The 144,179-nt window shown below is 50.5% G+C and overlaps 1 protein-coding gene across 1 annotated transcript; it reads left to right on the top strand.

Annotated features, from left to right (window-relative positions):
* The first annotated feature begins 43,669 nt into the window (after window positions 1-43,669).
* Window positions 43,670-129,700, top strand: stx1b (syntaxin 1B). Its single transcript, XM_059958382.1, has 10 exons — window positions 43,670-43,699; window positions 101,570-101,644; window positions 104,872-104,971; window positions 105,306-105,380; window positions 106,066-106,139; window positions 112,720-112,828; window positions 114,323-114,396; window positions 114,965-115,102; window positions 124,288-124,398; window positions 129,623-129,700. Exons 1-10 carry the CDS (start codon window positions 43,670-43,672, stop codon window positions 129,698-129,700), a joined length of 864 nt encoding a protein of 287 aa, XP_059814365.1.
* Window positions 129,701-144,179: the final 14,479 nt, after the last annotated feature.

Genomic DNA, 144,179 nt, shown 5'->3' with positions numbered 1-144,179 from the left:
ACACACACTCACACACACACTCACACTCACACACACTCACACACACACACACACACTCACACACACACTCACACTCACACACACGCACACACACACACACGCACACACACACACACACACACTCACACACACACTCACACTCACACACACTCACACTCACACACACTCACACACACACACACTCACTCACACACTCACACTCACACACACTCACACTCACACACACTCACACACACACACACACACACACACACACACACACACAAACACAAACACAGGCACAGACACACACACATACACGCACACACACACACACACACACACACACACACACACACACACACAAACACAAACACAGGCACAGACACACACATACACACGCACAAACAGTGCTCCCACACCTGGGACAGACCCCCTCCAGTCTCCAGCAGACTCACAGATTCACAGACTTTGGGTTTCAGCCATCAGGCTTCGGCTTCCAGACTTCCGACTGACCTTTGTGCTTTGATCTCTGGTTTGGGGCTGTTGTAGACATGTGTACTGAGGTTACCAGGAGATGAAACCTCTGCCAGTGAGAATTCTGACGTGAATCACAAACACGTTTCAATCTGTTTTATTACCTTAAGGGGAATGCAGATCAGAATGGATTACGCTTCAAAGTTCAAAGTAAATTTGTTATCAAAGTACATATGTCACCCTGTACAACCCTGAGATTCATTTTCTTGCAGCCATATTCAATAAATTTAAGAAACACAATAGAATCAGTGAAAGACCACACTCAACAGGAGACAAACAACCAATGTGCAAAAAACTGTACAAATATAAAATGAGAAAAATATACAAATAATAATAAATACATAAGCAAGCAATAACCATCAAGAAAATGACTAGTAGAGTCCTTGAAAATGACTCCATGGGTTGTGGGAACAGATGAATTGAGTGAAGCTATCCCCTTTGGTTCAGGAGCCTGATGTTTGTAGGCAGCTTCTACTACAGAGAGTAAGTGTCAGCACCAAAGCCTTAGAGACCTAGTGCACAATACAGGCCCTTCGGCCCACAATGTTGTGCCAAACATCTACTTACTTTAGAAATTACCTAGGGTTACCCATCAACAATTTGAAAGACTATCGTCTGGTCGCCCTCACACCAACAGTAATGAAGTGCTTTGAGAGATTGGTCCTCTCCCACATTAAAGCCAATATCCCTGCTACACTGGACTCACACCAGTTTGCCTATAAAGTAAACAGGTCTGCGGAGGATGCCATCTCATTAGCTCTTCACACTGTCCTGACACATCTGGATGGAAAGGGCACATACGTAGGGATGTTGTTTGTTGATTATAGCTCTGCTTTTAATGCTGTCATCCCCAGCAAGCTCATCTCCAAATTCCACCAGCTCGGCCTCAGCTCATCACTCTGCAACTGGGTCCTGAATTTCTTGTCAGAGCATTCACAGGCAATGAGACTGGGCCCTCACCTGTCCTCCACTACTATCCTGAACACTGGTACAACACAAGGTTGTGTATTGAGTTCCATACTCTACTCCCTCTTCACTTTCAACTGTGTACCTGCATTTAACACCAATACCATCGTCAAATTCACAGAAGACACAACAGTGATCGGGTTGATCTCCAACAGAGATGAATCAGTGTACAGAGCAGAAGTACAGAACTTAGTGAGCTGGTGCTCAGAGAACAACCTATCTCTTAATACAGTAAGGACAAAGGAGCTAATTATCAACTTTGGAAAGTCACGGGATGACGAGTACGCTCCAGTCTACATTAACGGTGACATAGTAGAGAGAGTGTCCAGTTTCAGGTTTCTGGGAATACACATCTCAGAAGACCTTACACGGTCCACTAACACCACAACAATAGTTAAGAAAGCACAGCAATGCTTGTTTTTCCTCAGGACACTGAAGAAAGCTGGTCTACCTGAACAGATGCTGGTGACCCTTTACCGCTGCACCATAGAGAGCATCTCTGTGTGGTATCTCAGTTGTACAACAGCTGATAGGAAAGCGCTTCAGCGGGTCATCTCCAGTGCACAAAAGATCATCGGGACACAGCTCCCAGCCCTGGAGGACACCTACAGCTCACGCTACTTAAACTACAAGCATCTGTAAGGACAATACACATCCATGCAATCATCTGTTTGAACTTCTTCCATCTGGCAGACGTTATAAGATTTTCTATGCCCGCACTTCCAGACTGAAGATAGCTTTTTTCCCAGAGGGACTGGATATATATGTATATTGATAGACAGGGACTGATTAGGGATCGTCAATATGATGTTTTGTGGGGTAGGTTGTATCTAACCAATCTTATAGAGATTTTCGAGGAAATTACCGGGAAAGTTGATGAAGGCAAGGCAGTGGATGTTGTTACGTGGACTTTAAAAAGGCATTGACAAGGTCCCGAATGGGACATTGGTGAAGAAGGTTCAGTCGCTCAGCATTCCAGATGAGGTAGTACATTGGATTAGACAATGGCTTCACAGAAGAAGCCAGTGAGTGGTTGTCGACGGTTGGCTGTCTGACTGAAGAAGGCCTCTGACTAGTAGTGTGGCACAGAGACTGGTGCTGAGTCTGTTGTTTTTCGTCATCTAGATCGACAACCTGAATGATAAGGTGGTAAACTGGATCAGCAAATTTGCCAAGCTTGGGGACGAAGGCTATCAGATCTTGTGGTGAGATCTGGCCCAGCGCTGAGATGGGCTGAAAAATGGCGGATGGAATTTAATGCTGATAAGTGCAAGGTGTTGCACTTTGGTAGGACCAACCAGGGTATGTAGGTCTTAAACAGTGAGCTATAGGGCACCAACGAACGTGGGCATACAGAGGGATCTGGGAACACAGATCCATAATTCCTTGAAAGTGGCGTCACAGGTGGATAGGGTCGGAAAGAAAGGTTTTGGCAGATTAAACTTCATAAATCAAAGAATCAAAGTACTGGAGTTGGAATGTTATGTAGAAATTGTTTAAGACATTGGTGAAGCCTAATTTGGAGTCTTATGTGCATTTTGGACACCTACCTACAGGAAAGATGTAAACAAGATTGAAAGAGTACAGAGAAAATTTACAAGGATGTTGATGGGACTGGAAGATCTGAATTATAGGGAAAGGTTGAATAAGTTAAAACTTTATTCCTAGGAAAGTAAGAAAATGAGGGGAATTTGATAGAGGTATACATAGGGTAAATACAAGCAGGCTTTTTCCACTGAGATTGGGTGAGACTACAACTAGAGATCAAGGATTAAGGGTGAAATGTTTAAGGGGAACATGAGGTGGGACTATTTCACTCAAAGGGTGGCGAGAGTGTGGAATGAACTTACAGCGTAAGTGGCAGATGCAGGTTCAATTTCAACTTGTAAGTGAAATTTGGATAGGTACATGGATGGGAGGGGTATAGAGGGCTAAAGAGGGCAATGGTGCGGGTGCAGGTCAATGGCCTAGGCAGATTAATGGTTCAGCATGGGCTAGATGGGCCAAAAGGCTTGTTTCTGTGTTGTAGTGTTCTATGACTCTAAGAGAAGGTGGCGAATCTGTGGAATTCATTGCCACAGATGGCTGTGGAGGCCATGTCATTGGATATATTTAAAGTGGAGGTTGATGGGTTCTTGTTTAGTAAGGGCGTCAAAGTTTATGAAGAGAAGGCAGAAGAATGGGGTGGAGGGGTATGATAAAATAGCCATGATAGAATGGTAGGGCAGTTTTTAGGGGATGAATGGTCTGATTTTGCTGCTATGTCTTATGCCCTTATGGTTCCATATGAGGACTAGCCTCTTTCTCCACACAGCTGCAAGTTTAAAGGAGATGTGTGGGGGAAGTTTTGTTTACACAGAGTGATGGGTGCCTGGAGTGAGCTGCCAGGGGTGCTGGTGAAAACAAATACATTTGTGGCGTCTAAGAGACTGTTAGGTCGGCACATGCACATGCAGGGAATGGAGAATGTATCATGCGAAGGCAGAAGAGATTTTGCATTGTGTTCAGCACCGACATTTGGGGCCGAAGGACCTGTTCCTCTGCCAGATTATTCTGTATCTAATCATTGATATTGTACCTACTTCCACACTTCCCATCACCCTAGGCACCTACCACTGCCCGTGTAAAATGCCACCTATTCCAGACCGTTACACTCACTGTGTAAAACAAAACTTACTTAGCAGATCTCCTTTAATCTGGATCCACTAGATCTACAAACTGGACTGTCCAGGGAGGCCTATTGTCTCTACCTGCTCCTGCCCTACTGAACTCGTGTCCTCATATCTCAACTCTGTTCTATCCCCCTTGGTTCAGTCCCTTCCCACTTCTCATGCCTTCAATCTTCTCACTAACTTTCAGTTCCCTGGCCCTGACCACCTCACTTTCACCGTGGAAGTTCAGTCCCGATACACTTCTATCCCCCATCAAGAAGACCTCAAAGATCTCCACTTCTTTCTTGACAGAAGAACCAACCAATCCCTCTCCACCACTACCCTTCTCCATCTGGCAGAACTGGTCCTCACTCTCAACAATTTTTCCTCTGCCTTCTGCCGCTTTCTCCAAACTCGAGGGGTAGCCATGGGCACTCGCTTGGGCCCAAGTTATGCCTGCCTTTTCATCAGTTATGTAAAAACAGTCGGTGTTCGCAGCCTTGCCTGGTCATAATCCACAACTCTTCCTCCACTACAATGACGGCTGCATAGGCACTGCCTCCTGTCAATTTTATCAACTTTGCCTCTAACTTTCACCACGTCCTTAAATTCACTTGGTCCATCTCTGACACCTCCCTTGCCTTTCTCAAACTGTCTATCTCTGGAGACAAACTGTCAACCAACATATTTTATAAACTTACTGATTCCCATGGCTATTTCAACTACGCCTCTTCCCACCTTATTGCCCCTTTTCTCAGTTTCTTCACTCTATTGCATCTATTCCCAGACACACCTTTCCATTCCAGAGCTTCAGAGAGCAGAGATGTCCACCTTCTACAGAGAAAGGGGCTTCCCTCACCTGCATCTCCTTCATTTCCTGTACATTCATGCTCACCCCATCTTCCTGCTGCCATAATAGTGATAGAGCCCCTCTTGTCCTTACCTAACACCCCATCAGCATCCACATCCAACACATTATCCTCCATAACTTCCGCCATCTCCAAAGGGATCCAACCACTAAACATATCTTTACCACCCTTCCCCCCTCCACTTTCCATAGGGATCGTTTCCTCCACGATGGTCTTGTCCATTTGTCCCTTCCCACGAATCTCCCTCCAGGCACTTAACACTGCAAGTGGCCTAAGGGTTACGCCTGCCCTTTCACCTTCTCCCTCACCTCAATTCAGGGCCCCAAACAGTCCATCCAGGTGAGGCAACACTTCACCTGTGAATCTGCTGGGGTCATCTATTGTGTCTGGTGCTGCCTGTGTGGCCTCCTCTACAGTGGCGAGACCTGTTGTAAAATCGGGGACCGCTTCATTGCGCACTTCTGCTCCATACATCAAATGTGGGACTTCCCAGTGGGCAAACATTTTAATTCCCCTTCCCATTCCCGTTCTAACATATCAATCCATGGCCTCCTCTTGTGCCAAGATGAGGCAACACCTTATATTCCATCTGGGTAGCTTCCAACCTGATGGCATGAACATCAGATCGCTCCTTCTGGTAACCCACCGCCCCTTCCTCTAGTCCTCACTCTGACTTTCATTTCTCCTCACCTATCTATTACTTCCCCCGAGTCCCCCCTCCTTCCCTTTCTCCTATTGTCCACTCTCCTCTCCTATCAGATTCTTTCTCCTCCAGCCCTTGACCCCTCCCACCCACCTGGCTTCACCTATCACCTTCCAGCTTTCCTGTTACCCCTACCCCCACCTTTTTATTCTGGTGATTTTCTCCTTCCTGCTCAATCCTGGAGATGGGTCTTGACTCGAAACATCAACTGTGTACTCTTTCCCACAGATGCTGCCTGACCTGCTGAGTTCCTGCAGCATTTTGAGTCTGTTCCTTTAAGCTTTTCTCCCTTTCTCTTTAAGCTTCTTGCATTTGACATTTCCTCCCTGGCAATAAAAAAGAATTTGACCACCTACCCAGTCTATGTCTCTCACAATTTTATATTATTTTCTTCCTGAGGCACTTGGCGGGGAAGTTTAAAAAAAGCTTTTCAAATAATCGTGTGTCATCATTCAAGGCCTCCGGCAAACCCTTTGGACAACTCAGCGCAGCTAAAGTTTTGGCTGAGACAGTAAGTATCAAAAGACATGCCCTCACGAGACAATCACAAGCTCTTCACTTCCCGAGCATAAAACAACCCAGTGGATTTGATGTTAGGAAACTGATTGTTAGTTGTAACACACTCAAAATGCTGGAGGAACTCAGCAGGTCAGGCAGCATCTTTGGAAAGGAATAAAGAACTGGCATTTCAGGCCAAGGCCCTTCTTCGGGGCTCATCTGGCTCTTTAGGTCTGACTCAGGTGGGGGAAGGAGGGAATTCTTATTATTGTGAATCTCCTTCTTCAGTCACTCCCTCTTTCCCTGGCCTGAGCCCAAATTTAGCTCCAGGCCTCAGGCCTCTGTAATATCACCACCCTTACTTCAGATCAGTACACCCTCACCATACCTCTCACCTCCAGACCTCACTTATTTATAATAAGACAGAAAGTCACCCTTTGTCCCACAGTCTCTGTGCTAGCTCCCGGCAAAGTAATGCAACCTATTCCTTTCCCCTCTCGCCTTATTTCCCAATACCCTGACTGTGCATTGCCCTCATTTCCTCTCCCTTTGCCACCCTCACAGCCGGAAACCTATTGACCCCAACATCTGGAAACCAGAAACCCCAGAAATATCCATGGGGGTCACAGGAAGAACATGGTAACTCCAGACAGACAGCAGCGGAGGTCGGCATTGAACACAGGGAGGTTCCAGTGTTATGAGAAAGCCCTGTTGGGACACAAGACTGCAGATGCTGGAAACCAGGAGTAACACACACAAAATGAAGGGTCTTGGCCCAAAGAGACCCTTCAGCAAAGAACATTGTACAAACCAGTGTTCAGCTCACTACGCTGTGAAGCTTTACTCTCCTCAGCAGTGGACTGTGGCCTGCAGCCATCGGGCTCCTCAGCTGGCGTCACTCTCCTCAGCACTGAACTGGCGTGTGGCTGTGGACTAACTGTCCGGGACTCTGTGGTTCATGTTCTGTGTGTTATTTTGTTTATTTTTCATTTACACGATTTGCTCTTTTCTCACACATTGCGTGCTTGACGGTCCTTGATGTGTGGGTTTTTTAACTCATTCTGTTATGTTTCTTTGTTTTGTGACTGCCTGCAAGAAGATGAATCTCAAGTTTATATATAGTATACATGCTTCGATAATAAATGTAGGGTGAACTTTGAACTTGAGTAGCTTATGCCCCTCCATCGCTGCTGCCTGACCTGCTGAGTTCCTCCAGCATTCTGCATCTATGTTCCACTGACCACTGGCCTGGGCTCTTTACTGGCCTCTGCTCGGCATTTAGCTGTGACGTTCCGCGGTTCAGCATCAGGTCCGACACACAGGACGATCCCAGTGAAGTGCTGACTTGAAAGAACTCTCAGCTTCAGGCACACAACACTGTGTAGCAAGTGGTTCCCCCTTCACAAATTATTCCCTGTCATAGAGCCTCACCCCACTCACCCTGAGCTCTGTGCCAGTCACTATGGACAGCAGAATTCCCAGAGACCGCCAGAGCGCCCGGGCAATGACAGGAAGACCAAACCTCCTCACTAAGCGGGATAAGAGCCTTCCAACCTAATGCGTCTCCTACCACTCCTCAAGAAAGTGAAAGAGAGTGAGGGGGAGAGAGATTGGGGGGAAGAGAGAGAGAGAAGAGAGTGGAGGAAGGTGGTGGCAGTGTGGAGGGGGGGAGTGAGAGGGGAAGGGAGGGTGGAGGAAAAGGGAGGGAGAGGGGAGGGGATGGGAATGGAGAGGGGAGAGGTAGAGGAGAAGCAGAAGGGAACAGGGGAAGAGGGGAAGGAATCGGGAGGAGAAAGGAGGAAGGAGGAGGGAGGGGAGGGGAGAAGAGGGGGAAGGAAGAGGAGAAGGGAGAGGTGGAGGGAAGGAGTGGTGAGGAGAGGGAGAGGGGAGGTGAAGGGAGGTAGGGGGAGGAAGAGAGAGGGATTGCTGATCATTCTTAATCAAACCACAAGGTGGCAGTACAGCTCAGGAACTGGAGCTAATGCAATGGAAATGGTGTCTCATCCAGCAAGCAGCCGCTGAGGGTCACAAGGAGGTGCTTCTTCAGACTGGGTAGGCTCACTACCTCAGGGTAAAGGGGACACGAATCTGTTCACCCACAGCTTAGGAATTTTGAGAATCTCACTCCCAGCTGTCCAGGTCTGAAATTTATAGATTTTTGGGTTAATGGAGAGAGGTCAAAGGCAGCGATGTCATTAAACCCCTGTTCCAGTCACTAATCCCTGCCTCCTAAGGATGTGTGTGATGGGAGCTGACACGCAGTCTTTTAAGAGCATAAGAACGTAAGAAATAGGAGCAAGAGTAGGCCATCCGGCCCATCGAGCCTGCCCCAGCATTCAATAAAAGATCATGGCTGATCTGTCCGTAAACTCAACTCCATCTACCTGCCTTTTCTCCATAACCCTTTAATTCCCTTAGTATGTAAAAACCTATCTAACTACTTCTTAAATATATTTAGTGAAGAAGCCTCAACTGCTTCCCTGGGCAGAGAATTCCACAGGTTCACCACTCTCTGGGAAAAACAGTTTATCCTCATCTCTGTCCTAAGTCTTCTTCCCTGAATCTTGAGGCAATGTCCCCTAGTTCTAGTCTCAACTACCAATGGAAACAACTTTCCATTGTATCTTATCTATCCCTTTCAAAATTTTGTATGTTTCTATAAGATCTCCTCTCATTCTTCTGAACTCCAGAGAGTATAGTCCCAGGGGACTCAATCTCTCCATAGGCTAACCCCTTCATCCCTGGAATCAACCTGGTGAATCTCCTCTGCACTTCCTCCAAAGCCAGTATCTCCTTCCTCAAGTATGGAGACCAGAACTGCACACAGTACTCCAGGTGTGGTTTCACCAGTACCCAATACAGTTGCATCACGATCTCCCTGCTCTTGAATTCAATCCCTCTAGCAATGAAGCCCAACATTCCATTTGCCTTCTTAATAACCTGTTGTACCTGCAAACCAACTTTTTGTGATTCATATACAAGCACTCCCAAGTCCCTCTGCACAACAGCATGCTGCAATCCTTCACCATTTAAATAATAATCTGCTCTTCTATTATACCCTCAAAGTGGATGATCTCGCATTTTCCAGCATTATACTCCATCTGCCAGACCTTGGCTCACTCACTTAACCTAATTATATCCTTCTGCAGACTCTCCACATCCTCTATACAATTTGCTTTTCCACTCAGTTCAGTGTCATCAGCAAATTTTGCTTTGCTACACTCAGTCCCTTCTTCCAACTCATCAATGTAAATGGTAAACAGCTGTGGGCCCAGCACCGATCCCTGCGGCACCCCACTCACCACTGACTGCCAACCGGAGAAACACCCATTTATACCAACTCTCTACCTTCTATTGGTTAATCAATCCACTATCCATGCCAATACACTTCCTCCAACTCCAAGCATTTGTATCTTTTTTATAAGTCTCTTGTGTGGCACCTTATCAAATGTCTTCTGGAAATCCAAGTATACAACATCCACCTGTTCTCCTCTATCCACCGCACTCATCATGTCCTAAAAGAACTCCAGTAAGTTTGTAAAATAGGACCTGCCCTTTTTGAATCCATGCTGCTTCTGTTTAATGGAACCACTCCTTTCTAAAGGTTTCGCTATTCCTTCCTTAATGACAGCTTCAAGCATTTTCCTGACTACAGATTTTAAGCTAACTGGCCTATAGTTGCCTGTCTTTGCCTACATCCTTTTTTAAAAAGTGGCGTGACATTTGCTGTCTTACAATCCACTGGGACCTGCCCAGAGTCTAGAGAGTTTTGATAAATGATTGCCAACGTGTCTGCTATAACCGCTCTGACCTTCAGCACCCTGGGATGCATCTCATCAGGACCAGGCCTTTATCTACCTTCAGGCCTTCTAGTTTGATTATCACTATCTCTTTAGTGAAAGTGATTTTATCGAGGTCCTCACCTCCCATTTCGTCCATAACATCCTTTTTTGGCATATCAGACATGTCCTCCACCATGAAGACCAACACAAATGCCTCAGCCTCAATGCCTCAGCCATTTTCTTATCACCCAATATCAATTTCCCCTTATTGTCTTCCAAGGGACCTACGTTGACTTTAGCCACCCTATTCTGCTTTATATATTTATAAAAATGTTTGCTATCTGTTTTTATATTTTGTGCTAATTAACTTTCATACTCTACCTTGCCTTTCCTTATTTCTTGTTTAGCTGTTCTCTGTTGCTTTTTAAAGTTTTCCCAGTCCTCCGGTCTCCCACTACTCTTAGCAACTTTGTACAGATGAGCTTTTAATTTGACATCATCTTTTATTTCCTTAGTTATCCGAGGCTTGAGTGAACTCAAACACTAATGGGTGCCATGGTAGCGTAGCGGTTAACGCAACGCTATTACAGTGTGGGGCATTAAGAGTTTGCAGTTCAGTTCCAACCTCATCTGTATGTTCCTCTCATGAGCATATTTGTTTCCTCTGGGTGTTCCAGTTTCCTCCCACAGTGAAAAGACACATAGATTAATCAGTCACTGTAAACTGTCCTGCAAGTATGCTAGGGTTAACTAGGTGTGTTACTCAGCGAAATGACTCATTGGACTACAAGGGCCTGTTCTGTGTTGTATCCCTAAATAAATAAAATGAATCTACCTACCTCAATCTACCTCCTCATTCTCTCTTCTCCCCACTCCTCTACCACCACCACCAACTGGGCAGACAATATTTAATCCTGAGAACACATACCTCCAGGCTTAAGGACAACTTCTATGCCCTGATTAAAGATTCTCATAGATAAATTTAAACTCTTGATTTATCAGTGTACTTTGTCATTGCTACTGGATCTAGTGCTCCTCTACATCAATGAGACCCGATGTAGGTTGGGGGACCACTTTGTACAAACACCTTCACTCCGTCAGCCACAAGAGGTGAGCTTTCCTGCTGGGCACCCATTTTAATCCTACTTCCCATTCCTATTCTGACGTGTTAAGTTCATGGCTTCATCTACTGACACAATGAGGCAACTCTCAGGTTGGAGGAGCAAGACCTCATATTCTGCCTTTTCCTTTTCCTTTCTTCCAATCCTCACACTGGCTCCCCCTTTCCTTTTACTCCTCTCCTCTCCTCTCCTGCTAATCACCTCCCCGTGGTGCCCCTCCTCCTTATTTTACTCCCATGGTCCACTCTCCACCTATCAGATTCCTTCTTCTTCAACCCTCTATCTTCTCCACCTATCACCTCCCAGCTCACCCACCTCACCCACCCACCCACCTTCCCCCTCACCTGGTCTCACCCAGAACTCACCAGTTTGTATTGCTCTCCCTCCCCCCACCTTCTGTACCGGCTTCTGCCCCCTTCTTTTCCAGTCCTGATGAAGTATCTTGGCCCAAAATGTCAACTCTGTATTCCTCTCCATAGATACCCACTGACCTCCTGAGTTCCTCCAGCATTTTGTGTGTGTTGCTCTTTATCTGCCTGCCTGCAGTGCACTCAGTGGCCAATTTACGAACATACACCCAGCGGCCACTTTTTCAGGTATCTCCTGTACCTAATAAAGTGGCCACTAAGTGCCTGTTCACGGTCTTCTGCTGCTGTAGCCCACCCACGTCGAGGTTCGATGTGGTGTGCATTCAGAGGTGTTCATCTGTACACCTCTGTTGTAACAGAGGTTATTTGTGTTACTGTCACCTTCCTGTCAGCTTGAACCGGTATAGCCATTCCCTTCTGACCTCTCTCATTAATGAGGTGTTTTCATCCACAGAACTGTCACTCACTGGATGTTTTTTTGTTTCACACCATCCTCTGTAAAATCTAGAGACCGTTGTGTGTGAAAGTCCCAGGAGATCAGCAGTTTCTGAGATACTCAAACCACCCCGTCTGGCATCAGCAATCATTCCACGGCCAAGGTTACTTAAATCAGATTTCTTCCCCATTCTGATGTTTGGTCCGAACAACTAAACCTCTTGACCATGTCTGCGTGCTTTTATGCATTGAGTTGCTGAAACATGATTGGCTGATTAGATATTTGCATTAACGAGCAGTGTACAGATGTACTGTACCTAATAAAGTGCTACTGAGTGTAGATGCTGTATTCTGTTTCCTTATGTATTACCACCAGGTACATATATGCGGAAAAGATGTGCCTAAATGGCAGACAAAAACTTGTCACTACATCTCGTTCCATGTGACAATAATGAACCAATTAATGAACCTGGGTGAGTTATCTAATGGAGGAGCCCTGAGGACACCTCATGAAGCTTACCCTCGATACCCTCTGTTCATGGAAATACATTCCTTCAAGCAGTGAACGACAAAGCTTAAGACGCAGACTCCCATTAGCTGTTCCTGCCATCAGCAATAAACCTCTTGATTAAAAGCATTCACAGATACTCACAGACTCAACAGCGACTCCACTCAGCAGCCAGGATGTGGAAGCTGTGGTAAAGTCAAAGCTCGAGGATGTGAGAATGCAGTTGCGGCTGAGGTGGCCATTGCTAGAGCAGACTTGGGGCTAGTATGAAACCACAGACCCCAAGCCCGAAGCTGATAAAAATTGATGTTTGTCCCATTTAAACGCCAAGCCAGAATTAAAAGATGAAGGTGTCGAGGCTGAGGGTAGAGGATGAACTGGTGTTCAGCTCACTACTCCATCAGAATTCACTCGACCCAGCACTGAACTGAATCTGGGGTTGTGTTCTGCAGTTATCAGGCTTCTGGACCAGCTACAGCACTGAACTAGCTCAGAGGCTGTGGTCTGCAGTTACACAGACTCTGCTGTTCACATTCTGTGAATTGCTTGTTTTCATTGTTTGCACGATATATTTTTTCTTTCACACATTGGATGTTTGACAGTGTTTGTGGTGTGGAGTTTTTCATGGATTCTATTGTGTTTCTTTGTTTTGTGGCTGCCTGCAAGAAAATGAATCTCAAGAATGTATATGATATACGTACTGAGATAAGAAATATAGTTTGAACTTTGAACATAACGTCCAGGCAAGGAGCAGACAGCCCAGACAAGAGAGGTTTTGAAGAGGATAGCTTCCCATTTCAGCTCACTGCAGATAAATTAAGAAAGTAACAGAAGGATGTGAAAAACATACACAAACTAAGGGACAATTACTTTACAAACTGGTTTACATTGGTTTAGCTTGTAGTTTCTAAGCACTTGTATTTTGAATGGTGATTGATCTTGCAAGAAAGGAATTCAAACATACACAGTTTACCAAATGGTCAATATCCATAACTGATGGTCATTTCTGTATAAAAGTGTTCAGACTTCAGAACAGTGAGGGTGACAGGGGCCATGCAGTTCTCCTTGTGCACAAGTAAAATAAAGTATGTTTGAGGAATAAGTGTATGTGTTCAGAGTCAAATTCATGATCAATGATTGGGGGGGGGGGGTCACTGTCCACTCTCCTGCCCCACTCTGTGGGCAGTTGGCCAAGAGATCAATTCCCATTGCTGTCTTGTGAACTCATCCCCCCTCCCCAAAGTGAAGGAATTCAGTAGATTAGGCAGCACCAATGGGGAGGAATAAAGAGTAAACATTTCAGGCCAAGACATTTCATCAGGACTGGAAAGGAAGTGGGCAAAAGGCAGAATAAGAAGGTGAGGGTGGGGAAGGTATACAAGCTGACAGGTGATAGATGAAACCAGGTGAGCGGAGAAGGTGGATGGATGGGAGATGGGGGATGAACTGAGAAGCTGGGGGGTGATAGGGCTGAAGAAGTAATCACAAAAGATACTGCCAATGCTGGAACTCGTCAAGTCAGGCAACATCTATGGAGGGGAATAAACAGTCCATGTTTCAGGCAGAGAGACTTTTTGTAACATCAACTATTTATTCTGCTCCACAGATACAGCTTTATCTGCTGAGTACCTCCTTTTGCGTGTGTTGCTCCAGATTTCCAGCACCTGCAGAACCTCTTCTATTAATAACTCTATTGAGGCCTCTCTATGCAGAAAGAAATCCCTCTTTACATCGGGGAGGTAGGGTTGAGAGTGTGGCATAGATTCTTGAATCAGTTCACTGTCATTTCTGTGGCCGGGAGGAGACAGTGTAGCACATGTACACAGAGTGTGAAAGATGGCAGCCTCTATTTGAATACCTGAAGGGGTTACTTCAGCCCCTCACTCCTGACCTGCGAAGAAGTGTGGGTTGTTCAGGAGATCTCGTGGTCACTTTGTTCTTGGGCCAGGCAGCAGGCAGTCAAGGGCTGTGTCTGAACTGACTGGCTGCCCCTTTTCTGGGGTTACATCCTTGCCTGGATGTCGTTGGAGAAGGTACACTCAGTGTCTACGGGGTACGACGGGGAATGGTGGGCCCCTCAGTGTGCTGTTGCCAATGACAATCGTATTTTAATTTGAAACCCTGAATAGTGCGTATACTGAAGTCTGAATATTATATAATTTTGTGTATTGCTGTGATAATGCAATCATTTGAATAAACTTATACATATCATAAAAGTGGAAGAAGGTATCTGTGTCCATATCAATTGCTTTGCTCCCTCCATCCTGTCCTGCAATGTGGAAATGTTTGGAATATTGTTAAGGATTCTCTCAATCAGTCTGGAAGACAGTGGAAGCAGATCATTGGAGAACTTACAGAGAACGGTATACTGCGAGAAGAGGCTCTTCGACCCAGGATGAACCAATTTAAAATAAATCTCTTCTGCCTGCTTATGATCAATATGCTTCCATTTGCTGAGAATGTGTGTGTTTATATTGCTGGACGCTGCCTGGATTAGAGGGTACAAACTATAATGAGAGGTTGGACAAACCTGGGTTGTTTTCTCTGGAGTGCTTGCGGGTGAGGAGAGACCTGGTAAATGGGTTTGTTATTGTCACAACATACAGTGATAAACTTTGTTTTGCATGTCATCCGTAGATTACTTCATTACGCAGTCCATTGAGGTAATACAAAGGAAAGCAGTAACAGAGAGCAGAATAAATTGTTAGAGAGAAAACGCAGTGCAGGCAGACAGTAAAATACAGGACCATAACAGAGTATCTTGTGAGACCAATAATTCAATTTAACATACCAGTGGACTATACTGAAGCAAATGATAAGAGGAATGGCAAACCTATCGCACATGTGCCCAAGATGGAGCACAAAAAAACATTTGTTGGCAAGCAGCTTGCTTCAGTCTCTCGGCTCTTTAAACTCCCCCTGTAATTAGAAGACACATAATGATTATCTTGGCCGCTGAATGAAGCAGCAAATTATTTTTTTTACAACCGAGAGCACTGCGGTGTTTTCAAAGGAAATGCTTCACTATGGCTTGGTACCAGTGAGAACATATTACATTTGATGATACGTTTTGAAATCCTCGCAGACCTGGCTACACAGCAGTATTTGGATAGTAAATGTTTCCAATAGCAATAGTATTTAGAAATGATGCTTTTAAAAATTTTTTAAAAAGATTAATATTAATAAAAATGCTTAATTTATTATAATCTGTCTCTGTTATACTTTAATTAATAGTAAAACAATAAATACATATAAATAAGCAACAGGGCTCATCCTTTCCCTTTAAAAGTGTCCATAATTATTGTTACTAATTCATTAATCAATGATAACTTGGGCCCAAAATTACCACAGATTGCGAGAAAAATTTTTAGATTACTGCTTATTTGGGCACACGCTGTCAAGGAGGTTCACCACCCCTCTAAATAAAGACTGTCAGAATCTTCTCTCAGGGTAGAAATGTCAAATGTTAGAGATACGCAGTTAAAAGTGGAGGGCTGTGTGGAAGGGAAGGGTTGTACTAGAGTAGGTTAGGTAGTCGGTACAATATCGTGGGATGAGAGGAGTGTACTCTAGTGTAATGTTCTGTGTTCTATGCCCTAAAGTGAGAGGGGAAAACTTAAAGGAGATGTGCAGGGTAAGATTTTTTATACAAAAATGTCTGGAATGAGTTGCTAGGGAAAGTGATGGAAGCAGATACAATAATGTCATTTAAGGGGGCTTTCATAACAGCATATGAATATGCAGGGATTGGAGGAATGTGGATTATATACAGGCACCAGAGAACTGTGTTCCCCTTACTATGACAGTTTCAGCAGACCAAGGCCCAGTGGACGAGGTGGTGAGCTGCAATCTACTGTCCGGCTTTAATATTTCGAATTCTAAGGTACATATCCTTAGAATCTGCGGTACAGATCCTGTCCTCTATGTTATCATTTATTACCCTTGTAAAATTCAATGCCTGCTTTCTCCCAGTTTTCAGAACTCTTATCCTCTATGATATTGAACTATGACAGGATTCTCATCGCTGGCGTTTTCAATATTCATATTAATGATCTCTCAAGTGAGAACTCTATGGCAGCTGAATTCATGAGTTTACCAGACAGCCTATATCTTACCCAGCATGTCACTGAACCCACTCGTCGACTTATAGACAAAATAGACAGTAGATGCAGGAGTAGGCCATTCGGCCCTTCTAGCCAGCACCACCATTCACTGTGACCATGGCTGATCATACACAATCAGTACCCCGTTCCTGCCCTCTCCCCATATCCCTTGACCCCGCTATCTATAAGAGCTCTATCTAACCCTCTCTTGAATGCATCCAGAGACTTGGCCTCCACTGCCTTCTGGGGCAGAGCATTCCACACATCCACCACTCTCTGGGTGAAAAAGTTTTTCCGCATCTCAGTTCTAAATGGCCTACCCCTTATTCTTAAACTGTGGCCTCTAGTTCTGGACTCACCCATCAGCAGGAACATGCTTCCTGCCTCCAGTGTGTCCAATCCCTTAATAATCTTATATGTTTCAATCAGATCCCCTCTCATCCTTCTAAATTCCAGTGTATACAAGCCCAGTCGCTCCAATCTTTCAACATATGACAGTCCCGCCATTCCGGGAATTAACCTTGTGAACCTACGCTGCACTCCCTCAATAGCAAGAATGTCCTTCCTCAAATTTGGAGACAAAAACTGCACACAATACTCCAGGTGGGGTCTCACCACGGCCCTGTACAGCTGCAGAAGGACCTCTTTACTCCTATACTCAATTCCTCTTGTTATAAAAGCCAGCATGCCATTAGCTTTCTTCACTGCCTGCTGTACCTGCATGCTTGCTTTCATTGACTGATGTACAAGCACACCTAGATCTTGTTGTACTTCCCCTTTTCCTAACTTGACTCCATTTAGATAGTAATCTGCCTTCTTGTTCTTGCCACCAAAGTGGATAACCTCACATTTATCCACATTAAACTGCATCTGCCATACATTTGCCCACTCATCCAACCTGTCCAAGTCACCCTACATTCTCATAACATCCTCCTGACATTTCACACTGCCACCCAGCTTTGTGTCATCAGCAAATTTGCTAATGTTACTTTTAATCCATTCATCTAAATCATTAATGTATATTGTAAACAGCTGCGGTCCCAGCACCGAACCTTGCGGTACCCCACTGTTCACAGCCTGCCATTCCGAAAGGGACCCGTTAATCACTACTCCTTGTTTCCTGTCAGCCAGCCAATTTTCAATCCATGTCAGTACTCTGCCCTCAATACCATGTGCCCTAATTTTGCCCACTAATCTCCTATGTGGGACTTTATCAAAAGCTTTCTGGAAGTCCAGGTACACTACATCCACTGGCTCTCCCTTGTCCATTTTCATAGTTACATCCTCAAAAAACTCCAGAAGATTAGTCAAGCATGATTTTCCCTTCATAAATCCATGCTGACTCGGACTGATCCTTCTACTGCTATCCAAATGCATCGTAATTTCCTCTTTTATAATTGACTCCAGCATCTTTCCCACCACTCACGTCAGGCTAACCGGTCTATAATTCCCTGTTTTCTCTTTCCCTCCTTTTTTGAAAAGTGGGACAACATTAGCCACCCTCCAATCAGCAGGAACTGTTGCTGAATCTATAGAACATTGGAAAATGATTACCAATGTGTCCACGATTTCTAGAGCCACCTCTTTAAGTACCCTGGGATGCAGACCATCAAGTCTCAGGGACCTATCAGTCTTCAGACTCAACAGTCTATCCAACACCATTTCTTGCCTAATATAAATTTCCTTCAGTTCATCCTTTACCCTAGTTCCTTTGGCCACTATTACATCTGGGAGATTGTTTGTGTCTTCCCTAATGAAGACAGATCCAAAGTACCTGTTCAACTCATCTGCCATTTCCTTGTTCCCCATAATAAATTCACCCGTTTCTGTCTTCAATGACCCAATTTTGGTCTTAACTATTTTTTTGCTATTCACATACCTAAAGAAGCTTTTATTATCCTCCTTTATATTCTTGGCTAGTTTACCTTCATACCTCATTTTTTCTTGGCATATTGCCTTTTTTGTTATCTTCTGTTGCTCTTTAAAAGCTTCCCAGTCCTCCGGTTTCCCGCTCATCTTTGCTATGTTATACTTCTCTTTTATTTTTATACTGCCCTTTACTTCCCTCATCAGCCACGGCTGCCCCTTCGGATCTAAGGCAGCCTTCGGATCTTTCTTCCTCTTTGGAATGAACCGATCCTGCACTTTCTGCATTATTCCCAGAAATACCTGCCATTTTTGTTCCACTGTCTTCCCTGCTAGGGTATTGTTCCATTGAACTTTGGCCAGCTCCTCCCTCATAGCTCTATAGTTCCCTTTGTTCAACTGTAATACTGACACATCCGATTTTCCTTTCTCCTTCTCAAATTGTAGGTTAAAACATATCATATTATGGTCACTACCTCCTAATGGTTCCTTTACCTCCAGGTCCCTGATCAAATCCAGTTCATTGCACAATACTAAATCTAGAATTGCCTTCTTCTTGGTAGGCTGCAGTACAAGCTGTTCTAAGAATCCATCTCAGAGGCACTCCACAAACTCCCTTTCTTGGGGTCCAGTACCATTCTGATTCTCCCAGTCTACCTGCATGTTGAAATCCCCCATGACAACTGTATCATTACCTTTGCGACATGCCAATTTTAACTCTTCATTCAACTTACACCCTACATCCAGACTGCTGTTTGGGGGCCTGTAGATAACTCCCATTAGGGTCTTTCTACCCTTAGAATTTCTCAGTTCTATCTACACTGACTCTACATCCCCTGATTCTATGTCCCCCCTCGCAAGGGACTGAATATCATTCCTCACCAACAGAGCCACCCCACCCCCTCTGCCAGTCAGTCTGTCCTTTCGATAAGATGTATATCCTTGAATATTCATTTCCCAGGCCCTGTCCGCTTGAAGCCATGTCTCTGTTATTCCCACAACATCGTACTTACCAATTTCCAACTGAGCCTCAAGCACATCTACTTTATTCCTTATACTTCGTGCATTCATATATAATACTTTTAATTCGGTACTCCCCTCTCCTTTCATATCAATTCCTATTTCACTTGGTTATACTGTATGATCTCTTCTTGAGCTTTCTACTCCATTGATTCTGTTGTCCTTTTTAACTTTTCTTATTTTCACTTTCCCTTTAACTCCATCCTTGTATTTTCAGTTCATCCCCTCCCCCCCCCCCCACTACTTAGTTTAAACACATCCGTGTTGCAGTGGCAAACCTGTCTGCCAGAATGCTGGTCCCCCGCCTATCAAGGTGCAACCCGTCCCTTTTGTACAATTCATCCCTACCCCAAAACAGATCACAGTAGTCCAAGAATGTAATTCCTTGCTTCCTGCACCAGTTCCTCAGGCACACATTCAGATCCATTATCTCCCTGTTCCTGCCCTCTCCAGCACAAGGAACTGGAAGCAAACCAGAGATAACCACCCTGGAAGTCCTGCTTTTCAGCCTTCGTCCGAGTTCTCTGAAGTCCCGCTGCAGAATGTCCTTCCTCTTCTTCCTGATGTCATTTGTACCGACATGCACTACCACTTCCGGCTGTTCACCTTCACCCTTGAGGATTCCCTGCAATCGGCCTGTGATGTCCTGGATCCTAGCACCAGGGAGGAAACACACCATCCTTAAATCTCGCCTGTTGCCGCAGAAACCCCTTTCCGTACCTCTTACTATGGAGTCCCCTACTAGCACGGCTCTTCCTGATGTCTGACTCCTCGGCTCTGCTTCTGCACCAATTTTTGGCTCACAGACTTGTCCGCCTCTCAGACTGGCAGTATCTTCTGTCCTGACAGCTTCTAAGAAGGTGAATCTGTTTACGAGAGGTACATCCCCTGGGGTTTCCTGTACTTCAAGTATCCTTTCCTTCCTCATCGTCACCCCCTTTCTCTCTTCCGGTATCCTCGGTGTAACGAGCTCACTGTAGGTCCTGTCCAGAAAACTCCTGTTTTCACAGATAACCCTGAGGTCAGCCAGTTCTTTCTTCAGTGCTGCAACATGCTCCTTCAGAAGCTGAATCTGGACACACTTTCCACAGCTGTAGCAGCCGGGGGCACCATCAGTGTCCCTGACCTCCCACATCATGCACGTAGCACACTGAATCGGCTTAGCGGTCATGTCTTCACCCTCTCCAATTGTGCCTGGCGTAGTCTCCTCCCTCAGCCTCCTTGCCGAAGACTCTCGAGCCAAAGACTAGCACTTTTCACACCAGGCACTTCCCGACAGGCCTTAGAAATGACTTAGAAATGACAAAAGGGTTAAATATTATTCATGTCTCTCTGTCTGATAACATTATTTCTGATCACTTTTGTATACATTTTGATGCCCTCCTGCCTGGAACCAAGACCACTAAAGAAAGTACAGTTTAAAAAAATGGCCTCTTGATGCTGCAACACAACTTACATTTTCTGAGCTGTCCAGTTTATCCAACCCGTGTGACATCAACTGCTCAGTAAATGAAATGGTTGATTCTTTCAACTATACCTTCAAAAATATATTAGGTCCCTGAAGACAGACGAGAAAAGCCCATTTATCTCAACTGCTGGTTTTATTGTGACAAGCACAATAACAGACAGAGCACGATCACTCGGCGAGAACCAGCTCAGTCACATACAGACGGAGGTGGTGATTATTCCATGCCTTGGTTACATTCAGGGTGACACACAAACGCACAAGCGAGCAAATGTATAACCCGAGCTAAAATAAATGAACCTGAATATCTCACCAAACACACACTCCACAAACACATTTCAAAACAAGAACAATAAGTAGCGCTGCCCACTAGGAATGCCGGGGCAAGCTGTCGACCATGCGCCCGGGCTGTCACAATATTAAATATTGTGGCCCCACTTAGGGTTAAAAAGAAATCATTTAGTGAAACATCAGCAAGGTTAAGCAAATCTGTCCGCAAACTCAAGAGATTATGCAGCGTAGCTGAGAGAAAATGGAGGAAAAGTGGACTAGAAATCCACAGTAATAATTTCAAGGAAAAACCAGCCTCCTTTAATGCTGTTAAACGGCAAGAAGAACCCATTTTTCCAAGATTATTTCAGAGGATAGAATATTCAAGAATATTGTTCCCAACTATAAACTGACTGTTGAACCCTGCCAACCTATAACGTCCTCAGTCAAGCATCTGCCCTAAAATGTAAGGAATTCACAATATTTTTTATCAACAAAATTACTTCCTTTAGGAAGAATATAACTGCAGATTCTAGAAAACTCTACAGTCAACATCGTAAAAAGATGGCAACTATGCCAAAATTTACAAGGATTTCTGATTCAGAACTTTGTAAGATCTTAGCAGACAGCAAACAGTCTACTTTCTGTCTCGGCCCTGTCCCTACTACACTTTTTAAGGACTCTTTAAATAGCGCTTTCAATTCTGTTAGGAAAATTATTAACACTTCCCTTGAAACTGGAGTTTTCCAGATGCCTTCAAAACTGCGGCTGTCAAACCCTGCCTAAAAAGCTAAACCATAATAGTCAGCTACTAGCTAACTATAGCCCATATCAAATCTTCCCTTCCTGTGTAAGATTCTTGAGAAAGCTACTTTCAACCAACTCAACGCTTTCTGTATAAGAACGATATTCTAGAAAATTTTCAGTTAGGTTTTAGAGTAAGCCGCAGAAATGGCCCTTACCAAAATTGTTAGTAACCTCAGGCTCAGTACTGATGCCAACAGAGCCTCGGTTCTAAATCTTCCAAATCTAAGTGCTGCCTTTGACACAATGACCACAACATTCTCCTAGATCACCCCGAGAACTGAGCTGGCCTCTCTGGTAATGCCCTTAATTGGTTTTTAGGTCTTAGACAGGAAAAAGCTTGGAGACTAATTTTCTAAGCGATACAACATACCTTTTCATGTTGCTCAGGGAAGCCGTCTTGGTGTCCTACTTATATATGCTCCTCTTATCATTAGAGAAAATAAACCCCATTCCACAGTTATGCAGATGACACACAATTGTATATCTCAACTGAGCCTGATGTTGATAACACCCTGTCTTCCCTGACTTCTGGTATGGCTATAATAAACAAATAGATGAGTAATAATTTCCTGAAACTAAATGAAGAAAAAAATTGAAATATTTCTGGTTGGCCACAAAGCCAAAAGCGTTAAATTTCTTGATAAACTTGGGAACTTGGCTCCCTTTGTAAAATCAGAAGTAACTGGCCAGTCTGTTAACATTGATTCAGATTTGAACTTTAAATCTCACATAAAGAAGGTTTCCTCCCTATAGAAGTTTGTCAAAGTTTTAGATGTCATGCAAAATCTCTTCAAACTCTTAAGGAAGTAGAGGCGCTGTTGTGCTTTCTTTGCAATTGCAATTGTGCAATTGTGCTGGACCCAGGACAGGCCCTCTGAAATGACAACACTGAAGAATTTAAAGTTGCTGACCCTCTGCACCTCTGATCCTCCAAAGAGTACTGGCTCATGGACTTCCAGTTTAGTCCTCTTGAAGTAAATAATCAGCTCCTTGGTCTTAATGACATTGAGTGAGAGGTTGTTGTTGTGGCACCACTCAGCCAGATTTTAAATCTCCCTCCTATTTACTGATTCATCATCACCTTTGATTTGGGCTACGACGTGAAAATGGCATGGGATCTGTGCTTAGGCACACAGTCATCAGTGTAAAATGGGTAATGCAGGAGGCTAAACACACAGCCTTGCGGTGCACCAAGTGAGAAAATCATGAATCCAATTGCACAAGGAGGTAGTGGGGCCAAGATCTTTAAGCTTATTGATTAGTTTTGAGTGGATGATAGGACAGAATGCTGAGCTGCATCCTGATGTGTGCATCTTTGAAGCCCATCTGCTGGCATCTGCTGTTGACCTGTTACACTGGTAGGCAAATTGCAGCAAATCCAAATCACTTCTCAGGCAGGAGTTGATATGTTTCATCAGCAAGCTCTCAAAGCACTTCATCACTGTGAATGTAAGTGCTATTGGACAATAGTAAATGAGGCATGTTACCACAACGCTTTTCTTAGGCACCAGTATGATTGAAGCCTGCTTGAAGCAGGTGGGTACCTCAGACTGCCAAAGCAAGAGCTTAGAGATCTTGGTGAACACTGCAGCCAGACGATCAGCACAGGTCTTTAGTACTTGGACAGGTACTCCATCTGGGTCAAATGCTTTTCGTGGGTTCACCCTCCTGCAGAATATTTACACATCTGCCTCAGAGACTGAGAGCACAGGATCAAGGGGAGCTGTGGGAGTTGGTGATGGTTCTTCCATGTTTTGACAGCCAAAGCAGGCAGAGGAGACATTCAGCTAATCTGGAAGCAAAGCCCTGTTCATACCTATGTCGCTTGATTTTACTTTAAAAGAGGTAACAGCATTCACGCCCTGCCACAATTGTCGAGCATCCTTCGTTGATTCTAGTCCAAAGTTGCCACTTTGTCCATGAGATAGCTTTCTGGAGATCTTATTTGGACCTCTTGCAACTTTCTTGGCCAGCAGACTTGAATGCCTCTGATCTGGCCCACAGCAGATTGTGGATGTCATGGTTCATCCAGGCTTCTGGTTGGGGAAGGCTCTGAACGATTTTATGGAGACACGCTCTTCTACAACTGTTTTAATGAAGTCCATGACTACCATGCTGTATTCATTCAGATCCACAGATGAGTCCCGGAAAATGGCCCTCTGCCTCCTGCGACCACCTATTGTCCTAATCTCTGGAGCCTTGATCTTTAGACTCTGCCTGTATGCAGTAGAAGAAGGACAACCAAATAATTAGATTCCAGAAACTAGGTCAGGTCATGGAACAATAGGCATTCCTTATCGTAGTGTACCAGTGGTCTAGTCTGTTGGGACTTCTGCTGCTACAGGTTATATGCTAATGGTAATTGGGCAGGGTTTTCAAACAAGTCTGGCTGAAGTCCCTGACTATGATTTGAAATGTGTTGGATAGACTGTTGTTTGAAAATGGCATCATGTAGCATCGTGAGCGCTTGATTATAGTCGGCCACTGGTGGTATGGAAATTGCGGCCAAGTCTCCAGAGGGAAGTCCCCAGGTAAATAGAACAGATGGCATTTGACTGTTAGGTGTCCAAAGTTGGGGGAAAACAAGTTCGACAAAACAGTCACCTCAGAACACCACAGGAAGTTTATCGTGCTTGCCTTTATTAGTTCAAGAGTCAGAAAATTCTGTTGCAGTTTTATAAAACCCTGGTCAGGCCACATCTGGAGTATTGCATTCAGTTCTGATCACCACATACAGGAAGAATGTGGAGGGTGGGGTTTGGTGTGGATGCAGAAGAGGTTCCACCAGCATGCTACCTGAATTAGAGGGCCTGAGATATAAGGAGAGGTTGGACAAACTCAAGTTATTTTCTCTGGAGTGATGAATGCTGGGGAAAACCTGGATGATAGATTTAAGGAATGGACAGCTAAAGGAATAACAACTATTTGTAATATAATGAAAGAAGGAACATTATTCAGTTTTGAAATGTTCAAAAAGAAACACTTATTAGGAAAACGAGACTTTTATCAGTATTTACAGATGCAACAGTATGTTAATAAGATGGTTAAAAATGTAACCAAGGCAAGTACATGTCTGATGGAGCTATTTACAAAAGCATATAATTCAGACAACGGTAGTAGAATCACTTCAAGCGTGTATAAGGGTTTGTCAAATCTTAAAACACATTCAACTCCATACATTTAAAACAAAATGGGAGAAGGAAAAGGGGGATAGTAATATCTGAAGAAGAATGGACAATGGAGGTATCAATGGAAGTGTACCAGTTCACAGAAATGGAGGGAGTTCGGGTGGAAAAACTTGATAAGATATTTTTATTACACCCTCTCAGAAATCCCTGTTTGCTGGAGAAATTGTGGAAATCAAAATGCAAACCATTATCATATTTTCTGGGAATGCCCCATTATCAAAGACTGTTGATCAAGACATCTTTAAATGTGAAATACCCTTAGAGAGTAAGACCATATATTTTGGATATATACCTCAAGAATGGTTGAAAAGAGATAAATATTTCATGAATATGCTGCTGGTGGCTGGTAAAAAGGCCCTTACCAGGAAATGGTTATCACAGGAGAGCCCAACTTTAAACGTATGGATGGAAATTACAATGGACATTTACAAAATGGAGAAGATAACAGCATCTGTTAATCATAAGTTGGAACAACTTGATTCATACTGGGAAAAATGGTTTAACTACATAACACCTTATAGGCCTGATTTTATTCTCACAGATCAATGAATATGTTGTAAAAAAAAAGATCACTCCCTACTTTGTACATAGTTCTCTTATTTTGATTGTTATTTCTCTCCTCTCCTTTCTATAACTGTATACCTCAGATAAATATTATGTGGAGATTTGTGACAAATATGATTATATGACATATATGTATAGTATCTGAAATACAGCATATGGAAATGTTTGATGATAAACTTCAATTAAAAAAAATTACAAAAAAAAGAAAAAGCATTTAGATAGGTACATGGTGGTGTAGAGAATGGAGGGAAATGTACATTGTGTACACTGAAGGGATTAGTTTAATTAAGCATTTGGTTACTAGCTTAACACAACAACATGGGCCACAAGACCTTCTCCTGTGCTGTTGGATGGTCTAAAGCTACCACATCCTTCCTGTAAGCAAGCAGGACTTTACGCAAGACTGAACGGATACCTAAACAACATATTGTACATAGATTCAACATGGTGTCCCATGTCCTGTACAGGCACAGAACACCACAGACACTAGAACCTGGAGCAACAGGAGGAACTCAGTGACATCTATGAGGGTTGGGGTGGTGGGGCGGAGTTCCTGCTGGAGACCCACATCAGGACTGGAAGTAGAGAGGGAAGCTATCCTGTACAGATGTGGGGAGGGGGAATGGGGTCTGGGACAGGGGGCTAACAGGTGATTGGTGGATAGAGGAAGGGTGAAAGGTGACCAGCACATGGATCCATGTGTGAGAAGAGTGGAGCTGGGAGACGGAGGCGAGTCAGTGATAGGTAGATCGAGCCAGATGGGAAAGTGTGGGAGATGCAAGGTGGAGACAGTCAGGAGGGTGAATACTGGGAGCAGAAAGACTGCCAATGCTGGAATTTGAACAGTAGGGAAGGTGCAATGACAGTTAATAGGGGTAGGTGAAGGGTGAATGGAACCAGATGGGGGAGGGGGTAATGGGGCCTAGAGTGGAGGAGGTTAAGGGAAAGGAACCAGAGGTATATTGGAAGGAGTTAGTGGAGGACATATACCTGATTGATTCCAGGATTGAATGGCTTGTCATATGAAGAGTGATTGATGGTTCAGGGCCCGAATTCACTAGAATTCAAAAGAATGAGGGATGACCTCATTGAAACCAATCAAATGGTGAAAGGCCTTGGTAGAGTGGATGTGGAGAGGATGTGTCCAATGGTGGGAGAGTCTAAGACCAGAGGACAGAGCCTCAAAATAGAGAGGTGTCATTTTAGAATGGAGATGAGGAGGAATTTCTTAAGCCAGACAGTGATGAATTTGTGGAATTCTTTGTCACAGGCAGCCATGGCGTCCAAGTCTTCAATTATATTTAAGGCAGAGGTTGATTGGTCAGGGCATGAAGGGATACGGGGAGAAGGCAGGAGATTGGGGCTGAGAGGAAAATTGGATCAGCCATGATGAAATGGCAGAGCAGACTCGGTCTACGGTCTAATGCTTCAGCCAATGAAGGAAGAACATCAAATCCCTCTGTTCACTATCCTCCCTCCCTGTTTTACCCTTCTCAGGAACTATGAACTATGAACTTGCACCTCACAAGATGTGTCTATACTTCAACTCTCCTGCCGACACAGTGTGTACGTACTTAAGTTCAACCTGTCACCTCTCCAACCAACTTTCCAGCTGCCTCATATCCCCATGCATCATTCAACAAGCTCCTTCATCCATAGCTCAGCATCTGAACCATGTGGCATGAAATATGGTGTTTTACAGCAGCAGTACAGTGCAAAGACATAGAAATTACTGCAACAATACTGTGTCATCAGCAAACTTACCAATCTGAGGACCTCCATTTCCATCCAAGTAACTTCTGTCTAGAACTGACTATTCACTAATTCCATCATTCAGCCTTTTATAGAAGAAGAGATGGAGTGTGGGAGGGACATGGGGGTGGGGTAAGAAAGGGAAGGGAAAATGGGAAGGAGAGGTGGCTGCAGTGGAGAAAATCAGTGGTGAATAGATCAAGGCTGTGAGCCCAGGCAGGAAACTGCCATCAGGTAACGAGACAGGAGATAAATCCGCCATAGAGAAGACCAGGCCCATAAGCCCAGACACAACAGGTGAACAAGTGAGCACAGTGAGAGCAAAGAAGGAGGCTGAAGCCTGTGAACTAGGCCCAGGACAAGCCAAATATCAGTGAAAAACTGAAAACAAACCTCAACACAGAACAACAACATGCACAAAGTGCTGGAGGAACTCAACAGGTCAGGCAGCATCTATGGAAAAGAGGACAGTCAACCCTTCAACAGCACTGGAGAAAAGAAAATGAGTAATAGATTTAAAAGGTGGAGTGAGGGAAGGGAGAAAGACAAGTTGATAGCTGAAATCAGGAAGGGGAAGGGTAAAGCTGGGAACTTGATGGTGAGAGATACACTGCTGGAGAAGGGGAATTTCAGAGGAGAGGACAGAAGGCCATGAAAGAAAGAATGGTAGTGAGGGAGGGGGTGTAGGGGAAGGTGTAGCACTTGTTCCATTTGCAAGGGTAAGTGCCAGAACGGACCCAGTCAGGGCCCCATACAGTCCTTCCAGGTGAGGTGACATTTTACCTGTGAGTCTGTTGGGGTCATACACTGTATCCGGTGCTCCCGGTGTAGCCTTCTGTATATCGGTGAGACCTGACGTAGTTTGGGAGACCACTTCACCAAGCTTCATCCAGCAGAAGCGGGATCTCCCAGTGGCCATCTATTTTAATTCTGCTTCCCATTCCCATTCTGATATGTCAATCCATGGCCTCCTCTACTGTTGCATGAGGCCACACTCAGGTTGGAGGAACAACACCTTATGTTCCATCTGGGTAGCCTCCAACCTGATGGCATTGACATCGATTTCTCCATCTTCCGGTAATGCCCCCACCCCCATCTCCTTATCTCTCACCTACCCATCGCCTCCGTTCATCTTCCCTGGCCTTCTGTCCTCTCCTATGAGATTCCTCCTTCTCCAGCCCTGTATCTCTTTCACCGATAAATTTCCCAGCTCTTTACTTTATTCCTCCCCACTCCTGCTTTCACTCATCACCTTGAGTTTCTCTCTCCCCTCATCCCAACCTTTTAAATCTACTCCTCAGCTTTTTTTGCCCAGTCCTGCCAAAGGGTCTCAGCCCAAAATGTCAACTGTTTACTCTTTTCCATAGAAGCTGCCTGGCTTGCTGAGTTCCTCCAGCATTTTGTGTGTGTTGCCTGGATTTCCAGCATCTGCAGATTCTCTCTTGTTCGTGATAGAACAGCAACTTCCACAGCCTCAAAATAAGTGGTATCAGAGTCAGTGGCATGTGGGGGGAGGTAACACAAGATGTGAGATTATCTGGTGATAATGCAGAGTTGGAGGTTAGCACAATAGGAGTCACAAAAGTTGCAAACTGACACCAGGAGAGTTATAAAAACAAGTGAGAGAGAGGAAATCAGACCGCCCATGTACAGATCTCCCTCTGAGAGAGAGGGACAGGGAGACACCGGTCAGTGTACAGATCTCCCTCTGAGAGAGAGGGACAGAGAGACACCGGTCAGTGTACAGATCTCCAACTGAGAGAGAAGGACAGAGTCAAGTCAAGTCACTTTTTATCGTCATTTCGACCATAACTGCTGGTACAGTACACAGTAAAAACGAGACGTTTTTCAGGACCATGGTGCTACATGAACAATACAAAAACTACACTGAACTACGTAAAAACAACACAGAAAAAAAACTACACTAGACTACAGACCTACCCAGGACTGCATAAAGTGCACAAAACAGTGCAGGCATTACAATAAATAATAAACAAGACAATAGGTACAGTAGAGAGCAGTAAGTTGGTGTCAGTCCAGACTCTGGGAATTGAGGAGTCTGATGACTTGGGGGAAGAAACTGTTGCATAGTCTGGTCGTGAGAGCCTGAATGCTTCGGTGCCTTTTCCCAGATGGCAGGAGGGAGAAGAGTTTGTGTGAGGGATGCGCGGGGTCCTTCATAATGCTGTTTGCTTTACGGATGCAGCGTGTGATGTAAATATCTGTAATGGAGGGAAGAAAGAGCTTCTGAGAGAGAGGGACAGAGAGACACTGGTCAGTGTACAGATCTCCCCTGAGAGAGAGGGACAGGGAGACACTGGTCAGTGTACAGATCTCCCCTGAGAGAGAGGGACAGGGAGACACCGGTCAGTGTACAGATCTCCCCCTGAGAGAGAGGGTCAGAGAGACACTAGTCAGTGTACAGATCTCCCCTGAGAGAGAGGGACAGAGAGACACTGGTCAGTGTACAGATCTCCTCTGAGAGAGAGGGACAGGGAGACACCGGTCAGTGTACAGATCTCCCACTGAGAGAGAGGGACAGAGAGACACCGGTCAGTGTACAGATCTCCCCCTGAGAGAGAGGGACAGAGAGACACTGGTCAGTGTACAGATCTCCTCTGAGAGAGAGGGACAGAGAGACACCGGTCAGTGTACAGATCTCCCACTGAGAGAGAGGGACAGAGAGACACTGGTCAGTGTACAGATCTCCCCTGAGAGAGAGGGACAGGGAGACACCGGTCAGTGTACAGATCTCCAACTGAGAGAGAGGGACAGAGAGACACTGGTCAGTGTACAGATCTCCCACTGAGAGAGAGGGACAGAGAGACACCGGTCAGTGTACAGATCTCCCCCTGAGAGAGAGGGACAGAGAGACACCGGTCAGTGTACTGATCTCCAACTGAGAGAGAAGGACAGAGTCAAGTCAAGTCACTTTTTATCGTCATTTCGACCATAACTGCTGGTACAGTGCACAGTAAAAACGAGACGTTTTTCAGGACCGTGGTGCTACATGAAACAGTACAAAAACTACACTGAACTACGTAAAAACAACACAGAAAAAAAACTACACTAGACTACAGACCTACCCAGGACTGCAAAAAGTGCACAAAACAGTGCAGGCATTACAATAAATAATAAACAAGACAATAGGTACAGTAGAGGGCAGTAAGTCGGTGTCAGTCCAGACTCTGGGAATTGAGGAGTCTGATGACTTGGGGGAAGAAACTGTTGCATAGTCTGGTCGTGAGAGCCTGAATGCTTCGGTGCCTTTTCCCAGATGGCAGGAGGGAGAAGAGTTTGTGTGAGGGATGCGCGGGGTCCTTCATAATGCTGTTTGCTTTACGGATGCAGCGTGTGGTGTAAATATCTGTAATGGAGGGAAGAAAGAGCTTCTGAGAGAGAGGGACAGAGAGACACCTGTCAGTGTACAGATCTCCCCCTGAGAGAGAGGGTCAGAGAGACACTGGTCAGTGTACAGATCTCCCCTGAGAGAGAGGGACAGGGAGACACCGGTCAGTGTACAGATCTCCCTCTGAGAGAGAGGGTCAGAGAGACACTGGTCAGTTTACAGATCTCCCCCTGGGAGAGAGGGACAGAGAGACTCTGGTCAGTGTACAGATCTCCCACTGAGAGAGAGTGGGACAGAGAGATAATGATCAGTGTATAACAGATCTCTCACCGAGAGAGAGGGACAGAGAGACACCAGTCAGTGTACAGATCTCACCGTGAGAGAGAGAAAACTGAGAGGCACTGATCAGTGTACAGATCTCCCACTGAGAGAGAGGGACAGAGAAACACCGGTCAGTGTACAGATCTCCCCCTGGGAGAGAGGAATTGAGAGACACCAGTCAGTGTCTAGATATCCCTCTGAGAGAGAGGGACTGTGAGATGCTAGTCAGTGTACACATATCTATGTGAGTGCCAGCAATTGCTGCTGGGATTTCTCCATCAGAAATCCTTTGAAGGACTTCACCTTCAAAAGTGCTGTTTCATTGGGAGTTAAACATAGAAAATAGGTGCAGGAGTAGGCCCTTCGGCCCTTCAAGCCTGCACCACCATTCAGTATGATCATGGCTGATCATCCAACTCAGAACCCTGTACCTGCTTTCTCTCCATACCCCCTGATCCCTTTAGCCACAAGGGCCATATTTAACTTCCTCTTAAATATAGCCAATGAACTGGCTTCAACTGTTTCCTGTGGCAGAGAATTCCACAGATTCATCACTCTCTGTGTGAAGAAGTTTTTCCTCATCTCAGTCCTAAAAGGCTTACCCTTTATCCTTAAACTGTGACCCCTCGTTCTGGACTTCCCCAACATCAGAAACAATCTTCCTGCATCTAGCCTGTCCAATCCCTTTAGAATTTTATATGTTTCAATAAGATCCCCCCTCAATCTTCTAAATTCCAGTGAGTATAAGCCTAGTCGATCCAGTCTTTCTTCATATGAAAGTCCTGCCATCCCAGGAATCAATCTGGTGAACCTTCTCTGTATTCCCTCTATGGCAAGAATTCTTTCCTCAGATTAGGGGACCAAAACTGCACACAATACTCTAGGTGCGGTCTCACCAAGGCCTTGTACAACTGCAGTAGAATCTCCCTGCTCCTGTACTCAAATCCTTTTGCTCTGAATCCCAACATACCATTTGCCTTTTTCACCACCTGCTGTACCTGCATGCCCACCTTCAATGACTGGTGTACAATGACACCCAGGTCTCGTTGCATCTCCCCTTTTCCTAATCGGCCACCGTTCAGATAATAATCTGTTTTCCTGTTCTTGCAATCAAAGTGGATAACCTCACATTTATCCACATTAAATTGCATCTGCCATGAATTTGCCCACTCACCTAACCTATCCAAGTCACCCTGCATCCTCTTAGCATCCTCCTCACAGCTAACACCGCCGCCCAGCTTCGTGTCATCCGCAAACTTGGAGATGTTATATTTAATTCCCTCGTCTAAATCATTTATATTGTAAACAACTGAGGCCCCAGCACTGAGCCTTGCGGTACCCCACTAGTCACCACCTGCCATTCTGAAAAGGTCCCTTTTACTCCCACTCTTTGCTTCCTGTCTGCCAACCAATTCTCTATCCACATCAATACCATACCCCCAATACCGTGTTAGTTAGAGTTAGTTCCTCTTTAAAACAAATTCCTGATGGGAGAGACGAATTCTGTAAGAGTCCCTGATGAAGTGGAGTGAGAAGCCTCTTTAAATGTGGTGGCTGTTAATTAGTGATCCATTTTTTAATAGGAGTCTCTTCTGATGTCAGGGTTGCGAGATGGAGTTACATCTCTATCAAAAAAGCTGTGAGGTACTCCTTCCCTCTGCTAGGCTGCAGGTCACCTTTGGGCAAGGTGTAGCATCTGCTTAGCCCCCCATCAGGGTGATGTGAAGCCATGGGTGCAGATGTTGGATGATCGTATGAGCAGCTGGCGCATATCACAAGTCCTGGTTATGTGACCACTGACTCCAAGTAATCTCTGAAGTGTATTGATAATGGGTGCGGTCACCCATCTTGTAAAGACACTGCGCTGAAGACAACGGTAAAGCACCCCTGTAGAAAAATCTGCCAAGAACAATCATGGTCATGGATGGCCCACGTCATATGACATGACACAAAGTGAATGAAAAAGCGATCTTCTGATGTGAAGCCCTCTCTAAAAGGGTTTGTTACTGAGGTGAAACAGCTGTACAAAGCATTTGATAAGGAAATTGCTTCCCTGAAGATTTTTCAGATCTTTCATCCAGGGCACTTAATACCTATCAAATTTTGAAAGGACCAGATAGAGTGGATGTAGAGATGATGTTTCCTGTGGTGGGGCAATCCAGAACTAGAGGACTCAGCCTTAAAACTGAGGGGTGATTTTTTAGAACAGAGGTAAGGAGGGATTTTTTTTAGGCAGAGAGTAGAGAACTGTGGAATGCTCTGTGCAGACTGCAGAGGAGGTCAAGTCTGTGGGTTAAGGTGGAAGTTGATTGTTTCCTGATTGATTGGGGCATGAAAGGATATGGTGAGATCTGGGATCAGCCATGATGGAATGGCAGAGAACACTCAATGGGCTGAATGGCTTAATTCTGTTCCCATGTCTTGTAGTCTTATGGACACTGATGCGTGAGTGTTGTGTTATGAGAAAACAGTCAGTACAAAGTCCAGACACGTGTTATCTCATCACAATCTCCATTGCTCACTGCTTGTGGTCTAACACTGTACTTGGTACCAGGAGCATGCCTCTTCTCAAGAATGTACTTCGAGTTGAACGTTCAAATTCAATTCATTTTCCCACAAATGCAAAAGGACTCGAAATGTACACCTCCACGGAGACCTGGATGTGCATACTCAAAGAATGACAGAAAAATGTGTGCTGATGTTCAAAAACACAGATACACACACAGTCACACATAAAGAATAACTTATTCTGTCCTACAGATGGTCACACACACAAACACAGAATCTGTGAAGCTGATGTGAGGCAGCTAATCACAAACTATCACCCACTGCCTGTGGGCTGTCACAGGTCCTGCTACCACATACACATCTGCACTCACAAACATCCTGCACATAATACTTACTTCAATATTCAAAAACAAATGTATTATCTACTACCTTGAGATTCATCTTCTTGCAAGAATTTACAGCGGAACAAGGAAATACAAAAACTGCACAAAGACTTACAACCAATGTGTAAAAGAAGACAAAGTGTGGAAGTAAACAATAAATAAATAATACTGAGAATATGAATTGTAAAGTCCTTGAAAATTAATCTGTAGGTTGTGGAATCAGTTTTCTATTGTGGTGAGTGAGGTATCCACATTGGTTCAGGAGCCCGTTCCTGAATCTGGTGGTCTGGAACCAAAGGCTCCTGTATCCCCTGCCCAAAGGAATTAGTAAGAAGAGAAAGTGGCCTAGATGGTAGGGGTCTGTGATGATGGATGCTTCTTTCTTGTGGCAGCACTCCATGTAAATGTGCTCAGTGCTTTGCCTGTGCTGGACTAGACTAAATCCAACGCTTTCTGTAATCTTTTCCACTCCTGGTCTTTGGTGTTTCCATACCAGGCCGTGATGCAGCCAATTAGGTACGGTCCATCTACAGAGGTTTGTCAAAGTTTTTGGTGAATCTTCGCAAACATGTAAGAAAGTAGAGCCTTGCCATAACTTCTTTATAATGACATTTACAGGCTGGTCACAGGCCAGATCCTCCGATATAATAGTACCAAAGAATTTAAAGTTATGTCTCCACCACCTCCAATCCCCTAAAGAGGAGTGGCTCATGGACCTTGGATTTCTTCTTCCTGTAGTCAATAATTTGCTCTTCAGTTTTGCTGACTCTGAGTGAGAGGTTGTTGCTGTACACAACTCAGACAGGTTTTCAGTCTCCCTTCTACATGCTGATTAGTCACCATCTTTGATTTGGCCAATGACAGTGGTGTCAGCAAACTTCAATATGGCTTTGGAGTTGTTCATAAGTGTGAAGCCAGTAGAGCAGGAGGCTAAGCACACAGCCTAGTGGTGCACTTGTACAGATGGAGATTGTGGAGGAGATGCCAATCCGAACTAACTGGAGTTCACAAGTGAGGAAATCAAGAATCCATTTGCAGAGGGAGGTTCTGAGGTTCAGGCCTTGGAGTTTACTGATTAGTTTCGAGGGGATGATAGTACTGAATGCTCAGGTTTAGTCAATGAAGAGCATCCTGATGTTTGCATCCACATGTTCCAGAGCTTAGTGAAGAGCCTAAAATGGCATCTCCTGTTGACCTGTTGTGATGGTAGATGGATCCAAGTCACTCCTCAGGCAGGAATTGATATATTTCATCTCCAACTCCTCTATGTACTTCATCACAGCGGGCGTAATTGCCACTGGGTGATAGTCATTGAGGCAGATTACCACCTCATTTTGGGCACCAGTATGGTTGAATCCCGCTTGAAACAGCTGGCTACCTCAGACTGCTGGAGCAAGAAGTTAAAGATCTCAGTGAAAACCAGCCAGTTGATCAGCACAGATTTCCAGTATTCAGCCAGATACACCATCTGAGTCAGATGCTTCTGTGTATTCACCCTCCCGAAGGATGTTCTCATGCCGGTCTCACAAGCTGAAATCACTGGTTTGTCAGGGGTTGCAGAGGCTGTCGTGGGGTGGGACGGAGGTGGGGAGAGTGGATGGACTTTTCCAATCTATATTGAATTTAAGTCCAGCAACATCTACTACAGCTCAGCATTCAATACCACCATCCTCTCAAAACTAATCAAAAAGCTTCAAGACCTTGTATCATTGGATCCTCGATTTCCTCACTTGCAAACCCCAGTCTGTATGAATTAGCAGCAACATCTCCTCCACAATCTCCATCAGCACAGGTGCACCATGAGGCTGTGTGTTTTGCTCCCTGCTCTACTCACTTTACACATGACTGTGAGGCTAAGCACGACTCTACTGTCATATTTAAATTTGCTGTCATTGGCTGAATCAAAGGCGGTGATGAATCAGCAGATAAAAAGGAATTTGACAATCTGGCTAGGTGATACCACAACAACCTCTCACTCAAAGTCAGCAAAACTAAGGAGCTGATTATGAATTTCAGGAGGAAGAACCCAGAGGTCCATGAGCCGGACCTCATTGGGGTATCCAAGGTGGAGAAGGTCAGCAACTTTAAATTCCTTGCTGTATCATTTCAGTGGACCTGACCTGGGCCCAACACATAATTGCAATTACAAAGAAAGTACAGCAGAACCTCTACTTCTTTAGAAGTTTGTGAAGATTCGGCATGACATCTAAATCATTGACAAACACCTATAGATGTGTAGATTGACTGGTTGCATCACAGCCTGGTATGGAAACACCAATGCCCTTGAACGGAAGATCCTACAAAAAATAGTGGATACGGTCCAGTCCATCACAGGTAAAGCCTTTTCCACCTTTGAACACATCTATACAGAGCACCATTGCAAAACAAGAGGCATCCATCATCAAGGACCCCCACCACCCAGGCCGTGCTCTCTTTTTGCTGCTGCCATCAGGAAGAAAGTACAGGAGCCTCAGGACCCACACCACCAGGTTCAGGAACGGTTATTACACCTCAACCATCAGAATCTTGAACCAGAGGGGATAACTTCACTCACTTCATCATTGAAATGTTCCCACAACTATGGACTCACTTTCAAGGACTCTTTATCTCACGATCTCCATATTTATTGCTTATTTATTTATTATCTTTTTTTTTCTTTGGTACTTCCACAATCTGGTGTCTTTTGGTTAAGAGGGTGCTACCAACTGAACATGTGCGACAGCTTCTGATAGTCAAAAAGAGAAGAAATCCGATTAAAAACATCACTAAAAATACCTTTCCCTCAGGTAAATTATATTATTTTATCACCGCAAACAATGAAGGGATGAGCAATGGCGAGATGAGTTCAGAGGATGAGCTAAGATGGTTTGTAGCAGAATATTGTAGTTGGATTTCCGATGCCCATACAGCTGGCCAAGAAGTGAGGTTGGATCACTCTGGGTGCCAAAGGGAGTTGGGACCCGGGCGAAGAAGAAGTTCTGATGTTTATTCAACTGGCCCGGGTGCGAGATTGGATCGCACTGGACAGCTGATATGAGGAGCTTGAGAGTGGTTTCAGGCTGGGCGACGGAATCTGGGCCCGGAGCAAGTCACTGGGCAGTATGGACTAGGCCTGGTGCAAGGGTCCTCATGCAAGGTACATTTCGCTGTTTAGACAATTTAAACGCCAGCCCAGATCAAAGGAGAGAGCTGATTTCCCTCACTCTCCATGATCTTCACTCCCATCTCAAGGGTACAGAGTCTTTTGCTGTTTTATTGTTAGGTCAATTTAAACACAGGCCCAGATAGACTGAAAATATAGGGTGTCGGTTGGGACAAGAGTCGATTTCATTCATTCTCCACGGTACTGAGGCTATGACTACTGTCCCAGCTGCTGTGCTCCGTGCCCACTAATATGATGAACTGATAAGCAAGGCTTTGGGCCTACCCCAGGCTGCTCCAGCATTCAAATCTGAGGACTCTATTTTGGTTTGGAATGCTGTTGTTCACTTCAAACATTGGCATGATATGTATTTTTTCTTTTTTTTTGCACATCGAGTGTTGGTCTATTTTTTTCTTCTTTAATTAGGTTCTTTCAGGTTTCTTGCTTTGTGGTTACCTGTGAGCAAGCAAATCATAAGGTTGTATAATCCATACATTCTTTGATAATAAATTAATCTTGAATCTTTTGCATGTTGGTTGCTTGTCCGTCCTGTTGGGGACGCTCTCTCACTGATTCTGTGGTATTTCTTGAATTTACTGGTTGTGTTTCCGAGAAAGTGAACATATGATGTATACGTATATAAACATATATGGTGACATTTACGTACTTCGATGATAAATCCACTTTGAACTTTGATCTGTGGACAGAGAAACAGAATGTAACATTTCATGTCAAAGACTCTTCAGTACCTGATCTGAAACATTAAATCTGTTTTACTCTCTGGATACTGCCTGACTGAGAGAAAAAACAGAGAAGAGTACAGCACAGGGTCAAGTCCTTCAACCCCTCCACCCCCATGTCTGTGCTGACGTTGATGCCAATACAAACTAAGCCCATTGGCCATCACCAGGTCCATATCCCACTGTCCACTGACTGTCCCTATCCCGGTCTATATACCACTGTTCACTGACTGTCCCTGTACCCTGTCTATATCCCACTGTTCGCTGACTGTCCCTGTCCCGGTCTATATCCCACTGTTCGCTGACTGTCCCTGTCCCAGGACTATTTCTTTACTCTGTGTGTGAGAGAGTGAGATCTTCACTCTGTGTGTGTGTGAGAGAGATCTACACTCTGTGTGTGTGAGAGTGAGAGAGATCTACACTCTGTGTGTGTGAGAGTGAGAGAGATCTACACTCTGTGTGTGTGAGAGTGAGAGAGATCTACACTCTGTGTGTGAGAGAGTGAGAGAGATCTGCACCCTGTGTGAGAGAGAGAGATCTGCACCCTATGTGAGAGAGAGAAACCTGCACTCTGTGAGAGAGAGAAGAGAAACCTGCACACTGTGAGAGAGAGCTACACTGAGTGAGAGAGATCTGCGCTGTGTGCGTGTGAGAGAGAAATTTGCACTCTGTGTGAGGGAGTGAGATCTACACAGTGTATATGTGTGTGTGAGAGAGACTATATGGCATTTGTGTCATGCCTTGTATATTGAAAAGTGTGTGTGTTTGTGAGTGTGTAACTACCACCCTATCAGCTTCTGTATAACCTGAATGCACATCTCTCTCTCTCTCTCTCCCTCCCACACACACAACACACACGAAACATACCACACAGGGTCTGACACTGACAGTGAGAGTACAAGACAGCTCACAAAAACAATACATTTAAACTAAGGCAGCTGACTCCCACATACATACATATACACTTAGTGGCCACTTATTAGGTACACCAGCTTTTAATGCAAATATCTAATCAGCTAATTATGTGGCAGCAACTCATTGCATAAAAGCATACAGACGTGGTCAAAAGGTTCAGTTGTTGTTCAGACCAAACATCAGAACAGGGAAGAAATGTGATCTAGGTGACTTTAACCATGGGTGCCAGAGGGAAGGTGATTTGAGTATCTCGGAAACGGCTGGTGACATGGAATTTTCACACACAATTTTACAGAGAATGGTGTGAAAAACAAAAAAAAAAATCCAGTGAGCAGCGGTTTTGTGGGTGAAAATGACTTGTAAATGAGAGAAAATGCCTTCCCTCATTAACATTGAATCTTTGGACACTACCTCACTATTTTTATGTACAGTATTTCTGTTTTTGCACTTTTTTAATCTATTCAATATATGTAATTGATTTACTTGTTTATTTATTATTATTTTTATTTTTTTCTCTCTCTGCTAGATTGTGTATTGCATTGAACTGCTGCTGCTAAGTTAACAAATTTCACGTCACATGCCGGTGATAGTAAACCTGATTCTGATTCTTTTCTTCAAGTCCTGATGAAGGGTCTTAGCCTGAAATGTCGATATACTCGTTTCCATAGATGCTCCTGCCCTGCTGAGTTGCTCCAGCTTGGGTTTCCAGCATCTGCTCATTTTCTCTTGTTTGTTAATGACAGAAGTCAGAGGAGAATGGCCAGACTGGTTCAAGCTGACAGGAAGGCAACAATAACTCAAGTAACCAATGTTACAACAGCGGTGTGCAGAAGAGCATCTCTGAATCCACAACATGTCAAACCTTGAAGCGAATGGGCTACAGCAGCAGAAGACCACGAACATACACAGGAGGTACCTTAAGTGGCTACTGAGTAACTGCACATGTACACACATGGACAAGCACACAAGCATGTACATGCAGATGAACACGATACACTGCACACAACACTGTATACACACACACACACACACACACAGACGCATTCCAACATGCACGCACAGGATAATTTTCATACAAATAACTTTATCAGCCTGTGAAGCTTATATGCATCATTAACAGACAAACAAGTGCATAAACACAATGCACACATAAAACATTGAATTGTATAGCTCAGGGCAGGCCCTTCAGCCCACAATATTATGCTAACCTTTTAATCTCCAAGTTTAATCTAACACTCCCCTCCACAAGCCCTCCATTTATCTTTAATCCACATGTCTATCTCTCTTAAATATACCTAATGTATTCACCTCTTCTGTCACCTGTCAGTGTGTTCCATACACCCACCACTCTCTGTGTAAAAAAACCTACCTCTGACATGTCTACCGTTATACTTTCCTCCAATCACATTAAGGTTTTGCCCTCATATATCAGCCATTTTCACCCTTGGGATAAAAGGTGCTGGCTGTCCACTCTGTCAATGCCTCTTATCACTGCGTACACCTCTATCAAGTCACCTCTCATCCTCCTTCGCTCCAGAGAGAAAAGCCTGATCTCACTCAACCTTTCCTCATGAGACACGCCCTCGAATCCAGGCAGCATCTACTCTCTAAAGCTTCTACACCCTTCTTATTATGGAGTGACACAATACTCCAAGTGTGGGCTGATGAGTTTTATGGAGCTGCAACATTACCTCGTGGCACTTGAACTCAATCCCCTAATAAAGGACAACACATTATAAGCCTTCTTAACCATCCTATCAATTTGTGCAGCACCTTTGAAGGACTTAGGAACATGGACCCCCAAGATCCGTCTGTTCCACCACTGTTGAGAATCCTACCATTCACCCTGTACTCTGCCTTAAGGTTTGACTTTCTCAACTGACTTCTGTCACTTTAACCAGTCTTTTAGGTATTTTCAGAGTTAAAAATTAGCATGGCTGTCTGTGCATGGAACCATAGGAAATGGAGAGATGTTTTAATGAATATTTCTCTTCAGCTTTTACTGTGGAGAAAATGTGGAAATGAGTGCTGACTTGGACCATATACAAATTAGTGAGGGAGTACTGAAGGCCTTAACGTGCACTAAGGTGAATAAATCCCAGGGCATGATCTTGTGCATTCTTGGGCCTTGTGGTAAGCTAAAGAAGAAATTTTGGAGTCCCCTGCAGAGACTTTTGCTTCATCTCTGACAACAGGTGAGGTCCTGGGGGACTGGAGAGTGGCTAAATTGTTTAAAAAGGGTAGTAAAAACAAGCCAGGGAACTACAGGGCAGCATGTCTGAGAGTGGTGTGGATAAATCAAAGGTGCTTCTGGGGGACAAGATCGATCAACATTTGGAGAGACAGCTCTGATTCAGAACAATCAGCACAGCTGTGTGCATGAGAAGATGAGAAGCTAATCCATGGAGGACATAATTAAGACAGTAAATGAGGGTAGGGCAGTGGATGTTGTCCATATATGGAACAAGCAGCCAGAGGAAGTGGTTGAGAGAGATACAGTACATTAACCACATCTAAAAGACACTTGGACAAGATAGAAAACATCGAGAGATGTAGGCCAAGTGCAGGCAAATGGGACTAGCTCAGATGGGCATCTTGCTCAGTATGGTCAAGGTGGGACTGAGGACTTCTTTCTGAACGGTATGGCTTTGTAACTCTATAAACACACACAGCATTCAGGAAAAAGAAACAAAGAAAAGAGTGGGGGGACAAAGGAGGGAGGGAGAGGGAGAGAGAGAGAGATCAAAAATAAAAATGATGCACTATGTACACCCCCACACGTTAATGCACACGTGCCCGCAACACCCGTACATTGTACATTTCTGGAGCACAGAGGAGCAGAAGTGAAAGACACACTGACAATCTGGTGTTGGGTTTATACAATGGGAGTTCCTCGCGATGTCATTCTTCCCAAATGACATTAGATGGCCACTTCTTGCCACATTTGTGGAGGCAAACATTGTACCTTTCCTGAACATATGAGCTGTTTCACTGATGAGAAACTATTACTGGAACATTATGTGACCATCAGCAAACATCCTCATTTCTGACTTTTTCATCAGGAAGGTCATCAATGAATGGGCAGGTGGAGGACACTGCCCCAGGGAACCCCTGCAGAAATATCCTGGAGTGGGGATGAAAGACTCCCAATGCCCACCTGACTCTGACCACGGACAGGTTTCCCCTCCAGGCTCGTGATTCCACGCTCACTTAGCTCATTTCAGGCACGGAGGCCAGTGATGCAGACATCCGCGGTCAGATGCAGGACCAGCAGACCAAGCTGGACGAGGGCTGATGGCCCCCAGGGTCAGTGAGTTGCTGGCAGGTTCCTATTTCTGAGTTCTGTGCAGGCAGGACAATCGAGGTCCGATGACCCTCCCCCCACCAGTTCCCAAATTGGAGAAACTGGAGTTTGAGGCCTAGTGTTTAGTAATCCTGGGGTCAATGCCAAGGATCAAGCCTTGAGGTCGATTGGAAGTCGAGGCCTGATGGTCAGTCTGCAAATCCACTAGGGAATTCAAAGTCCAACGTCTGCGACCCTGTGCCTGAGTATGCTAGAGGGTGGGGGCTGTAAACAGCCTGTCCTGGGGTTAGAGGACTATTGATGTGGGTGGGAAGGAGGAATGGTGCTTGTATTGCTGTGTTGATTGTTGCTCCCATGTTTTGTGTTGCTTGGCTGAGCTTTATAGGCATGCTACGTATGTTGGTGTTGCAAATGTGTGGGTGACACCTGTGGCCTGTACCCGGCCCACTGTACCTGTTGGTTGTTAATGCAAATGATGCATTTCACTTATGTTCCTAACCTTGAATCTTGATTTCGGTCGACTCCTGGCCTCTTTCTTCTTCCCCGCCAGCTCGTCCGGTAACAGAGCTCTCGTTCTTCATCGACGCACCAACACCACCCCCCCCCCCCCCCCACCCCCGGTGTGCTGCTTCTGTACTGGCTCTGGGGTCTCCACAGGGGCCACTGCAGATTGGAGATTCTGCGGTGGTAGAGGGGACTCCAGGAAGGTGCATCACCACCCTGGTGCCAGGATATTTTTTATTATTTATTTATGGGATGTAGGCATTGCCAGCTAAGCCAGAATTTATTGCCCATCCCTAGTTGCCCTTGAGAAGGTGGTGATGAGCTGCCTTCTTGAACCGCTGCAGTCCCTGAGGTGCAGGTACACCCACAGTGCCGTTAGGGAGGAAATCCCATGATTTTGACCCAGCGACAATGAAGGACCCACGATATGTTTCCAAGTCAGGATGGTGAATGACTTGGGAAGGGGAATTCCAGGCATTGGTCTTCCCAAGTATCTGCTGTTCCCGTCCTTCTAGATGGCAGTGGTCCTGGGTCTGGAAGGTGCTGCCTGAGGAAATTTGGTGTGTTGTTAGGATCAACCATATCTCTGAAGGAGGCCAAAGTTGTCAGATGGAACAGGAGGCTGGGCATGGTGGGCCGTGTGTGCTCCTGTTCTCCGCTATTCCTGAGGGCGGGAATGTCACAAACAAGGTGAAGGCCGACCGGCTGGGAGTCGGGTTTCAGGCACGTAAAAGGCACCGCCCGGCCAACGGAGCCCTCTGAAATGCAACGGGGAGCGTCATTCCGAGGGAAAGCTCCATCGAGCCCGTCTGCCGCCACGACTCGGACTACAACTCCCAGCAACGAGCGGGGCCGGAGTCCGGCCCGGCGGCAGACGCCACGCAGGCGCGCGCTGTCGGAGGCGGGAACGTTGGCGGTCTTTGAGGGGCCGCGCATGCTCCGCGGAGACGGCCCGCTGCTGTCAATCAAAGCCGCCCGCGCAGGCGCATTGCCGGGCCCTGGACCAAGGAGGCAGGCGGCGTGAGCATCGCAAAGCGCATCTGTCGCCAATATGAAGGACCGCACACAGGAGCTCAGGAGCGTAAGAGACAAAGATAATATATCCCTCTCCCCGAAATGCACGTCCCCCCGCCCTTTCGGTCAAAGTAACGAAAGAGTAAAAATTACATTTTTCGAAAAAATCTTATTTTCCCGTGCATGCAATTGTCAATATTTTGTGATTTATTTAATTATTTCCCCTTGGCTTTTTTTTCCGGGGAGGAGTTGGGAGGGCGGAGGGAAAGCGTTGCAGCATTCGGGCAAGTGAGGAGGGAAAAGGTCACAAGAGAGGGAATGCCAAGATCGCTCTGAGAGCGGCAGGAGTGATGATTTGCCAAGGAGAGAAACCCCTTTCGCATTCGGATTCGCTGGCGGATTTGCTCCCCCACAGCTCCTCCCCGTTAATAACCATGGCAGATTTCCAATAACGGGCCTGCTGGGCTGTGTCACCGGCGGGTGACACATCTTCCTCTCATCTGCTGGATATCAACCTGGCTCCCTTTTAACCTTGCCCGGGCCCACTGCTCTCTGCAGAGGGGAACCGACAACGCATGCACCTGGACGGGGTCGCTGCTCTCTGAGTGCGGGGCAGCTCACAGCCAGTTTCTGTGGGCTGGAAGGCCTGCAGGGCTGGGGGGGTTCCTGGTCAGAGATCTCTCTGAGACAACGGGGAGGAAGAAGGTCCTTCAAGGAGGTCAGGCTCCTATTACATCAGGGGACACAGCGGGGCCCGCCAGACTCGGGCTCTCCCCACTGAGAGACAGGGCAGCGAGGCTGAGAAAGACAGGTCCAGAGGCACCTGAGGGCTGCTGGCAACGGAGTGATGGTGGAGGGAGGTAAACGAGAGGTGGAACTAGTGAAGGGCAAGGAGTTCCAGTCGGGTGACAGAGGAGAGGGATGGAGTCACAAAATTCAGAAGGGATGACAGATAGAGGGGGTCACAGATGTGTAGAGGGGGTAAGGGAGGGAGAGGATCACAGTCAGTAAGGGGTGTAGAGGAGGGCAGAGTCTCAGACACAGGAAGAGGTGAGGAGGGAAAGGGTCACAGAGACATAGATGGGTGAAAGGAAGGGGTTACAGAGATGGAAGGGGCAACAAGGATAGCAGTGACAGGAAGATGGGGGGGAGAAGTAAATAGGGGAGTGAGAGGGGTGTCGGCATCACGGTGAGGGGTGTATTGGTGTCCCGAGGGGTGCAGGAGGTGTTACGGTGAAGGGTGTGGCATGTGTCAGTATCACAGTGAGGAGTGTCAGGTGTATCAGTGTCACAGTGAGGAGCTCAAAGTAAATTTATTATTAAATTTCATATACGTCACCATGTACAACCCTGAGATTCATTTTCTTGCAGGCATACTCAATAAATCCATATTAGAATAATAACCATAATAGAATCAATGAAAGACTGCGCCAACCTGGGCAACAACCGGTGTGCAAAAGACAACAAATTGTGCAAATACAAAAAGAAAGAATGAATAATAAATAAATTAATAAATAAATAAACAATAAATATCAAGAATGTGAGATGAAGGGTCGTCAAAAGCAAATCCATAGGCTGCGGGACCATTTCAATGATAAGACAAGTGAAGCTATCCCCCTCTGGTTCAAGACCCTGATGTTTACGGGGTAGCAACTGTTCCTGAACCTGGTGGCATGAGTCCTCAGGCTCCTGTACCTTCTTCCTGATGGCACTGACAAGAAGAGAATGTGCCTTGGGTAGTGGGGCTCCTTGATGGTGGACGCTGCTTTCCTGTGCTCAATATCTGAGAATGCTTGACTGTATCGACTACATTTTGAAGGATTTCCTGTGCTCAATATCTGAGAATGCTTGACTGTATCGACTACATTTTGAAGGATTTCCATTCAGGGCAATGGTGTTTCTATACCAGGCTGTGATGCAGCCAGTCAATATACTCTCCACCACACGTCTATGGAAGTTTGTTAAAGTTTTAGATATCATGCCGAATATTCGCAAACTCCTAAGGAAGTAGAGGTGCTGCCGTGCTTTCTTCTCAATTCCACTTCTACGTAGAACCCAGTTCAGGTCCTCTGAAATAATGACACCAGGGAGTTTAAAGTTGCTGAACCTCTCTACCTCTGTTCCCCAATGAGGACTGACTCATGGTCCTGTGGTTTCCTCCTCTTGAAGTCAATAATCAGCTCCTTGGTCTTGCTGACATTGAGTGAGAGGTTGTAGTGATGGCACCACTCTGTCAGATTTTCAGTCTCCCTCCTCTATGCTGATTCATCACCACCTTTGATTCAGCCCAAGACATGATGTCATCGGCAAACTTGAGTATGACATTGGAGCTTTGCTTAGCCACGCAGTCGTAAGTGCAAAGCGAGTAGAGCAGGGGGCTAAACACTCAGCCTTGTGGTGCATCTGAGCTGATGGAGATGTTGTTGTCCAACCAAATAGACTGGGGTCTGCAAGTGAGAAAATTGAGGATCCAAGTGCACAAGGAGGAATTGAGGCCAAGGTCTTGAAGCTTTTTTCTTTGTTTTAAGGGGATGTTGGGTATTGAATGCCAAGCTGAAGTCGATAAAGAGCATCCTGATGTAGGCGCCTTTGCTGTCCAGATATTCCGAGGTTGCGTGAAGAGCCAAGGAAATGGCATTTGTTGAGGACATTGCTCCGGTTGGCAAATTGGAGTGGATCCAAGTCATCTCTCAGACAGGAGTTGATATGTTTCCTTGCCGACCTCTCAGAAACCTTTCTCACAGTGGATATCGGTGCTATTGGATGATGGTCATTGAGGCAGGTTACCACGTTCTTCTCAGGCACTGGCATGATTGAAGCCTGCTTGAAGCAGCTGGGTGGCTCAGAGTGCTGAAGCGAGAGGTTACAGATCTCAGTGAACACTCCAGCCAGACGATCAGCACAGGTCTTCAGCACTTGGCCAGGTACCCCTTCTGGGCCGGGTGCTTTTCGAGGGTTCACCCTCCTGAAGTCGGCTTCAGACACTGAAATCGCAGGGTCATTGGGGGCTGAGAGTTCGCCATAGCTTGACTGTCAAAGCGAGTATAGAAAGCATTGAGCTTATCTGGAAATGGAGCTCAGTTGTCACCTACATTGCTTAATTTCACTTTGTAAAGGGTGGTAGTATTTAACACTTCCAGACTGTCGAGCATTCTTCAGCGATTTCAAGTTGTCTGGAATTCCACCATGCCGGCAGATGGCGTTCTGGAGATTGTACCAGAACCTCTTGTAGCTTTCTTGTGAGAGGGCTGTGGGGTGTGTCTGCATCACAGTGAGGGGTGTGAGGTTTGTCAGTGTTACACTGAGGGTGTGGGGTGTGTCTGCATCACAGTGAGGGCTGTGGGGTTACAGTGAGGGGTGTGAGGTTTGTCAGTGTTACATTGAGGGTGTGGGGTGTGTCTGCATCACAGTGAGGGCTGTGGGGTTACAGTGAGGGGTGTGAGGTTTGTCAGTGTTACATTGAGGGTGTGGGGTGTGTCTGCATCACAGTGAGGGCTGTGGGGTTACAGTGAGGGGTGTGAGGTTTGTCAGTGTTACACTGAGGGTGTGGGGTGTGTCTGCATCACAGTGAGGGCTGTGGGGTTACAGTGAGGGGTGTGAGGTTTGTCAGTGTTACATTGAGGGTGTGGGGTGTGTCTGCATCACAGTGAGGGCTGTGGGGTTACAGTGAGGGGTGTGAGGTTTGTCAGTGTTACATTGAGGGTGTGGGGTGTGTCTGCATCACAGTGAGGGCTGTGGGGTTACAGTGAGGGGTGTGAGGTTTGTCAGTGTTACACTGAGGGTGTGGGGTGTGTCTGCATCACAGTGACGGCTGTGGAGTCACAGTGAGATATGCGGTATCTATTGGCGTTAATGTGAAGAGTGTGGAACATATCAACATCACAGACAGCAGTGGGGGTTGTGTCATGTGTTATAGTAAGAGTTGTGTCGGTGTCACAGAGTAGGGTGTGTCCTGTTACAGTGATGATTGTGGTGACTGATCTTACAGTGAGGGGTGTGGGGTGTGTGATGTTACAGTGAGGGGTGTGGGGAGTGTTGGAGTTACAGTGTGGGGTGTGTTAGTGTTACAGTGAGGGGTGTGGGGTGTGTCGATGTTACAGTCAGGGGTGTGGGGTGTGTCGATGTTACAGTGAGGGGTTTGCGGTGTGTCGATGTTACAGTGAGGATTGTGGGGTTTATCGATGTTACAGTGAGGGGTGTGGGGTGTGTCAGTGTTATAGTGAGGGGTGTGGGGTTTATCAATGTTACAGTGAGGGGTGTGGGGTGTCAATGTTACAGTGAGGGGTATGGGGTGTTGATGTTACAGTGAGGGGTGTGGGGTTTAACAACGTTACACTGAGGGGTGTGGGGTTTATCGATGTTACAATGAGGAGTGGGGGATGTGCCGATGTTACAGTGAGGGATGTGGGGTGTGACAGTGTTACAGTGAGGGCTGTGGGTTGTGTCGATGTTACAGTGAGGGATGTGGGGTGTGCTGGTGTTACAGTGAGGGGTGTGGGTTGTGTCGATGTTACAGTGAGGGGTGTGGGGTGTGTCGATGTTACAGTGAGGGGTGTACAATGTGTTGATGCTACATTGAGGGGTGAGGGGTTTATCGATGTTACAGTGAGGGGTGGGGGTTTATCGATGTTACAGTGAGGACTGTGGGGTATATCGGTGTTACAGTGAGGAGTGAGGGGGTTATCGATGTTACAATGAGGGTTCTGGAGATGTTACAGTGAGGGGGGGTGTGTCGATGTTACTGTGAGGGGTGGGGGTTTATCAATGTTACAGTGAGGAGTGTGGGATTTATTGATATAACAGTGATGGTGTGGGGTGTGTCAATGTTACAGTGAGGAGTCTGGGGTTTATCGATGTTACAGTGAGGGGTGGAGAGGTTTCGATGTTACATTGAGGGGTGTGGGGTGAGATAGTGTTACAGTGAGGTGTGTGGGGTGTGTTGATGTTGCAGTGAGCGATGTGGGGTGTGCTAGTGTTAGTGAGGGGTGGGGGTGTGTCGATGTTACAGTGAGGGGTTTATCGATGTTACATTGAGGAGTGTGGGGTTTATCAATGTTACAGTGATGGGTGGGTGTGTGTTGATGTTACAGTGAGGGGTGTGGGGTGAGTCGATGTTACAGTGAGGTGTGGGGGTGTGTCGATGTTACAGTGAGGACTGTGGGGGTTATTGGTGTTACAGTGAGGGTTCTGTAGATGTTACAGTGAGGGGTGAGGGGTTTATCGGTGTCACAGTGAGGGGTGTGGTGTTTATCGATGTTACAGTGAGGGGTTTGCGGTGTGTCGATGTTACAGTGAGGATTGTGGGGTTTATCGATGTTACAGTGAGGGGTGTGGGGTGTGTCAGTGTTATAGTGAGGGGTGTGGGGTTTATCAATGTTGCAGTGAGGGGTGTGGGGTGTTGATGTTACAGTGAGCGGTGTGGGGTTTAACGACGTTACAGTGAGAGTTGTGGGGTTTATCGGTGTTACAATGAGGAGTGGGGGATGTGCCGATGTTACAGTGTGGGATGTGGGGTGTGACAGTGTTACAGTGAGGGGTGTGGGATGTGTTGATGTTACAGTGAGGATTGTAGGGTTTATCGATGTTACAGTGAGCGGTGTGGGGTTAAACGACGTTACAGTGAGAGTTGTGGGGTTTATCGGTGTTAAAATGAGGAGTGGGGGATGTGCCGATGTTACAGTGTGGGATGTGGGGTGTGCTAGTGTTACAGTGAGGGGTGTGGGTTGTGTCGATGTTACAGTGAGGGATGTGGGGTGTGCTAGTGTTACAGTGAGGGGTGTGGGTTGTGTCGATGTTACAGTGAGGGATGTGGGATGTGCTAGTGTTACAGTGAGGGGTGTGGGTTGCGTCGATGTTACAGTGAGGGATGTGGGGTGTGCTAGTATTACAGTGAGGGGTGTGGGTTGGGTCGATGTTACAGTGAAGGATGTGGGGTGTGTCGATGTTACAGTGAGGAGTGTGGGATTTATTGATGTTACAGTGATGGGGGTGGGGTGTGTCAATGTTACAGTGAGGGATGTGGGGTGTGTGTGTTACAGTGAGGGGTGTGGGTTGTGTCGATGTTACAGTGAGGGATGTGGGGTGTGTTGGTGTTACAGTGAGGTGTGTGGGGTGTGTTAGTGTTACAGTGAGGGATTGTGGCGTTTATCGATGTTACAGTGAGGGATGTGGGGTTGTGTCGATGTTACAGTGAGGGATGTGGGGTGTGTGTGTTACAGTGAGGGGTGTGGGTTGTGTCGATGTTACAGTGAGGAGTCTGGGGATTATCGATGTTACAGTGAAGGGTGTGGGGTGTGTTAGTGTTCCAGTGAGAGGTGTCGGGTGAGTTAGTGTTACAGTGAGGTGTCTGGGGTGTATTGATGTTGCAGTGAGGGATGTGGGGTGTGTTAGTGTTACAGTGAGGGGTGGGGGTGTGTCGATGTTACAGTGTGGTATTTATCAATGTTACAGTGAGGGGTGAGGGGTGTGTCGATGTTACAGTGATTGGTGGGTGTGTGTTGATGTTACAGTGAGGGGTTTGCGGTGTGTCGATGTTACAGTGAGGATTGTGGGGTTTATCGATGTTACAGTGAGGGGTGTGGGGTGTGTCTGTGTTATAGTGAGGGGTGTGGGGTTTATCAATGTTACAGTGAGGGGTGTGGGGTGTCAATGTTACAGTGAGGGGTGTGGGGTGTTGATGTTACAGTGAGGGGTGTGGGGTTTAACAACGTTACACTGAGGGGTGTGGGGTTTAACGACATTACAGTGAGGGTTGTGGGGTTTATCGATGTTACAATGAGGAGTGGGGGATGTGCCGATGCTACAGTGAGGGATGTGGGGTGTGACAGTGTTACAGTGAGGGCTGTGGGTTGTGTCGATGTTACAGTGAGGGATGTGGGGTGTGCTGGTGTTACAGTGAGGGGTGTGGGTTGTGTCGATGTTACAGTGAGGGATGTGGGATTTGCTAGTGTTACAGTGAGGGGTGTGGGTTGTGTCGATGTTGCAGTGAGGGATGTGGGGTGTGCTAGTGTTACAGTGAGGGGTGTGGGTTGTGTCGATGTTACAGTGAGGGATGTGGGTTGTGTCGATGTTACAGTGAGGGGTGTGCAATGTGTTGATGCTACATTGAGGGGTGAGGGGTTTATCGATGTTACAGTGAGGGGTGGGGGTTTATCGATGTTACAGTGAGGACTGTGGGGTTTATCGGTGTTACAGTGAGGAGTGAGGGGGTTATCGATGTTACAATGAGGGTTCTGGAGATGTTACAGTGAGGGGTGGGGGTTTATCAATGTTACAGTGAGGAGTGTGGGATTTATTGATATAACAGTGATGGTGTGGGGTGTGTCAATGTTACAGTGAGGAGTCTGGGGTTTATCGGTGTTACAGTGAGGAGTAGGGGTGTGTCGCTGTTACAGTGAGGGGTGTGGGTTGTGTCGATGTTACAGTGAGGGGGAGGGTTTATCGGTGTTACAGTGAGGAGTACGGGTGTGTCGATGTTAAATTGAGGGATGTGGGGTGTGTCGATGTTACAGTGACGGGTGTGGGGTGTGTTATTGTTACAGTGAGTGGTGTGGGGTGTGATGATGTTACAGTGAGGGGTGTGGGGTGTGTCGATGTTACAGTGACGGGTGTGGGGTGTGTTATTGTTACAGTGAGTGGTGTGGGGTGTGATGATGTTACAGTGAGGGGTGTGGGGTGTGTCGATGTTACAGTGAGGGGTATGGGGTTTGTTAGTGTTACAGTGTGGGGTGTGTTGATGTTACAGTGAGGGGTGTGTTAGTGTTACAGTGAGGGGTGTGGGGAATGTCGATGTTACAGTGAGGGGAGTGGGATTTATCGATGTTACAATGAGGGTTCTGGAGATGTTACAGTGAGGGGAGTGGGGTTTATCGATGTTACAGTGAGGGGAGTGGGGTTTATCGATGTTACAGTGAGGGGTGTGTCAGTGTTACAGTGAGGAGTGGGGGGGTTTCGCTATTACAGTGAGGGGTGGGGGTATGTCGATGTTACAGTGAAGGGTGTGAGGTGTGTCGATGTTACAGTGAGGGGTGGGGGTATGTCGATGTTACAGTGAGGGGTGTGGGGTATGTCGATGTTACAGTGAAGGGTATGAGGTGTGTCGATGTTACAGTGAGGGGTGGGGGTATGTCGATGTTACAGTGATGGGTGTGGGGTGTGTCAATCTTACAGTGAGGGATGTGGGGTGTGTGTGTTACAGTGAGGGGTGTGGGTTGTGTCGATGTTACAGTGAGGAGTCGGGGGTTTATCGATGTTACAGTGAGGGGTTTGCGGTGTGTCGATGTTACAGTGAGGATTGTGGGGTTTATCGATGTTACAGTGAGGGGTGTGGGGTGTGTCAGTGTTATAGTGAGGGGTGTGTTATTGTTACAGTGAGTGGTGTGGGGTGTCAATGTTACAGTGAGGGGTATGGGGTGTTGATGTTACAGTGAGGGGTGTGGGGTGTGTTATTGTTACAGTGAGTGGTGTGGGGTGTGTCGATGTTATAGTGAGGGGAGTGGGGTTTATCGATGTTACAGTGAGGGGTGTGTTAGTGTTACAGTGAGGGGTGTGGGGTGTGTCGATGTTATAGTGAGGGGAGTGGGGTTTATCGATGTTACAGTGAGGGGTGTGTCAGTGTTACAGTGAGGAGTGGGGGGGTTTCGTTGTTACAGTGAGGGGTGGGGGTATGTCGATGTTACAGTGAAGGGTGTGAGGTGTGTCGATGTTACAGTGTGGGGTGGGGGTATGTCGATGTTACAGTGATGGGTGTGGGGTGTGTCAATCTTACAGTGAGGGATGTGGGGTGTGTGTTACAGTGAGGGGTGTGGGTTGGGTCGATGTTACAGTGAGGAGTCGGGGGTTTATCGGTGTTACAGTGAGGGGTTTGCGGTGTGTCGACGTTACAGTGAGGATTTTGGGGTTTATCGATGTTACAGAGAGGGGTGTGGGGTGTGTCAGTGTTATAGTGAGGGGTGTGGGGTTTATCAATGTTACAGTGAGGGGTGTGGGGTGTCAATGTTACAGTGAGGGGTGTGGGGTGTTGATGTTACAGTGAGGGGTGTGGGGTTTAACGACGTTACACTGAGGGGTGTGGGGTTTAACGACGTTACAGTGAGGGATGTGGTGTGCGTTAGTGTTACAGTGAGGGGTTTGGGGTGTGACAGTGTTACAGTGAGGGATGTGGGGTGTGTCAGTGTTACAGTGGGGGGTGTGGGTTGTGTCGATGTTACAGTGAACGGTGGGGGTGTGTCGATGTTACAGTGAGGGGTCTGGGATGTGTTGATGTTACATTGAGGGGTGTGGGGTTTATCGGTGTTACAGTGAGGAGTGGGGGGTGTCGATGTCACAATGAGGGGTGTGGTGTTGTGTCGATGTTACAGTGAGGAGTGTGGGTTTGTGTGGATGTTACAGTGAGGTGTGGGGTCTGTTGATGTTGCAGTGAGGGATGTGGGATGTGCTAGTGTTACAGTGAGGGGTGGGGGTGTGTTGATGTTACAGTGAGGGGTTTATCGATGTTACATTGAGGAGTGTGTGGTTTATCAATGTTACAGTGAGGGGTGTGGGTTGTGTCGATGTTACGGTGAGGGATTGTGGCGTTTATCGATGTTACAGTGAGGGATGTGCGGTGTGTCTGTGTTACAGTGAGGGGTGTGGGTTGTGTCGATGTTACAGTGAGGGATGTGGGGTGTGTTAGTGTTACAGTGAGGGATGTGGGGTGTGTTAGTGTTACAGTGAGGTGTGTGGGGTGTGTTAGTGTTACAGTGAGGGATTGTGGCGTTTATCGATGTTACAGTGAGGGATGTGGGGTTGTGTCGATGTTACAGTGAGGGATGTGAGATGTGTGTGTTACAGTGAGGGGTGTGGGTTGTGTCAATGTTACAGTGAGGAGTCTGGGGATTATCGATGTTACAGTGAAGGGTGTGGGGTGTGTTAGTGTTCCAGTGAGAGGTGTCGGGTGAGTTAGTGTTACAGTGAGGTGTCTGGGGTGTGTTGATGTTGCAGTGAGGGATGTGGGGTGTGCTAGTGTTACAGTGAGGGGTGGGGGTGTGTCGATGTTACAGTGTGGTATTTATCAATGTTACAGTGAGGGGTGAGGGGTGTGTCGATGTTACAGTGATTGGTGGGTGTGTGTTGATGTTACAGTGAGGGGTTTGCCGTGTGTCGATGTTACAGTGAGGATTGTGGGGTTTATCGATATTACAGTGAGGGGTGTGGGGTGTGTCTGTGTTATAGTGAAGGGTGTGGGGTTTATCAATGTTACAGTGAGGGGTGTGGGGTGTCAATGTTACAGTGAGGGGTGTGGGGTGTTGATGTTACAGTGAGGGGTGTGGGGTTTAACGACGTTACACTGAGGGGTGTGGGGTTTAACGACATTACAGTGAGGGTTGTGGGGTTTATCGATGTTACAATGAGGAGTGGGGGATGTGCCGATGCTACAGTGAGGGATGTGGGGTGTGACAGTGTTACAGTGAGGGATGTGGGGTGTGTTAGTGTTACAGTGAGGGGTGTGGGTTGTGTCGATGTTACAGTGAGCGATGTGGGGTGTGTCGATGTTACAGTGAGGGATTGTTGGGTTTATCAATGTTACAGTGAGGGATGTGCGGTGTGTTAGTGTTACAGTGAAAGGTGTGGGGTGTGTCAGTGTTACAGTGGGGGGTGTGGGTTGTGTCGATGTTACAGTGAACGGTGGGGGTGTGTCGATGTTACAGTGAGGGGTCTGGGATGTGTTGATGTTACATTGAGGGGTGTGGGGTTTATCGGTGTTACAGTGAGGAGTGGGGGGTGTCGATGTCACAATGAGGGGTGTGGGGTTGTGTCGATGTTACAGTGAGGAGTGTGGGGTTGTGTCGATGTTACAGTGAGGAGAGTGGGGTTGTGTCGATGTTACAGTGAGGGGTGTGGGTTTGTGTGGATGTTACAGTGAGGTGTGTTGGGTCTGTTGATGTTGCAGTGAGGGATGTGGGATGTGCTAGTGTTACAGTGAGGGGTGGGGGTGTGTTGATGTTACAGTGAGGGGTTTATCGATGTTACATTGAGGAGTGTTACAGTGAGGGGTGTGGGTTGTGTCGATGTTACAGTGAGGGATTGTTGGGTTTATCGATGTTACAGTGAGGGATGTGCGGTGTGTTAGTGTTACAGTGAAAGGTGTGGGGTGTGTCGATGTTACAGTGAGGGATGTGGGGTGTGTGTGTTACAGTGAGGGGTGTGGGTTGTGTCGATGTTACAGTGAGGAGTCGGGGGTTTATCGATGTTACAGTGAGGGTTTGCGGTGTGTCGATGTTACAGTGAGGATTGTGGGGTTTATCAATGTTACAGTGAGGGGTGTGGGGTGTTGATGTTACAGTGAGGGGTGTGGGGTTTAACGACGTTGCAGTGAGGGTTGTGGGGTGTGACAGTGTTATAGTGAGGGGTGTGGGGTTTATCAATGTTACAGTGAGGGGTGTGGGGTGTCAATGTTACAGTGAGGGGTGTGGGGTGTTGATGTTACAGTGAGGGGTGTGGGGTGTTGATGTTACAGTGAGGGGTGTGGGGTTTAACGACGTTACAGTGAGGGTTGTGGGGTTTATCGATGTTATAATGAGGAGTGGGGGATGTGCCGATGTTACAGTGAGGGATGTGGGGTGTTACAGTGAGGGGTGTGGGTTGTGTCGATGTTACAGTGAGGGGTGTGGGTTGTGTCGATGTTACACTGAGGGATTGTGGGGTTTATCGATGTTACAGTGAGGGATGTGCGGTGTGTTAGTGTTACAGTGAAAGGTGTGGGGTGTGTTGATGTTAAAGTGAGGGGTGTGGGTTGTGTCGATGTTACAGTGAGGGGTGTGCAATGTGTTGATGCTACAGTGAGGGGTGAGGGGTTTATCGATGTTACAGTGAGGGATGTGTGGTGTGTTAGTGTTACAGTGAGGGGTGTGGGTTGTCTCGATGTTACAGTGAGCGGTGAGGGTTTATCGATGTTACAGTGAGCGATGTGGGGTGTGTCGATGTTACAGTGAGGGATTGTTGGGTTTATCGATGTTACAGTGAGGGACGTGCGGTGTGTTAGTGTTACAGTGAAAGGTGTGTGGTGTGTCAGTGTTAAAGTGGGGGGTGTGGGTTGTGTCGATGTTACAGTGAGGGATTGTGGGGTGTGACAGTGTTACAGTGAGGGCTGTGGGTTGTGTCGATGTTACAGTGAGGGATTGTGGGGTGTGACAGTGTTACAGTGAGGGCTGTGGGTTGTGTCGATGTTACAGTGACGGATTGTGGGGTTTATCGATGTTACAGTGAGGGATGTGGGTTGTGTCGATGTTACAGTGAGGGATGTGGGTTGTGTCGATGTTACAGTGAGGGATGTGGGGTTGTGTCGATGTTACAGTGAGGGGTGTGGGTTGTGTCGATGTTACACTGAGGGATTGTGCGGTTTATCGATGTTACAGTGAGGGGTGTGGGTTGTGTCGATGTTACACTGAGGGATTGTGGGGTTTATCGATGTTACAGTGAGGGATGTGCGGTGTGTTAGTGTTACAGTGAAAGGTGTGGGGTGTGTCGATGTTACAGTGAGGGGTGTGCAATGTGTTGATGCTACATTGAGGGGTGAGGGGTTTATCGATGTTACAGTGAGGGTTGGGGGTTTATCGATGTTACAGTGAGGACTGTGGGGTTTATCGGTGTTACAGTGAGGAGTGAGGGGGTTATCGATGTTACAATGAGGGTTCTGGAGATGTTACAGTGAGGGGTGGGGGTGTGTCGATGTTACTGTTAAGGGTGTGGGATGTGTCGATGTTACAGTGAGGGGTGGGGGTTTATCAATGTTACAGTGAGGAGTGTGGGATTTATTGATGTAACAGTGATGGTGTGGGGTGTGTCAATGTTACAGTGAGGAGTCTGGGGTTTATCGATGTTACATTGAGAGGTGTAGTGTGAGATAGTGTTACAGTGAGGTGTGTGGGGTGTGTTGATGTTGCAGTGAGCGATGTGGGGTGTGCTAGTGTTACAGTGAGGGGTGGGGGTGTGTCTATGTTACAGTGAGGGGTTTATCGATGTTACATTGAGGAGTGTGGGGTTTATCAATGTTACAGTGAGGGTTGTGGGGTGTGTCAATGTTACAGTGATGGGTGGGTGTGTGTTGATGTTACAGTGAGGGGTGTGGGGTGTGTTGATGTTTCAGTGAGGGGTGGGGGTGTGTCGATGTTACAGTGACGGGTGTGGGGTGTGTTATTGTTACAGTGAGTGGTGTGGGGTGTGATGATGTTACAGTGAGGGGTGTGGGGTGTGTCGATGTTACAGTGAGGGGTGTGGGGTGTCGATGTTATAGTGAGGATTGTGGGGTTTATCTATGTTACAGTGAGGGGTATGGGGTTTGTTAGTGTTACAGTGTGGGGTGTGTTGATGTTACAGTGAGGGGAGTGGGGTTTATCGATGTTACAGTGTGGGGTGTGTCAATGTTACAGTGAGGAGTCTGGGGTTTATCGATGTTACATTGAGAGGTGTAGTGTGAGATAGTGTTACAGTGAGGTGTGTGGGGTGTGTTGATGTTGCAGTGAGCGATGTGGGGTGTGCTAGTGTTACAGTGAGGGGTGGGGGTGTGTCTATGTTACAGTGAGGGGTTTATCGATGTTACATTGAGGAGTGTGGGGTTTATCAATGTTACAGTGAGGGTTGTGGGGTGTGTCAATGTTACAGTGATGGGTGGGTGTGTGTTGATGTTACAGTGAGGGGTGTGGGGTGTGTTGATGTTTCAGTGAGGGGTGTGGGTGTGTCGATGTTACAGTGACGGGTGTGGGGTGTGTTATTGTTACAGTGAGTGGTGTGGGGTGTGATGATGTTACAGTGAGGGGTGTGGGGTGTGTCGATGTTACAGTGAGGGGTGTGGGGTGTCGATGTTATAGTGAGGATTGTGGGGTTTATCTATGTTACAGTGAGGGGTATGGGGTTTGTTAGTGTTACAGTGTGGGGTGTGTTGATGTTACAGTGAGGGGAGTGGGGTTTATCGATGTTACAGTGAGGGGTGTGTCAGTGTTACAGTGAGGAGTGGGGGGGTTTCGTTGTTACAGTGAGGGGTGGGGGTATGTCGATGTTACAGTGATGGGTGTGGGGTGTGTCAATCTTACAGTGAGGGATGTGGGGTGTGTGTGTTACAGTGAGGGGTTTGCGGTGTGTCGACGTTACAGTGAGGATTGTGGGGTTTATCGACGTTACAGTGAGGAGTGTGGGGTGTGTCAGTGTTATGGTGAGGGGTGTGGGGTTTATCAATGTTACAGTGAGGGGTGTGGGGTGTCAATGTTACAGTGAGGGGTGTGGGGTGTTGATGTTACAGTGAGGGGTGTGGGGTTTAACGACATTACACTGAGGGGTGTGGGGTTTAACGACGTTACAGTGAGGGTTGTGGGGTTTATCGATGTTATAATGAGGAGTGGGGGTTGTGTCGATGTTACCGTGAGGGATGTGGGGTGTGCTGGTGTTACAGTGAGGGGTGTGGGTTGTGTCGAAGTTGCAATGAGGGATGTGGGGTGTGCTAGTGTTACAGTGTGGGGTGTGGGTTCTGTCGATGTTACAGTGAGGGGTGTGGGTTGTGTCGAAGTTGCAATGAGGGATGTGCGGTGTGTCTGTGTTACAGTGAGGGGTGTGGGTTGTGTCGATGTTACAGTGAGGGATGTGGGATGTGTCGATGTTACACTGAGGGATTGTGGGGTTTATCGATGTTACGGTGAGGGATGTGCGGTGTGTTAGTGTTACAGTGAAAGGTGTGGGGTGTGTTGATGTTAAGGTGAGGGGTGTGGGTTGTGTCGATGTTACAGTGAGGGGTGTGCAATGTGTTGATGCTACATTGAGGGGTGAGTTGTTTATCGATGTTACAGTGAGGGGTGGGGGTTTATCGATGTTACAGTGAGGACTGTGGGGTTTATCGGTGTTACAGTGAGGAGTGAGGGGGTTATCGATGTTACAATGAGGGTTCTGGAGATGTTACAGTGAGGGGTGGGGGGGTGTCGATGTTACTGTTAAGGGTGTGGGATGTGTCGATGTTACAGTGAGGGGTGGGGGTTTATCAATGTTACAGTGAGGAGTGTGGGATTTATTGATGTAACAGTGATGGTGTGGGGTGTGTCAATGTTACAGTGAGGAGTCTGGGGTTTATCGATGTTACAGTGAGGGGTGGAGAGGTTTCGATGTTACATTGAGAGTTGTAGGGTGAGATAGTGTTACAATGAGGTGTGTGGGGTGTGTTGATGTTGCAGTGAGCGATGTGGGGTGTGCTAGTGTTACAGTGAGGGGTGGGGGTGTGTCGATGTCACAGTGAGGGGTTTATCGATGTTACATTGAGGAGTGTGGGGTTTATCAACGTTACAGTGAGGGTTGTGGGGTGTGTCAATGTTACATTGATGGGTGGGTGTGTGTTGATGTTACAGTGAGGGGTGTGGGGTGTGTTAGTGTTACAGTGAGGGGTGTGGGGTGTGTCGATGTTACAGTGAGGGGTGTGGGGTGTGTCGATGTTACAGTGAGGGGTGTGGGGTGTGTTGATGTTTCAGTGAGGGGTGGGGGTGTGTCGATGTTACAGTGACGGGTGTGGGGTTTGTTATTGTTACAGTGAGTGGTGTGGGGTGTGATGATGTTACAGTGAGGGGTGTGGGGTGTGTCGATGTTACAGTGACGGGTCTGGGATGTGTTGATGCTACATTGAGGGGTGTGGGGTTTATCGATGTTACAGTGAGGGGTGTGGGTTGTGTCAATGTTACAGTGAGGGATTGTGGCGTTTATCGATGTTACAGTGAGGGACGTGCGGTGTGTTAGTGTTACAGTGAAAGGTGTGCGGTGTGTTGATGTTACAGTGAGGAGTGTGTGCTGTGTCAATGTTACAGTGAGGGATGTGGGGTGTGTCGATGTTACAGTGAGGAGTAGGGGTGTGTTGATGTTACAGTGAGGGATGTGGGGTGTGTCGATGTTACAGTGAGGAGTAGGGGTGTGTTGATGTTACAGTGAGGGGTGTGGGGTGAGTCGATGTTACAGTGAGGTGTTTATCGATGTTACATTGAGGAGTGTGGGGATTATCAATGTTACAGTGAAGGGTGTGGGGTGTGTCAATGTTACAGTGATGGGTGGGTGTGTGTTGATGTTACAGTGAGGGGTGTGGGGTTTAACGACGTTACAGTGAGGGTTGTGGGGTTTATCGGTGTTACAATGAGGAGTGGGGGATGTGCCGATGTTACAGGGAGGGATGTGGGGTGTGACAGTGTTACAGTGAGGGCTGTGGGTTGTGTGGATGTTACAGTGAGGGATGTGGGGTGTAACAGTGTTACAGAGAGGAATGTGGGGTGTGTTAGAGTTACAGTGAGGGGTTTGGGGTGTGACAGTGTTACAGTGAGGGATGTGCGGTGTGTTAGTGTTACAGTGAGGGGTGAGGGTTTATCGATGTTACAGTGAGGGGTGTGGGTTGTGTCGATGTTACAGTGAGGGGTGAGGGTTTATCGGTGTTACAGTGAGGGGTGTGGGTTGTGTCGATGTTACAGTGAGGGGTGTGGGGTGTCGATGTTACAGTGAGCGTTGTGGGGTTTATCGGTGTTACAATGAGGAGTGGGGGATGTGCTGATGTTACAGTGAGCAATGTGGGGTGTGACAGTGTTACAGTGAGGGCTGTGGGTTGTGTCGATGTTACAGTGAGGGATGTGGGGTGTAACAGTGTTACAGTGAGGAATGTGGGGTGTGTTAGTGTTACAGTGAGGGGTTTGGGGTGTGACAGTGTTACAGTGAGGGATGTGCGGTGTGACGATGTTACAGTGAGGGGTGTGGGTTGTGTCGATGTTACAGTGAGGGGTGTGGGTTGTGTCGATGTTACAGTGAGGCATTGTGGCATTTATCGATGTTACAGTGAGGGATGTGCGGTGTGTTAGTGTTACAGTGAGGGATTGGGGTGTGTCGATGTTACAGTGAGGGGTGTGTGTTGTGTCGATGTTACAGTGAGCGGTGGGGGTGTGTCGATGTTACAGTGAGGGGTTTATCGATGTTACATTGAGGAGTGTGGGGTTTATCAATGTTACAGTGAAGGGTGTGGGGTGTGTCAATGTTACAGTGAGGGGTGTGGGATGTGTTGATGCTACATTGAGGGGTGTGGGGTTTATCGGTGTTACAGTGAGGAGTAGGGGTGTGTCGCTGATACATTGAGGAGTGGGGGTTGTGTCGAAGTTACAGTGAGGGATTGGAGTGTGTCGATGTTACAGTGAGGGGTGTGGGTTGTGTCGATGTTACAGTGAGGGATTGTGGCGTTTATCGATGTTACATTGAGGGATGTGGGGTGTGTCGATGTTACAGTGAGGGGTGTGGCGTTTATCGATGTTACAGTGAGGGATGTGCGGTGTGTCAGTGTTACAGTGAGGGCTGTGGGTTGTGTCGATGTTACAGTCAGTGGTGTGATTTGTGTCGATGTTACAGTGAGGGTTGTGGAATGTGTCGATGTTACAGTGAGGAGTGTAGGTGTGTCGATGTTGCAGTGAGGTCTGGAGTGTGTCGATGTTACAGTGAGGAATGTGGGGTTGTGTCGATGTTACAGTGAGGGGTGTGGGTTGTGTCGATGTTACAGTGAGGGATTGTGGCGTTTATCGATGTTACAGTGAGGGATGTGCGGTGTGTCAGTGTTACAGTGAGGAGTGTGGGTTGTGTCGATGTTACAGTGAGGGGTGTGGGGTGTGTTAGTGTTACAGTGAGGGATTGTGGCGTTTATCGATGTTACAGTGAGGGGTGTGGGTTGTGTCGATATTACAGTGAGGAGTAGGGGTGTGTCGATGTTACAGTGAGTTGTGTGGGTTGTGTCGTTGTTACAGTGAGGGATTGTGGCGTTTATCGATGTTACAGTGAGGGACGTGCGGTGTGTTAGTGTTACATTGAAAGGTGTGGGGTGTGTTGATGTTACAGTCAGTGGTGTGATTTGTGTCGATGTTACAGTGAGGGTTGTGGGATGTGTTGATGTTATAGTGAGGAGTGTGGGGTGAGTCGATGTTACAGTGATGGGTCTGGGGTGTGTCGATGTTACAATGAGGTGTGGGGGTGTGTCGATGTTACAGTGAGGGTTCTGGAGATGTTACAGTGAGGGGTGGGGGGGTGTCGATGTTACTGTTAAGGGTGTGGGATGTGTCGATGTTACAGTGAGGGATGTTGGTTTATCAATGTTACAGTGAGGAGTGTGGGATTTATTGATGTAACAGTGATGGTGTGGGGTGTGTCAATGTTACAGTGAGGACTGTGGGGTTTATCGGTGTTACAGTGAGGAGTGAGGGGGTTATCGATGTTACAATGAGGGTTCTGGAGATGTTACAGTGAGGGGTGGGGGGGTGTCGATGTTACTGTTAAGGGTGTGGGATGTGTCGATGTTACAGTGAGGGGTGGGGGTTTATCAATGTTACAGTGAGGAATGTGGGATTTATTGATGTAACAGTGATGGTGTGGGGTGTGTCAATGTTACAGTGAGGAGTCTGGGGTTTATCGATGTTACAGTGAGGGGTGGAGAGGTTTCGATGTTACATTGAGAGTTGTAGGGTGAGATAGTGTTACAATGAGGTGTGTGGGGTGTGTTGATGTTGCAGTGAGCGATGTGGGGTGTGCTAGTGTTACAGTGAGGGGTGGGGGTGTGTCGATGTCACAGTGAGGGGTTTATCGATGTTACATTGAGGAGTGTGGGGTTTATCAACGTTACAGTGAGGGTTGTGGGGTGTGTCAATGTTACATTGATGGGTGGGTGTGTGTTGATGTTACAGTGAGGGGTGTGGGGTGTGTTAGTGTTACAGTGAGGGGTGTGGGGTGTGTTGATGTTTCAGTGAGGGGTGGGGGTGTGTCGATGTTACAGTGACGGGTGTGGGGTTTGTTATTGTTACAGTGAGTGGTGTGGGGTGTGATGATGTTACAGTGAGGGGTGTGGGGTGTGTCGATGTTACAGTGAGGGGTGTGGGGTGTCGATGTTATAGTGAGGATTGTGGGGTTTATCTATGTTACAGTGAGGGGTTTGGGGTTTGTTAGTGTTACAGTGAAAGGTGTGTGGTGTGTCAGTGTTACAGTGGGGGGTGTGGGGTTGTGTGGATGTTACAGTAAGGTGTGTGGGGTGCGTTGATGTTGCAGTGAGGGGTTTATCGATGTTACATTGAGGAGTAGGTGGTTATCGATGTTACATTGAGGAGTGTGGGGTTTATCAATGTTACAGTGAAGGGTGTGGGGTGTGTCAATGTTACAGTGAGGGGTCTGGGATGTGTTGATGCTACATTGAGGGGTGTGGGGTTTATCGATGTTACAGTGAGGGGTGTGGGTTGTGTCAATGTTACAGTGAGGGATTGTGGCGTTTATCGATGTTACAGTGAGGGACGTGCGGTGTGTTGATGTTACAGTGAGGAGTGTGTGCTGTGTCAATGTTACAGTGAGGGATGTGGGGTGTGTCGATGTTACAGTGAGGAGTAGGGGTGTGTTGATGTTACAGTGAGGGGTGTGGGGTGAGTCGATGTTACAGTGAGGTGTTTATCGATGTTACATTGAGGAGTGTGGGGATTATCAATGTTACGGTGATGGGTGGGTGTGTGTTGATGTTACAGTGAGGGGTGTGGGGTTTAACGACGTTACAGTGAGGGTTGTGGGGTTTATCGGTGTTACAATGAGGAGTGGGGGATGTGCCGATGTTACAGTGAGGGATGTGGGGTGTAACAGTGTTACAGAGAGGAATGTGGGGTGTGTTAGAGTTACAGTGAGGGGTTTGGGGTGTGACAGTGTTACAGTGAGGGATGTGGGGTGTGTTAGTGTTACAGTGAGGGGTGTGGGTTGTGTCGATGTTACAGTGAGGGGTGAGGGGTGTCGATGTTACAGTGAGGGGTGTGGGGTTTAACGACGTTACAGTGAGCGTTGTGGGGTTTATCGGTGTTACAATGAGGAGTGGGGGATGTGCTGATGTTACAGTGAGCAATGTGGGGTGTGACAGTGTTACAGTGAGGGCTGTGGGTTGTGTCGATGTTACAGTGAGGGATGTGGGGTGTAACAGTGTTACAGTGAGGAATGTGGGGTGTGTTAGTGTTACAGTGAGGGGTTTGGGGTGTGACAGTGTTACAGTGAGGGATGTGCGGTGTGACGATGTTACAGTGAGGGGTGTGGGTTGTGTCGATGTTACAGTGAGGGGTGTGGGTTGTGTCGATGTTACAGTGAGGCATTGTGGCATTTATCGATGTTACAGTGAGGGATGTGCGGTGTGTTAGTGTTACAGTGAGGGATTGGGGTGTGTCGATGTTACAGTGAGGGGTGTGTGTTGTGTCGATGTTACAGTGAGCGGTGGGGGTGTGTCGATGTTACAGTGAGGGGTTTATCGATGTTACATTGAGGAGTGTGGGGTTTATCAATGTTACAGTGAAGGGTGTGGGGTGTGTCAATGTTACAGTGAGGGGTGTGGGATGTGTTGATGCTACATTGAGGGGTGTGGGGTTTATCGGTGTTACAGTGAGGAGTAGGGGTGTGTCGCTGATACATTGAGGAGTGGGGGTTGTGTCGAAGTTACAGTGAGGGATTGGAGTGTGTCGATGTTACAGTGAGGGGTGTGGGTTGTGTCGATGTTACAGTGAGGGATTGTGGCGTTTATCGATGTTACATTGAGGGATGTGGGGTGTGTCGATGTTACAGTGAGGGGTGTGGCGTTTATCGATGTTACAGTGAGGGATGTGCGGTGTGTCAGTGTTACAGTGAGGGCTGTGGGTTGTGTCGATGTTACAGTGAGGGTTGTGGAATGTGTCGATGTTACAGTGAGGAGTGTAGGTGTGTCGATGTTGCAGTGAGGTCTGGAGTGTGTCGATGTTACAGTGAGGAATGTGGGGTTGTGTCGATGTTACAGTGAGGGGTGTGGGTTGTGTCGATGTTACAGTGAGGGATTGTGGCGTTTATCGATGTTACAGTGAGGGATGTGCGGTGTGTCAGTGTTACAGTGAGGAGTGTGGGTTGTGTCGATGTTACAGTGAGGGGTGTGGGGTGTGTTAGTGTTACAGTGAGGGATTGTGGCGTTTATCGATGTTACAGTGAGGGGTGTGGGTTGTGTCGATATTACAGTGAGGAGTAGGGGTGTGTCGATGTTACAGTGAGGGGTGTGGGTTGTGTCGTTGTTACAGTGAGGGATTGTGGCGTTTATCGATGTTACAGTGAGGGACGTGCGGTGTGTTAGTGTTACATTGAAAGGTGTGGGGTGTGTTGATGTTACAGTCAGTGGTGTGATTTGTGTCGATGTTACAGTGAGGGTTGTGGGATGTGTTGATGTTATAGTGAGGAGTGTGGGGTGAGTCGATGTTACAGTGATGGGTCTGGGGTGTGTCGATGTTACAATGAGGTGTGGGGGTGTGTCGATGTTACAGTGAGGAGTGAGGGGTTCATCGATGTTACAGTGAGGATTCTGGGATGTGTTGAAGTTACATTGAGGGGTGTGGGGTTAATCGGTGTTACAGTGAGGAGTGGGGGGTGTCGATGTCACAATGAGCGGTGTGGGGTTGTGTCGATGTTACAGTGAGGGTTGTGGGTTTTGTCGATGTTACAGTGAGGGGTGGGTGTGTGTCGATGTTACAGTGAGGGTTGTGGGGTGTGTCGATGTTAGAGTGAGGGGTGTGGGGTTTAACGACGTTACAGTGAGGGATGTGGTGTGCGTTAGTGTTACAGTGAGGGGTGTGGGTTGTGTCGATGTTACAGTGAGGGGTGTGGGTTGTGTCGATGTTACAGTGAGGGGTGGGTGTGTGTCGATGTTACAGTGAGGGTTGTGGGGTGTGTCGATGTTAGAGTGAGGGGTGGGGGTTTATCAATGTTACAGTGAGGAGTGTTGGATTTATTGATGTTACAGTGAGGGGTGTGGGCTGTGTCAATGTTACAGTGAGGGGTGTGGGGTTGTGTCGATGTTACAGTGAGGGGTGAGGGGTTTATCGATGTTACAGTGAGGGGTTTGTCAATGTTACAGTGAGGGATGTGGGGTGTGTATGTGTTACAGTGAGGGGTGTGGGATGTGTTGACGCTACATTGAGGGGTGTGGGTTGTGTCGATGTTACAGTGAGGGGTGTGGGGTTGTGTCGATGTTACAGTGAGGGGAGGGTTTATCGGTGTTACAGTGAGGAATAGGGGTTGTGTCGATGTTACAGTGAGGGATGTGGGGTGTGTCGATGTTACAGTGATGGTGTGGGGTGTGTCAATGTTACAGTGAGGAATCTGTGGTTTATCGATGTTACAGTGAGGGGTGGGGAGGTTTCAATGTTACATTGAGGTGTGTGGGGTGAGTTAGTGTTACAGTGATGAGTTTGGGGTTTATCAATGTTACAGTGAGGGATGTGGGGTGTGCTACTGTTACAGTGAGGGGTGTGGGTGTGTCGATGTTACAGTGAGGGGTTTATCGATGTTACATTGAATAGTGTGGGGTTTATTGATGTTACAGTGAAGGGTGTGGGGTGTTTTCGTGTTACAGTGAGGGATTGTGGCGTTTATCGATGTTACAGTGAGGGGTGTGGGGTTGTGACGATGTTACAGTGAGGGGTGAGGGGTTTATCAATGTTACAGTCAGGGGTTTGTCAATGTTACAGTGAGGGGTGTGGGTTGTGTCGATGTTACAGTGAGGGGTGTGGGATGTGTTGATGCTACATTGAGGGGTGTGGGGTTTATCGGTGTTACTGTGAGGAGTGGGGGTGTGTCGCTGTTGCAGTGAGGGGTGTGCGGTTGTGTCGATGTTACAGTGAGGGGAGGGTTTATCGGTGTTACAGTGAGGAATAGGGGTTGTGTCGATGTTACAGTGAGGGATGTGGGGTGTGTCGATGTTACAGTGGTGGGTGTGGTGCGTGTCAATGTTACAGTGAGGAGTCTGTGGTTTATCGATGTTACAGTGAGGGGTGGGGAGGTTTCGATGTTACATTGAGGTGTGTGGGGTGAGTTAGTGTTACAGTGATGAGTTTGGGGTTTATCAATGTTACAGTGAGGGATGTGGGGTGTGCTAGTGTTACAGTGAGGGGTGTGGGTGTGTCGATGTTACAGTGAGGGGTTTATCGATGTTACAGTGAAGGGTGTGGGGTGTCAATGTTACAGTGATGGGTGGGTGTGAGTTGATGTTACAGTGAGGGGTGTGGAGTGTGTTGATGTTACAGTGAGGAATGTGGCATTGTGTCAATGTTACAGTGAGGGGTGTGGGTTGTGTCGAAGTTACAGTGAGGGATTGTGGCGTTTATCGATGTTACAGTGAGGGATGTGCGGTGTGTTAGTGTTACAGTGAGGTGTGGGTTGTGTCAATGTTACAGTGAGGGGTGTGGGGTGTTTTAGTGTTACAGTGAGGGATTGTGGCGTTTATCGATGTTACAGTGAGGGGTGTGGGGTTGTGTCGATGTTACAGTGAGGGGTGAGGGGTTGATCGATGTTACAGTGAGGGGTTTGTCGATGTTACAGTGAGGGGTGTGGGGTTTAACGACATTACAGTGAGGGTTGTGGGGTTTATCGGTGTTACAATGAGGAGTGGGGGATGTGCCGATGTTACAGGGAGGGATGTGGGGTGTGACAGTGTTACAGTGAGGGCTGTGGTTTGTGTGGATGTTACAGTGAGGGATGTGGGGTGTAACAGTGTTACAGAGAGGAATGTGGGGTGTGTTAGAGTTACAGTGAGGGGTTTGGGGTGTGACAGTGTTACAGTGAGGGATGTGGGGTGTGTTAGTGTTACAGTGAGGGGTGTGGGTTGTGTCGATGTTACAGTGAGGGGTGAGGGTTGTGTCGATGTTACAGGGAGGGGTGTGGGTTGTGTCGATGTTACAGTGAGGGGTGAGGGTTTATCGGTGTTACAGTGAGGGGTGTGGGTTGTGTCGATGTTACAGTGAGGGATGTGGGGTGTTGATGTTACAGTGAGGGGTGTGGGGTTTAACGACGTTACAGTGAGGGTTGTGGGGTTTATCGGTGTTACAATGAGGAGTGGGGGATGTGCTGATGTTACAGTGAGCAATGTGGGGTGTGACAGTGTTACAGTGAGGGCTGTGGGTTGTGTCGATGTTACAGTGAGGGATGTGGGGTGTAACAGTGTTACAGTGAGGAATGTGGGGTGTGTTAGTGTTACAGTGAGGGGTTTGGGGTGTGACAGTGTTACAGTGAGGGATGTGCGGTGTGTCAATGTTACAGTGAGGGGTGTGGGTTGTGTCGATGTTACAGTGAGGAGTGTATGCTGTGTCGATGTTACAGTGAGGGATGTGGGGTGTGTCGATGTTACAGTGAGGGGTGTGGGTTGTGTCGATGTTACAGTGAGGAGTGTGTGCTGTGTCGATGTTACAGTGAGGGATGTGGGGTGTGCTAGTGTTTCAGTGAGGGGTGGGGGTGTGTCGATGTTACAGTGAGGGGTTTATCGATGTTACATTGAGGAGTGTGGGGTTTATCAATGTTACAGTGAGGGATGTGGGGTGTGCTAGTGTTACAGTGAGGGGTGGGGGTGTGTCGATGTTACAGTGAGGGGTTTATCGATGTTACATTGAGGAGTGTGGGGTTTATCAATGTTACAGTGAGGGTTGTGGGGTGTGTCAATGTTACGGTGATGGGTGTGTGTGTGTTGATGTTACAGTGAGGGGTGTGGGTTGAGTCGATGTTACAGTGAGGACTGTGGGGTTTATCGGTGTTACAGTGAGGACTGTGGGGTTTATTGGTGTTACAGTGAGGGTTCTGTAGATGTTACAGTGAGGGGTGAGGGGTTTATCGGTGTCACAGTCAGGGGTGTGGTGTTTATCGGTGTTACAGTGAGGGGTGTGCGGTGTGTCATTGTTACAGTGAGGGGTGAGGGGTTTATCGGTGTCACAGTCAGGGGTGTGGTGTTTATCGATGTTACAGTCAGGGATCTGCGGTGTGTTAGTATTACAGTGAAAGGTGTGGGGTGTGTTGATGTTACAGTGAGGGGTGTGGGTCGTGTCGATGTTACAGTGAGCGGTGGGGGTGTGTCGATGTTACAGTGAGGGGTCTGGGATGTGTTCATGTTACATTGAGGGGAGTGGGGTTTATCGGTGTTACAGTGAGGAGTGGGGGATGTCGATGTCACAATGAGGGGTGTGGGGTTGTGTCAATGTTACAGTGAGGGGTGTGGGTTTGTGTGGATGTTACAGAGAGGTGTGTGGGGGTGTGTTGATGTTACAGTAAGGGGTTTATCGATGTTACATTGAGGAGTGTGGGGTTTATCAATTTTACAGTGAAGGGTGTGGGGTGTGTCAATGTTACAGTGATGGGTGGGTGTGTGTTGATGTTACAGTGAGCGGTGTGGGGTTTAGCGACGTTACAGTGAGGGTTGTGGGGTTTATCGGTGTTACAATGAGGAGTGGGGGATGTGCCGATGTTACAGTGAGGGATGTGGGGTGTGACAGTGTTACAGTGAGGGCTGTGGGTTGTGTGGATGTTACAGTGAGGGATGTGGGGTGTAACAGTGTTACAGAGAGGAATGTGGGGTGTGTTAGAGTTACAGTGAGGGGTTTGGGGTGTGACAGTGTTACAGTGAGGGATGTGGGGTGTGTTAGTGTTACAGTGAGGGGTGTGGGTTGTGTCGATGTTACAGTGAGGGGTGAGGGTTGTGTCGATGTTACAGTGAGGGGTGTGGGTTGTGTCGATGTTACAGTGAGGGGTGAGGGTTTATCGGTGTTACAGTGAGGGGTGTGGGTTGTGTCGATGCTACAGTGAGGGATGTGGGGTGTCGATGTTACAGTGAGGGGTGTGGGGTTTAACGACGTTACAGTGAGGATTGTGGGGTTTATCGGTGTTACAATGAGGAGTGGGGGATGTGCTGATGTTACAGTGAGCAATGTGGGGTGTGACAGTGTTACAGTGAGGGCTGTGGGTTGTGTCGATGTTACAGTGAGGGATGTGGGGTGTAACAGTGTTACAGTGAGGAATGTGGGGTGTGTTAGTGTTACAGTGAGGGGTTTGGGGTGTGACAGTGTTACAGTGAGGGATGTGGGGTGTGTCGATGTTACAGTGAGTAGTAGGGGTGTGTCGCTGTTACAGTGAGGGGTGTGGGTTGTGTCAATGTTACAGTGAGGGGTGTGGGTTCTGTCAATGTTACAGTGAGGAGTGTGGGGTTGTGTCGATGTTACAGTGAGGGGTGTGGGGTTGTGTGGATGTTACAGTGAGGTGTGTGGGGTGTGTTGATGTTGCACTGAGGGATGTGGGGTGTGCTAGTGTTAGAGTTAGGGGTGGGGGTGTGTCGATGTTACAGTGAGGGGTTTATCGATGTTACATTGAGGAGTGTGGGGTTTATCAATGTGACAGTGAAGGGTGTGGGGTGTGTCAATGTTACAGTGAGGGGTCTGGGATGTGTTGATGCTACATTGAGGGGTGTGGGGTTTATCGGTGTTACAGTGAGGAGCAGGGGTGTGTCGCTGATACATTGAGGAGTGGGGGTTGTGTCGACGTTACAGTGACGGTTGTGGGATGTGTCGATGTTACAGTGAGGTGTGGGGGTGTGTCAATGTTACAGTGAGGGATTGTGGCGTTTATCGATGTTACAGTGAGGGATGTGCGGTGTGTTAGTGTTACAGTGAAAGGTGTGGGGTGTGTTGATGTTACAGTCAGTGGTGAGATTTGTGTCAATGTTACAGTGAGGGTTGTGGGATGTGTTGATGTTATAGTGAGGAGTGTGGGGTGTGTCGATTTTACAGTGATGGGTCCGGGGTGTGTCGATGTTACAGTGAGGAGTGTGGGGTTTATCGATGTTACAATGAGGGTTCTGGAGATGTTACAGTTAGGGGTGAGGCGTTTATTGTTGTTACAGTGAGGGGTGTGGGTTGTGTCGATGTTACAGTGAGGGGTGGGTGTGTGTCGATGTTACAGTGGTGGGTGTGGGTTGTGTCGATGTTACAGTGCGGGGTGTGGGTTGTGTCGATGTTACAGTGAGGGGTGGGTGTGTGTCGATGTTACAGTGAGGGATGTGGGGTGTGTCGATGTTACAGTGGTGGGTGTGGTGTGTGTCAATGTTACAGTGAGGAGTCTGTGGTTTATCGATGTTACAGTGAGGGGTGGGGAGGTTTCGATGTTACATTGAGGTGTGTGGGGTGAGTTAGTGTTACAGTGATGAGTTTGGGGTTTATCAATGTTACAGTGAGGGATGTGGGGTGTGCTAGTGTTTCAGTGAGGGGTGTGGGTGTGTCGATGTTACAGTGAGGGGTTTATCGATGTTACAGTGAAGGGTGTGGGGTGTCAATGTTACAATGATGGGTGGGTGTGTGTTGATGTTACAGTGAGGGGTGTGGAGTGCGTCGATGTTACAGTGAGGAATGTGGGGTTGTGTCAATGTTACAGTGAGGGGTGTGGGTTGTGTCGATGTTACAGTGAGGGATTGTGGCGTTTATCGATGTTACAGTGAGGGATGTGCGGTGTGTTAGTGTTACAGTGAGGTGTGGGTTGTGTCAATGTTACAGTGAGGGGTGTGGGGTGTTTTAGTGTTACAGTGAGGGATTGTGGCGTTTATCGATGTTACAGTGAGGGGTGTGGGGTTGTGTCGATGTTACAGTGAGGGGTGAGGGGTTGATCGATGTTACAGTGAGGGGTTTGTCGATGTTACAGTGAGAGGTGTGGGGTTTAACGACATTACAGTGAGGGTTGTGGGGTTTATCAGTGTTACAATGAGGAGTGGGGGATGTGCCGATGTTACAGGGAGGGATGTGGGGTGTGACAGTGTTACAGTGAGGGCTGTGGTTTGTGTGGATGTTACAGTGAGGGATGTGGGGTGTAACAGTGTTACAGAGAGGAATGTGGGGTGTGTTAGAGTTACAGTGAGGGGTTTGGGGTGTGACAGTGTTACAGTGAGGGATGTGGGGTGTGTTAGTGTTACAGTGAGGGGTGTGGGTTGTGTCGATGTTACAGTGAGGGGTGAGGGTTGTGTCGATGTTACAGGGAGGGTTGTGGGTTGTGTCGATGTTACAGTGAGGGATGTGGGGTGTTGATGTTACAGTGAGGGGTGTGGGGTTTAACGATGTTACAGTGAGGGTTGTGGGGTTTATCGGTGTTACAATGAGGAGTGGGGGATGTGCTGATGTTACAGTGAGCAATGTGGGGTGTGACAGTGTTACAGTGAGGGCTATGGGTTGTGTCGATGTTACAGTGAGGGATGTGGGGTGTAACAGTGTTACAGTGAGGAATGTGGGGTGTGTTAGTGTTACAGTGAGGGGTTTGGGGTGTGACAGTGTTACAGTGAGGGATGTGCGGTGTGTCGATGTTACAGTGAGGGGTGTGGGTTGTGTCGATGTTACAGTGAGGAGTGTGTGCTGTGTCGATGTTACAGTGAGGGATGTGGGGTGTGCTAGTGTTTCAGTGAGGGGTGGGGGTGTGTCGATGTTACAGTGAGGGGTTTATCGATGTTACATTGAGGAGTGTGGGGTTTATCAATGTTACAGTGAGGGTTGTGGGGTGTGTCAATGTTACGGTGATGGGTGTGTGTGTGTTGATGTTACAGTGAGGGGTGTGGGTTGAGTCGATGTTACAGTGAGGACTGTGGGGTTTATCGGTGTTACAGTGAGGACTGTGGCGTTTATTGGTGTTACAGTGAGGGTTCTGTAGATGTTACAGTGAGGGGTGTGGTGTTTATCGGTGTCACAGTCAGGGGTGTGGTGTTTATCGATGTTACAGTGAGGGATCTGCGGTGTGTTAGTATTACAGTGAAAGGTGTGGGGTGTGTTGATGTTACAGTGAGGGGTGTGGGTCGTGTCGATGTTACAGTGAGCGGTGGGGGTGTGTCGATGTTACAGTGAGGGGTCTGGGATGTGTTCATGTTACATTCAGGGGAGTGGGGTTTATCGGTGTTACAGTGAGGAGTGGGGGATGTCGATGTCACAATGAGGGGTGTGGGGTTGTGTCAATGTTACAGTGAGGGGTGTGGGTTTGTGTGGATGTTACAGAGAGGTGTGTGGGGGTGTGTTGATGTTACAGTGAGGGGTTTATCGATGTTACATTGAGGAGTGTGGGGTTTATCAATGTTACAGTGAAGGGTGTGGGGTGTGTCAATGTTACAGTGATGGGTGGGTGTGTGTTGATGTTACAGTGAGCGGTGTGGGGTTTAGCAACGTTACAGTGAGGGTTGTGGGGTTTATCGGTGTTACAATGAGGAGTGGGGGATGTGCCGATGTTACAGGGAGGGATGTGGGGTGTGACAGTGTTACGTGAGGGCTGTGGGTTGTGTGGATGTTACAGTGAGGGATGTGGGGTGTAACAGTGTTACAGAGAGGAATGTGGGGTGTGTTAGAGTTACAGTGAGGGGTTTGGGGTGTGACAGTGTTACAGTGAGGGATGTGGGGTGTGTTAGTGTTACAGTGAGGGGTGTGGGTTGTGTCGATGTTACAGTGAGGGGTGAGGGTTGTGTCGATGTTACAGTGAGGGGTGTGGGTTGTGTCGATGTTACAGTGAGGGGTGAGGGTTTATCGGTGTTACAGTGAGGGGTGTGGGTTGTGTCGATGCTACAGTGAGGGATGTGGGGTGTCGATGTTACAGTGAGGGGTGTGGGGTTTAACGACGTTACAGTGAGGGTTGTGGGGTTTATCGGTGTTACAATGAGGAGTGGGGGATGTGCTGATGTTACAGTGAGCAATGTGGGGTGTGACAGTGTTACAGTGAGGGCTGTGGGTTGTGTCGATGTTACAGTGAGGGATGTGGGGTGTAACAGTGTTACAGTGAGGAATGTGGGGTGTGTTAGTGTTACAGTGAGGGGTTTGGGGTGTGACAGTGTTATAGTGAGGGATGTGGGGTGTGTCGATGTTACAGTGAGGGATGTGGGGTGTAACAGTGTTACAGTGAGGAATGTGGGGTGTGTTAGTGTTACAGTGAGGGGTTTGGGTTGTGTCAATGTTACAGTGAGGGGTGTGGGTTCTGTCAATGTTACAGTGAGGAGTGTGGGGTTGTGTCGATGTTACAGTGAGGGGTGTGGGGTTATGTGGATGTTACAGTGAGGTGTGTGGGGTGTGTTGATGTTGCACTGAGGGATGTGGGGTGTGCTAGTGTTAGAGTGAGGGGTAGGGGTGTGTTGATGTTACAGTGAGGGGTTTATCGATGTTACATTGAGGAGTGTGGGGTTTATCAATGTTACAGTGAAGGGTGTGGGGTTTATCAATGTTACAGTGAGCAATGTGGGGTGTGCTAGTGTTAGAGTTAGGGGTGGGGGTGTGTCGATGTTACAGTGAGGGGTTTATCGATGTTACATTGAGGAGTGTGGGGTTTATCAATGTTACAGTGAAGGGTGTGGGGTGTGTCAATGTTACAGTGAGGGGTCTGGGATGTGTTGATGCTACATTGAGGGGTGTGGGGTTTATCGGTGTTACAGTGAGGAGCAGGGGTGTGTCGCTGATACATTGAGGAGTGGGGGTTGTGTCGACGTTACAGTGACGGTTGTGGGATGTGTCGATGTTACAGTGAGGTGTGGGGGTGTGTCAATGTTACAGTGAGGGATTGTGGCGTTTATCGATGTTACAGTGAGGGATGTGCGGTGTGTTAGTGTTACAGTGAAAGGTGTGGGGTGTGTTGATGTTACAGTCAGTGGTGAGATTTGTGTCAATGTTACAGTGAGGGTTGTGGGATGTGTTGATGTTACAGTGAGGAGTGTGGGGTTTATCGATGTTACAATGAGGGTTCTGGAGATGTTACAGTTAGGGGTGAGGCGTTTATTGTTGTTACAGTGAGGGGTGTGGGTTGTGTCGATGTTACAGTGAGGGGTGGGTGTGTGTCGATGTTACAGTGGTGGGTGTGGGTTGTGTCGATGTTACAGTGCGGGGTGTGGGTTGTGTCGATGTTACAGTGAGGGGTGGGTGTGTGTCGATGTTACAGTGAGGGATGTGGGGTGTGTCGATGTTACAGTTGTGGGTGTGGTGTGTGTCAATGTTACAGTGAGGAGTCTGTGGTTTATCGATGTTACAGTGAGGGGTGGGGAGGTTTCGATGTTACATTGAGGTGTGTGGGGTGAGTTAGTGTTACAGTGATGAGTTTGGGGTTTATCGATGTTACAGTGAGGGGTGGGGAGGTTTCGATGTTACATTGAGGTGTGTGGGGTGAGTTAGTGTTACAGAGATGAGTTTGGGGTTTATCAATGTTACAGTGAGGGATGTGGGGTGTGCTAGTGTTACAGTGAGGGGTGTGGGTGTGTCGATGTTACAGTGAGGGGTTTATCGATGTTACAGTGAAGGGTGTGGGGTGTCAATGTTACAATGATGGGTGGGTGTGTGTTGATGTTACAGTGAGGGGTGTGGAGTGCGTCGATGTTACAGTGAGGAATGTGGGGTTGTGTCAATGTTACAGTGAGGGGTGTGGGTTGTGTCGATGTTACAGTGAGGGATTGTGGCGTTTATCGATGTTACAGTGAGGGATGTGCGGTGTGTTAGTGTTACAGTGAGGTGTGGGTTGTGTCAATGTTACAGTGAGGGGTGTGGGGTGTTTTAGTGTTACAGTGAGGGATTGTGGCGTTTATCGATGTTACAGTGAGGGGTGTGGGGTTGTGTCGATGTTACAGTGAGGGGTGAGGGGTTGATCGATGTTACAGTAAGGGGTTTGTCAATGTTACAGTGAGGGGTGTGGGTTGTGTCGATGTTACAGTGAGGGGTGTGGGATGTGTTGATGCTACATTGAGGGGTGTGGGGTTTATCGGTGTTACAGTGAGGAGTGGGGGTGTGTCGCTGTTGCAGTGAGGGGTGTGGGTTGTGTCGATGTTACAGTGAGGGGTGTGGGTTGTGTCGATGTTACAGTGAGGGATTGTGGCGTTTATCGATGTTACAGTGAGGGATGTGCGGTGTGTTAGTGTTACAGTGAGGTGTGGGTTGTGTCAATGTTACAGTGAGGGGTGTGGGGTGTTTTAGTGTTACAGTGAGGGATTGTGGCGTTTATCGATGTTACAGTGAGGGGTGTGGGGTTGTGTCGATGTTACAGTGAGGGGTGAGGGGTTGATCGATGTTACAGTAAGGGGTTTGTCAATGTTACAGTGAGGGGTGTGGGTTGTGTCGATGTTACAGTGAGGGGTGTGGGATGTGTTGATGCTACATTGAGGGGTGTGGGGTTTATCGGTGTTACAGTGAGGAGTGGGGGTGTGTCGCTGTTGCAGTGAGGGGTGTGGGTTGTGTCGATGTTACAGTGAGGGGAGGGTTTATCGGTGTTACAGTGAGGAATAGGGGTTGTGTCGATGTTACAGTGGTGGGTGTGGGGTGTGTCAATGTTACAGTGAGGGGTGTGGTGTGTGTGTTACATTGAGGGGTGAGGGGTGTGCCAATGTTACAGTGAGGAGTCTGTGGTTTATCGATGTTACAGTGAGGGGTGGGGATGTTTCGATGTTACATTGAGGTGTGTGGGGTGAGTTAGTGTTACAGTGATGAGTTTGGGGTTTATCAATGTTACAGTGAGGGATGTGGGGTGTGCTAGTGTTACAGTGAGGGGTGGGGGTGTGTCGATGTTACAGTGAGGGGTTTATCGATGTTACATTGAGGAGTGTGGGGTTTATCAATGTTACAGTGAGGGTTGTCGGGTGTGTCAATGTTACGGTGATGGGTGTGTGTGTGTTGATGTTACAGTGAGGGGTGTGGGTTGAGTCGATGTTACAGTGAGGACTGTGGGGTTTATCGGTGTTACAGTGAGGACTGTGGGGTTTATTGCTGTTACAGTGAGGGTTCTGTAGATGTTACAGTGAGGGGTGAGGGGTTTATCGGTGTCACAGGGAGGGGTGTGGTGTTTATCGGTGTTACAGTGAGGTGTGGGGTGTGTCGATGTTACAGTGAGGATTGTGGGGTTTATCGATGTTACAGTGAGGGGTGTGCGGTGTGTCATTGTTACAGTGAGGGATCTGCGGTGTGTTAGTGTTACAGTGAGGGGTGTGGGTTGTGTCGATGTTACAGTGAGGGGTGAGGGGTTTATCGGTGTTACAGTGAGGGGTGTGCGGTGTGTCATTGTTACAGTGAGGGGTGTCGGGTGTTGATGTTACAGTGAGGGATGTGCGGTGTGTTAGTGTTACAGTGAGGGGTGTGGGTTGTGTCGATGTTACAGTGAGGGGTGTGGGTTGTGTCGATGTTACAGTGAGCGGTGGGGGTGTGTCGATGTTACAGTGAGGGGTCTGGGATGTGTTCATGTTACATTGAGGGGAGTGGGGTTTATCGGTGTTACAGTGAGGAGTGGGGAATGTCGATGTCACAATGAGGAGTGTGGGTTTGTGTGGATGTTACAGAGAGGTGTGTGGGTTTGTGTGGATGTTACAGAGAGGTGTGTGGGGGTGTGTTGATGTTACAGTGAGGGGTTTATCGATGTTACATTGAGGAGTGTGGGGTTTATCAATGTTACAGTGAAGCGTGTGGGGTGTGTCAATGTTACAGTGATGGGTGGGTGTGTGTTGATGTTACAGTGAGGGGTGTGGGGTTTAACGACGTTACAGTGAGGGTTGTGGGGTTTATCGGTGTTACAATGAGGAGTGGGGGATGTGCCGATGTTACCGGGAGGGATGTGGGGTGTGACAGTGTTACAGTGAGGGGTGTGGGATGTGTTGATGTTACAGTGAGGATTGTGGGGTTTATCGATGTTACAGTGAGCGGTGTGGGGTTTAACGACGTTACAGTGAGGGTTGTGGGGTTTATCGATGTTACAGTGAGCGGTGTGGGGTTTATCGGTGTTACAGTGAGGAGCAGAGGTGTGTCGCTGATACATTGAGGAGTGGGGGTTGTGTCGAAGTTACAGTGAGGGATTGGGGTGTGTCGATGTTACAGTGAGGGGTGTGGGTTGTGTCGATGTTACAGTGAGGGAATGTGGCGTTTATCGATGTTACAGTGAGGGACGTGCGGTGTGTTAGTGTTACAGTGAAAGGTGTGGGGTGTGTTGATGTTACAGTGAGGAGAGTGGAGTGTGTCGATGTTACAGTGATGGGTCTGGGGTGTGTCGATGTTACAATGAGGTGTGGGGGTGTGTCGACGTTACAGTGAGGAGTGAGGGGTTTATCGATGTTACAATGAGGGTTCTGGAGATGTTACAGTTAGGGGTGAGGCTTTTATCGCTGTTACAGTGAGTGGTCTGGGTTGTGTCGATGTTACAGTGAGGGGTGGGTGTGTGTCGATGTTACAGTGATGGGTGTGGGTTGTGTCGATGTTACAGTGAGGGGTGGGTGTGTGTCGATGTTACAGTGAGGGATGTGGGGTGTGCTAGTGTTACAGTGAGGGGTGTGGGTGTGTCGATGTTACAGTGAGGGGTTTATCGATGTTACAGAGAAGGGTGTGGGGTGTCAATGTTACAGTGATGGGTGGGTGTGTGTTGATGTTACAGTGAGGGGTGTGGAGTGCGTCGATGTTACAGTGAGGAATGTGGGGTTGTGTCAATGTTACAGTGAGGGGTGTGGGTTGTGTCGATGTTACAGTGAGGGATTGTGGCGTTTATCGATGTTACAGTGAGGGATGTGGGGTGTAACAGTGTTACAGAGAGGAATGTGGGGTGTGTTAGAGTTACAGTGAGGGGTTTGGGGTGTGACAGTGTTACAGTGAGGGATGTGGGTTCTGTCGATGTTACAGTGAGGAGTGTGTGCTGTGTCGATCTTACAGTGAGGGATGTGGGTTCTGTCGATGTTACAGTGAGGAGTGTGTGCTGTGTCGATCTTACAGTGAGGGATGTGGGTTGTGTCGATGTTACAGTGAGGAGTGTGTGCTGTGTCGATGTTACAGTGAGGGATGTGGGGTGTGATAGTGTTACAGTGAGGGATGTGGGGTGTGTCGATGTTACAGTGAGGGGTGTGGGGTGTGTCAATGTTACAGTGAGGGGTGTGGGTTGTGTCAATGTTACAGTGAGGAGTGTGGGGTGTGTCGATGTTACAGTGAGGGATGTGGGTTGTGTCGATGTTACAGTGAGGGGTGTGGGGTGTGTCGATGTTACAGTGAGGAGTGTGTGGTGTCGATGTTACAGTGAGGAGTGTGTGGTGTCGATGTTACAGTGAGGGGTGTGGGGTGTGTCGATGTTACAGTGAGGGGTGTGGGTTCTGTCGATGTTACAGTGAGGAGTGTGTGGTGTCGATGTTACAGTGAGGGAAGTGGGGTGTCGATGTTACAGTGAGGGGTGTGGGATATGTTGATGTTACAGTGAGGGGTGTTGGGTTTATGTGTGTTACAGTGAGGAGTGGGGGTGTGTCGATGTTACAGTGAATGGTGTGGGGTTGTGTCAATGTTACAGTGAGTGGTTTATCGATGCTACAGTGAGGGTTTATCGATGTTACTGTTAGGGTTGAGGGGTGTGTCGATGTTACAGTGAGGGTGTGGGGTGAGTCGATGTTACAGTGAGGGTGTGGGGTGTGTCGATGTTATAGTGAGGGGTGTGGGTTGTCTCGATGTTACAGTGAGGGGTTTTGGGTGTGACAGTGTTACAGTGAGGGTGTGGGTTGTGTCGATGTTACAGTGAGGGGTGTGGGTTGTGTCGATGTTACAGTGAGGGGTGTGGGTTGTGTCGATGTTACAGTGAGGGATTGTGGCGTTTATCGATGTTACAGTGAGGGATGTGCGGTGTGTTAGTGTTACAGTGAAAGGTGTGGGGTGTGTTGATGTTACAGTCAGTGGTGAGATTTGTGTCAATGTTACAGTGAGGGTTGTGGGATGTGTCGATGTTATAGTGAGGAGTGTGGGGTGTGTCGATGTTACAGTGATGGGTCTGGGGTGTGTCAATGTTATAGTGAGGGGTGTGGGTTGTGTCGATGTTATAGTGAGGGGTGTGGGTTGTGTCGATGTTATAGTGAGGGGTGTGGGGTGTGTCGATGTTATAGTGAGGGGTGTGGGTTGTGTCGATGTTATAGTGAGGGGTGTGGGTTGTGTCGATGTCACATTGAGGGATTGTGGGGTTTATCGATGTTACAGTGAGGGATGTGCGGTGTGTTAGTGTTACAGTGAAAGGTGTGGGGTGTGTTGATGTTACAGTGAGGAGAGTGGAGTGTGTCAATGTTACAGTGATGGGTCTGGGGTGTGTCGATGTTACAATGAGGTGTGGGGGTGTGTCAATGTTACAGTGTGGAGTGAGGGGTTTATCGATGTTACAATGAGGGTTCTGGAGATGTTACAGTTAGGGGTGAGGCGTTTATCGCTGTTACAGTGAGGGGTGTGGGTTGTGTCGATGTTACAGTGAGGGATGTGAGGTGTGTCGATGTTACAGTGGTGGGTGTGGTGTGTGTCAATGTTACAGTGAGGAGTCTGTGGTTTATCGATGTTACAGTGAGGGGTGGGGAGGTTTCGATGTTACATTGAGGTGTGTGGGGTGAGTTAGTGTTACAGTGATGAGTTTGGGGTTTATCAATGTTACAGTGAGGGATGTGGGGTGTGCTAGTGTTACAGTGAGGGGTGTGGGTGTGTCGATGTTACAGTGAGGGGTTTATCGATGTTACAGTGAAGGGTGTGGGGTGTCGATGTTACAGTGAGGAATGTGGGGTGTAACAGTGTTACAGTGAGGAATGTGGGGTGTGTTAGTGTTACAGTGAGGGGTTTGGGGTGTGACAGTGTTACAGTGAGGGATGTGCGGTGTGTCGATGTTACAGTGAGGGGTGTGGGTTGTGTCGATGTTACAGTGAGGAGTGTGTGGTGTGTCGATGTTACAGTGAGGAGTAGGGGTGTGTCGCTGTTACAGTGAGGGGTGTGGGTTGTGTCAATGTTACAGTGAGGGGTGTGGGTTCTGTCGATGTTACAGTGAGGGATGTGGGTTCTGTCGATGTTACAGTGAGGAGTGTGTGGTGTGTCGATGTTACAGTGAGGGAAGTGGGGTGTCGATGTTACAGTGAGGGGTGTGGGATATGTTGATGTTACAGTGAGGGATGTTGGGTTTATGTGTGTTACAGTGAGGGGTGTGGGGTGAGTCGATGTTACAGTGAGGGGTTTATCGATGTTACATTGAGGAGTGTGGGGATTATCAATGTTACAGTGAGGGTTGTGGGGTGTGTCAATGTTACAGTGATGGGTGTGTGTGTGTCGGTGTTACAGTGAGGGTTGTGGGTTGAGTCGATGTTACAGTGAGGTGTGGGGGTGTGTCAATGTTACAGTGAGGACTGTGGGGTTTATCGGTGTTACAGTGAGGACTGTGGGGTTTATTGGTGTTACAGTGAGGGTTCTGTAGATGTTACAGTGAGGAGTAGGGGTGTGTCGCTGTTACAGTGAGGGGTGTGGGGTGTGTCGATGTTACAGTGAGGGGTGTGGGGTTTATCAATGTTACAGTGAGGGATGTGCGGTGTGTTAGTGTTACAGTGAAAGGTGTGGGGTGTGTTGATGTTACAGTGAGGAGAGTGGAGTGTGTCGATGTTACAGTGATGGGTCTGGGGTGTGTCGATGTTACAATGAGGTGTGGGGGTGTGTCGATGTTACAGTGAGGGGTGAGGGGTTTATCGATGTTACAATGAGGGTTCTGGAGATGTTACAGTTAGGGGTGAGGCGTTTATCACTGTTACAGTGAGGGGTGTGGGTTGTGTCGATGTTACAGTGAGGGGTGGGTGTGTGTCGATGTTACAGTGGTGGGTGTGGGTTGTGTCGATGTTACAGTGAGGGGTGGGTGTGTGTCGATGTTACAGTGAGGGATGTGGGGTGTGTCGATGTTAGAGTGGTGGGTGTGGTGTGTGTCAATGTTACAGTGAGGAGTCTGTGGTTTATCGATGTTACAGTGAGGGGTGGGGAGGTTTCGATGTTACATTGAGGTGTGTGGGGTGAGTTAGTGTTACAGTGATGAGTTTGGGGTTTATCAATGTTACAGTGAGGGATGTGGGGTGTGCTAGTGTTACAGTGAGGGGTGTGGGTTGTGTCAATGTTACAGTGAGGGGTGTGGGTTCTGTCGATGTTACAGTGAGGGATGTGGGTTCTGTCGATGTTACAGTGAGGAGTGTGTGGTGTGTCGATGTTACAGTGAGGGAAGTAGGGTGTCGATGTTACAGTGAGGGGTGTGGGATATGTTGATGTTACAGTGAGGGATGTTGGGTTTATGTGTGTTACAGTGAGGGGTGTGGGGTGAGTCGATGTTACAGTGAGGGGTTTATCGATGTTACATTGAGGAGTGTGGGGATTATCAATGTTACAGTGAGGGTTGTGGGGTGTGTCAATGTTACAGTGATGGGTGTGTGTGTGTCGGTGTTACAGTGAGGGTTGTGGGTTGAGTCGATGTTACAGTGAGGTGTGGGGGTGTGTCAATGTTACAGTGAGGACTGTGGGGTTTATCGGTGTTACAGTGAGGACTGTGGGGTTTATCGGTGTTACAGTGAGGGTTCTGTAGATGTTACAGTGAGGAGTAGGGGTGTGTCGCTGTTACAGTGAGGGGTGTGGGGTGTGTCGATGTTACAGTGAGGGGTGTGGGGTTTGTCGATATTACAGTGAGGCGTGTGGGATGTGTAGATGCTACATTGAGGGGTGTGGGGTTTATCAGTGTTACAGGGAGGAGTAGGGGTGTGTCGCTGTTACAGTTAAAGGTGTGGGGTGTGTTGATGTAACAGTGAGGAGTAGGGGTGTGTCGATTTTACAGTGAGGGGTGTGGGATGTCGATGTTACTATAAGGATTGTGGGGTTTATCGACGTTACAGTGAGGTGTGGGGGTGTGTCGATGTTACAGTGAGGACTGTGGGGTTTATCGGTGTTACAGTGAGTGTTCTGTAGATGTTACAGTGAGTGGTGTGTTTATCGGTGTTACAGTGAGGGGTTTAGGGTGTGTCCATGTTACAGTTAGGATTGTGGGTTTTATCGAAGTTACAGTGAGGGCTGTTGTGTGTGTCAGTGTTATAGTGAGTTGTGTGGGGTTTATCAAAGTTACAGTGAGGGGTGTGGGGTGTCGATGTTACTGTGAGGAGTCGGGGGTTTATCGATGTTACAGTGAGGGGTTTGCGGTGTGTCGATGTTACAGTGAGGATTGTGGGGTTTATCGATGTTACAGTGAGGGCTGTTGTGTGTGTCAGTGTTATAGTGAGTTGTGTGGGGTTTATCAATGTTACAGTGAGGGGTGTGGGGTGTCGATGTTACTGTGAGGGGTGTGGGGTGTTGATGTTACAGTGAGGGGTGTGGGGTTTAACGACGTTACAGTGAGCGGTGTGGGGTTTAACGACATTACAGTGAGGGTTGTGGGGTTTATCGGTGTTACAATGAGGAGTGGGGGATGTGCCGATGTTATAGTGAGGGATGTGGGGTGTGACAGTGTTACAGTGAGGGCTGTGGGTTGTGTCGATGTTACAGTGAGGGATGTAGGGTGTAACAGTGTTACAGTGAGGAATGTGGGGTGTGTTAGTGTTACAGTGAGGGGTGTGCGGTGTGTCGATGATACAGTGAGGTGTGGGGGGGTGTCGATTTTACAGTGAGGACTGTGGGGTTTATCAGTGTTACAGTGAGGACTGTGGGGTTTATCGGTGTTTCAGTGAGGAGTGAGGGGTTTATCGGTGTTACAGTGAGGGTTCTGTAGATGTTACAGTGAAGGGTGAGTCGTTTATCATTGTTACAGTGAGGGGTGAGGGGTTTGTCGATGTTACAGTGAGGGATATGGGGTTTGTCGATGTTACAGTGAGGGATGTGGGGTGTGTCGATGTTACAGTGAGGGGTGTGGGTGTGTCGATGTTACAGTGAGGGGTGAGGGGTTTGTCGATGTTACAGTGAGGGATATGGGGTTTGTCAATGTTACAGTGAGGGGTGTGGGGTGTGTCGATGTTACAGTGAGGGGTGTGGGGTGTGTCGATGTTACAGTGAGGGATGTGGGGTGTGTCGATGTTACAGTGAGGGATGTGCAGTGTGTTAGTGTTACAGTGAAAGGTGTGGGGTGTGTCTGTGTTACAGTCAGGGGTGAGATTTGTCTCGATGTAACAGTGAGGGTTGTGGGATGTGTCGATGTTACAGTGAGGAGTGTGGGTTGTGTCGATGTTACAGTGATGGGTCTGGGGTGTGTCGATGTTACAATGAGGTGTGGGGGTGTGTCGATGTTACAGTGAGGAGTAAGGGGTTTATCGATGTTACAATGAGGGTTCTGGAGATGTTACAGTGAGGGGTGAGGCGTTTATCGCTGTTACAGTGCGGGGTGTGGGTTGTGTCGATGTTACAGTGAGGGGTGGGGGTGTGTCGATGTTACAGTGAGGAGTGTGGGGTGTGTCGATGTTACAGTGAGGGATGTGGGGTGTGTCGATGTTACAGTGAGGAGTGTGGGGTGTGTCGATGTTACAGTGAGGGATGTGGGGTGTGTCGATGTTACAGTGAGGGGTGTGGGGTGTGTCGATGTTACAGTGAGGGGTGGGGGTGTGTCGATGTTACAGTGAGGGTTGTGGGGTGTGTCGATGTTACAGTGAGGGGTGTGGGGTGTGTCGATGATACAGTGAGGTGTGGGGGGGTGTCGATGTTACAGTGAGGACTGTGGGGTTTATCAGTGTTACAGTGAGGACTGTGGGGTTTATCGGTGTTTCAGTGAGGAGTGAGGGGTTTATCGGTGTTACAGTGAGGGTTCTGTAGATGTTACAGTGAAGGGTGAGTCGTTTATCATTGTTACAGTGAGGGGTGAGGGGTTTGTCGATGTTACAGTGAGGGATATGGGGTTTGTCGATGTTACAGTGAGGGATGTGGGGTGTGTCGATGTTACAGTGAGGGGTGTGGGTGTGTCGATGTTACAGTGAGGGGTGAGGGGTTTGTCGATGTTACAGTGAGGGATATGGGGTTTGTCAATGTTACAGTGAGGGATGTGGGGTGTGTCGATGTTACAGTGAGGGGTGTGGGTTGTGTCGATGTTACAGTGAGGGGTGTGGGGTGTGTCGATGTTACAGTGAGGGGTGTGGGGTTTGTCGATGTTACAGTGAGGGATGTGGGGTGTGTCGATGTTACAGTGAGGGGTGTGGGGTTTGTCAATGTTACAGTGAGGGATATGGGGTTTGTCGATGTTACAGTGAGGGATGTGAGGTGTATCGATGTTACAGTGAGGGGTGTGGGTTGTGTCGATGTTACAGTGAGGGGTGTGGGGTGTGTCGATGTTACAGTGAGGGGTGTGGGGTTTGTCGATGTTACAGTGAGGGATGTGGTGTGTGTCGATGTTACAGTGAGGGGTGTGGGGTTTGTCAATGTTACAGTGAGGGATGTGGGGTTTGTCGATGTTACAGTGAGGGATGTGGGGTGTGTCGATGTTACAGTGAGGGATGTGCAGTGTGTTAGTGTTACAGTGAAAGGTGTGGGGTGTGTCTGTGTTACAGTCAGGGGTGAGATTTGTCTCGATGTAACAGTGAGGGTTGTGGGATGTGTCGATGTTACAGTGAGGAGTGTGGGTTGTGTCGATGTTACAGTGATGGGTCTGGGGTGTGTCGATGTTACAATGAGGTGTGGGGGTGTGTCGATGTTACAGTGATGGGTCTGGGGTGTGTCGATGTTACAGTGATGGGTCTGGGGTGTGTCGATGTTACAATGAGGTGTGGGGGTGTGTCGATGTTACAGTGAGGAGTGAGGGGTTCATCGATGTTACAATGAGGGTTCTGGAGATGTTTCAGTGAGGGGTGAGGTGTTTATCGCTGTTACAGTGCGGGGTGTGGGTTGTGTCGATGTTACAGTGAGGGGTGGGGGTGTGTCGATGTTACAGTGAGGAGTGTGGGGTGTGTCGATGTTACAGTGAGGGATGTGGGGTGTGTCGATGTTACAGTGAGGGGTGGGGATGTGTCGATGTTACAGTGAGGGGTGTGGGTTGTGTCGATGTTACAGTGAGGGGTGGGGGTGTGTCGATGTTACAGTGAGGGTTGTGGGGTGTGTCGATGTTACAGTGCGGGGTGTGGGTTGTGTCGATGTTACAGTGAGGGGTGGGGATGTGTCGATGTTACAGTGAGGGGTGTGGGTTGTGTCGATGTTACAGTGAGGGGTGGGGGTGTGTCGATGTTACAGTGAGGGGTGTGGGTTGTGTCGATGTTACAGTGAGGGGTGGGGATGTGTCGATGTTACAGTGCGGGGTGTGGGTTGTGTCGATGTTACAGTGAGGGGTGGGGGTGTGTCGATGTTACAGTGAGGGTTGTGGGCTGTGTCACTGTTACAGTGAGGGGTGGGGTTCTGTCTGTGTTACATTGAGGGGTGTGAGGTGTGCCGATGTTATAGTGAGGGGTGTGGGGTTTATCGATGTTACAGTGAGGGGTGAGGGGTTTGTCAATGTTACAGTGAGGGGTGAGGGGTTTGTCAATGTTACAGTGAGGGATGTGGGGTGTGTCTGTGTTACAGTGAGGGGTGTGGGTTGTGTAGATGTTACAGTGAGGGATATGGGGTTTATTGATGTTACAGTGAGGGATGTGGGGTGTGTTGATGTTACAGTGAGGGGTGTGGGGTTGTGTCGATGTTACAGTGAGGGATGTGGGGTGTGTTAGTGTTACAGTGAGTGATGTGGGGTGTGTTGATGTTACAGTGAGGGATGTGGGGTGTGTCGATGTTACAGTGAGAGGTGTGGGGTGTGTTGATGCTACATTGAGGGGTGTGGGGTTTATCAGTGTTACAGGGAGTAGTAGGGGTGTGTCGCTGTTACAGTTAAAGGTGTGGGGTGTGTTGATGTTACAGTGAGGGGTGTGAGTTGTGTTGATGTTACAGTGAGGAGTAGGGGTGTGTCGATTTTACAGTGAGGGGTGTGGGATGTTACTATAAGGATTGTGGGGTTTATCGACGTTACAGTGAGGTGTGGGGGTGTGTCGATGTTACAGTGAGGACTGTGGGGTTTATCGGTGTTACAGTGAGGGTTCTGTAGATGTTACAGTGAGTGGTGTGTTTATCGGTGTTACAGTGAGGGGTTTAGGGTGTGTCGATGTTACAGTTAGGATTGTGGGTTTTATCGAAGTTACAGTGAGGGGTTTGCGGTGTGTCGATGTTACAGTGAGGATTGTGGGGTTTATCGATGTTACAGTGAGGGCTGTTGTGTGTGTCAGTGTTATAGTGAGTTGTGTGGGGTTTATCAATGTTACAGTGAGGGGTGTGGGGTGTTGATGTTACAGTGAGGGGTGTGGGGTTTAACGACATTACAGTGAGGGTTGTGGGGTTTATCGGTGTTACAATGAGGAGTGGGGGATGTGCCGATGTTATAGTGAGGGATGTGGGGTGTGACGGTGTTACAGTGAGGGGTGTGGGTTGTGTCGATGTTACAGTGAGGGATGTAGGGTGTAACAGTGTTACAGTGAGGAATGTGGGGTGTGTTAGTGTTACAGTGAGGGGTGTGCGGTGTGTCGATGATACAGTGAGGTGTGGGGGGGTGTCGATGTTACAGTGAGGACTGTGGGGTTTATCGGTGTTTCAGTGAGGAGTGAGGGGTTTATCGGTGTTACAGTGAGGGTTCTGTAGATGTTACAGTGAAGGGTGAGTCGTTTATCATTGTTACAGTGAGGGGTGAGGGGTTTGTCGATGTTACAGTGAGGGATGTGGGTGTGTCGATGTTACAGTGAGGGGTGAGGGGTTTGACGATGTTACAGTGAGGGATATGGGGTTTGTCAATGTTACAGTGAGGGATGTGGGGTGTGTCGATGTTACAGTGAGGGGTGTGGGTTGTGTCGATGTTACAGTGAGGGGTGTGGGGTGTGTCGATGTTACAGTGAGGGGTGTGGGGTTTGTCGATGTTACAGTGAGGGATGTGGGGTGTGTCGATGTTACAGTGAGGGGTGTGGGGTTTGTCAATGTTACAGTGAGGGATATGGGGTTTGTCGATGTTACAGTGAGGGATGTGGGGTGTGTCGATGTTACAGTGAGGGATTGTTGGGTTTATCGATGTTACAGTGAGGGATGTGTGGTGTGTTAGTGTTACAGTGAAAGGTGTGGGGTGTGTCTGTGTTACAGTGAGGGTTGTGGGTTGTGTCGATGTTACAGTGAGCGGTGGGGGTGTGTCGATGTTACAGTGAGGGTTGTGGGATGTGTTGATGTTACATTGAGGGGTGTGGGGTTTATCAGTGTTACAGTGAGGAGTGGGGGGTGTCGATGTCTCAGTGAGGGGTGTGGGGTTGTGTCGATGTTACAGTGAGGGTTGTGGGGTTGTGTCGATGTTACAGTGAAGGGTGAGGGTTTATCGGTGTTACAGTGAGGAGTAGGGGTGTGTCGATATTACAGTGAGGGGTGTGGGGTGTGTCGATGTTACAGTGATGGATGTGGGGTGTGTCGATGTTACAGTGAGGAGTCGGGGTCTGTCGATGTTACAGTGAGGGGTATGGGGTGTGTCGATGTTACAGTGAGGTGTGGGGGTGTGTCGATGTTACAGTGAGGACTGTGGGGTTTATCGGTGTTACAGTGAGTGTTCTGTAGATGTTACAGTGAAGGGTGAGTCGTTTATCACTGTTACAGTGAGGGGTGAGGGGTTTATCGGTGTTACAGTGAGGGGTTTGGGGTGTGTCGATGTTACAGTGAGGATTGTGGGATGTGCTAGTGTTACAGTGAGGAGTGGGGGTGTCTCGATTTTACAGTGAGGGATGTGGAGTGTGCTAGTGTTACAGTGAGGGGTGTGGGTTGTGTCGATGTTACAGTGAGGGATGGTGGGGTTTATCGATGTTACAGTGAGGGGTTTGGGGTGTGTCAATGTTACAGTGAGGAATGTCGGGTTTATCGATGTTACAGTGAGGGGTTTGCGGTGTGTCGATGTTACTATAATTATTGTGCGGTTTATCGATGTTACAGTGAGGGATGTGGGGTGTGTTAGTGTTACAGTGAGGGGTGGGGGTTTGTCGATGTTACAGTGAGGTGTGCGGGGGTGTCGATGTTACAGTGAGGGGTGTGTCAGTGTTACAGTGAGCGGTGTGGGTTGTGTCAATGTTACAGTGAGGGGTGGGGGTTTGTCGATGTTACAGTGAGGTGTGCGGGGGTGTCGATGTTACAGTGAGGGGTGTGTCAGTGTTACAGTGAGCGGTGTGGGTTGTGTCGATGTTACAGTGAGGGGTGGGGGTTTGTCGATGTTACAGTGAGGTGTGCGGGGGTGTCGATGTTACAGTGAGGGGTGTGTCAGTGTTACAGTGAGGGGTGGGGGTTTGTCGATGTTACAGTGAGGTGTGCGGGGGTGTCGATGTTACAGTGAGGGGTGTGTCAGTGTTACAGTGAGCGGTGTGGGTTTGTCGATGTTACAGTGAGGTGTGGGGGTGTGTCGATGTTACAGTGAGGACTGTAGGGTTTATCGGTGTTACAGTGAGGGTTCTGTAGATGTTACAGTGAGTGGTGTGTTTATCGGTGTTACAGTGAGGGGTTTAGGGTGTGTCGATGTTACAGTTAGGATTGTGGGTTTTATCGAAGTTACAGTGAGGGGTTTGCGGTGTGTCGATGTTACAGTGAGGATTGTGGGGTTTATCGATGTTACAGTGAGGGCTGTTGTGTGTGTCAGTGTTATAGTGAGTTGTGTGGGGTTTATCAATGTTACAGTGAGGGGTGTGGGGTGTTGATGTTACAGTGAGGGGTGTGGGGTTTAACGACGTTACAGTGAGCGGTGTGGGGTTTAACGACATTACAGTGAGGGTTGTGGGGTTTATCGGTGTTACAATGAGGAGTGGGGGATGTGCCGATGTTATAGTGAGGGATGTGGGGTGTGACGGTGTTACAGTGAGGTGTGTGGGTTGTGTCGATGTTACAGTGAGGGATGTAGGGTGTAACAGTGTTACAGTGAGGAATGTGGGGTGTGTTAGTGTTACAGTGAGGGGTGTGCGGTGTGTCGATGATACAGTGAGGTGTGGGGGGGTGTCGATGTTACAGTGAGGACTGTGGGGTTTATCGGTGTTACAGTGAGGACTGTGGGGTTTATCGGTGTTTCAGTGAGGAGTGAGGGGTTTATCGGTGTTACAGTGAGGGTTCTGTAGATGTTACAGTGAAGGGTGAGTCGTTTATCATTGTTACAGTGAGGGGTGAGGGGTTTGTCGATGTTACAGTGAGGGATGTGGGTGTGTCGATGTTACAGTGAGGGGTGAGGGGTTTGTCGATGTTACAGTGAGGGATATGGGGTTTGTCAATGTTACAGTGAGGGATGTGGGGTGTGTCGATGTTACAGTGAGGGGTGTGGGTTGTGTCGATGTTACAGTGAGGGGTGTGGGGTGTGTCGATGTTACAGTGAGGGGTGTGGGGTTTGTCGATGTTACAGTGAGGGATGTGGGGTGTGTCGATGTTACAGTGAGGGGTGTGGGGTTTGTCAATGTTACAGTGAGGGATATGGGGTTTGTCGATGTTACAGTGAGGGATGTGGGGTGTGTCGATGTTACAGTGAGGGATTGTTGGGTTTATCGATGTTACAGTGAGGGATGTGTGGTGTGTTAGTGTTACAGTGAAAGGTGTGGGGTGTGTCTGTGTTACAGTGAGGGTTGTGGGTTGTGTCGATGTTACAGTGAGCGGTGGGGGTGTGTCGATGTTACAGTGAGGGTTGTGGGATGTGTTGATGTTACATTGAGGGGTGTGGGGTTTATCAGTGTTACAGTGAGGAGTGGGGGGTGTCGATGTCTCAGTGAGGGGTGTGGGGTTGTGTCGATGTTACAGTGAGGGTTGTGGGGTTGTGTCGATGTTACAGTGAAGGGTGAGGGTTTATCGGTGTTACAGTGAGGAGTAGGGGTGTGTCGATATTACAGTGAGGGGTGTGGGGTGTGTCGATGTTACAGTGATGGATGTGGGGTGTGTCGATGTTACAGTGAGGAGTCGGGGTCTGTCGATGTTACAGTGAGGGGTATGGGGTGTGTCGATGTTACAGTGAGGTGTGGGGGTGTGTCGATGTTACAGTGAGGACTGTGGGGTTTATCGGTGTTACAGTGAGTGTTCTGTAGATGTTACAGTGAAGGGTGAGTCGTTTATCACTGTTACAGTGAGGGGTGAGGGGTTTATCGGTGTTACAGTGAGGGGTTTGGGGTGTGTCGATGTTACAGTGAGGATTGTGGGATGTGCTAGTGTTACAGTGAGGAGTGGGGGTGTCTCGATTTTACAGTGAGGGATGTGGAGTGTGCTAGTGTTACAGTGAGGGGTGTGGGTTGTGTCGATGTTACAGTGAGGGATGGTGGGGTTTATCGATGTTACAGTGAGGGGTTTGGGGTGTGTCAATGTTACAGTGAGGAATGTCGGGTTTATCGATGTTACAGTGAGGGGTTTGCGGTGTGTCGATGTTACTATAATTATTGTGCGGTTTATCGATGTTACAGTGAGGGATGTGGGGTGTGTTAGTGTTACAGTGAGGGGTGGGGGTTTGTCGATGTTACAGTGAGGTGTGCGGGGGTGTCGATGTTACAGTGAGGGGTGTGTCAGTGTTACAGTGAGCGGTGTGGGTTGTGTCAATGTTACAGTGAGGGGTGGGGGTTTGTCGATGTTACAGTGAGGTGTGCGGGGGTGTCGATGTTACAGTGAGGGGTGTGTCAGTGTTACAGTGAGCGGTGTGGGTTGTGTCGATGTTACAGTGAGGGGTGGGGGTTTGTCGATGTTACAGTGAGGTGTGCGGGGGTGTCGATGTTACAGTGAGGGGTGTGTCAGTGTTACAGTGAGGGGTGGGGGTTTGTCGATGTTACAGTGAGGTGTGCGGGGGTGTCGATGTTACAGTGAGGGGTGTGTCAGTGTTACAGTGAGCGGTGTGGGTTGTGTCAATGTTACAGTGAGGGGTGGGGGCTTGTCGATGTTACAGTGAGGTGTGCGGGGGTGTCGATGTTACAGTGAGGGGTGTGTCAGTGTTACAGTGAGCGGTGTGGGTTGTGTCGATGTTACAGTGAGCGGTGGGGGTGTGTCGATGTTACAGTGAGGGGTGTGGGGTGTGCTAGTGTTACAGTGAGGGGTGTGGGGTGTCGATGTTACTGTAAGGATTGTGGGGTTTATCAACGTTACAGTGAGGGGTGTGGGATGTGTCAGTTTTACCGTGAGGGGTGTGGATTTTATCAATGTTACATTGAGGTGTGTGGGGTGTGTTAGTGTTACAGTGAGGGGTGAGGGGTTTATCGATGTTACAGTGAAGGCTGTGGGGTTTATCGATGTTACAGTGAGGGTTGAGTGGTTTATCGCTGTTACAGTGAGGTGTGTGGGGTGTGTTAGTGTTACAGTGAGGGGTGAGGGGTTTATTGATGTTACAGTGAGGGATGTGGGGTGTGTTAGTGTTACAGTGAGGGGTGTGGGTGTGTCGATGTTACAGTGAGGGGTGAGGGGTTTATCGATGTTACAGTGAGGGGTGTGGGGTGTGTCGATGTTACAGTGAGGGGTGGGGGTGTGTCGATGTTACAGTGAGGGGTGTGGGGTTTATCGGTGTTACAGTGAGGGGTGTGGGATGTGTCAATGTTACAGTGAGGAGTGAGGGGTTTATCGATGTCACAGTGAGGGGTGTGGGGTGTGTTAGTGTAATAGTGATGGGTGTGGGATGTGTCGATGTTACAGTGAGGGGTGTGGGATGTGTCGATGTTACAGTGAGGGATGTGGGGTGTGTTAGTGTTACAGTGAGGGGTGTGGGATGTATCAATGTTACAGTGAGGAGTGAGGGGTTTATCGATGTTACAGTGAGGGGTGTGGGGTGTGTTAGTGTTACTATGAGGGATGAAGGTGTGCCTGTGTCACTGTGAGGAGGGTAGGGTGTGTCGAAGGAAGACTGTGGGATGCGGGATGTGTCGTCATTACAGTGCGGGATTTGTAATGGAGATTCAGTGTTATATAGTATTGAACAGTCCCTTTTCCCAACTTTTCCATGTCAGTGCTGATGTCTCCCTGGGTTTGTTCCAAGTACCCCTCTGAGCCTTTCCCATCTTTATACTTGTCCGATCTCCTTTTAGACGCCATAATGTGTCAGCCACCTCCTCTGGAAGTTTGTTCCGTGTTCCCACCGCCTCTGCCTGGAGGCAGTTATCCCTGGGCCCTCTCACCAGCCGACACCTCCACTTTTAGACTGTCCACCTTGGGAAATGATCATGACCAATTTGCTTTATGTATTCCTGTTATTCCGTTTGATCAGCAGTCAGGCTCCTGTCCCAGCCTGTCCAGCTGCCCTTCAAACTGAAGCTCTCCTGTTCCAGTAACATCTTTGTGGATCTTTTTTTCTCTCTCTCCAATTGAAAAGTATGCTTCCTGTCAGTGGCTGTTATTAACTTGGCTTTTCAGATGGCCTTTGACAAGGTGTGCACATGTGGCAGCTGAATAAGATAAAAGCTGGTATTACAGGAAAGATACTGGCATGAGGAAAATCAGCTGACTATCAGGAGGCGAAATGTGACAATAGACAGGATATTTTCTGGCTGGCTTTTGGAAACTAGTGGTGTTCCGCAGGGGGTGGTTTTCGAACCACTTCGTTTCACGTTATGTGTCACCGAAGGAATTGTGGCCAAAGTTGCAGATGATATGAAGAACAGTGAAGGACAGGTAATGTTGAAGCAGAGAGTCTGCAGGAGTTAAACAGTTTGGGAGAATATGGGCAAAGAAGTAGAAGATGTGTATGGCAATGCACTTTCTTAGAAGGAATAAAGGCATTTTCTACATGGGGAGATAATTCAGAAATCAGTTACAAAGGGTTCTCGTGCAGGATTCCCTAAAGGTTAAATTACAGGCGAGTCAGTGGTGAGGAAGGCAAATGCAATGTTAACATTCGTTTCAAGTGGATTAGAATATAAAAGCAAGGATATAATGCTGAGGTTTTATAAGGCTCCTTAATTCAGAAAGGATATACTGAGATTGGAGAGTCCATAGCAGCTTCATGAAATTAAAAGGTTACGAAATGCACGAGGAATGTTTGATGGCTCTGGGCCTGTACTTGCTGGACTTAAGAAGAATGTTGGGGGGGTTTGGTGTGGAAGCCCATCGAATATTGAAAGGCCCAGATAGAGTGGACGGGCAGAGGATGTTTTCTATAGTGAAGGAGTCTAGAACCAGAGAATATAGCCTCAAAATTGAGGGGCAGAGACGAGGAGACAGGTCTTTTTGAGTCAGAAAATGGTATATCGATGGATTTCATTGCCCCTGACAACTGTGAAGGCCAAGTCATTGGGTATATTTAAATCAGAGGTTAATAGGTTCTGGATTATTCAGGATGTCAAAGATTACAGGGAGAAGGCAGGAAAATGGGGTTGAAAGGGATAATAAATCAGCCATGATGGAATGACAAAGCAGACTTGATGGGCTGAATGGCCTAATTCTGCTCCTATTGTCTTATGTAACTGTGCAACCACGATTGCAGACAATACTCCATGTGTGGTCTTGCTGATAGCTTGTACAGCTGTTCACTGATGTCCTGAGTCTAATCAGAGCCCTGAACGATGGAGGCCAGCATGCCAGATGCTGCCTCCTCTGTCCTGTCTGCCCGTGTCTCCATTTCCTGCAAAACATATACCTGTACCTATGGCTCTCCCTGCTCTACGCTGACCTGGGCCATACCTTTACTCTAAGTCCTGGCCTGGTTGAACTTATTAATGACACCTCACTGTTCAATGAATTAAGTTCCATCTACCATTCCATTTTCCCGGTTCATCTCAATCCTGGATAATGCTGTTCATTGTCCACCATACCACCAAATTTTTTGTCATCTGCAGCCTTACTAGTTAAGTGAACTACGTCCTTATTCCAGTTATTAATATAGATGACTAGAAACAGCAGGCCCAGCACCGATACCTGTGGCACACCACTAGCTACTGACCTCTAATCTAGTAACAGCAGGCCCAGCATCGATCCCTGTGGCACACCACTAGTTACTGACCTCTAATCTAGTAACAGGCCCAGCACCGATCCCTGTGGCACACCACTAATTACTGACCTCTAATCTAGTAACAGGCCCAGCACCGATCCCTGTGGCACATCACTAGTTACAGGCCTCTAATCTAGTAACAGGCCCAGCATCGATCCCTGTGGCTCACCACTAGTTACTGGCCTCTAATCTAGAAACAGGCCCAGCAATGATCCCTGTGGCACGCCACTAGTTACAGGCCTTTAATCTAGTAACAGGCCCAGCACCGATCCCTGTGGCACACCACTAGTTACTGACTTCTAATCTAGTAACAGGCCCAGCACCGATCCCTGTGGCACACCACTAGTTACTGACTTCTAATCTAGTAACAGGCCCAGCAATGATCCCTGTGGCACACGACTAGTTACTGACCTCTAATCTAGTAACAGGCCCAGCACCGATCCCTGTGGCACACCACTAGTTACAGGCCTCTAATCTAGTAACAGGCCCAGCAATGATCCCTGTGGCACACGACTAGTTACTGACCTCTAATCTAGTAACAAGCCCAGCACCGATCCCTGTGGCACACCACTAGTTACTGACCTCTAATCTAGTAACAGGCCCAGCAATGATCCCTGTGGCACACGACTAGTTACTGACCTCTAATCTAGTAACAAGCCCAGCACCGATCCCTGTGGCTCACCACTAGTTACTGACCTCTAATCTAGTAACAAGCCCAGCACCGATCCCTGTGGCACACCACTAGTTACTGACCTCTAATCTAGTAACAAGCCCAGCATCGATCCCTGTGGCACATCACTAGTTACAGGCCTCTAATCTAGTAACAGGCCCAGCATCGATCCCTGTGGCTCACCACTAGTTACTGACTTCTAATCTAGTAACAGGCCCAGCAATGATCCCTGTGGCACGCCACTAGTTACAGGCCTCTAATCTAGAAACAGGCCCAGCAATGATCCCTGTGGCACACCACTAGTTACTGACTTCTAATCTAGTAACAGGCCCAGCACCGATCCCTGTGGCACACCACTAGTTACTGACCTCTAATCTAGTAACAGGCCCAGCACCGATCCCTGTGGCTCACCACTAGTTACAGGCCTCTAATCTAGTAACAAGCCCAGCACCGATCCCTGTGGCACACCACTAGTTACTGACCTCTAATCTAGTAACAGGCCCAGCACCGATCCCTGTGGCTCACCACTAGTTACTGACCTCTAATCTAGTAACAAGCCCAGCACCGATCCCTGTGGCACACCACTAGTTACTGACCTCTAATCTAGTAACAAGCCCAGCATCGATCCCTGTGGCACATCACTAGTTACAGGCCTCTAATCTAGTAACAGGCCCAGCATCGATCCCTGTGGCTCACCACTAGTTACTGACTTCTAATCTAGTAACAGGCCCAGCAATGATCCCTGTGGCACGCCACTAGTTACAGGCCTCTAATCTAGAAACAGGCCCAGCAATGATCCCTGTGGCACACCACTAGTTACTGACTTCTAATCTAGTAACAGGCCCAGCACCGATCCCTGTGGCACACCACTAGTTACTGACCTCTAATCTAGTAACAGGCCCAGCACCGATCCCTGTGGCACACCACTAGTTACTGACTTCTAATCTAGTAACAGGCCCAGCACCGATCCCTGTGGCACACCACTAGTTACAGGCCTCTAATCTAGTAACAGGCCCAGCACCGATCCCTGTGGCACACCACTAGTTACTGACCTCTAATCTAGTAACAGGCCCAGCACCGATCCCTGTGGCACACCACTAGTTACTGACTTCTAATCTAGAAACAGCAGGCCCAGCATCTATCCCTGTGGCACACCACTAGTTACAGGCCTTTAATCTAGTAACAGGCCCAGCAATGATCCCTGTGCCACACCACTGATTACAGGCCTCTAATCTTAAATACACTCTTCCCCTACTAACCTCCGCCTCATCCACCAAGCCAATTTTGTGTGCATTTGGCTAGCTGCCCTGGATTCCATGCGAAATTCTGGACCAGCCTATTGTGTGTAACCTTGTCCAAGGCCTTGCTGAAGTTTACCACCCAGCCCTCAGCAATCTTCTCAGTAGTATCTTCAAAACCAAACTGAATCAATATGAGAAACACCACTTCCTACACACTAAGCCATGTTGACTATTCCATATTAGTCCTTGCTTCCAAATTCTGGTGGAACCAGCCGTTCAAATCCACCCCTGTCCCCAGTAACCTCCCGACACTGATCTTAGGCTCACTATCCTGTTGTTCCCTGGCTAGTCCTTGTTAAATAAAGGCAGAACCTTATTTACCCTTCCACCTTCTGGTACCTGATTCAGGATGAAAGATTATGTTGTTTTACGTGCAAGGGACCCTGCAATTTCCTCACTACTTAGTGTCCTTGAAAAGATGCAGAGGAGATTTGCAAGGATGTTGCCTGGATTGGGGAGCATGCCTGATGAGAATAGATTGAGTAAACTCGGCCTTTCCTCCTTGGAGCAACGGAGGATGAGAGGTGACCAGATAGAGGTGTACAAGGTGATGAGAGGCATTGATCATGTGGATAGTCAGAGGCTTTTTCCCAGGGCTGAAATGGCTACCATGAGAGGGCTCAGCTTTAAGGTGCTTGGAAGGAGGGACAGAGGAGATGTCAGGGGTAAGTTTTTTACACAGAGAGTGGTGAGTGAGTGGAATGGGCTGCCAGCAATGGTGGTGGAGATGGATACGATAGGGTCTTGTAAGAGACTCCCAGATAAGTACCTGGAGCTTAGAAAAATAGAGGGCTATGGGTAATCCTGGGTAATTTCTAAGGTAAGGACATGAACAGCACAGCTTTGTGGGCCAAAGGGCCTGTATTGTGCTGTAGGTTTTCTATGCTTCTAGTTTCTATTCCTAAGGGACGTATATACTTTCAAACCACCAGCACCGCTTTGTAATATGAATATGTTCCAACACATCCCACTCATTTCCCACATTCTCTCACCTTCCACTGTACATACAGAAAGAAAATATTCACCTTGCCCATCTCCTGTCATTCCATACAAAGGTGACCATACTGATCATTAAGGGGACCAATTCTCCCTCTTGTTACCCTTTCACCTGCAATATACTTGTCACATCTGTACTCTGGAACATTGACTCACCTGGGAATACAATGGGATCCTTGCTGGGCCTGTTGTTACTAGATCAGAGGCCTGTAACTGGTGGTGTGCCACAGGGATCGGCGCTGGGCCTGCTGTTTCTAGTCATCTATATTAATAACTGAATGAGGATGTAATTGGTAGCTTTACAGCATCGCAGCAGTCGATTTGGTGAACCTTTGCTGCGCTCCCTCCCTGTCAGGTAAGCCCTTCCTGGGTGTGAGGTCCAATTGCGCACAGAATTCTAGGCCAAAGTCACAAAGTTGCGGAGAGGTTCTGCAGGAAAATGGGCCCTTCAGCCCATCTAGTTCACACTGGCCATCAACCACCCGTTTACACTGTTCCTTTATTAGTTCCGATATGGTCTCACCAAGACCGTGTACTGTAGAATGGTAACAAGACATCCTTGCTCTCTGTATTCAAATGCTCCAGTAAAGAGGGCAAGCCTCAGTTTCTCACTGCACCTGTATTTTTGTTTCTGTTGACTGATGGACATCAGCATTTCCCTTCAACACCACGTCTCTTCATCCTGTTCAATGAGCGATGGCTGAGGGGTCCGTTCGCCGTGCACAATGCTGATGTCAAATCCACTGCTCCGTGGTTTGAACAAACGTGGAGGCAGACAACGTTGACCAATAGGAGTAAAAGCTACCTACCACTTCGCAAAGGGTGGAAGTAGGTGGAGGTAGCAAAGGCAGTTGTTGCTTCAGACTCTCTACTCCAGAGAATTTGGACTGGTTCTGGATTCAATCCTGACCTCTGCTGTCTGTGTAAAGTCTGCACCATTCCCCCGTGACAGCGTGGGCACCCCCAACTCCGGGGTTCTCTGGATACCAGTAGCCAGGGCAGGAACCTCCAGTAGGATGACCGTGTACTCGGACACAACGACTTCTACCAACCAAAGGTGTATTGGCCTTGTTTAAACATTTTTTATGATGGCCCCTGCTGGACATTAGGAACTTAAAGTCCTGCTGGTCTACCCCGGAAGTGAGTCACTTGGTGTGGATTGTGCAGCCTGCCTGTGTCTGAGAGGCATCGGAGGAGTGGGTGTGCGAAGAAGCTGTGCGCTATTTGTCTCCCTCGCGTTTCTTTTGAACGCGAGACCCTGTCGGACGTTGTTACTGTGGAAGGTCGCAAGTCCGACCAACCGGTTTATTGGCTGATAGCGGGTGAGCTGCGTGGCCTCGGTCATTACAGAAACTAGGCCAGAAGCCGCAGTGTCACCCAGGGGAAAAAGGCGTCAGAGTCAGTGTGCTCACGGGAGGCGGAGTAGTCAGCATCCGTGCGGGAGCCAGTGTTCACTCGGCAAAAGTCAAGCCGTGTTGTGTTCGACTGCAGACTGCTGCAACTTTCATGGACACAGGGATTAGACTTCATTTCACTGTCATCTTATATACGCTTGCTTTCTTAGATGTGTCTTGTGCTGTGTATGACTATTGGAGCTGTGTTTCGAACCTTTGTGTGGTTGTATTCATGAGAGTTCATGTGTGGTTGAATGACATTTAAACTGAACTTGAACTTGACAACATGTGCTAGATTGGAAAAAACTCCATCCACACTGTCCCATCACTCACTCCCGGGGTCAGACACAGAGTGAATCTTCCTCCACACCGTCCCATCACTCACTCCCGGGGTCAGACACAGAGTGAATCTTCCTCCACACCGTCCCATCACTCACTCCCGGGGTCAGACACAGAGTGAATCTTCCTCCACACCGTCCCATCACACACTCCCAGGGTCAGACACAGAGTGAATCTTCCTCCACACCGTCCCATCACACACTCCCGGGGTCAGACACAGAGTGAATCTCCCTCCATGCTGTCCCATCACACACTCCTGGGGTCAGACACACAGTGAAGCTTCCTCCACACCGTCCCATCACACACTCCCGGGGTCAGACACAGAGTGAATCTTCCTCCACACCATCCCATTACACACTCCCGGGGTCAGACACAGAGTGAATCTTCCTCCACACCATCCCATCACACACTCCCGGGGTCAGACACAGAGTGAATCTCCCTCCACACCGTCCCATCACACACTCCCGGGGTCAGACACAGAGTGAAGCTCCCTCCACACCGTCCCATCACTCACTCCCTGGGTCAGACACAGAGTGAATCTCCCTCCACACCGTCCCATCACACACTCCCGGGGTCAGACACAGAGTGAATCTTCCTCCACACCGTCCCATCACACACTCCCGGGGTCAGACACAGAGTGAATCTCCCTCCATACCATCCCATTGCACTCCCCGGGGTGAGACACAGAGTGAATCTCCCTCCACACCGTCCCATCACACACTCCCGGGGTCAGACACAGAGTGAATCTCCCTCCACACCGTCCCATCACACACTCCCGGGGTCAGACACAGAGTGAATCTTCCTCCACACCATCCCATCACACACTCCCGGGGTCAGACACAGAGTGAATCTCCCTCCATACCGTCCCATCACACACTCCCGGGGTCAGACACAGAGTGAATCTCCCTCCACACCGTCCCATCACACACTCCCGGGGTCAGACACAGAGTGAATCTTCCTCCACACCGTCCCATCACACACTCCCGGGGTCAGACACAGAGTGAATCTCCCTCCATACCGTTCCATTGCACTCCCCGGGGTGAGACACAGAGTGAATCTCCCTCCACACCGTCCCATCACACACTCCCGGGGTCAGACACAGAGTGAATCTCCCTCCACACCGTCCCATCACACACTCCCGGGGTCAGACACAGAGTGAATCTCCCTCCACACTGTCCCATCACACACTCCCGGGGTCAGACGCAGAGTGGATCTCCCTCCACACTGTCCCATCACACACTCCCGGGGTCAGACACAGAGTGAATCTCCCTCCACACTGTCCCAGCACACACTCCCGGGGTCAGACACAGAGTGAATCTCCCTCCACACCGTCCCATCACACACTCCCAGGGTCAGACACAGACTGAAGTTCCCTCCACACCGTCCCATCACACACTCCCGGGGTCAGACACAGAGTGAATCTCCCTCCACACCGTCCCATCACACACTCCCAGGGTCAGACACAGAGTGAATCTCCCTCCACACTGTCCCAGCACACACTCCCGGGGTCAAGCACAGACTGAAGTTCCCTCCACACCATCCCATCACACACTCCCGGGGTCAGACACAGAGTGAATCTCCCTCCATACCGTCCCAGCACACACTCCCGGGGTCAAGCACAGACTGAATTTCCCTCCACACCATCCCATCACACACTCCCGGGGTCAGATACAGAGCGAAGCTCCCTCTACACCATCTCATCGCACTCTCCCAGGGTCAGACAGATGCCCCACCCTATTTATATATGGTCATCCAGTAAGGAGGAGGTATGAAGGGATGAGGATGTCCTTGTTAACTTGCTCCTGGGGGTGGCAAAAACAGCCATCCGTGGGTCTTGGAAACGGTTGGGGGGGGGAGGATCTGCCCGGGTAGACTGGCTGGCAATGTTTAGAGGGTATGTTTGTGCCCCGGTAAATATTGAGAAGGAACACACGCAGTCCACAGCGACCACAGGGGCATTCTGGGACTTTTGTGCTCCGCGGGGGGGTTATTGCCATCGTTGACAGAGATGAAAATGTTTAATGTGTATCGTCTATTTGTAGTGAAGTAATTGTGTGAGTCACTGTTTTGTATATATAGCACTGAATTTGTAATACAGATATTTTGTATTTTTTTTTAAAGGGTTAGACATAGAGTGAAGCTCCCTCTACATGTTCCCGTCACAAACACCCATCGTGAGACTGGCTGAATCTCCCTCCACATTTTCTAATCATATTCTTCCTGTACAGGGATCAGTCAGTGTGCAGATCTCCCCCTGAGAGAGAGGGACTGAGAGACACGGGTCTGAGAGACACTGGTCAGTGTCCAGATCTCCCCCTGAGAGAGAGGGACAGAGAGACACCGGTCAGTGTACAGATCTCCCCCTGAGAGAGAGGGACAGAGAGACACCGGTCAGTGTACAGATCTCCCCTGAGAGAGAGGGACAGAGAGACACCGGTCTGAGAGATACCGGTCAGTGTACAGATCTCCCCCTGAGAGAGAGGGACTGAGAGACACCGGTCAGTGCACAGATCTCCCCCTGAGACAGAGGGACTGACAGACACCGGTCAGTGTACAGATCTCCCCCAAGAGAGAGGGACTGAGAGACACTGGTCAGTGTACAGATCTCCCCCTGCGTCAGAGGGGACTGAGAGACACAGAGATATGCCTGTGTGTTTTAGAAGATTCTGCACCATGACGTGGTCCCTTCCCAAGTTCCAGCTGCAGCCACCTGATCTGAGGTTACTGTGTCTCACCCTCTGACAGTCCCACCTTCTGTGCTGCAGGGCAAGGACAGTGACGATGATGACGAGATCGTTCATGTTGACCGAGACCATTTCATGGATGAATTCTTTGAACAGGTGAGTATCCCAGTGCAGGCAGTGTGCACATTGGCATGCATGTACGCAGGCAGAGGGTGACCATGGCCAACCTGCTTATTTGTGTTTTCAGCACTTGTAGAGGGGGCCAAATGCTGTACAGTTTGAACGGGGGCAGTGGGTTTAGTTTGAGGTCTGGCACAGCTGTGGGGAGAGAGTGGGGCAGTGGGATTAGTTTGAGGAGTGACACCGGTCTGTGGGGAGAGAGTGGGGCAGTGGGATTAGTTTGAGGAGTGACACCGGTCTGTGGGGAGAGAGTGGGGCAGTGGGTTTAGTTTGAGGTCTGGCACAGCTGTGGGGAGAGAGTGGGGCAGTGGGATTAGTTTGGGTACTGACACGGGGCTATGGGGAGAGACGGTAGTGGGATTAGTTTGGGGACTGACATGGGGCTATGGGGAGAGAGTGGGGCAGTGGGATTAGTTTGAGGACTGACACAGGACTATGGGGAGAGAGTGGGGCAGTAGGATTAGTTTGGGGACTGACATGGGGCTATGGGGAGAGACGGTAGTGGGATTAGTTTGGGGACTGACACGGGACTATGGGGAGAGAGTGGGGCAGTGGGATTAGTTTGGGGACTGACATGGGGCTATGGGGAGAGAGTGGGGCAGTGGGATTAGTTTGGGGACTGACACGGGGCTATGGGGAGAGAGTGGGGCAGTGGGATTAGTTTGGGGACTGACATGGGGCTATGGGGAGAGAGTGGGGCAGTGGGATTAGTTTGGGGACTGACACGGGGCTATGGGGAGAGAGTGGGGCAGTGGGATTAGTTTGGGGACTGACACCAGGCTATGGGGAGAGAGTGGGGCAGTGGGATTAGTTTGGGGACTGACATGGGGCTATGGGGAGAGAGTGGGGCAGTGGGATTAGTTTGGGGACTGACATGGGGCTATGGGGAGAGAGTGGGGCAGTGGGATTAGTTTGGGGAGTGACACCGGTCTGTGGGGAGAGAGTGGGGCAGTGGGATTAGTTTGGGGACTGACATGGGGCTATGGGGAGAGAGTAGGGCAGTGGGATTAGTTTGGAGACTGACATGGGGCTATGGGGAGAGAGTGGGGCAGTGGGATTAGTTTGGGGACTGACACTGGGCTATGGGGAGAGAGTGGGGCAGTGGGATTAGTTTGGGGACTGACATGGGGCTATGGGGAGAGAGTGGGGCAGTGGGATTAGTTTGGGGACTGACACCGGTCTGTGGGGAGAGAGTGGGGCAGTGGGATTAGTTTGGGGACTGACATGGGGCTCTGGGGAGAGACGGCAGTGGGATTAGTTTGGGGCTGACATGGGGCTATGGGGAGAGAGTGGGGCAGTGGGTTTAGTTTGGGGACTGACATGGGGCTATGGGGAGAGAGTGGGGCAGTGGGATTAGTTTGGGGACTGACATGGGGCTCTGGGGAGAGACGGCAGTGGGATTAGTTTGGGGCTGACATGGGGCTATGGGGAGAGAGTGGGGCAGTGGGATTAGTTTGGGGACTGACACCGGTCTATGGGGAGAGAGTGGGGCAGTGGGATTAGTTTGGGGACTGACACGGGGCTATGGGGAGAGAGTGGGGCAGTGGGATTAGTTTGGGGACTGACACGGGGCTATGGGGAGAGAGTGGGGCAGTGGGATTAGTTTGGGGACTGACATGGGGCTATGGGGAGAGAGTGGGGCAGTGGGATTAGTTTGGGGACTGACATGGGGCTATGGGGAGAGAGTGGGGCAGTGGGATTAGTTTGGGGACTGACACGGGGCTATGGGGAGAGAGTGGGGCAGTGGGATTAGTTTGGGGACTGACAGAGGGCTATGGGGAGAGAGTGGGGCAGTGGGATTAGTTTGGGGACTGACACTGGGCTATGGGGAGAGAGTGGGGCAGTGGGATTAGTTTGGGGACTGACACGGGGCTAAGGGGAGAGAGTGGGGCACTGGGATTAGTTTGGGGACTGACACCGGTCTATGGGGAGAGAGTGGGGCAGTGGGATTAGTTTGGGGACTGACATGGGGCTATGGGGAGAGAGTGGGGCAGTGGGATTAGTTTGGGGACTGACATGGGGCTATGGGGAGAGACGGCAGTGGGATTAGTTTGGGGACTGACATGGGGCTATGGAGAGAGAGTGGGGCAGTGGGATTAGTTTGGGGACTGACACGGGACTATGGGGAGAGAGTGGGGCAGTGGGATTAGTTTGGGGACTGACATGGGGCTATGGGGAGAGAGTGGGGCAGTGGGATTAGTTTGGGGACTGACACCGGTCTATGGGGAGAGAGTGGGGCAGTGGGATTAGTTTGGGGACTGACATGGGGCTATGGGGAGAGAGTGGGGCAGTGGGATAAGTTTGGGGACTGACATGGGGCTATGGGGAGAGAGTGGGGCAGTGGGATTAGTTTGGGGACTGACACCGGTCTATGGGGAGAGAGTGGGGCAGTGGGATTAGTTTGGGGACTGACATGGGGCTATGGGGAGAGAGTGGGGCAGTGGGTTTAGTTTGGGGACTGACATGGGGCTATGGGGAGAGAGTGGGGCAGTGGGATTAGTTTGGGGACTGACATGGGGCTATGGGGAGAGAGTGGGGCAGTGGGATTAGTTTGGGGACTGACATGGGGCTATGGGGAGAGAGTGGGGCAGTGGGATTAGTTTGGGGACTGACATGGGGCTATGGGGAGAGAGTGGGGCAGTGGGATTAGTTTGGGGACTGACACCGGTCTATGGGGAGAGAGTGGGGCAGTGGGATTAGTTTGGGGACTGACATGGGGCTATGGGGAGAGAGTGGGGCAGTGGGATTAGTTTGGGGACTGACATGGGGCTATGGGGAGAGAGTGGGGCAGTGGGATTAGTTTGGGGACTGACACGGGGCTATTGGGAGAGAGTGGGGCAGTGGGATTAGTTTGGGGACTGACATGGGGCTATGGGGAGAGAGTGGGGCAGTGGGATTAGTTTGGGTACTGACACGGGGCTATGGGGAGAGACGGTAGTGGGATTAGTTTGGGGACTGACATGGGGCTATGGGGAGAGAGTGGGGCAGTGGGATTAGTTTGGGGACTGACACGGGGCTATGGGGAGAGAGTGGGGCAGTGGGATTAGTTTGGGGACTGACATGGGGCTATGGGGAGAGACGGCAGTGGGGTTAGTTTGGGGACTGACATGGGGCTGTGGGGGGAGAGGGAGCAGTGGGATTGGACCGGGAAGAGAATAGGGCTGAGGGGATGAATTCCTAATCCGGGTCTGGTCTGGTTCCAGGTGGAAGAAATCCGCGGCTGCATTGAGAAACTGTCAGAAGACGTGGACAAAGTCAAGAAACAGCACAGCGCCATCCTCGCCGCCCCCAACCCAGACGACAGTACGTGTAACGCTACCGGCGGTGGGAGCTGCTGCGGACAATGGGCATGGACACTGTGCACGTTCACCCCCTCCCCACCCCAGCCCCCGCCTGGGATCTCCTCCTCGTTGTTCTCCACCCTTCCCCGACACTCTCTCTTCGCCGCCCCATCCCGTTGCTCCGTCCTCTGCTACCTCCCACTCGCCAGATGAGGAAGGCCTGCTCCTCCCCCGCTCGCCCTCCCCCCAATCTCCACGACCCCTCCACCATCCCCCATCTCCCCCTCCCTGTTCCCCCTCACCTTCCCGGTCAGTGTGTGGCACCGTGTTTAATCCTCCGCCCGGTCTTTGCACAGAAATCAAACAGGACCTCGAGGATCTCACGGCCGACATCAAGAAAACTGCCAACAAGGTCCGCTCCAAGTTAAAAAGTGAGTGAGTATATTAATCTTCACCTCAGGATCGTGCCTCCGCCCACCCTGGACAGGGCACACCCCCACCCTCAATCCGTCCGCTGGACTCGAGGAGCTTCAGGGACTCTCCTACCTCCCACCCTGGTCGGGGCAGACCCCCATCCCACCCCGTCTACTGCCCACGGTACCCTTCTACATACCTGGAAGGGACTGGGATTGCAGACACTGTCCCCCACCCTGTCCTGCCCCGACCCTCCTTCCACTCTGACCCGAGGGAAGGTGGAGGAATGTGGAGAACAAACACTTAGCGGAGGCAGAGGGAGTGCAGGGGGAATACAGGACGCAGACCACAGTCTTTGTCACCAAAGCAAAGTGAGGGAGGGGTGTCTGTTGGTTGGGGGCAAATGCTGGCATGGTATGAACTGTCTTGGGAGGGGTGGGCAAGGCTCCCAGACAGCAATACCCCGTTCTTAGGGAAGAAGGGATCTGGGCTCTGCAAATCTTCCCTTGAGACAACAGGGGAGAGATTGGACGGGACAAGAAGTAGAGATGGACTTGGGGCATCAGGAAGCTGCTCCCATTCTGTCCCAATGCCCTGAGACCAGGCTCGGGAATGAACCAGGCCCTGGGCCCTCCAATTCCTGAATGCTGCTGCTGAGATCTGCGGACAATAACTAATCACTGAAGCTTTCTGTCCCACCAGCCATCGAGCAGAGCATTGAGCAGGAAGAAGGGCAGAACCGATCTTCCGCAGATCTGCGCATTCGGAAAACTCAGGTAGATAATACGTGTTGTACTTGTCCTTCCCTCCCCGACCCTCCACCTGGGACTCGGCATCAGACATTCTGTCCCCTCCTCGACCCTCCACCTGGGACTCGGCGTCCTTCCCTCCCCTCCCCGACCCTCCACCTGGGACTGGGCATCAGACACTCTGTCCCCTCCCTGACCCTCCACCTGCGACTCGGCGTCCTTCCCTCCCCTCCCCGACCCTCCACCTGGGACTCGGCATCAGACACTCTGTCCCCTCCCCGACCCTCCACCTGGGACTGGGCATCAGACACTCTGTCCCCTCCCCGACCCTCCACCTGGGACTGGGCATCAGACACTCTGTCCCCTCCCCGACCCTCCACCTGGGACTCGGCATCAGACACTCTGTCCCCTCCCCGACCCTCCACCTGGGACTCGGCGTCCTTCCCTCCCCTCCCCGACCCTCCACCTGGGACTGGGCATCAGACACACTGTCCCCTCCCCGACCCTCCACCTGGGACTGGGCATCAGACACACTGTCCCCTCCCCGACCCACCTGGGACTCGGCGTCCTTCCCTCCCCTCCCCGACCCTCCACCTGGGACTGGGCATCAGACACACTGTCCCCTCCCCGACCCTCCACCTGGGACTGGGCATCAGACACTCTGTCCCCTCCCCGACCCTCCACCTGGGACTCGGCATCAGACACTCTGTCCCCTCCCCGACCCTCCACCTGGGACTGGGCGTCCTTCCCTCCCCTCCCCGACCCTCCACCTGGGACTGGGCATCAGACACACTGTCCCCTCCCCGACCCTCCACCTGGGACTCGGCGTCCTTCCCTCCCCTCCCCGACCCTCCACCTGGGACTCGGCATCAGACACTCTGTCCCCTCCCCAACCCTCCACTGTCCCCTCCCCGACCCTCCACTGTCCCCTCCCCGACCCTCCACCTGGGACTGGGCATCAGACACACTGTCCCCTCCCCGACCCTCCACCTGGGACTGGGCATCAGACACTCCGTCCCCTCCCCGACCCTCCACCTGGGACTGGGCATCAGACACTCTCCCCTCCCCGACCCTCCACCTGGGACTGGGCATCAGACACACTGTCCCCTCCCCGACCCTCCACCTGGGACTGGGCATCAGACACTCTGTCCCCTCCCCGACCCTCCACCTGGGACTTGGCACCAGACACTCTGTCCCCTCCCCGACCCTCCACCTGGGACTGGGCATCAGACACTCTGTCCCTCCTCGACCTTCCACCTGGGACTCGGCGTCCTTCCCTCCCCTCCCCGACCCTCCACCTGGGACTGGGCATCAGACACTCTGTCCCCTCCCCGACCCTCCACCTGGGACTCGGCATCAGACACTCTGTCCCCTCCCCGACCCTCCACCTGGGACTGGGCATCAGACACTCCGTCCCCTCCCCGACCCTCCACCTGGGACTGGGCATCAGACACTGTCCCCTCCCCGACCCTCCACCTGGGACTGGGCATCAGACACTGTCCCCTCCCCGACCCTCCACCTGGGACTCGGCATCAGACACTCTCCCCTCCCTGACCCTCCACCTGGGACTGGGCATCAGACACTCTCCCCTCCCCGACCCTCCACCTGGGACTGGGCATCAGACACTCTCCCCTCCCCGACCCTCCACCTGGGACTCGGCATCAGACACTCTGTCCCCTCCCTGACCCTCCACCTGGGACTCGGCATCAGACACTCTGTCCCCTCCCTGACCCTCCACCTGGGACTGGGCATCAGACACTCTCCCCTCCCCGACCCTCCACCTGGGACTCGGCATCAGACACTCTGTCCCCTCCCCGACCCTCCACCTGGGACTCGGCATCAGACACTCTGTCCCCTCCCCGACCCTCCACCTGGGACTGGGCATCAGACACACTGTCCCCTCCCCGACCCTCCACCTGGGACTCGGCATCAGACACTCTGTCCCCTCCCCGACCCTCCACCTGGGACTCGGCACCAGACACACTGTCCCCTCCCCGACCCTCCACCTGGGACTCGGCGTCCTTCTCTCCCCTCCCCGACCCTCCACCTGGGACTCGGCGTCCTTCCCTCCCCTCCCCGACCCTCCACCTGGGACTCGGCATCAGATACACTGTCCCCTCCCCGACCCTCCACCTGGGACTGGGCATCAGACAGTCTCCCCTCCCCGACCCTCCACCTGGGACTGGGCATCAGACACATTGTCCCCTCCTCGACCCTCCACCTGGGACTGGGCATCAGACACATTGTCCCCTCCTCGACCCTCCATGGTCCACCCTCGACCCTCTCACCCTGATCGATCCAGACATCGGACACACCGTCCCCTCTCACCCCGATGGGACCGGACATCGGACACTCCGTCCCCTCTCACTCTGACGGGACCAGACATCAAACACACCGTCCCCTCTCACCCCGATGGGACCGGACATCGGACACACCGTTCCCTCTCACCCCACGGGACCGGACATTGGACACACTGTCCCCACTCACCCCACGGGACCAGACATCGGACAAACCATCCCCTCTCACCCCGATGGGACCGGACATTAGACACACCGTCCCCTCTCACCCCACCGGACTGGACATCGGACACCCAGTCCCCTCTCACCCCGATGGGACCGGACATCGGACACACAGTCCCCGCTCACCCCGATGGGACCGGTCATTAGACACACCATTCCCTCTCACCCCGATGGGACCGGACATCGGACACACAGTCCCCTCTCAACCCACGGGACGGGACATCGGACACACCGTCCCCTCTCACCCCACGGGACGGGACATCGGACACACCGTCCGCTCTCACCCTGACGGGACCGGACATCGGACACACTGTCCCCTCTCACCCCGATGGGACCGGACATCGGACACACCGTCCCCTCTCACTCTGACGGGACCAGACATCGGACACACCGTCCCCTCTCACTCTGACGGGACCAGACATCGGACACACCATCCCCTCTCACTCTGACGGGACGGGACATCGGACACACCATCCCCTCTCACCCCATGGGACCGGACATCGGACACACCGTCCCCTCTCACCCTGATGGGACCAGACATCGGACACACCGTCCCTCTCACCCCACGGGACCGGACATCGGACACACCGTCCCCTCTCACCCTGATGGGACCGGACATCGGACACACCGTCCCCTCACACCCTGACGGGACCAGACATCAAACACACCGTCCCCTCTCACCCCGATGCGACCGGACATCAGACACACCATTCCCTCTCTGATGGGACCGGACATCAGACACACCGTCCCCTCTCACCCCGATGGGACCGGACATCGGACACACCATCCCCTCTCACCCCACGGGACCGGACATCGGACACACCGTCCCCTCTCACTCTGACGGGACCGGACATCGGACACACCGTCCCCTCTCACTCTGACGGGACCGGACATCGGACACACCATCCCCTCTCACTCTGACGGGACGGGACATCGGACACACCGTCCCCTCTCACCCTGACGGGACGGGACATCAGACACACCATCCCCTCTCACCCTGACAGGATGGGACATCGGACACACCGTCCCCTCTCACCCCACGGGACCGGACATCGGACACACCGTCCCCTCTCACTCTGACGGGACCAGACATCGGACACACCGTCCCCTCTCACCCCGATGGGACCGGACATCAGACACACCATTCCCTCTCACCACGATGGGACCGGACATCGGACACACCGTCCCTCTCACCCCACGGGACCGGACATCGGACACACCGTCCCCTCGCACCCCACAGGACCGGACATCGGACACACCGTCCCCTCTCACCCCGATGGGACCGGACATCGGACACACCGTCCCCTCGCACCCCACAGGACCGGACATCGGACACACTGTCCCCTCTCACCCCGATGGGACCGGACATCGGACACACCGTCCCCTCTCAACCCACGGGACCGGACATTGGACACTCCATCCCCTCTCATCCCACGGGACCAGACATCGGACACACCGTCCCTCTCACCCCAATGGGACCGGACATCGGACACACCGTCCCCTCTCACCCTGATGGGACCGGACATCGGACACACCGTCCCCTCTCACCCTGATGGGACCAGACATCAAACACACCGTCCCCTCTCACCCCGATGCGACCGGACATCAGACACACCGTCCCTCTCACCCCACGGGACCAGACATCGGACACACCGTCCCTCTCACCCCACGGGACCGGACATCGGACACACCGTCCCCTCTCACCCCGATGGGACCGGACATCGGACACACCGTCCCCTCTCACCCCACGGGACCGGACATCGGACACACCGTCCCCTCTCACCCTGACGGGACCGGACATCGGACACACCGTCCCTCTTACCCCAATGGGACCAGACATCGGACACACCGTCCCTCTTACCCCAATGGGACCAGACATCGGACACACCGTCCCCTCTCACCCCAATGGGACCGGACATCGGACACACCGTCCCCTCTCACCCCACGGGACCGGACATCGGACACACCGTCCCCTCTCACCCTGACGGGACCGGACATCGGACACACCGTCCCTCTTACCCCACGGGACCGGACATCAGACACACCGTCCCCTCTCACCCCACGGGACCAGACATCGGACACACCGTCCCCTCTCACCCTGATGGGACCGGACATCGGACACACCATCCCCTCTCACCCCACGGGATCGTACATCGGACACACCGTCCCCTCTCACCCCACGGGACCGGACATCGGACACACCGTCCCCTCTCACCCTGACGGGACCGGACATCGGACACACCGTCCCTCTTACCCCAATGGGACCAGACATCGGACACACCGTCCCTCTTACCCCAATGGGACCAGACATCGGACACACCGTCCCCTCTCACCCCAATGGGACCGGACATCGGACACACCGTCCCCTCTCACCCCACGGGACCGGACATCGGACACACCGTCCCCTCTCACCCCACGGGACCGGACGTCGGACACACTGTCCCCTCTCACCCCACGGGACCGGACGTCGGACACACTGTCCCCTCTCACCCCACAGGACCGGACATCGGACACACCGTCCCTCTCACCCCAGTGGGACCGGACATCGGACACACCGTCCCCTCTCACCCCACGGGACCGGACATCGGACACACCGTCCCCTCTCACCCCGATGGGACCGGACATCGGACACACCGTCCCCTCTCAACCCACGGGACCGGACATCGGACACACTGTCCCCTCTCACCCCACGGGACCGGACATCAGACACACCGTCCCCTCTCACCCCGATGGGACCGGACATCGGACACACCATCCCCTCTCACCCCACAGGACCGGACATCGGACACACCGTCCCCTCTCACCCCACGGGACCGGACATCGGACACACCGTCCTCTCGCACCCCACGGGACCGGACATCGGACACACCGTCCCCTCTCACCCCACGGGACCGGACATCGGACACACCGTCCCTCTCACCCCAGTGGGACCGGACATCGGACACACAGTCCCCTCTCACCCCACGGGACCGGACATCGGACACACCGTCCCCTCTCACCCTGATGGGACCGGACATCGGACACACAGTCCCCTCTCACCCCACGGGACCGGACATCGGACACACCGTCCCTCTCACCCCACGGGACCGGACATCGGACACACCGTCCCCTCGCACCCCACAGGACCGGACATCGGACACACCGTCCCCTCTCACCCCACGGGACCGGACATCAGACACACCGTCCCCTCTCACTCTGACGGGACCGGACATCGGACACACCGTCCCCTCTCACCCTGACGGGACGGGACATCAGACACACTGTCCCTCTCACCCCACGGGACCGGACATCGGACACACCGTCCCCTCTCACCCCACGGGACCGGACATCAGACACACCGTCCCCTCTCACTCTGACGGGACCGGACATCGGACACACCGTCCCCTCTCACCCTGACGGGACGGGACATCGGACACACCGTCCCCTCGCACCCCACAGGACCGGACATCGGACACACTGTCCCCTCTCACCCCACGGGACCGGACATCGGACACACCGTCCCTCTCACCCCACGGGACCGGACATCGGACACACCGTCCCCTCTCACCCCAATGGGACCGGACATCGGACACACTGTCCCCTCTCACCCCACAGGACCAGACATCGGACACACCGTCCCCTCTCACCCCACGGGACCGGACGTCGGACACACCGTCCCCTCTCACCCCACAGGACCGGACATCGGACACACTGTCCCCTCTCACCCCACGGGACCAGACATCGGACACACCGTCCCTCTCACCCCACGGGACCGGACATCGGACACACTGTCCCCTCTCACCCCACGGGACCGGACATCGGACACACCGTCCCCTCTCACCCCACGGGACCGGACATCGGACACACTGTCCCCTCTCACCCCACAGGACCGGACATCGGACACACAGTCCCCTCTCACCCCACGGGACCGGACATCGGACACACCGTCCCCTCTCACCCCAATGGGACCGGACATCGGACACACCGTCCCCTCTCACCCTGCGGGGACAAGGATTCGCACACACCATCCTCCCCCATCCTCCACCAGGAACACTGTTACAGTCACTGACTCTCCCTGTGTTTCTCATGCCCACCCCTTCCCTGAGCAGCACTCCACCCTGTCTCGGAAGTTTGTGGAGGTGATGACGGAGTACAACGCCACTCAGTCCAAGTACCGGGACCGGTGCAAGGATCGGATTCAACGACAGCTGGAGATCAGTGAGTGACAATCGAGGATCCTCTCCCACCTACCCCTGCCCCAGCACTGATGACCCCTGTGCCCCCACCCTGACTCCTCGGTCCCAGTACTAACTCTGGCACTGACCCTCCTGATCCTCCGTCACTTTTTCCCCTCCCCACCCCCTTTCCCCTCTCCACTACTCCAGCCCCCTCCTTATCTCCAGAGCCTTCCCCTTCAACCTCACCCCTCCCCCTCCATCCCCTTTCCACCCTTCCTCCATGCCACCCTCCCTTGCCCCTCTCTTCCCCTTCCCACACTCTTCCCACTCCCCCTACCATGCCCCTTCTCCACCCTTCACCCCCTGCCCTTACCCCCTTCCCTCTATTTCTCCCTCTTTCTGCCCTTCCCCCTTCCCTGTCCCCTTCCCTTCCCTCTCCCCCTTCCCTCTCCCCTTCCCTCTGCCCCTTCCCTCTCCCCTCTCCCCTTCCCTCTCCCCTTCCCTCTCCCCACTTCCCTCTCCCCCTTCCCTCTCCCCCTCCCCTCTCCTATTCCCCTCTCCCATTCCCCTCTCCCATTCCCCTCTCCCATTCCCCTCTCCCATTCCCCTTTCCCATTCCCCTCTCCCCCTTCTCTCTCCCCTTCTCTCTCCCCTTCTCTCTCCCTTCCCTCTCCCCCTTCTCTCTCCCCCTTCTCTCTCCCATTCCCTCTCCCCTTCTCTCCCCCTTCCCTCTCCCCCTTCTCTCTCCCCTTCTCTCTCCCCTTCTCTCCCCCTTCCCTCTCCCCCTTTCCCTCTCCCCCTTTCCCTCTCCCTTTCCTTCTCCCCCTAACCCTCTCCCCCTTCCCTCTCTCCCTTTCCCTCTCCCGTTCCCTCTCCCCTTCCCTCTCCCCCTTCCCTCTCCCCCTTCCCTCTCCCCTTCTCTCCCCTTCCCTCTCCCCTTCTCTCCCCTTTCCCTCTCCCCCTTCCCTCTCCCCTTCTCTCCCCCTTCCCTCTCCCCCTTTCCCTCTCCCCCATCCCTCTCTCCCTTTCCCTCTCCCCCCTTCCCTCTCTCCCTTTCCCTCTCCCGTTCCCTCCCTTTCCCTTTCCCATTCCCTCTCCCGTTCCCTCTCCCCCTTCCCTCTCCCGTTCCCTCTCCCGTTCCCTCTCCTGTTCCCCCTCCCCTTTCCCTCTCCCGTTCCCTCTCCCGTTCCCTCTCCCCTTTCCCTCTCCCGTTCCCTCTCCCTTTCCCTCTCCCATTCTCTCTCCCGTTCCCTCTCCCCCTTCCCTCTCCCGTTCCCTCTCTCCCTTTCCCTCTCCCGTTCCCTCTCCCCCTTCCCTCTCCCGTTCCCTCTCCCCCTTCCCTCTCCCGTTCCCTCTCTCCCTTTCCCTCTCCCGTTCCCTCTCCCCCTTCCCTCTCCCGTTCCCTCTCCCCCTTCCCTCTCCCGTTCCCTCTCTCCCTTTCCCTCTCCCGTTCCCTCTCCCCCTTCCCTCTCCCGTTCCCTCTCCCCTCCCCCTCCCATCAGCAGTGAATCTCACCTCTGGTTCTCACCTGCAGCCGGCCGAACCACAACCAACGAGGAACTGGAGGACATGCTGGAGAGCGGCAAGCTGGCTGTCTTCACCGATGACGTGAGTGGTGGGGCCGAGGAGGGGGAGGTCATGGGGATGGGGGTGCAGAGGAGAGGTGGAGACGCAGGGTGGCTGGGGTCTGTGAGGAAGGAGGAGGGACTGAGCTGTTGGTCTTCACAGACAATGTGAGGGGGTATCGCGGAGGGGCCGTCGCATAGCAGGGAGAGGATCACACCAACAGGAGAGAGGGTACCAGAGACAGGCACACAGAAGGGAGGGTGTCATGGAGATTTAATTGAGGGGAATTCAGAGACAAGGGAGGAGTGTAGTAGAGGAAGAGTGTCACAGAGACGAGGGAAGGGAGGAAGGTTCTGGAGTCAAGGAGAGAGAGACGGCAATCACAGAGACTGTGGGATGCAGGGGAGGGTGGGGGATCATGGAGACAATGGGAATGTCCCAGAGGTAGGGGAGGTAGAGGGCCATGAAGATGGGGAGGGGTGTAAGAATGGGTAGGGACTACAGAGATTTCAGGACCTTTCCCATCTCCTCTTCCACCCTCCCTCAATTCGGGGCCGTGTCTTTCAGCCGGGGCCTCATCTCATGGAGACCTCACTCTTCCCCTACCCAGATCACTATGGACTCCAAGATCACGAAGCAGGCCCTAAACGAGATCGAGACCCGCCACACGGAAATCATCAAGCTGGAGAACAGCATCCGCGAGCTCCATGACATGTTCGTCGACATGGCGATGCTCGTTGAGAGCCAGGTGAGGGCTGCAGTGTTAGGCTGGGCTCCGGCCCCGTTAAACCCAGGCCTAGCTGCAGAAGTCACAGACCCCAGACTTGAAGCTCGGCCTGGCCCAGTGGTAGATCACTGCCTTCTGGGGCTCCCCACGATGTACAGCAACAGAGCTAGATTGGCCTTCATGCAGCCAGGATCCTGTCAGTGGGCAAATTCTCCACCTAAGGCCTGTTAGCCAGGGAGAGACGGTGAGCAATATGCACAAAATGGAGGAACTCAGCAAGCAGGCAGTATCGATGGAGGTGACAGAGACCTTCATCACCTCAGGCCAAAATGTCAAATGCTTATTCCCTTCTATTAATCCCCAGCATGTGCAGAATCTCTTGTGTTTGTGGAAGAGGGAATTGGTTGCTGTAGGACTAGGAAATGGTTTATTATTCCACACGTACTGAGGGACAGTGAACTGCCTGCCTTGCATTTGGAGAACTGTGTACGGTTTTGGTTCCATTATCGCAAAGAAGTTGTTGAACTAGAAAGAGTGCAGTAAAGATTTCCCGGTGGCCAACCAGTTTAATTCCATTCCCCGTTCCTATCCTGACATGTCGGTCCATGGCTGCCTCTACTGCCAGAATGAAGCCACTCTCAGGATGGAGAAGCCAAACCTCATGTTCCATTTGGGTAGCCTCCAACCTATCTCTGACTTCTGGTAATTTCTCCCCCCCCCCACCCTTCACTCCTTTCCCATACCCTATTCTGGCTCCCCCTCTTACGCCTTCTCTTCTCCTCACCTGCCTATCACCCACGTCTGTTACCCCTCCTCTTTCCCTTTCTCCCATGGTCCATTCTTCTCTCCTGTCAGGTTCATTCTTCAGTCGCCTATCTTTTCCACTTACCACCCCCCCAGCTTCTTACTTCATCCCTCCTCCCCCAGCCACCCACCTTCCCCATCTCTCACCTATCACCTATCACCTATCACCTGACCATCTTGTTCTCCTTCCCCTCTCCTCTCCCCACTTTCTTATGCTGGCTTCTTCCCCTGATGCAGAATATCCACTGCTCATTCTTCTCCAAAGGTGCTGCCTGACCTGCTGAGTTCCTCCAGCATTTTGTGTGTGCACACCCGGACTTGAGGACCCGAGTTACAAGGAGAGGTTGTTGAGCCTTAAACTTTGTTGGCTGGACGTGACAGATTGAGGAGTGACCTGGTGGAAGTATATTAGAATTAGATTATTATTGGACAGTGAAGAGTTTGCCTTGTGTCCTGTTCATACAGACCACAGTAAACAATTAACAGAATAAAGTGTAACAGCTGAAGAGAGAGTGCAGTGCAGGTAGACAATAAGGTGTGAGACCACAGGGAGGTAGGCTGCGATATGTCCCTGCAGCAGTGAACTCAGCCTAGCCCCCTGCAGCTGAAGAGGAGCCGGGGGGGGTACCTTAGTCGGCAGGTATGGGTCAGGGAAAAGGAACAACTGAACTCGGCGACTCTGACAGCTCCTTCCCATCGTGCCAGAACCAAGGACAGACAGGACAGGACGGAGGAGACAGAGGCCAGGAAGGCGTTCCCACCCCTGGGCGAGACTAGTGCTAGAGACAGAATCTCAGACTGGGGGGTGGGGATGGGGGGGTTGGGGGGGGAGTAGAAGGCTGAGACTGAGGTGAAGTGGAACTGCTTTTCCCCAGAGAGTAGTGAACCTGAGGAATTCTCAGCCCAGGGAAGCCAGAGAGACTAACTCATTAAATATATTTAAGATGGATAGATTTTTGCATAGGATAATAGAGCAGACAGACCCTCCAGCCCACTCTTGTACTGACCCATGCCCTGCTGTACGTTCCATTCACCTGCCACTCTGTAAAATTAAACACCTTCTCTGACGTAACCCCCGAGTAGGACTTATGGGACAGGCAGGTGGGTGAAGCTGAGTCCTCGACCAAGTCAGCCATGATCTCATTGAAGGACTCCATGGCTGACTGCTGCTCCCGTTGCTCACGTCTACTTCCATCGGCAGGCGCTCAGCGAAGGAGGTAGCCCTTGTCTGCCGTGACCAGCACTCGGGTACCAGCTGTTCAGGGGCTGGTCACGTCCAGGGCCCAGGGGAGCCCAGCAGAGACCGTGCACAGTCCGCACACCTTCCTTTGACGTTCAGTAGGATTCCCAGCACCTTGCTGGGTGGCGGGTAGGAAGTTACCGTACACTGGAAACTCAGACAGACCAGCCACATGAACCATCTTGCTGCAGGAGACAAGATGCTCTCAGAAATTTTATCGAAATTTTGAGATTTATGGATTGGACTCAGAGAAGATTCACTAGAATGATTCCGGGAATGAGAGGGTTAACATATGAGGAACGTTTGACCGCTCTTGGACCGTACTCCTTGGAGTTTAGAAGAATGAGGGGGGACCTCATAGAAACATTTCGAATGTTGAAAGGCATGGACAGAGTGGATGTGGCAAAGTTGTTTCCCATGGTGGGGGAGCTTTGTACGAGAGGACATGACTTAAGGATTTCAGGGCGCCCATTCAGAATTTTTTGGTGAATCTCTGGAATTTGTTGCCACGGACGGCAGTGGAGGCCAAGTCACTGGGTGTATTTAAGGCAGAGATTGATAGGTATCTGAGTAGTCAGAGCATCAAAGGTTATGGTGAGAAGGTGGGGGAATCAGTTCATGATGAAATGGCGGAGCAGACTCGATGGGCCGGATGGCCGACTTCTGCTCCTTTGTCCTGTGGTCTTATGGACTGTAGTTCACATTGGCCTCTTTTGGTTCTATGTTTTATTTTGTGTTCTCACACATTTTTTCTTGTCGATGGGCTGGCTGGGGGTTTTGGAGATCTGTTAGATTTTTGTGTGGCGTGGTTGTGGGGCTTTGAGGTTTGCAAGTTTTTTTGTTCCTTTTTTCTTTTCATGTTGGGGTTTGATGTCTTTCTTTCAACTACTTCTATGGTTTTCTGTTTTCTGTGGCGGTCTGGAGAAGATGAATCTCAGAGTTGTATTCTACACACATACTTTGATAATAAAATGAGCCTTTGCACCTTGGAGACCCTGCAGAGGCTGATAACCTGGAACAACACACAAAGTGCTAGAGGAACTCAGCATAGGGAGAGGGAATGAACCATCGCTAACTTCCCCCTCTCACCCGGACTTGCCCCCCACCTGCCAGCTTGTGCTCCTCCTCGACCCCAGCTTCTTCTGGCTCCTGCGCCCTTCATTTCCAGTCCTGATGAAGGGTCTTGAGCTGAAATATCGACAGTTTGTTCCTCTCCACAGAAACTGCCTGACCGGCCGGTTTCCCCAGCATTTCGTGCATTGCTGTGGCCTTGCGGGTGGGGGTTCTCTCCTGTGGGTAATCCCAAGGTGTCTCCCCCATGTATGGGGCACAGGTGAGGAGCACAAGGGGAGAGTCCGTTTGCCTGCAACTCCAACGACCCCCAGCACCCTGTACAGGACAGTTCACTCCCCACCCCCTCCCCAGAAATCTCTCAAATGACAGCACCATGGTGACCTCTACACCAGAAGACGCAATTGCAGCTCCAGGAGGGAGAGGGTTCACCCGCACCTTCTCAAGGGGGCTCTTGGGGACTGGTGATAAAGGCTAGCTGGCTTCCACCTTGCTGTTGTCGTGTGGCTCACTGACCTCTACTTCACTGAGGCCAGGTGACAACTCTCCTCACTCTGACTATAAAAGCATGTCTCCGAAACCATCGGTGACCCCATCAATCTGGGGATCTCTCAACCACTGGCACTAAACTCATTGTTCCCTTACTCCGCACTGCTCGCTTCTACCTCCTACCCAAGATCCACAGACCTGACTATCCAGTTAGGCCCATTGTCACTGCCCCACTGAGCTCATTTCCTCACTCCATTCTATCCCCCCTGGTTCAATCCCTTCCCACCTACATCCACAACACTTCTCATGGTCTCAATCTCCTTAGTAACTTTCAGTTCCCTGGCCCTGACTGCCTCATTTTCACCAAGGATGTTCAGTCCTATACACTTCTATCCCCCATCAAGAAAGCCTTGAAGCTCTCCACTTCTTTCTCAATAAAAGACCAAAGAGTTCCCCCTACCACCACCCTCCTCTGTCTGGCAGGACTGGTCCTCAACCTCAACAGTTTTTCCTTTGGCTCCTCCCACTTTCTCCAGACTCGATGGGTAGCCATGGGCACCAGCATGGGCCCCAGCTAAGCCTGCCTCTACATTAGCTACGTAGAACAGTCCATGTTCCAAGCCTTTCCAGGTAATGCTCCCCAACTCTGCTACATTGCCAATTGCATTGATGATGCTTCATGCACCCCTGCTAAAAGCTCATCAATTTCATCAGTTTTGCTTCTAGCTTCCACCCTGCCCATAAATTCACTTGGTCCATTTCCATGCTTCTTTCCCCTTTCTTGTTCTCTCTGTCTCTGCCTCTGGAGACAACCCATCAAGTGACATCTTTTATAAACCTACTGATTCCCACAATCATCCTGACTATTCCTCTTCCCAGCCTGTCTCCAGTAGAAATGCCATTCCCTTGTCTCAGCTCCTTCAGCCCCAGCGCATCTGTTCCCAGTAGGCAGTTTTCCTTTCTACGACATCAGAGATGTTCCCTTCCTCCACCATTGATGCTGCCTTCATCCACATCTCCTCCATGTCCTGAACATCCACACTCACCCCATATTCCCTCTGCCTTAACCATGATAGAGTTCCTCTTGTCCTTACCTACCATCCCATCCAAAGCATCATCCTCCATAACTTCCGCCATCTGCAAAGACGTCTTTACCTCCCCTGCCCACCTCCCTGCTTTTCCCAGGGATCACTCCCTCTATGATTCCCTTGGCCATTCATCCCTCCCGGCACTTATCCCTGTAAGCGACCCAAGTGCTTCCCCTGCCCACACACCTTCTCCCTCACCTCCATTCAGGGCCTCAAACAGTCCTTCCAGGTGAGGCAACACTTCACCTGCAGATCTTCTGGGGTTGTCTATTGTGTCCAGTGCTCCCAATGCAGTCTCCCCTACATTGGTGAGACCCATCGTAAATTGGGGGACTGCTTCGTCAGGCACCTCTGCACCATCCACCACAAGTGGAACTTCCTGGTGGTATCACTTTAATTCCAGTTCCCTTTCCTGTTCTGACATGTAGATCCACGGTCTCCTCTTGTGACACAATGAGGCCCTCAGGATGGAGGACCAACACCTTATATTCCATCTGGGTAGCTTCCAACCTGATGGAATGAATATCAATTTCTACTTCCATTTAAAGAAAAAATGCATCCTCCTACCTTCTTCTTCTATTCCTCACTCTAGCCTCTTACCTCTTCTCACCTGCCTATCACCTCCCTCTCTCCCTCCTACGGTCCACTCTCCTCCCCTATCAGATTGCTTCCTCTCCAGCCCTTGACCTTTCTCATCCACCTGGCTTCACCTGTCACCTTCTAACTACCCTCCTTCCCCTCCCCATCTTTTTTATTCTGGCATCTTCCCCCTTCCTTTCCAATCCTGATGAAGGGTCTCAGCCCAAAGCGTTGACTGCTTATTCATTTCTCTAGCTGCTGACTGACCTGCTGAGTTCCTGCAGCTTTGTCTGTGTGTTGCTTCCACCTATTAGAGGCAATCAGTGATCGCCAGGAAATGCAGGCAAGCTTCCACCTTTCACAGATTATTAGGGATGGGTAATAAATGCTGGCAACCTCTCACCTCCTCTGGGCAATTTCCAATCCCAAGACTGGGTCTCCCTAGTGACACCAGGATCCAGGATCCTGAAAATGATCAGAGGGAAAAGATCAGGAAAAGCCAAGGTTTGATCCTGGGCACAGCTCTGAATGAGAGCCCCCCCCTTCATACACACACACACACACACACACACACACACACACACACACACACACACACACACACACACACACACACACTCACACACACACACACACACACACACACACACACAAACACACACACACACAAACACACACACACACAAACACACACACACACAAACACAAACACACACACACTCACTCACACACACACACAAAAACACACACACACACACACAAACACACACACACTCACTCACACACACACACAAAAACACACACACACACACACACACTCACACACAAACACACACACTCACTCACACACACACACACAAACACACACACACACACACAAAAACACACACACACACAAAAACACACACACACACACACACACACACACACACACAAACACACACACACTCACACACAAACACACACACTCACTCACACACACACACACACAAACACACACACACACACACAAACACACACACACTCACACACACACACACAAAAACACACACACACACACTCACACACACACACACACACACACTCTCACTCTTCACTCCTCATTTTACTCCTAGTTCTGTTTTGGCCACTCTTACTCAAAGGCCAAAAGCAGCAGGCAACTCCCAGGTTTGATCTGGGCCGAGGTTTGACATCGTGTGCGACCTAGGTGTCAGGCTCAGGCCCACACTGGCATCTGGAACATCCTGGAGTTGGGCCCCATCACCACTACAGCATTTGGTTTAAATGGCTGGCAGGAACTTAGATCAATTGACACTTGAGCATAAGTAGGCCATTCGGTCTATCATGGTTCTCAGCCCCATTCTCCTGCTTTCTCCCTGTTAGTTAGAACATTACAACACAGTACAGGCTCTTCAGCCCATGATGTTGTGCCAACCTTTTAACCTGACCTAATCTAACCCTTCCCTCCCACACAGCCCTCCATTTTCCTGTCATCTCGTGCCCATCTAAGAGTCTTGCATGGTCCTACTATCTCTGCCTCTACCACCACACCTAACAGCAGGTCACGCACCCCCACCCCTCTGTGTAAAAACACTTGACTCTGACATCCCCCTCCCCCATACTTCTTTCTAATCACCTTTAAAATTATGCCCCCTTGTATTAGCCATTTCCACCCTGGTAAAAGTCCCTAACTGTCCACGAAATCTAAACCTCTTATCATCTTGTACACTTCCATGAAGTCGCCTCTCACCCTCCACCCCAGAGAGAATAGCCTGTTCTCATAAAACATGCTCTCTAATCCAGGCAGCATCCTGGTCCTCTGCATCCTCTCTGAAATTTCCACTTCCTTCCTATAATGAGGTGACCAGAACTGTACACAGTATTCCGTGTGGTTTAACTAGTGCCTTATAGAGCTGAGGCATTTTCTCACACTCACAGCTCTTGAACCAGTTAATGAAGACCAATAAGCCGTATGCCTTTTTACCACCCTATCAACTTGCACAGTTGCTTTAGGGATCTCTCTGTTCCGTCTTACTGTTGAGAATCCTGCCACTTACCCTGTGTTTGACCTTCCTAAGTGAATCACTTCACACTTTTCCAGGTTGAACTCCAGCTCTGCCTCCTATCAATGTCCCACTATAACCTACAACAATCTTCTACACTCTTTACAACACCACCGATCTTCGTGTCATCTGCTGACTTACTAACCCACTTCCTCATCCAAGTTATTCATAAAGGTCACAAAGAGCAGGGGTTCAAGAGCAGATATCTGTGGAACAGACAGAACACATTCCATCTACAGCCAATTCTGCATCCTCACAGCCAAATTTCCCTGGATCCCATGCCTTCTGACTTTCTAAATGAGTCTATCATGGCAAACCTTATCAAATGCCTTACTAAAATCCATATATGCCACATAGACTGCTCTGCCCCAATCAATATGCCTTGTCACATCCTCAAAGGACTCAATCAGGCTCGTGAGGCACAACCTGCCCCTCACAAAGCCACGCTTACTATCGCTGATCAGGCTACACTTCACCAAATGTCTGTAAATCCTTTTTTAAGGATCTGCTCCAATATTTTTCCCGACAAATTTCATGATATTTGTCAGAAAGATTCCCAACAGAGAGATTTCTCCTGTGGAATACGCTCAATAGACTGTTTGCTGCTGACTAATCAAGACCCTGTCAATCTCTGCTTTAAATATACCCAATGACCTGGCCTCCACAGCCATCTGTGGCAATAAACTCCACAGACGCATCGTCCTCCTCCTCTCTGTTCTAAAGGGACGTCCATCCAATCCGAACATTGGTCCCAGAGTTCACCACCATAGGAAACATCCTCTCCATTGAGGCCTTTCAACATTCGATTAGTTTCAATGCGGTCTCCCCTCATTCTTCTGAATTCCAGTTAGGACAAGCGCCCGAGCCATTAAACGCTCCTGATGCATTAACTACCTCATTTCCAGGATCATTCTTGTAGACCTGTCCGATACCAGAACGTCCTTTCCTAGAGGGGCCCAAGCTTGCTCACAACATTCCAATGTCTTTCAAAGCCTCAGCATTACATCCTTGCTTTTATATTCTCATCCTAACATTGCGTCTGCCTTCCTTGCCACCAACTCACCTGCTTAGGGGCTTTTAGGGAGTTCTGCACAAGAGCTCCCAGGTCATCTTGTATTTCTGATTTCCAAATTCACTCCCCATTTAGAAAATAGTCTACACTTTTATTCCTTCTACCAAAGTGCATAACCATACACTGCCCTACACTATATTCCATCTGCCATTTCTTTGCCCATTTTCTAAATCCTGCAGACTCTCTGCTTCCTCAACACTACTTGCCCCTCCACCTGTCTTCATATCATCTCCTTACTCTGCCATAAAGCCATCAATTCCATATCAAAATCATTAATATGAAAAGTAATGGACCCAACGCCAATCCCTGCGGAACGCCACTAGTCACCGGTAGCCAACCACTCTCTGCCACCTGCCAGTCAGCCAAAGCTCTATCCACAACAGAATCTTTCCTGTAACACCATGGGCTCTTAACTTGTTTAACAGCCTCATGTGCGGCACCTTGTCAAAGACCTTCTGAAAATCCAAGTACACAACATTCACTGATTCTCCTTTGTCTATCCTGCCTGTTATTTCTTCAAGCAATTCCAACAGGTTTGTCAGGCAAAATCTCTCTTTAAGGAAACCATGCTGACTTTGGCCTATTTTGTCTCATGTCTCCACGTACCCCAAAACCTCATCCTTTAATAATGGGCTTTTTAAACATCAGGGCACCAGGACAGCTGATGTATTATTTCCTGAGATGCTAGCGGCAGTATTGGGAGGGATAGTCTGCTGAATCAGGAGATGTAGATAACTTCCTACCACTTTAACCTGGTCTCCACCTCCTTCCCTCTCCTCCCTCATCCCTGCACACCTCAGGGGGAGATGATTGATCGTATCGAGTACAACGTGGACCACTCGGTGGATTACGTAGAGCGTGCCGTCTCCGACACAAAAAAAGCTGTAAAGTACCAGAGCAAAGCTCGCAGGGTAGGTTCTGACCTCACTCTACAACAACTGTACCTCTGGGAATGTGTGAACAGAGTGGGAGGGAGATTCACTTTCTGTCTGACCCCAGGAGTGTGTGATGGGACGGTGTGGAGGGAGATTCACTCTGTGTCTGACCCCGGGAGTGTGTGATGGGACGGTGTGGAGGGAGATTCACTCTGTGTCTGACCCCGGGAGTGTGTGATGGGACTGTGTGGAGGGAGATTCACTCTGTGTCTGACCCCGGGAGTGTGTGATGGGACGGTGTGGAGGGAGATTCACTCTGTGTCTGACCCCGGGAGTGTGTGATGGGACGGTGTGGAGGGAGATTCACTCTGTGTCTGACCCTGGGAGTGTGTGATGGGACGGTGTGGAGGGAGATTCACTCTGTATCTGACCCTGAGAGTGTGTGATGGGACAGTGGGGAGGGAGATTCACTCTGTGTCTGACCCCAGGAGTGTGTGATGGGACGGTGTGGAGGGAGATTCACTCTGTGTCTGACCTCGGGAGTGTGTGATGGGACGGTGCGGAGGGAGCTTCACCCTGTGTCTGACTCTGGGAATGTGTGATGGGACGGTGTGGAGGGAGCTTCACCCTGTGTCTGACTCTGGGAGTGTGTGATAGGACGGTGTGGAGGGAGATTCACTCTGTGTCTGACTCTGGGAATGTGTGATGGGACGGTGTGGAGGGAGCTTCACCCTGTGTCTGACCCCGGGAGTGCGTGATGGGACGGTGTGGAGGGAGATCCACTCTGTGTCTGCCCCCAGGAGTGTGTGATGGGACAGTGGGGAGGGAGCTTCACCCTGTGTCTGACCCTGGGAGTGTGTGATGCGATGGTGTGGAGTGGGATTCACTCTCTGTCTGACCCTGGGAGTATGTGATGGGACGGTGTGGAGGGAGATTCACTCTGTGTCTGACCCCGGGAGTGTGTGATGGGACGGTGTGGAGGGAGATTCAATCTGTGTCTGACCCCGGGAGTGTGTGATGGGACAGTGGGGAGGGAGATTCACCCTGTATCTGACACCGGGAGTGTGTGATGGGACAGTGGGGAGGGAGCTTCACCCTGTGTCTGACCCCGGGAGTGTGTGATGGGACGGTGTGGAGGGAGATTCACTCTGTTTCTGACTCTGGGAATGTGTGATGGGACAGTGGGGAGGGAGCTTCACCCTGTGTCTGACCCCGGGAGTGTGTGATGGGACAGTGTGGAGGGAGCTTCACCCTGTGTCTGACCCCGGGAGTGTGTGATGGGATGGTGTGGAGGGAGATTCACTCTGCATCTGACACCGGGAGTGTGTGCTGGGACAGTGGGGAGGGAGCTTCACCCTGTGTCAGACCCCGGGAGTGTGTGATGGGATGGTGTGGAGGGAGATTCACTCTGCATCTGACCCTGGGAGTATGTGATGGGACGGTGTGGAGGGAGATTCACTCTGTGTCTGACCCCGGGAGTGTGTGATGGGACGTTGTGGAGGGAGATTCACTCTGTGTCTGACCCTGGGAGTGTGTGATGGGACGGTGTGGAGGGAGATTCACTCTGTGACTGACCCCGGGAGTGTGTGATGGGACGGTGTGGAGGGAGATTCACCCTGTGTCTGACCCTGGGATTGTGTGATGGGACGGTGTGGAGGGAGATTCACCCTGTGTCTGACCCAGGTGTAGAGATGGGACGGTGTGGAGGGAGATTCACTCTGTGTCTGATCCCGGGAGTGTGTGATGGGACGGTGTGGAGGGAGATTCACCCTGTGTCTGACCCTGGGAGTGTGTGATGGGACGGTGTGGAGAGAGATTCACCCTGTGTCCGACCCCGGGATTGAGTGATGGGACAGTGGGGAGGTAGATTCACTCTGTGTCTGACTCCGGGAGAGTGTGATGGGACGGTGTGGAGAGAGATTCACTCTGTGTCTGACCCCGGGAGTGAGCGACGGGACGGTGTGGAGGGAGATTCACTCTGTGTCTGACCCTGGGAGTGTGTGATGGGAGGGTGTGGAGAGAGATTCACTCTGTGTCTGTCCCCGGGAGTGAGCGAAGGGACGGTGTGGAGGGAGATTCAATCTGTGTCTGACCCCGGGAGTGTGTGATGGGACGGTGTGGAGGGAGATTCACCCTGTGTCTGACCCTGGGAGTGTGTGATGGGACGGTGTGGAGAGAGATTCACCCTGTGTCCGACCCCGGGAGTGAGTGATGGGACGGTGTGGAGAGAGATTCACTCTGTGTCTGACCCCGGGAGTGAGCAATGGGACGGTGTGGAGGGAGATCCACTCTGTGTCTGCCCCCAGGAGTGTGTGATGGGACAGTGTGGAGGGAGATTCACTCTGTGTCTGACCCCGGGAGTGTGTGATGGGACAGTGGGGAGGGAGCTTCACCCTGTGTCTGACCCTGGGAGTGTGTGATGCGATGGTGTGGAGTGGGATTCACTCTCTGTCTGACCCTGGGAGTATGTGATGGGACGGTGTGGAGGGAGATTCACTCTGTGTCTGACCCTGGGAGTGTGTGATGGGATGGTGTGGAGGGAGTTTCGCTCTGTCTGACCGTGGGAGTGTGTGATGGGACGGTGTGGAGGGAGATTCACTCTGTGTCTGACCCCGGGAGTGAGCGATGGGACGGTGTGGAGGGAGATTCACTCTGTCTGACCCGGGAGTGTGTGATGGGACGGTGTGGAGAGAGATTCACTCTGTGTCTGACCCCGTGAGTGAGCGATGGGACGGTGTGGAGGGAGATTCACTCTGTGTCTGACCCTGGGAGTGTGTGATGGGACGGTGTGGAGGGAGATTCACCCTGTGTCTGACCCTGGGATTGTGTAATGGGACGGTGTGGAGGGAGATTCACCCTGTGTCTGACCCTGGGAGTGTGTGATGGGACGGTGTGGAGGGAGATTCACCCTGTGTCTGACCCTGGGAGTGTGTGATGGGACGGTGTGGAGGGAGATTCACTCTGTGTCCGACCCCGGGAGTGAGTGATGGGACAGTGGGGAGGGAGATTCACCCTGTGTCTGACCCTGGGATTGTGTGATGGGAGGGTGTGGAGAGAGATTCACTCTGTGTCTGACCCCGGGAGTGAGCGATGGGACGGTGTGGAGGGAGATTCACTCTGTGTCTGACCCCGGGAGTGTGTGATGGGACGGTGTGGAGGAAGATTCACTCTGTGTCTGGCCCCGGGAGTGTGTGATGGGACGGTGTGGAGGGAGATTCACCCTGTGTCTGACCCTGGGAGTGTGTGATGGGACGGTGTGGAGGGAGATTCACCCTGTGTCTGACCCCTGGGAGTGTGTGATGGGACGGTGTGGAGGGAGATTCACTCTGTGTCTGACCCGGGAGTGTGTGATGGGACGGTGTGGACGGAGATTCACCCTGTGTCTGACCCCTGGGAGTGTGTGATGGGACGGTGTGGAGGGAGATTCACTCTGTGTCTGGCCCCGGGAGTGTGTGATGGGACGGTGTGGAGGGAGATTCACTCTGTGTCTGACCCTGGGAGAGTGTGATGGGACGGTGTGGAGGGAGATTCACTCTGTGTCTGACCCCGGGAGTGTGTGATGGGATGGTGTGGAGGGAGATTCACTCTGTGTCTGACACCGGGAGTGTGTGATGGGACGGTGTGGAGGGAGCTTCACTCTGTGTCTGACCCCGGGAGTGTGTGATGGGACGGTGAGGAGGGAGATTCACTCTGCATCTGACCCTGGGAGAGTGTGATGGGACGGTGTGGAGGGAGATTCACCCTGTGTCTGACCCCGGGAGTGTGTGATGGGACGGTGTGGAGGGAGATTCACTCTGCATCTGACCTGGGAGTGTGTGATGGGACGGTGTGGAGGGAGATTCACCCTGTGTCTGACCCCGGGAGTGTGTGATGGGACGGTGGGGAGGGAGATTCACCCTGTGTCTGACCCTGGGAGTGTGTGATGGGATTGTGTGGAGGGAGATTCACTCTGCATCTGACCCTGGGAGTGTGTGATGGGACGGTGTGGAGGGAGATTCACTCTGTGTCTGACCCCGGGAGTGTGTGATGGGACGGTGTGGAGGGAGATTCACCCTGTGTCTGACCCTGGGAGTGTGTGATGGGATGGTGTGGAGGGAGATTCACCCTGTGTCTGACCCTGGGAGTGTGTGGAGGGAGATTCACCCTGTGTCTGACCCTGGGAGTGTGTGATGGGACCGTGTGGAGGGAGATTCACCCTGTGTCTGACCCTGGGATTGTGTGATGGGACGGTGTGGAGGGAGATTCACCCTGTGTCTGACCCCGGGAGTGTGTGATGGACGGTGTGGAGGGAGATTCACCCTGTGTCTGACCCCGGGAGTGTGTGATGGGACGGTGTGGAGGGAGATTCACTCTGTGTCTGGCCCCGGGAGTGTGTGATGGGACGGTGTGGAGGGAGATTCACTCTGTGTCTGACCCTGGGAGAGTGTGATGGGACGGTGTGGAGGGAGATTCACTCTGTGTCTGACCCCGGGAGTGTGTGATGGGATGGTGTGGAGGGAGATTCACTCTGTGACTGACCCCAGGAATGTGTGATGGGATGGTGTGGAGGGTGATTCACTCTGTGTCTGACCCCGGGAGTGTGTGATGGGACGGTGTGGAGGGAGATTCACTCTGTGTCTGACCCCGGGAGTGTGTGATGGGACGGTGTGGAGTGGGATTCACTCTGTGTCTGACCCCGGGAGTGTGTGATGGGACGGTGTGGAGGGAGATTCACTCTGTGTCTGACCCTGGGAGTGTGTGATGCGATGGTGTGGAGTGGGATTCACTCTATGTCTGACCCCGGGAGTGTGTGATGGGACGGTGTGGAGGGAGATTCACTCTGTGTCTGACCCTGGGAGTGTGTGATGGGACGGTGTGGAGGGAGATTCACTCTGTGTCTGACCCCGGGAGTGTGTGATGGGACGGTGTGGAGGGAGATTCACTCTGTGTCTGACCCCGGGAGTGTGTGATGGGACGGTGTGGAGGGAGATTCACTCTGTGTCTGACCCTGGGAGTGTGTGATGGGAGGAGTCACTCAGTGTCTAACTTGCCGTCTCTCTCTTTGCCCTTTCTCCCTCTCTCCCCTTACTCTTTCCACCCTCTCGCCATCCTCCCTCTCTCATCCTCACTCATTTTCCAACCACTGTCCTTCCCTCCTACCCTCTCCCTGGTTTCACTCCTCCTGCTCTCTCTCACCATCCCCCTCCCTCTTCCACGACCCATTCATCATCGCCCTTTTCTCTCCCTCCCTGTCCCCCCTCCCCTGTGTCTCCCCCTGCAGAAGAAGATTATGATCATTATCTGCTGTGTGGTCCTGGCAGTGGTCATCGCCTCCACCTTTGGAGGGGTCTTCGGTTGATGGATCCTTGGTGGGGGAGGGTGTGGGGTTGACTGGGGGTTGGGGACAGACCGGTGGCTGGGCTGATCCCGCCCCTTGCCCCCACCCCTCAGGGGGAGGGGAGGGGAACGTTGCTGTTGTCGTGTTCCTGCCGTGCAATTTGCGTGTTTGGGGCAGTCACCTGTGTCCTTCTATGCTTCGCCTCAGAGGCAGGGGCGGGGGGAGAGAGGGAGTGGGGATCAGGGAAAGATGGTCAGCGGAGAAGCGCTGAAAACTTCCCCATCATCCCCTCATTCCCCCTCCCTCTCCACCACTTCCCTCACCTGCTCCTTTGCTCCCCTTGCCCCCTCACTCCCTTCGCCCCCTCGCTCCCCTTACCCCCTCGCCTCCTCTCTCACTCCCCTTGCCCCTTCACCTCCCCTTGCCCCTCCTCAACGTCCTTCTTCCCTCCTTCACTGTGGGAGGCCCGGGGAAAGAGAAAAGAGGGAGAGGAGAGAGGAGGGAACAAGGGGGAGTGGAGAGAGGAGGGAACGAGGGGGAGAGGAGAGGGGGGAGGAGGGAAGGGGAGAATTAGAGAGGAGGAGAGATGAGGAGAAAGAGAGAGAGCGAGAGCAGTATGGCACAGAAAAAGAGGATGAAGAAAGGTAAGAGGAGGGGAGGATTGAGGGAGGAGGAGGGGAACGGCAAAGAGCACAATCAGGAGAAATAGGAGGGGTTGTGAGTGGATGTGATGAGAGAGGAGGCAGAGTCTAGTGGGTGTGTTGAGGAAAGGGAGGGACAGTGGGGTGGGGAGTTTGGAGACAACGGGGTTTCAGGATTCGATACTGAGTGAATGCCTCCTCCCTGTCAGACCCCTCAACAACCCCCCTGGGTAATGCCTCTGCAGAAGGGGTAACTCTCCCTTCCACTCTCTCCTCCCCTGCCTGCTGTACTGCCTTTCAAGGGTTGGGGTGCAGTTTCCCAGAGGGAGGGGAGCAAGAGGCGGTGAGTTCTCCTGTCCTCTGGGCAGGCCCTTGTCTAAGTGTTTCAGTGTTTTATTTTGTTAGAGGGTGTCCGGGGGGTGTGGGGGGAGGCAGGTGATTCCCCACCCTGGCGAACCCAGCACCGTGGAATGAACTTCGATGGTTTCTGTTTCTCAGTCATGCTGAATAATTTTAAAACATTTGTTTAATGCTCCTGGTGTGTGAGGTCCCTTTCAGGGTGAGGGTGAGGCTGCCCGGTATAACGGGAAACCAGGAAGCCAGAAATCCTGAGCAGCACACACTAAATGCTAGAGGAACTCGGCAGGTCAGGCAGCATCTCCAGAGATGAATAAACAATCGACATTTGGGGACCCAGACCCTTCCGATATATTGGTTCTGTGTGGGCGCCGGCCCCACCCTCTTCAAGGGCCCTCCAGCTTTCAATGGGCGTGTTTATGGAGTAGTCCCCATCTACACTTGTTGATGTATAGTTGTTTTTTTAATAACAAAAGGCACATGTTTATGGGATCAATAATGTATTTATGTATTTTACAGTAAGCATCACATGTAAGGCTGTTCACCCCACCTGTTAGATCAACGTGACTGCACGCTAGCGGACCCTGTGTCCCGAGGGCGAGAGAGAGAGAGAGAGAGATTCTAAGACCACCGTCCTGCGACCCTTTGCAAAGCACAAGAGACCGTTCAGCCCCTCGAGCGCGTCCTCTCCTTCAGCAGGATCTCTGAGGCAAAACTACCCGCTCTTTCTCGCCCTGCTACTTGCTCCGGTTAACAGAACTTCCCCCAGACACAGGGCGAGGGGTCCACCAACAGAGGGGACGCTAAATTCTCTCCCCTGGATGGCAGAGTTTCTCGATTTCACTCTTAAAACCCCAACTCTGTGCTGTTTAGAATATGACAGCACGGAAACAGGCTCTTCAGCCCGTCTGGTCCGAATCTGCCCTTTGTCCCCGATCCCGTAAACAGTCGGAATCGTTTCTCTGCGGGCATGTTGTCTTCCGACCAGTGAGATCTTTGGTCACCCAGCTGGAGGCTCGTGGTGTGTCCGTCTGTCTGTCTGTGTCGGTGTGTCTGTCTGGGTGTTAGAATGTATGTGTGTCTGTGAGTCTGTGTGTATGTGTTCCTCTGTGTATGAGAGTCGGTGTGTCTGTGTGTGTGTACGCACGCGTGTCCATATTCGGACGAGTGTACACGCGTGTACATCTGTGTGTATGTGTGCAAGCACATCCCGTGTGATCAGTGTGTGTGTGCACCGTGTTTGTTGAATTTACCGTGTCGAGACCTCCTGGCGCCAACTCTCTCACTTCCCGATGACAGCGCGGAAACATATAATCCGCCCAAACTCTGGTTTATCTCCGGGTCTGAGCCCCAGGAGGGGGAGAGATTTCAGATGTTCCCCACTTCGGGCCTTTATTCTGAGCCCGAGACTCGGACGCCCGGTGGGAAACCAGCTGAACTCGGGTGAATTGCTCTGAAACGTGGGCGCGCAGAGTAGACCCAGCTCAGTCTCAGGGCTCGAACCTTCGGATCCCCTTTGATGAAGAGCTGTCGGGGCCGAGTCAAGGCGAAAACCGACGGACATTTGAATTTACAGGGGTAGTGAGGGGAGGGGTGGCCAAGATTGGATTGCAGGAACGGAGTGAGAGGCTGAGTGGTGTCCCTCACCCTCTCCCTCTCCGTCCCTTCCTGCCCTGGACACGGAACCTGGAACGAAGCTGGGTGACGGATCCTTGCGAGGGTGGCAGCGCGCCAGAGGCCGTTCACTCCCACCTCTCTTTGTTTGCTCTATCTCGGCAGACCAAAGAGCACAGCAGAGGGAGAGAAAGAAAACGAACCCTCTCCCCCCAACCCCCGTCCACCATCCCATCCCGCTTTCCCTGCGGACCCGCTCTCACCCCGCCACCGGGCGCTGCCTGCGGTTGCGACGCCCTGCCGCTAGGGGGGAGTGCTGTCCGCAAATCCCAGCAGATGCAGCGAGGGTGACCCGACCCTCTCCCCACTGTCCGCCGCCAGGGGAGCGTGTCTATCTTAACCAACACTAACACTAACCCCCAACCTACCCACAGCCAGTTTTAACCGTGTATATAATGTAAATACAGAGCATGTTGAGTTTTAAATCTGTAACTGCGTGACAGTGCCGTACTGTAAGTGTGTGACCAGGTAATAGTGGCTGTCTCTCTGATTCTATATTCACACAATGACACTATGCACACGGTCTTTTTTAATGTATCAAATACAGAAACTAAATCTCCAGTGCACATCAAGATGTCGTTTCTCTTTATAAGGCCGTTCACGGTTTCGCCCCTCCTGCGGGGCTTCTGCCGCACCCCTTCCTCCCCCTCGGCGCCAGTTTCCTGTGCTGATAGTGTGGGGCTGGGTGGGGTGGCTGTGAGGTGTGAGTTTGTACCACCGAACCTCGGTAAGCTTTGGACCAAGTAGGTCCTCGCCGTTCTCAATCTCATCCGCCCGGGCGGATAATTGGTCCCTGAAATCTATCCCATTATTCGATACAGTCGGAACTCATCTGCCCGAGATCGCTCTCGTCCCATTTATTTCACTCGAATACGTCTGTGCTAGTGAGGCAGACCCGGCCACCATCCGCACTGCCTTCTGCAGCCGATGTCTGCGAAAGAGATGGCCGCAGGCTTCAGGAATGGGTGGGGGGGGGGGTGGTCGGTGCACATGCTCCTGTCTATAACACCGATGCTGAGAGCCAGGGCGTTGAAAGCTGCAGTTACCAGAACATCAACGCCAGCCAGTCCCGGTCCGACCTCGCAGAACACTCACCGAGGGAATCAGAACCGGGCTTACATAGCAACGCAAGAAGTAGGAGCGGGAGTCGGCCATCCAGCCCGTTGAGCCCGCTCGGCCGTTCAGTCGGATCGTGGCTGATCTGACCATCCACCCACCTGCCTTTCCCCCATAATTCCCCAACTATGCAAAAATCTATCTCATCTTATCTTAAATGTATTAACTGAGGTTCACTGGGCAGAGAATTCCACAGATTCACCACTCTCTGGGAAAAGCAGTTCTTCCTCATCTCTGTCCTAAATCTACTCCCCCGAATCTTGAGGCCATGTCCCCTAGTTCTAGTCTCACCCACCAGTGGAAACAACTTTCCTGCCTCTTATGCTATCTATCCCTTTCATAATTTTATATGTTTCTATAAGATCTCCCCTCATTCTTCTGAATTCCAGCGAGTACAGTCCCAAACGACTCAATCTTCCCTCATAGTCCAAGCCCCTCATCTCTGGATTCAGCCTGGTAAACCTCCTCCGCATTGCCCCCTCAAGTAATGAGACCAAAACTGCACACACACAGTACTCCAGGTGCGGCGTCACCAGTACCCCGTAAAGTTGCAGCGTGACCTCCCTGCTCGTAAATCCAATCCCTCGAGCAATGAAGGGCAACATTCCGTTTGCCTTCTCGATAGCCTGCTGCACCTGCAGACCAACGTTGTGACTCATGCACAAGCACTCCCAAGTCCCTCTGCACAGCAGCGTGCTGCAATTTATTTTTACCTTTTAAATATCAATCTGATCTACCGTTTTTCATTCCAACGTGGACGGCCTCGCATTTACCAGCACTGTAGTCCATCTGTAGTCCCTTGCCCACTCTCTTACCCTATCTATATCTCTGCAGTCTCTCCGTACCCTTTGCACAATTTACTTTTCTACTAAATTTAGTGTCATCGGAAAACGTAGGTACACTACACTCGCTACCCTCTTCCGGATCGTTAATGTATCTCGATATCAGTTGCAGGCCCAGCACCGACCCCTGTGGTATGCTGCCCACCACTGATTGCCAACCAGAGTAACAACCATATACCCCAAATCTCTGCTTTCCATTAGTTAACCAACCCTCTATCCATGCCAAACTCTACACATCCTTATCTTATGGATAACCCTTTTAAGTGTCTGGAAATCCATCTGTTCTCCTCTATCCACTGTGCTCGTTATATCCTCAAAGAACACCAGTGATTGTCAAACAGGACCTGCCTTTGCTGAATCCACCCTGCGTCTGTCTGTTGGATCCATTTCTTTCCAGACACCCTGCTATTTCTGTAGTGATAGCTTCAAGCGTTTTCCCAACTACGGATGTTAAACTTAACTGGTCTTCAGTTACTTGCCTTTTGCCTACATCCTTTTTGAACATTGGCGTGACATTTGTTGTCTCCCAATCCGCCAGGACCTGCCCTGACACATAGGAGGGGAAGTACTAGGTTACTGGTTCCCACCCCCATGATAGGAGGGGATGTACTAGGTTACTGGTTCCCCCCCCCATGATAGGAGAGGATGTACTAGGTCACTGGTCTCCCCCCCCCCATGGTAGGAAGGAATGTACTAGGTCACTGGTCACCCCCCCCCCATGGTAGGAGAGAGTGTACTAGGTCACTGGTCTCTCCCCCTCCCCCGTGGTAGCAATGAGAGGAGGGGATGTACTAGGTCACTGGTCACCCCCCCCCCCCATGGTAGGAGGGGATGTACTAGGTTACTGGTTCCCCCCCCCATGCTAGGAGGGGATGTACTAGGTTACTGGTTCCCCCCCCATGATAGGAGAGGGTGTACTAGGTCACTGGTCTCCCCCCCCCCACCCGTGGTAGCAATGAGAGGAGGGGATGTACTAGGTCACTGGTCTCCCCCCCCCCCCCATGGTAGGAAGGAATGTACTAGGTCACTGGTCACCCCCCCCATGGTAGGAGAGGGTGTACTAGGTTACTGGTTTCCCCCCCCCCATGATAGGAGAGGGTGTACTAGGTTACTGGTTCCCACCCCCATGATAGGAGGGGATATACTAGGTCACTGGTCTCCCCCCCCCATGGTAGGAGGGGATATACTAGGTTACTGGTCTCCCCCCCCCAATGGTAGGAGGGGATATACTAGGTTACTGGTTCCTCCCCCCCCCATGGTAGGAGGGGATGTACTAGGTTACTGGTCTCCCCCCCCCCCATGGTAGGAGGGGATATACTAGGTTACTGGTTCCTCCCCCCCCCATGGTAGGAGGGGATGTACTAGGTTACTGGTTTCCCTCCCCCCATGGTAAGAAGGGATGTACTAGGTTACTGGTCTCCCCCCCCCCATGGTAGGAGGGAATGTAGTGGGTTACTGGTTCCCCCCCCCCCATGGTAGGAGGGAATGTAGTGGGTTACTGGTTCCCCCCCCCCCCATGGTAGGAGGGGATGTACTAGGTTTCTGGTTCCCCCCCCCATGATAGGAGAGGGTGTACTTGGTCACTGGTCTCCCCCCCCCCATGGTAGGAAGGGATATACTAGGTTACTGGTTCCTTCCCCCCCCCCATGGTAGGAGGGGATGTATTAGGTTACTGGTTCCCCCCCCCCCCATGGTAGGAGGGAATGTAGTGGGTTACTGGTTCCCCCCCCCATGGTAGGAGGGAATGTAGTGGGTTACTGGTTCCCCCCCCCCATGGTAGGAGGGGATGTACTAGGTTTCTGGTTCCCCCCCCCCATGGTAGGAGGGAATATACTAGGTTACTGGTTCCCCCCCCCATGGTAGGAGGGGATGTAGTGGGTTACTGGTTCCCCCCCCCCATGGTAGGAGGGGATATACTAGGTTACTGGTCTCTCCCCCCCCATGGTAGGAGGGGATATACTAGGTTACTGGTTCCCCCCCCCATGGTAGAAGGGGATATACTAGGTTACTGGTTCCCCCCCCCATGGTAGGAGGGGATATACTAGGTTACTGGTTCCCCCCTCCATGGTAGGAGGGGATGTATTAGGTTACTGGTTCCCCCCTCCATGGTAGGAGGGGATATACTAGGTTACTGGTTCCCCCCTCCATGGTAGGAGGGGATATACTAGGTCACTGCTCTCTCCCCCCCCCCCATGGTAGGAGGGGATATACTAGGTTACTGGTTCCCCCCTCCATGGTAGGAGGGGATGTATTAGGTTACTGGTTCCCCCCTCCATGGTAGGAGGGGATGTATTAGGTTACTGGTTCCCCCCTCCATAGTAGGAGGGGATGTATTAGGTTACTGGCCCCCCCCCCACATGGTAGGAGGGGATATACTAGGTTACTGGTTCCCCCCCCCCATGGTAGGAGGGGATATACTAGGTTACTGGTTCCCCCCCCCCACATGGTAGGAGCGGATATACTAGGTTACTGTTTCCCCCCCCCCACATGGTAGGAGGGGATATACTAGGTTACTGGTTTCCTCCCCCCCCCATGGTAGGAGGGGATATACTAGGTTACTGGTTCCCCCCCCCCATGGTAGGAGGGGATATACTAGGTTACTGGTTCCCCCCCCCCACATGGTAGGAGGGGATGTATTAGGTTACTGGTTCCCCCCCCCCCACATGGTAGGAGGGGATATACTAGGTTACTGTTTCCCCCCCCCCCCACATGGTAGGAGGGGATATACTAGGTTACTGGTTTCCTCCCCCCCCATGGTAGGAGGGGATATACTAGGTTACTGGTTCCCCCCCCCCACATGGTAGGAGGGGATATACTAGGTTACTGGTTCCCCACCCCCACATGGTAGGAGGGGATATACTAGGTTACTGGTCCTCCCCCCCCCCCCCCATGGTAGGAGGGGATGTATTAGGTTACTGGTTCCCCCCCCCCCCATGGTAGGCGGGGATATACTAGGTTACTGGTTCCCTCCCCCACATGGTAGGAGGGGATATACTAGGTTACTGGTTCCCCCCCCATGATAGGAGGGGATATACTAGGTTACTGGTTCCCCCCCCCCCACATGGTAGGAGGGGATATACTAGGTTACTGGTTTCCTCCCCCCCCCCATGGTAGGAGGGGATATACTAGGTTACTGGTTCCCCCCCCCATGGTAGGAGGGGATATACTAGGTTACTGGTTCCCCCCCCCCCACATGGTAGGAGGGGATATACTAGGTTACTGGTTCCCCCCCCCCCCCATGGTAGGAGGGGATATACTAGGTTACTGGTCCCCCCCCACATGGTAGGAGGGGATATACTAGGTTACTGGTTCCCCACCCCCACATGGTAGGAGGGGATATACTAGGTTACTGGTTCCCCCCCCACATGGTAGGAGGGGATGTATTAGGTTACTGGTTCCCCCCCCCCCCACATGGTAGGAGGGGATATACTAGGTTACTGTTTCCCCCCCCCCACATGGTAGGAGGGGATATACTAGGTTACTGGTTTCCTCCCCCCCCCATGGTAGGAGGGGATATACTAGGTTACTGGTTCCCCCCCCCCCCCATGGTAGGAGGGGATATACTAGGTTACTGGTTCCCCCCCCCCATGGTAGGAGGGGATATACTAGGTTACTGGTTCCCCCCCCCACATGGTAGGAGGGGATATACTAGGTTACTGGTTCCCCCCCCCCATGGTAGGAGGGGATATACTAGGTTACTGGTCCCCCCCCACATGGTAGGAGGGGATATACTAGGTTACTGGTTCCCCCCCCCCACATGGTAGGAGGGGATATACTAGGTTACTGGTTTCCTCCCCCCCCCCATGGTAGGAGGGGATATACTAGGTTACTGGTTCCCCCCCCCCCATGGTAGGAGGGGATATACTAGGTTACTGGTTCCCCCCCCCCATGGTAGGAGGGGATATACTAGGTTACTGGTTCCCCCCCCCCCACATGGTAGGAGGGGATATACTAGGTTACTGGTTCCCCCCCCCCCCATGGTAGGAGGGGATATACTAGGTTACTGGTCCCCCCCCACATGGTAGGAGGGGATATACTAGGTTACTGGTTCCCCACCCCCACATGGTAGGAGGGGATATACTAGGTTACTGGTTCCCCCCCCCACATGGTAGGAGGGGATGTATTAGGTTACTGGTTCCCCCCCCCCACATGGTAGGAGGGGATATACTAGGTTACTGGTTCCCCCCCCCCATGGTAGGAGGGGATGTATTAGCTTACTGGTTCCCCCCCCCCCCACATGGTAGGAGGGGATATACTAGGTTACTGGTTCCCCCCCCCATGGTAGGAGGGGATGTATTAGCTTACTGGTTCCCCCCCCCCACATGGTAGGAGGGGATATACTAGGTTACTGGTTCCCCCCCCATGGTAGGAGGGGATGTATTAGCTTACTGGTTCCCCCCCCCACATGGTAGGAGGGGATATACTAGGTTACTGGTTCCCCCCCCCCATGGTAGGAGGGGATGTATTAGCTTACTGGTTCCCCCCCCCCACATGGTAGGAGGGGATATACTAGGTTACTGGTCCCCCCCCCACATGGTAGGAGGGGATATACTAGGTTACTGGTTCCCCCCCCCCCCATGGTAGGAGGGGATGTATTAGGTTACTGGTTCCCCCCCCCCACATGGTAGGAGGGGATGTACTAGGTTACTGGTTCCCCCCCCCCCACATGGTAGGAGGGGATATACTAGGTCACTGGTTCCCCCCCCTCCCATGGTAGGAGGGGATATACTAGGTTACAGGTTCCCCCCCCCCCCCACATGGTAGGAGGGGATGTATTAGGTTTCTGGTTCCCCCCCCCCCACATGGTAGAAGGGGATGTATTAGGTTACTGGTTCCCCCCCCCCCCCATGGTAGGAGGGGATGTACTAGGTTACTGGTTCCCCCCCCCCACATGGTAGGAGGGGATATACTAGGTTACTGGTTCCCCCCCCCCCCATGGTAGGAGGGGATGTACTAGGTCACTGGTTCCCCCCCCCCCCACATGGTAGAAGGGGATGTATTAGGTTACTGGTTCCCCCCCCCCCCCCCCCATGGTAGGAGGGGATGTACTAGGTTACTGGTTCCCCCCCCCCACATGGTAGGAGGGGATATACTAGGTTACTGGTTCCCCCCCCCCCCCATGGTAGGAGGGGATATACTAGGTTACTGGTCCCCCCCCACATGGTAGGAGGGGATATACTAGGTTACTGGTTCCCCACCCCCACATGGTAGGAGGGGATATACTAGGTTACTGGTTCCCCCCCCACATGGTAGGAGGGGATGTATTAGGTTACTGGTTCCCCCCCCCCCCCACATGGTAGGAGGGGATATACTAGGTTACTGGTTCCCCCCCCCCCCCACATGGTAGGAGGGGATGTACTAGGTTACTGGTTACCCCCCCCCCCCCACATGGTAGGAGGGGATATACTAGGTCACTGCTTTCCTTCATGATGGGCGCCGCCTTTTTGAAGCTTCGCCTTTTCAAGATGTTCCGGATGTTGGTGGGGGGGTCGGGGGTGCTAGTGCTGATGATGGGTTTGCAGCTTGTTTCGATCCTGGGCCCCTCCCCGCAGATCAGACGGTGATGTAGAACGCTCTCCGTGACACATTTGTAGAAATTTACGAGAGTCTCTGCGAGCATATCAAACCTTCTCAAAATTAATGAAATACAGCCGCAGTCGCGCCTTTATATTTGTAGCTAACATGGTATGTTGAGCCCACGATGGAGATTCAGAGATGTTGACACTCAGGAACTGCTCATCCTTTCCACTTCTGATCCCGGTTTTTATTGATGCACCATAGAAAACATTCTGTCTGAACGTCTGGCGCTTTGGTACCGCAACTGCTCCGCCAAGGGTCGCAAGCAAGTACACAGTTGCGCAAGTCACTAAAACATTCGTCCTGTCCACAGTGATCCCCCTGAGAGAGAGGGTCTGAGAGACACCGGTCAGTGTACAGATCTCCCCCTGAGAGAGAGGGTCTGAGAGACACCGGTCAGTGTACAGATCTCCCCCTGAGAGAGAGGGACTGAGAGACACCGGTCAGTGTACAGATCTCCCACTGAGAGACACCAGTCAGTGTACAGATCTCCCACTGAGAGAGAGGGTCTGAGAGACACCAGTCAGTGTACAGATCTCCCCTGAGAGACACCGGTCAGTGTACAGATCTCCCACTGAGAGAGAGGGTCTGAGAGACACCGGTCAGTGTACAGATCTCCCCTGAGAGAGAGGGGCAGAGAGACACCGGTCAGTGTACAGATCTCCCCCTGAGAGAGAGGGACTGAGAGACACCGGTCAGTGTACACATCTCCCCCTGAGAGAGAGGGACAGAGAGACACCGGTCAGTGTACAGATCTCCCCCTGAGAGAGAGGGACTGAGAGACACCGGTCAGTGTACAGATCTCCTCCTGAGAGAGAGGGGCAGAGAGACACCGGTCAGTGTACAGATCTCCTCCTGAGAGAGAGGGGCAGAGAGACACTGGTCAGTGTACAGATCTCCCCTGAGAGAGATGGACTGAGAGACACCGGTCAGTGTACAGATCTCCCCCTGGGAGAGAGAAACTGAGAGACACCGGTCAGTGTACAGATCTCCCCCTGAGAGAGAGGGACTGAGAGACACCGGTCAGTGTACAGATCTCCTCCTGAGAGAGAGGGGCAGAGAGACACCGGTCAGTGTACAGATCTCCCCTGAGAGAGATGGACTGAGAGACACCGGTCAGTGTACAGATCTCCCCCTGGGAGAGAGGGACTGAGAGACACCGGTCAGTGTACAGATCTCCCCCTGAGAGAGAGGGACTGAGAGACACCGGTCAGTGTACAGATCTCCCCCCTGAGAGAGAGGGTCTGAGAGACACCGGTCAGTGTACAGATCTCCCCCTGAGAGAGAGGGACAGAGAGACACTGGTCAGTGTACAGATCTCCCTCTGAGTGAGGGACAGAGAGACACCGGTCAGTGTACAGATCTCCCCTGAGAGAGAGAGGGTCTGAGAGACACCGGTCAGTGTACAGATCTCCCCCTGAGAGACACCGGTCAGTGTACAGATCTCCCCCTGAGAGAGAGGGTCTGAGAGACACCGGTCAGTGTACAGATCTCCCCCTGAGAGAGAGGGTCTGAGAGACACCGGTCAGTGTACAGATCTCCCCCTGAGAGACACCGGTCAGTGTACAGATCTCCCACTGAGAGAGAGGGTCTGAGAGACACCAGTCCGTGTACAGATCTCCCCCTGAGAGAGAGGGTCTGAGAGACACCGGTCAGTGTACAGATCTCCCCTCTGAGAGAGAGGGTCTGAGAGACACCGGTCAGTGTACAGATCTCCCCCTGAGAGAGAGGGTCTGAGAGACACCGGTCAGTGTACAGATCTCCCCCTCAGAGACACCGGTCAGTGTACAGATCTCCCCCTGAGAGAGAGGGGTCTGAGAGACACCGGTCAGTGTACAGATCTCCCCCTGAGAGACACCGGTCAGTGTACAGATCTCCCCCTGAGAGAGAGGGACAGAGAGACACCGGTCAGTGTACAGATCTCCCCCTGAGAGAGAGGGACTGAGAGACACTGGTCAGTGTACAGATCTCCCCCTGAGAGAGAGGGACAGAGAGACACCGGTCAGTGTACAGATCTCCCTCTGAGAGACACCGGTCAGTGTACAGATCTCCCACTGAGAGAGAGGGACTGAGAGACACCGGTCAGTGTACAGATCTCCCTCTGAGAGAGAGGGACTGAGAGACACCGGTCAGTGTACAGATCTCCCTCTGAGAGACACCGGTCAGTGTACAGATCTCCCTCTGAGAGAGAGGGACAGAGAGACACCAGTCAGTGTACAGATCTCCCCCTGAGAGACACCGGTCAGTGTACAGATCTCCCCCTGAGAGAGAGGGACAGAGAGACACCGGTCAGTGTACAGATCTCCCACTGAGAGAGAGGGACTGAGAGACACCGGTCAATGTACAGATCTCCCTCTGAGAGAGAGGGACTGAGAGACACCGGTCAGTGTACAGATCTCCTCCTGAGAGAGAGGGGCAGAGAGACACCGGTCAGTGTACAGATCTCCCCCTGAGAGAGAGGGACTGAGAGACACCGGTCAGTGTACACATCTCCCCCTGAGAGAGAGGGACAGAGAGACACCGGTCAGTGTACAGATCTCCCCCTGAGAGAGAGGGACTGAGAGACACCGGTCAGTGTACAGATCTCCTCCTGAGAGAGAGGGGCAGAGAGACACCGGTCAGTGTACAGATCTCCTCCTGAGAGAGAGGGGCAGAGAGACACCGGTCAGTGTACAGATCTCCCCTGAGAGAGATGGACTGAGAGACACCGGTCAGTGTACAGATCTCCCCCTGGGAGAGAGGGACTGAGAGACACCGGTCAGTGTACAGATCTCCCCCCTGAGAGAGAGGGACTGAGAGACACCGGTCAGTGTACAGATCTCCTCCTGAGAGAGAGGGGCAGAGAGACACCGGTCAGTGTACAGATCTCCCCTGAGAGAGATGGACTGAGAGACACCGGTCAGTGTACAGATCTCCCCCTGGGAGAGAGGGACCTGAGAGACACCGGTCAGTGTACAGAACTCCCCCTGAGAGAGAGGGACAGAGAGACACCGGTCAGTGTACAGATCTCCCCCTGAGAGAGAGGGACAGAGAGACACCGGTCAGTGTACAGATCTCCCCTGAGAGAGAGGGACAGAGAGACACCGGTCAGTGTACAGATCTCCCAGAGAGGGACTGAGAGACACCGGTCAGTGTACAGATCTCCCACTGAGAGAGTGGGACAGAGAGACACCGGTCAGTGTACAGATCTCCCCCTGAGAGAGAGGGACTGAGAGACACCGGTCAGTGTACAGATCTCCCCTGAGAGAGAGGGACAGAGAGACACCGGTCAGTGTACAGATCTCCCTCTGAGAGAGTGGGACAGAGAGACACTGTCAATGTACAGATCTCCCCTGAGAGAGAGGGACAGAGAGACACTGGTCAGTGTACAGATCTCCCCTGAGAGAGAGGGACTGAGAGACACCGGTCAGTGTACAGATCTCCCCCTGAGAGAGAGGGACAGAGAGACACCGGTCAGTGTACAGATCTCCCACTGAGAGAGAGGGATTGAGAGACACCGATCAGTGTACAGATCTCCCCCTGAGAGAGAGGGACTGAGAGACACCGGTCAGTGTACAGATCTCCCCTGAGAGAGAGGGACAGAGAGACACAGGTCAGTGTACAGATCTCCCTCTGAGAGAGAGGGGCAGAGAGACACCGGTCAGTGTACAGATCTCCCTGTGAGAGAGGGACTGAGAGACACCGGTCAGTGTACAGATCTCCCCCTGAGAGAGAGGGACAGAGACACACCGGTCAGTGTACAGATCTCCCCCTGAGAGAGAGGGACAGAGAGACACCGGTCAGTGTACAGATCTCCCCTGAGAGAGAGGGGCAGAGAGACACCGGTCAGTGTACACATCTCCCCCTGAGAGAGAGGGACTGAGAGACCCCGGTCAGTGTACAGATCTCCCCTGAGAGAGATGGACTGAGAGACACCGGTCAGTGTACAGATCTCCCTGTGAGAGAGGGACTGAGAGACACCGGTCAGTGTACAGATCTCCCCCTGAGAGAGAGGGACAGAGAGACACCGGTCAGTGTACAGATCTCCCCTGAGAGAGATGGACTGAGAGACACCGGTCAGTGTACAGATCTCCCTGTGAGAGAGGGACTGAGAGACACCGGTCAGTGTACAGATCTCCCCCTGAGAGAGAGGGACAGAAACACACCGGTCAGTGTACAGATCTCCCCCTGGGTAGAGAGGGACAGAGAGACACCGGTCAGTGTACAGATCTCCCCCTGAGAGAGAGGGACAGAGAGACACCGGTCAGTGTACAGATCTCCCCCTGAGAGAGAGGGTCTGAGAGACACCGGTCA

Source organism: Hypanus sabinus, unplaced genomic scaffold, assembly GCF_030144855.1.
Source record: "Hypanus sabinus isolate sHypSab1 unplaced genomic scaffold, sHypSab1.hap1 H_9, whole genome shotgun sequence".
Lineage (NCBI taxonomy): Eukaryota > Metazoa > Chordata > Chondrichthyes > Myliobatiformes > Dasyatidae > Hypanus > Hypanus sabinus.
The sequence above is the reverse complement of the archived record's forward strand: the minus strand, read 5'-3'. Positions and strand labels throughout refer to the sequence as shown.

Bases quoted from the DNA above. Each gene is read 5' to 3' on its own strand.
- stx1b (XM_059958382.1), top strand. From the start codon at position 43,670: ATGAAGGACCGCACACAGGAGCTCAGGAGC. The intron at 112,829-114,322 runs GTGAGTGACAAT...TCTCACCTGCAG, and splicing joins TCAACGACAGCTGGAGATCA to CCGGCCGAACCACAACCAAC. The intron at 115,103-124,287 runs GTGAGGGCTGCA...TGCACACCTCAG, and splicing joins CGATGCTCGTTGAGAGCCAG to GGGGAGATGATTGATCGTAT.